At 52.7% G+C, this 138,717-nt stretch overlaps 7 protein-coding genes across 16 annotated transcripts; 4 read left to right on the forward strand and 3 right to left on the reverse strand.

The window, feature by feature from the left end:
• Positions 1-3,136: 3,136 nt before the first annotated feature.
• LOC309400382 (transmembrane and ubiquitin-like domain-containing protein 1) lies at positions 3,137-4,432 on the forward strand. The gene is made up of 2 exons (XM_081968830.1): positions 3,137-3,511; positions 3,830-4,432. Exons 1-2 carry the CDS (start codon positions 3,168-3,170, stop codon positions 4,188-4,190), a joined length of 705 nt encoding a protein of 234 aa, XP_081824956.1. The 5' UTR covers positions 3,137-3,167; the 3' UTR covers positions 4,191-4,432.
• An 8,954-nt stretch (positions 4,433-13,386) lies between these two features.
• LOC309400383 (transmembrane protein 176B-like) lies at positions 13,387-17,954 on the forward strand. Its single transcript, XM_081968831.1, is given in 8 exon segments — positions 13,387-14,828; positions 15,385-15,649; positions 16,049-16,201; positions 16,375-16,428; positions 16,508-16,744; positions 17,121-17,131; positions 17,133-17,229; positions 17,695-17,954. Coding segments are annotated over 7 exon segments (852 nt in total). The 5' UTR covers positions 13,387-14,828; positions 15,385-15,436; the 3' UTR covers positions 17,782-17,954.
• Positions 17,955-18,298: 344 nt separating this feature from the next.
• Positions 18,299-44,922, reverse strand: LOC309400367 (anion exchange protein 2-like). 4 transcript variants are annotated; one of them, XM_081968801.1, is made up of 23 exons: positions 44,792-44,922; positions 35,450-35,608; positions 31,989-32,163; positions 31,547-31,803; positions 31,330-31,463; positions 30,792-31,012; positions 30,064-30,200; positions 29,652-29,832; positions 28,845-28,980; positions 28,307-28,487; positions 27,007-27,130; positions 26,719-26,903; positions 23,778-24,003; positions 23,265-23,489; positions 22,892-23,040; positions 22,490-22,684; positions 22,120-22,323; positions 21,884-21,973; positions 21,500-21,666; positions 21,137-21,390; positions 20,787-20,956; positions 19,018-19,191; positions 18,299-18,924 (listed from the first exon to the last, which is right to left on the reverse strand). In XM_081968801.1, the coding sequence occupies exons 2-23, from the start codon at positions 35,507-35,509 to the stop codon at positions 18,844-18,846; spliced, it is 3,726 nt and encodes a 1,241-aa protein (XP_081824927.1). In that variant the 5' UTR covers positions 35,510-35,608; positions 44,792-44,922; the 3' UTR covers positions 18,299-18,843. The 4 variants fall into 4 exon arrangements, with proteins under 4 accessions (XP_081824927.1, XP_081824929.1, XP_081824928.1 ...); XM_081968803.1 differs by lacking the exon at positions 44,792-44,922 and adding an exon at positions 42,373-42,393; XM_081968802.1 differs by lacking the exon at positions 44,792-44,922 and adding an exon at positions 39,355-39,542.
• Positions 44,923-45,550: 628 nt separating this feature from the next.
• LOC309400368 (cyclin-dependent kinase 5) lies at positions 45,551-49,828 on the forward strand. Its single transcript, XM_081968805.1, has 12 exons — positions 45,551-45,680; positions 45,859-45,947; positions 46,135-46,202; positions 46,621-46,681; positions 47,455-47,511; positions 47,625-47,720; positions 48,396-48,470; positions 48,857-48,953; positions 49,057-49,126; positions 49,247-49,307; positions 49,432-49,512; positions 49,648-49,828. Exons 1-12 carry the CDS (start codon positions 45,644-45,646, stop codon positions 49,732-49,734), a joined length of 879 nt encoding a protein of 292 aa, XP_081824931.1. The 5' UTR covers positions 45,551-45,643; the 3' UTR covers positions 49,735-49,828.
• A 265-nt stretch (positions 49,829-50,093) lies between these two features.
• LOC309400782 (acid-sensing ion channel 1-like) lies at positions 50,094-68,988 on the reverse strand. Of its 2 annotated transcripts, XM_081969442.1 has the most exons (11): positions 68,388-68,988; positions 56,399-56,549; positions 54,753-54,880; positions 54,484-54,634; positions 53,632-53,688; positions 53,045-53,198; positions 52,513-52,604; positions 51,328-51,407; positions 50,979-51,050; positions 50,587-50,630; positions 50,094-50,405 (listed from the first exon to the last, which is right to left on the reverse strand). In XM_081969442.1, exons 1-11 carry the CDS (start codon positions 68,943-68,945, stop codon positions 50,324-50,326), a joined length of 1,569 nt encoding a protein of 522 aa, XP_081825568.1. In that variant the 5' UTR covers positions 68,946-68,988; the 3' UTR covers positions 50,094-50,323. The 2 variants fall into 2 exon arrangements, with proteins under 2 accessions (XP_081825568.1, XP_081825569.1); XM_081969443.1 differs by lacking the exon at positions 50,587-50,630.
• Positions 68,989-74,657: 5,669 nt separating this feature from the next.
• Positions 74,658-83,501, reverse strand: LOC309400697 (verrucotoxin subunit beta-like). Of its 4 annotated transcripts, none has more exons than XM_081969312.1 (6): positions 83,212-83,501; positions 81,501-81,646; positions 81,071-81,262; positions 78,767-80,484; positions 78,241-78,289; positions 74,658-76,572 (listed from the first exon to the last, which is right to left on the reverse strand). In XM_081969312.1, the coding sequence occupies exons 3-6, from the start codon at positions 81,156-81,158 to the stop codon at positions 75,947-75,949; spliced, it is 2,481 nt and encodes an 826-aa protein (XP_081825438.1). In that variant the 5' UTR covers positions 81,159-81,262; positions 81,501-81,646; positions 83,212-83,501; the 3' UTR covers positions 74,658-75,946. The 4 variants fall into 4 exon arrangements, with proteins under 4 accessions (XP_081825438.1, XP_081825439.1, XP_081825437.1 ...); XM_081969313.1 differs by lacking the exon at positions 83,212-83,501 and adding an exon at positions 82,938-83,125 and having other exon boundaries at positions 81,071-81,240; XM_081969311.1 differs by lacking the exon at positions 83,212-83,501 and adding an exon at positions 82,938-83,125.
• Positions 83,502-84,451: 950 nt separating this feature from the next.
• LOC309400384 (GTPase IMAP family member 9-like) lies at positions 84,452-117,732 on the forward strand. 3 transcript variants are annotated; one of them, XM_081968832.1, is made up of 3 exons: positions 84,452-84,652; positions 100,152-100,289; positions 115,818-117,732. In XM_081968832.1, the coding sequence occupies exons 2-3, from the start codon at positions 100,271-100,273 to the stop codon at positions 116,474-116,476; spliced, it is 678 nt and encodes a 225-aa protein (XP_081824958.1). In that variant the 5' UTR covers positions 84,452-84,652; positions 100,152-100,270; the 3' UTR covers positions 116,477-117,732. The 3 variants fall into 3 exon arrangements, with proteins under 3 accessions (XP_081824958.1, XP_081824960.1, XP_081824959.1); XM_081968834.1 differs by lacking the exon at positions 84,452-84,652 and adding an exon at positions 89,348-89,451; XM_081968833.1 differs by lacking the exon at positions 84,452-84,652 and adding an exon at positions 93,138-93,319.
• The last annotated feature ends 20,985 nt before the right edge of the window (positions 117,733-138,717 follow it).

Below are 138,717 nucleotides of genomic sequence, written 5' to 3' on the forward strand. Positions count from 1 at the left end.
TCTCTTTTTTAAAAATAATTTAGCATCCCCCACAGATGCGAGCAGCTGTTTACGCGAGTCGGTTTATGAAAACATCAGCTCTGCCCTCGATTCGTCCTCAGGGAGTTGACTCAGAGCCTCCGAGGGGTAATTTTCTAGGGTTTTTTTTGTGGGGGGAGGAATCCAAGGGGACAATGTTGACAGCGAGGTCTCTGGCCACCCTCTCAACAATCCTCGGGAGCTGATGAGGAAGATTTGCCCTTGCACAATTGATGTTGATTTTCCTTTATCGGGGCTCCACCCTCGACACGTTTACAACCCTTTTTACAAACAACTGCAAATCAAAACGGTTGCGTTTGTAGAGTGTAGAGGTGCACAGTTCTCCCAATGTTTTTGTTTTCTTATTCTACGTTTTAAATTGCCGTGAGCTGCCCACTCATGTGTTTGATCTATAAATACTGTCTAGTAAGAAATGCATCCGAAATGTCCTGTGCAAAATGTAGCTGCCTTCTCATCCCCTGGCACCAAAGACGGCACTTCTACACTCATATAGACTGGGTGAATAGCAGTAGCTGTGTGAGGGGGATCTCGGAGTCTGAGTGGACAACCAGCTAAATGTGAGCCAGCAATGTGTGGGGAGGCAGCCAAAGAAGCCAATGCAATCCTAAATTGCATTTACAGAGGGATACAATACTAATACCACTCTATAAAACCCTAGTAAGGCCACACCTAGAATCCTGCATCCAGTTTTGGTCACCACACTATAAAAAAAGACATTGAGACTCTCGAAAGAGAGCAGAGAAGAGCAACCAGGATGATGAAGGGATTGAAGACTAAAATATACAAAAATAGGGTTTCAGGAATTGGGCCTGGCTAGTCTAGTGAAGAGAAGGACCAGGGGAGACAAGGTATCAGTCTTTCAACATCTGAGGCTATTTTCCAAAACACACGGAGGCCAGAGAAGGAATAATGGATGGAAAGTGAACAAGGAGAGATTCAAACTGGAAATAAGGAGACGTGTTCTGACAGTGAAAACAGTCAAACCATGGGACAGAAGTTGCCTTCAGAAGTTGTGGGAGCTTCATCCCTGGGAGCTTTCAAGGAGAAACTCGACTGCCCCCTGTCAAAAACAGTGTGGGGTTTCCTGCTTGGGCGGGGAGGGGGGGGTTGGACTAGATGACCTACAAGGTCCCTTCCAACACGGTTAGCCTGGATCGGCCATGTCTCCCAGTTGCTCTGCTTGGGGTGTGCAGGGAGAATCGGATGTTCTGGAACTGGCATCGTCCTGGTTTCCCCCCTTTAGTTTTCGGGATTTCTTTCCAGAGAAATCTTCCTAAAGAGCAGCAAGGAATTCCTTCTCTCATGGGCTTCTTCTTTTAGCATCTCTGCCCCTCTCCTCCCTCCTTGAACAGATCCACCCTTCAAGGATCTTCGTAGATCGGTTTCCCTGCTCCTTTTCGGCTTCAAAGTCACTTCTTGTGGGGTGCTGCGGAGTTGCAATGTCCTCTTGTTGGGTATTGCCTTCCTTGCTAGTTACTAGGTAACATCATCAGAGCTCTGCAAGAAAAGCACCCTGCCCAGAGAGCACCAAGGGCCCCTCACTTCAAATTTGCCTTTATTGGTACAGCTTTCACCGTATCAAATGATCACAGAAAGACGGCAAGGTATCCGAGGCTCCTTGCCATTCGTCCATCTCTGTACGAGGAAAAGCGAAGAATACATTCCTTCGCGCTTCTCACTTCCCCAAGTTTTCAGAGCTCCTGGTGAACGAATCAGATAGTATTGTCTATACTAGTATCTAACTCGTAAAGAGTGATGTGGGGGGTGGGGGCTAGAGGTGGAGCTCTTGCCTCACAATGAGGAGGCTGTGAGTTCGATCCTAAGGAGAGGCAGCAATTTCTCTATCTCTGGGCACAATGAGAATATATCCGCTGAACAAAACTCCACATTGGCGACAGAAAGGGCATCCGGCCATGAAACACGCTGCTAGCTCCACTCAGTCGCCCAGACTCCACCCAGCAGGAGGATGATGATGATGACGACGACAGTCTCTAACTCATTAGTCTTCCTGCAGTGCCGATATTAGAGTGCAGGTGAAGCAGAAGAAGAGAGTTGGAAGGGGCCTGGGGGGTCTTCTAGTCCAAACACACACACACACACACACACCGTCATGGGAGTGGGATGGAGAATGTCCCAAAGGGTTGGGCCATGGCTCTCTTCCTGACCCCTGCCAGTTGATGCTCTCACACTGACCGGGTCCATAGGATGGATGCCACCCACGCTGTGGATGCCGTGGGATGAAGACGCTACCGCAGGTCACCTGGCCCAGCGCAAGGGTATTTCCGGGTGGATTGCACCGCTAGGGAGTCCATATTCAAAGCTCTGGTTTATTCAAGAGGGCAGAATAAAGGCAGTCCCCGACTTGCAATGCTTCACTTAGAGACGGTTCAGAGTTATGATAGCACAGTGGGCGCAGGGGGGGGGGGGGGAGAGACCGCTTTTCACACGTACAACCATTGTGGTCTCTCCCCCCCCCCCCCCCGATGGCACAGTTCAAAATTCCAGCGCTTGGGAACTGCCTCACACTTATGACCATTGCAGTATCCCAGGGTCACGTGATTCCTTCTTGTGACCTCTCCCTTTTCTGTCTACCCGCTCCTTCCTCTCTTCCCTCTTTTTGTTTCTCTTCTCATTCTTTTTTCCATTCCCTCTATTCCTGTCTTTTTTTACTCTCTCTTCTCATTGTCTCTCCTTCCTTCCTTTTTTCTCCTTTCTTTTTTCCATTCTCTTTTTGTCCTTTTTATTCTCTTCTCATTGTCTCTCCTTCCGTCCTTCCTCCCTCCCCCCCTTTTTCCTCTTATTCTTTTTTTCAGTTCTCTTTTTGTGGTTTCTATTCTCTTCCTATTGTCTCTCTTTCTTTCCTTCCTTCCTCCCTTCCTTCCTTCTCTCTCTCCTGCTGCCCCCACCATCCCCAGCGGGGGAAGGAGGAGGGAGCGGGGCGCGCCCACTTCCGCCTCGGGCCTCCGGAAGCGCGTCAGGCCTCCCGGAAGCGCGTCAGGCCTCCGACTACAGCGCCCGGCGGGCTCCGCGGCCATGGCGCGCGCGTGACGCGGGAGACGGGGCGACCCGGAAGCGCGTGCCGGGGGCTCCCCCTGGCGGCGGCGGCGGGGCGGGCAGGCGGCGGGGCGATGGCGCTGGTGGAGGGCGTCGGGGACGAGGTGACGGCGCTGGCGGCGCTGGTGGCGGCTCTGGGGCTGCTGGGGCTGGCCTGGTTCTCCACGCGGACGGGCGAGCGGGGGGACGGAGCCCTCTCCGCCGACCCCGCCCGCCGAGACCCCCGCCCCGCCGCCGCCGCCGCCCGCCCCGCCCCGCCCCGCCCCAGGGACGGCGGTGGGGGCCGACAGGAGGAGGAGGAGGACGGCGGCGGGGAGGAAGGCTCCGGGTCCCCCTTCGTCCTGCGGCTCAAGTTCCTGAACGAGACGGAGCGGCTGGCCAGGGTCCGCCCCAGGGACACGGTGGGCGCCCTCAAGAGGTCAGCCACGGGGGTGGGGGTGGGGGAGAGGACCCCGATTTCCCCGGGGCTGGGGAGGGAGCTCGTGGGGGGGGGGCTTCAGAAGGAGGCTCCCCCCACCCCTTCTTTGGGACCCGGGAAAAGGCAAAGGAGGGAGTTGGGGGGCTGGGGTGGGGTGGGGGCGAGGGGGATTCAGGGGAAACAGGGAGGAGGGGGCAAAGGGGGAGGAGGGGGCTGGATCAAAGTGGGGCAGGAGGAGCCTCCTCCTTTGGCATCCTGGGCCCACTCCAAAGGGACCTTCCTGCCTGCCCACTGCCTCTCCCCTTCCTCGCCCACTAGGCTCTACTTCCCCGGCCAGGAGCAGCTGGTCCGCCTCATCTACCAGGGCCAGCTCCTCCGGGACGACGCCCAGACTTTGGCTGCCCTGCACCTGACCAACAACAGCGTGCTCCACTGCCACGTCGCCCAGCACCGGCCGCCACCAGCCGGCCCCAATGCCGGCCCCCGGACCGATGCCGAAGCGGCCCACGCCGCCCTGAACGTGGGCAGCCTGATGATGCCCCTCCTGGTGCTGATGCTGGCTGCCCTGTGGTACTTCCAGCTGCAGCACCGCCACGTCTTCACCGCCACGGCCACCACCTGCCTGGCCGGCCTCACCCTGGTCTTCAGTTTCGTGGCCTTTGCCGTCTACCGCAGATGACACCAAAGGAGGCCGCTCTGCGCCCAGACTCGGGGACGCCTGTTGGGACGCCGGGTCCTGTTGGGGGGACAGGGCTGAGCTCTGAGTCCTGGTGGGGGCTAGCGGGGCCGAGTCTGGGCGTCTTTTTGCCAGCCTAAGCAGGGGGTTGGACTGGATGACCTCCAAGGTCCCTTCCGACTCTGTTATTCTATTCTATTCCAACCGCTGGTCATTGTTTTTCCATTAAAGCTGTGAAGGAAAAAGGGAATGCACCGTCTCCACGGTGGGTGCCGGGGTGGTGGTGGCAGAGGGGAGGGGGGCTTCTCTGCAAAGGGAGGGGGGCTGCTGGCTGGGCCCTACCCCAAACACAAGGGGGCGGAGGTTCACCGCAATGGCTGCTGCTTGGGGGACAGGAGGAGTGGGGACGCTCGCTTGGTGGCTGCCTGAGCATCTTTAGGGGGAGGGGGTCTGCAGTCTCTACCCCCCCCCTGGACCCTTCCCTCTTCCTCCCTCCCCCCCCTAGATGTTTGGAGACCCTGGCCTTATTTGGGGGGGCACTTTGGTAGGAGGGGAATGCCGGCAGTCCCCAACTTACAACAGTCCATTTAGCGACTGGCCCGAGTTCCAATGGTCCTGGGAAGAAATGGGACTTGGGTGTGTTTCTCAGCATGAGGACGGTTGCAGCCCCTCCCGATGCTTGGCGGCTGATTCGGATTGACGACCTTCAGAGGGTCCCTGGGATCCAGGATTTTGCGACCTCCCGACCAGCCAAGTCCGAGGGGGAAGCCGGGTTCGCTTAATGACTGGGTGACGAATTTATTCAGCCGCAGGGATTCGCTGAGCCACTGTGGCAAAGGATGGCTGAAAATGGGGCTAAGCTCCCTTAACAAATCTTTCATTTGGCAAGGTGAAGTTTGGGTTGAATAGTGGTGGCAACTCAAGGACAATCTGTATTGGCTTTCTCTCTCTCTCTCTCTTTTCCTTTCTTTCTCTCTTGCTTTCTTCCCTCAGCTCTTCCTTTCATTCCTTCTCTTTTTCATTCTCTCTCCCTCTTTGCTTTCTTTCTTTTTCTCTTATTTTCTTTCTCTTCCTTCCTTTTCTTTCTTCTTTCCTCCCTTTTCTTTCTATCTTTCTTCTTCCATCCCCCAGTTCTTTCTTTCGTTCTTTCTTTTTCTTTCTCTCTCCCTCTTTGTTTTCTTTTTCTCTTTCATTTCTTCTCTTTTGCTCTCTCCTTCACTTTTTCTTTCCTTCCCTTTCCTTACTTTTTTCCTCCTCCCCCTCCTCCTCTCTCTCCCCCACCTTCTCCATAGCTCTGTTACCCTTCATCTAGTAAATATTCTTACACCAGGGATTTCCAAGGCGCCTAACTCCCTTCTTCCAGCCCAGGAAATCTTTAAAGGGCCTGACAATCCCAATAGGGACCAAGGGGATTGTCATTAAGTGAGACATCGCACAAATGGGACTTGAGGAACCCCCCCCCCCTTGCTGCCTTCCCTGTTGCCTAGGCTGGTTGGAACCCAGCCGGGAAGGTTGTCAATGCTGTGGACTTAAGGACACTGCGGCCAGACTCACTGTGTGACAGTTGCCAAATCAGAATCCTGTAAGCTGTAAGTACAAGGATCAGTCGCAAGTGGCTTTTTGGCCCCATCACGGTCACTAAATGGATTCTTGGCTGTCAATTGAAGTGAAATTGTTCAGGGCGCATAAGGGCGGAAACCTGGCAGGGGTCACCTCACCCCCCCTTCTCTCCCAACCCCCCCCCCCCCAAATGCTAACTTGGGTTTTTTTGAGAAATAAAGGAAGCTGGTGGACATCCTGGCGTAGATTTTTCTTCTGTAAAATTGGAGCCTTTGGCGGTTTGCCTGGTAGAAACCACAAAGCTGCTGCGTTCTTTTTTTAAGTTATTATTGTTATTTTTCAATCCGTCCATAATCTTCCAATTCTTCAAGGAGAGAAGCAGCCTGAAATTAAGAAGAAACTTCCTAACAGTGAAGACAATTGACCGAGGGAACAGCTGGCCACCAGAAATTGTGGGTGCTTCATCACTGGAGGTTTTTAAGACGACAGTGTTTGGAATGGTATCGAGGAGCGTCTACCGGCTGAGATTTCTTTGTTAGACAAAAAGACAGAGAAAGTGTTTGAAAAGCATTTAAGCAGGAATAGGCAATCTTTGACTAAAGGCCTGGCCAAATATTTTGTGGGGGGGGGGGAGTGGGGGGGGGGCTAGGATTGAAAATTGCAAGATGGGGAAAGAGACACATCACATATGTTAGCATTAGGCTTGATGGGAAGTTCTGGGCTGCCTCTGCTTTTAAAACTCTCATCTTGATTTTAGGTCTTAAATGTTTAATCCCAAAATAACAATAAAATACGTTCCATTTTCATTCCATCAGAACCGTGTTGGAAGAAACGTCCATCTGGATTCAGTTCCAAGTGGGGGAAAAACACCCTGGAAACACGGAGGCTGTTTGGAAAGGTGGTTTCAATGGTGGACAGGAGGATCCCGTGCCTTGGAGCTTCTGGGTGAAGAAAAGGGAAGAGATGCTGAGAGTCCCCCCTGAGTTTTACGCCCTCTCTGGCCTTTGAACTTCCTGGGGCACAGGAAGAGTATTCTGGTCAGAGGTCATAGCGAGCTTTGTAGGTTGTCTGTGCGCTAAGTTTGGTTAGCACACAGACAATGAAGGGTAACGAAATGGCTGTGCCTGAAGGGGGTAGATGTTTGTTATGTAGGATAGACTGGCTCAGGCCTTAATGGCCCATTGGCAAGGGGGGGGGGGGCTGAGTTTCTACTTCTTTTTTTAGGGGAAATATTCTGCCTTTTTAATATTTCCTAAAATATTTCATTTTCTAGGAGAGGGGTGGGTTTGAACTTCCTACAACAGGCTTGAGAGGACCATAATGGGTGACTTTAAAAGCTGACACAGCCCACAGGCAGCAGCCCACCCTTACAGGACTGCAAAAGGAGAGGTGAGATTGTAAAGCCCTCATCAGATCTTGTTTTTGTGCCTACAATTGTGGAACGGTTGCAGGAGATCAGGAACTTTCCATCCTGTCTTCCCAAACTTGGGTAGCCTTCGTTCCTGCAGTTGCTGTATGTTTCACAAGAGAAATATGGCAACTCCACACTACCAAGTCTTTCCCAACCGTGATAAGATTCGTGATGCGCGGCTTTTAGTATCCAGAATCCCTCAGCCAGCACAGCAATTGCTGAGAATTTGGGAAAGTTGACATGGTGGCACTTTCTGAAGTTATACCCTTCACTGTGCCAGTTTGGTGCTGCCTCCTGCTTTTTAAAGAAATGGCTCATTTTAACGTCTGCCTTTTTCAATAGCTGACCTGACTTTTCCCAGGCCTGATATTGTAATCCGTCTCTTCTATAGAAGTCTGGATTATTGCATTTGCCATAAATCAGCCTTCCCTAATTTAGCACTGTAGAAGTGTAGGAAGTTAGCACCCACCTCTCTCCTAGAGAAATGGAATATTCTAAAAAATATTAAAAGGACAGAATATTTCCTCTAAAGGAGAGACAGAAACTCAGCTCCCCTCCACCCTGGTCAATAAGCCATTAAGGCCTGAGTCAGTCTATTCTACATAACAAAGATCTACTCCCTTCAGCTCCAGGGTGATGGGGTTAAAAGGTATGATAGTATTAACCCTTTACCCATCTCACCACAGGGCACCTGGGAAGATTACATCATCACCTAGCAAATCAAGTAAGCCTGGGAGACAGCCTACAGATTTGCCCTGCATGGCCCCATGGGAGTCTGACAACCAATCAGAATACACGCTGAAGTTCAAAGGGGGGGGGGCATAAAACCAGGGTTTTTCAACATTTCTGCCCTCTTGGAGCGTGTGGTCACCTTTTCCCACCAGGTGCTCAAACCACGTGGTCCAGTCCACAATTAAAAACTATCTTGTAAAGCAGCCTCCGTGTTTCCAGTGTCTTTTCCCCCCACTTGGAACTGAACCCAGAAGGACGTTTCTTCCAACAGAAGTCTGCTGGATTTCCAGAATTTCCAGCCGGAGAGGAAGAAAAATCAGGCATTTATACTTCCTTTATGCCCACAGACGCCAAGGCAAGGCCAAGCCAACTCCCCCTCCCCTCCCCTCCTTCCCTCAAAACAGGAATCTGGTAGCACTTTTTTCAACTAACTGCATTTTATGAAAACTCATAAACTTTCCTGACGGGCAGCTCTTCACGAGATATACTACACAATACATCACAATATTTATTTATCCATTTAACAAACATGTACAGCTGCCCATCTCCCAGAAGGAACTCTGCACGAGGAGGAGGAGCAGGTGTCTTTTTTTAAGGCACAGCATAGCACGTCATAGCATTGCATTGCATTGCATAGAAGCGCAGCGCATTGCATTGCATAGCACAGCAGTGCGTTGCGTTATTTATTTATTTATTTATTATTCACATTTATAGACCGCCCCCTCTCCCGGAAAGGACTCGGGGCGTTAGATTGCGTTGTGCTCCATTGCATTGCATAGCACAGCAATTCAAAAAAGCCACTTGAAGCACGAAAGCTTGTGCGTGTTTTTTTTTTAAAAACCGTGTTAGTGGGGAAAAGGCGGTTCGTGTCCGCCGCAGATTAACATCCCCCTCCCCCCATTTAAAGTAGGGGGTTGCAAAACAACCGTGGGACTTTTAAGGCGGGCAAAGCCGGGATTCCCCAACCCACGTGCCCTGCAGGGGAACAAGGCAAGCCCAACGAGAGGCAAGGACTCCTCGCTCACTGCCCAATGGGAGGCTGCGGGAGGGAAAGCATTTAAGCTCCGGAGGCTGCAGGAGCCCCGCGGCGGCTTGGAGGGTCTCCTCCCTCTCTAGCCCTGAGCTCGCTTGGCCTCGTTCGCTGTTTTACTCGCTGGCTTTCAGCGAACCGAAGCTCCGGGAAAAACGCCAGCGATTCAGGCTAGCCCGCCGCGCGTTTCCCCCCTTTCTCCGCCTCGGGCGTGCTGGCCTTCCCAGCCGGCACCAGCGCCCCCGAGGCCGCGCTCAGCCTGGTCCGGGCCGCTGCTGCCGCCAAGGGTTCGGCCCTGCCCGCCGAGGGGGCGGCGAGTCTCACCGAAGGGCGGAGGACCGGGGACGGGGGGGGGAAGGGCTGGCGAGGACCCGAGCGCGAAGAGCGAAAATGAGCGGTGCCTCCTGTCCCACTCGCCCCTGATGAGTGGGGTGAGTGGCCGGCGCCTCCCGGACACTCCAAGCCGAGGCTCCTGGGGAGAAAGGGAAGGGCTGCAGGTCGCCCAAGCGAAGGTCTGCTCTCCTCGGGCTGTGCGGGGCTGCTTTCCCGGCATGGCGACCATGGTTTAAGCCGCCTCCACTGTGGATTGGCCCAAAAACCTGGCAGTTGCTTCTGCATCTCACGGTCTTTCCCTGCGTTGATTAAGGGGTGAATGGTGGGGACCCTCGGAAGAGCAATGCGGGCAAAAGAAAGTCGAAAGAGTGGGCCTCGTCCCGGGGACACGCTTAGTCCTAGCTGCCAGCCCCGAAAGAACAGACTCCTGAATGAGAAATAATCACGTAGTACCAGGGGTTTGCACAACGTGTAACGTGTTCACACTGATGCAATGGGTCTGGGGGTTAATAGGATTTATTGGGTTAGGGATATTGTTCTCTTTTTTGGTCCTCACTGAGTTGTGTTGTGTTGGGGTTGCGTTGAGGGAGCTCAACCAATCTCATTGTAGGCATGTTGTGCCCTGACAGAATTGCTATTAGAAATGCTTTTTCAAAAAGGCAACTGTTTTTCCCCCCTTGAAGACTTCGTGCAAGAAGCTTCCTCAACTCACTGAAGAGCTGAAGAAGCTTCTTGAATGCCCTTTTTTCAAGGGGGGAAAACAACAGTCCAGTTGCCTTTTTGAAAAAGCACTTTGGGGACAAAGGTGACCTGGAGGATTGAGAATTTACACAGACCTTCTGGGTGGTGAGGTTGGTTGGTTTCTTCCTCCTACTTACACATCTCTTGAGACAACTGTGGCCTGCAGAAGCATTGGAAGACCCTTCAGCTTTTTTTTTTAATTAAAAATTTTCAATAAATTTTACAATTATCACCCCTTCCCTCTTCCCACCCTCCCTCCCCCCAAAGTACAGGGTATAAACATTTAACAGCCATACGCTAAGATAAGCTAACTAATTTTAACATGTTACTATTCTTGTGCTTTAACTCCCCCTTTATTAAACTAACTTTGAATAAATTGTAGCATTCCTTATGCCTTCATTCATAAGATAACTGAAATTTTTTAGTCCGGTATTTGTTTTGAATATAGTCAATCCATCTTCTCCAGTCCAGCTTGTACTTCTCATCCGAATGGTCCTTCAGATACACTGAAATTTTGGCCATCTCTGCTAAGTTTACTACTTTTAACGTCCATTCTTGGATAGTGGGCAACTCTTCCTTCTTCCAGTATTGCGCCCCCAACAATCTTGCTGCCGTCGTTAGGTTCAAGATCAGATTAGTCTCTATAGCAGTACAGTCTGAAACTATACCTAACAAAAACAACTGGGGTGTAAACTTTATCCTCTTTTTCAACATATTTTGAATAACCCACCATATTTTTATCCAAAATGCTTTAACTTTTTTACAAGTCCACCAGATATGGTAGTACGTGGCACTAACACAGTCACATCTCCAACATTTAGATTGTAGGTTTGGATACATACAGGCTAGCCTTTTTGGGTCTAAATTCCATCTGTATAACATCTTATAGAAATTTTCTCTCAAGTTCTGAGCTTGTGTAAATTTTACATTTCTTACCCAAATCTCTTCCCATGTTTCCATCATTATTGGTTCCTCGAAATTTTGTGCCCATTTTATCATACAATCTTTAACTAATTCTGTTTCTGAGTCTATTTCTATCAATACATTATACAACCTTTTTATGTGCATTTGACCCTGATTTGTTTTATCAAGTTATCCTCACTTTGGATAATACCGAGTTTCTGGTCCTTTTCCATCTAGCCTGAAACTGACCATACTGGAACCAAGTTTGAATTATCCTTTTGTCTCTTGATACATTCAGAGATTTCAACCGCGGCACACCTCTATCCATACTAAGGATTCTGCATATGTAGTTAGATCTTGTTTTTGTTCTATACTTATGTTCTCTATAGCATGTCTAGGTACCCCCCACATAGGTATTTTGTTGTTTAACCTATATTGATATTTTTTCCAAACACGCAGTAAGGCATTCCTTAAAATATGACTTTTAAAGATCTTATCAACCTTCTTGTCATATATTAAGTAAGCATGCCAGCCATATAGCAAATCATAACCCTCAATATTCAATATTCTATAATAATAATAATGGGATAAATGATTTAATTGCCCCCACGTTTTGAAAGGCAATCTTACCAAAGTTGTAAGGAAACTTAACTGAATTATGGTGTCTAATTTCTAATGCTGTACAAGCCCATTTAGATCAGATGATAGCACTGGAGATGTTTTTGAATGGTGTAATTGTAAATATTGCAAGAACAGCTTCGGGTAAAATAGATGGTTACTTGCACTGGCTTTGATTAATGCAACTCCATAAAAGGCTGTGCAGTGATCTGGATTCAAAGGGTGATTTGAATCCGCATTCCCTTAAATCAAATGCGTCTTTGCTGACAGGTGTAGTGTGAGGGTCCCACATGCTCTGAATCACTTCCCCCTTCATAGCCAGAGAACTGCAGAGCCCTAAGTCCTGAACTCAATAAAAAAATGCTTTGAGCCATCCAGCCTGGATATATTTTTTTCTTAAGATTTAAGGGATACTAAACAAAAGTGATTACCTAAAACTTGTTTTGCATCATTTACATTTGTATCTGGCTTTCTTCCGCAAACCTGGAACACCAAAACATCCATCAACTTCTAAATAAATATGTTCTACATTTGTTAGGTCCATACAATAGGGCTTCCTTCCTGAGCAGGAGGTTGGACTGGATGACCACCGAGATCCCTTCCCATTCTGAACAATCTAGAAATTTAGGCAAATTGTCCTGGTAGAACCATTAGCCGTGGGAACTTGTGGGGGCCCCATCCCTGGAGGCTTTGAAGAAGAGACCAATGGACAGCCATTGGTTGGGAATGCCACAGGGTCTCCTGCCTGAGCAGGGAGGTGGACTGGATGACCTCCACGGTCCCTTCCAGCTCAATTCTGGTTCTGAGTCAAATGCCGCCTCCCCTTCCTGGGGCCGTTGCATTACATATACAATCCCAATTTTTCCATCCAATATAGCCAAAAACCTCACTTTCATTGTACAGCATATGTTCAATTACGATTAATATTTCTTTCTTTTCAATAAGCTTAATTCTCTTACATTCTTGATTGTCTGCTTAGCAACAACATATCTTTATGCAATCACTGTCTCATTTTAAATATTTTTACAGCATAAAAGAATTTACCAAGTGTTTATGTTTGTATATCTTTCACTGCTTTCAACAGGATATGCACTTAGAGTTATATATTATATTACCAATCTTCTATCAAATGTACATTAGTTCATTTATTATCTTTATCCTTCATTTTATAACAAAAAATTCTAAATTATTCATATATATGTCAGTGTTTCATTGTATTATTGTTAGTCTAACAAGATTATTATATTTTTGCTTTTCTCCTTCAATTAAAACATAAATAAAACATTTTTATGTCTAGGGTTTTTTTTCCAGCCACTGATAAAACAAATCCCATATCTTATAAAATTGCTCGTCGTCTTGTTCTCTAATTTCAAATGTCAATTTGCTCATTTCAGCGCACCTCATTATCTTTCGAATGACTTCTTCCTGTTTTGGTATCATTTCGTTTTTCCAGTTTTTTGCAAATACGATTCTAGCTGCTGTTAAAATATTTAGAATCAAATATTTTAAGTCTTTGTTATAAATTTCTGGTATAATTCCTAGTAAAAAGATCTCTGGTTTGAGGTCTATGTGTTTGTGTATCATTTTCTCCAACCACATGTGGATTTTAGTCCAGTATCTTTTAGCTTCAATACAAGTCCACCACGTGTGGTAGTATGAACCCGGTATCTGATGACATTTCCAACACTTTTCCGATTTATTCTTGGACATTCTTGCAATTCTCGTTGGGGATAAATGCCACCTGTAAAACATCTTATACAAATTTTCTCTATATGCAGTTGACATTGTCATTTTATAATTTTGAGGCCATTTTTCTAAGTCTATCCCATACCCAAAGTTTTTCCCCTAGCTATCATAGTTTCTTTAACTTGTTCCTCTTGTAATTTAGTCTCTAATAAATATCCATATAGTTTTTAAATTACTTTTTCATCAGTACCAATTAAAATTTTATCTAACTCAGTCATTTCATTGTAAAGACCTATTGATTTTCTATCTTCATTCTATCTAGATTGTATCTGTAAGTATGAATACCAATTCATTTCTATTCCTTCTTGTTTCAACTCTTGAATAGATTTGAGTTCACCCTCTGTATTCAATATTTCAACATATCTTAGTTTGTTCCTTTTTATATATTATTGGATAGGAAAATGCTTCAATGGTTGATATCCAGGCTGGAGTTTTTAAGTAGTGTAATCTTTTAACCTTTTCCCAGTTTAATAACAAGGCCTCCCTTATATAATGTCTTCTAAAATAACCATGTGCTTTAGTTCCCTTATACCATAAAAAAGCATGCCGTCCCAACAGTAAATCATGACCCTCTACATTCAATAATCTGGAATTTTTTAGTGTTACCCACTCCTTAATCCACATCAGGTTTGCTGCTTGATAATATAACTCCCAGTCAGGTAGGCCCAGTCCTCCTCTTCTTCTAGCATCTTGTAGGAATTTAAGTTTTATTCTTGCTTTTTTCCCTTGCCAAATAAATTTCAAGACTATAGATATCTGTTCCAGACAATTCCAATTAGATTAGGCAAGAATTTTTTTGAAGACCACCATCTGAATTTTGATGACATGACCCTGGGGATTCTAGAAAGCTGAAGGAAAAGGGTCCTAAAGTCACTTTTTGGGGTGCCGTTGCAACTTGGAACAGTCGCTAAACGAAGTGTAAGTTGGGGACTGTCTGGATAAACCGCGCCCAGGAGGGGAGGCTCGTCTGCAGCGCCCTCTGGGGCAGAGGCAGGACCTCTCCAGGATACCAGAAGAGCCCGGGTGATCTAGTGTCCTGGAATTCCCTCGTCTCTTTCCCAGCCGGCAGCCGCGCGTGAGTTCGATTCCCGGACATTCCGCGGATCGCTCTGCGGGACCGACTCCTTCGCGTGGTGGATCGCGTGTCACTGAGCCTTTTTATCCCACGCTGCCGACCCGCTCCGGACCCTTCCGCCCCGGACGGCGTTTCGTGCCAAGGACCGTCTCCCGCGGCGAGACTTTCCTTGTTGCGTAAGGCTTTGCCCCGCGTGACCGCCCCCTTGCCAGGATCCCCCGTGGGGGGCAGCAGACTTCCTTAACTCCATCTCCTCCTCCCAACCCAAATCCGGAGAAGCCTCCCTCGCCAAGAAGGGGGTCGGACGCGGGGCAGAGCCTTTTCCCGAAAGTCGCCGCGTGGGGGCGGAGGAGAAAAAAGAGCCCAGGCGGCGCTCCGGTCCGCGCCCGGGAGACCAAAGACGGGCTTTCTTGTTTTTTTCCGGATCGCAGTTCGGGGCGAGGAACGAGACCGGCGGGACCGTCTCCACCCCACGCAAACGGCCCGCGGTGAGTAGGACCCACCGCCTCCCTGCTTTTGGGTGGGTGGGTGGTTTGCAGCTGCAGCGCTCCCGTGGAAGAAGCCCCCCTTTCCTTCGGGCAGCGTGGGGCCCCCCGAAGTCCGGGGGCTGCGCAGACGGAGCCCCCGGCCCCACTGGGAGAAAGGGGGGGGGGCGGTCGGTCACCTGCCGTGGGATCAAACTCGAAAGCGAAAGGCGGCCATCCGGGTTAGGGGGGCGTCTCCAGGGCAAAGCACGGATGCTGGGGTGGGCGCGCCCCTTTCAAACCCCTAGGAGCCATGGGGGGGAGGCTCTATAGCCCCACGTTCCTCTGCGTGTTAGCAAGAGCACTTAAAAAGACCCCCAGTCTCGGCACAAAAGAGACCCCCGTGGGCTTCCAGCGGGGGAAATGCGGGGGGACGGGAGCGCAAGGAAAACGGAGAGGCCCCTGTCTTGGCGGTGGGACACCCCCCTCCCCAGCGGAGAAAGTGCCCCGCCCACTCCCCGCCCCCCTTCTCCGCTCGGGGTTTTCCACCTAGCTCACTTCTTCCTCTGCCCAGCAGCTGCCAGTAGTGTTCCAGCCCCCACGTGCCAGGAGGAAGCAGCGGTGGCGTGGGGAGCCATGGCGGGCACTGTGTTGAAGATCGGGGGCTCCGACGTGGCGCTGGGGGCCCCCGGGGGCACCGTGGTCAACATCACCCTCCGTCAGGAGTCCGGCATGGCTTACCTGTGCAAGGGCGTGGCGTCCCTGGGTTGCCGCAAAGCAGCCGCCAAGGATGCCACTGGCGCTCCCCCTTCCCGCCACCCACACGGGGGTGAGCAGAAGGTCTTGGGGGTCAGGATTTGGGGACTGGGTGTTGCAGGCCTAGGGAAGCCGGATCGGAGGGGGGTCTGGCCTTGCCCAGCCTGGAGGGACCGAATTGGTTCTCTGAACTCTGCAGATGCTCTGGGGTGCCTCTCCACCTGCGTCCCTCCCCCCCATGCCTGGTTCTCATGAAGCCCCCCCCCCAGATCTGGTTGAATGAAACTCCGTGGCCCCCTAAGATCCCTTCTGCCCTCTTGGCACATCTGGCCGCTTTATGGATTTGCACGCTGAGCCAAAGGGCTGCTCCTCCCCCACTCCCTTTGCTCCTGCTGAGGAGGGAGCCCACGTGGCTTCTCGGTCCCCGTTGCCACCTGGCCCGTGTCTTGTGCTGATGCCACCTGCGGTCTCCCCTCCCCCCCCCCTCTTCAGGGAGCCCAGATCCTGCTTGGCGCTGTGTGCATCAGCCTCGGGGTGATCCTCAGCTTAGCTCCGGACACTGGAGTGTACGCTGACGACGACGGCGGCTACTACTTCTACCACCCTGCACTGGGTAACGGGCTCCCTTTCTGGATGGGCAGCCTGGTGAGCAGAGGGGAGGAGTCCGGTCCATTTGACTGCCGCCTTGCAGACACCCCGAGGAGTCAGTCCAATCCATGAAGTGGGTGGGGGGGGGCTTGCTTCCTGCTGGTGGGTGGGTGGGTGGCCCCGATAGACACCACGCCTCACCTACCTGCTTCCCTCCCTCCTTCCTCCAGTTCATCCTCTCTGGCACCTTCTCCGTGGTCGGCGCACGACACGGCGGCAACTGGGTAAGTGGGGAGGGTCCCATCCGTACCTGGCACAAAGACCCAGTGCCCATTCTCAGCTGTGCCCCGCCTTGCCTTTTAGGTCCACCTCGCCACCTTCCTCAACCTGGGCAGCATCGTGGCGGGCTCCGTGGCCTTCACAGTGGGCTTGACGGAATTCCCATTGCTGACTTACCAACCCTTTGCTGAGAGCCTCTGCAAGTACAGAGCAGAGGAGCAGGGCTACCGGTCGTGGGGACTGTCAACAAGCCTTTCGAACGAGAACCAGAGGGATCAAGAGAGGGCCAGGCAGTGCCAGGAGGCTCTCTGGGTGCTCTTGGTGAGTGTGTCTTCCCCAGAGAGGTAGGCGGGCAGCGGCACCCCGTAGATGATGGCAGTTCCAGGACGGGAGCTTCAAAGAAAAAATCCTCCTAGTTGGGGCTGTGTGCTGAATGCCAGGCTGAGGGGCCTCACCTGTCCTCAGGACGCTTCAAGTATTTGGCCCCTGGGAGGAGGTGCCCTTTGCTGCTCACACCCCAAGGGCATTCCCCCCTCCCACTCCCTCCTCCCCACTGAGGAGCCCGTCTGAGGAGCTCATCTGGTGTGGACGGCACCCAGGTGCACTTCGGTGGACTGGGCGGGGGGGGGGTGTGGCCAACCGTTTCTCCCCCCCTCCTATTGATTCAAGACCCCCCCCTCCCTCCCTCCCTCCCCAGCGCATGTGGAGCCACCCAGGTCCTTCTGTTGATCCTGCACTCTGCCGCTCTGGCCATCGCTCTCTTCTGCTTCGGATACGGTCTGCTCCGCCTATGCCGCTCCTGCTGGGTAGGTCAGGGGAAGGGGGCAGAGCCCCCAGGTTCTGCACCTGCTTAGCGTTCCGGCTGTTCACTGCAGGTGTCACACTCAGTGCCCGCGGGGTGCTTAGATTTGCCCCACCGTGGAAATAGGGAAGGACCGGCCTGTGGTGCTTCTGCCAGCAAAATCGGAGCTTGGCTCAGCGCAGCTGTCTGGGCTCCGGTTTCGCTGCCAGAGGGCTGCAGGAGGCCGTCGCGGCCAGAAACGGAGCCTCCGTGACGAGCTGGCCATGCCCCTCCCCCCCCAGGTCAAACACAAACCTGACGCAACCCTGAACAAAATCGAGTCTGACACCCTTGCTCCAGGGACTCCACCAAGAGCAGCCTGTGCTCCGTTCTCCCCTCTGGAGTAAATGGCTGGGGGAGCAGGGGGCTGTTTGCTGGCCACTGGCCAGTCCTGGGGAAGCCACACAAGCCGCTTTTCTTTTTCTCCCAGGGGGGCTGGAAGGACTACATGGCTGTGGAGGAAGCAGACACCCCTCCTGCGCCCGAAGAGCCGGGCAAAGACCAGAACCCCGCCTGAGGGGCACGGAGAGAAGCCCCTTCCCCACCCTGGCTTTTGGCTCTTCCTGGGGAACCGAAAGGAGGCCCAGCGCTTCCCTGCAGCCACTCCCGAACTCAGTCGCTCCCTTGGTCGCTTCTCATGCCAGCCAACTCTCCTTGCACCCCCGGTCAATAAAAGTGGAATTTCTGGAATTTTAGCTCCTGTCTGTCTGTCTGTCTGCTCAGCCCATCTCAGGGGCTCCGGGGGGCAGAGGGACTCGTCTGCCAGGGAAAAGCTGCCCGATGCCCAGTCCTGGCTCGGTGTCCATAGGCAGACGGGCCTGGCCAAGGCTGCCCTGCATCTCTGGGTCCTCCCCTGGGCGGCTGTTTTCCTGGGGCGGTAGAGAATTGGGGGGCTTTTAGTGGAGAAAATGGTGGCAGAGCAGAGCAACCTGTGGGTTTTATCTCCTTGGCTGACCTCTTGAACCCCATGCAAGGCCGCCTTTTCCAAGTGGGAGACACCCCTCCCCCCAACAACAAAACTAGTGAGACGCCCATACAGGAGCCCTCTGCTTTATTATCCGTCAACATTTCCCCCCCTGCTTCCTTCCTCCCTGGACCCCGATTTCAACACTGCCTGGCCCAGTGGATTAAGAGGGGAGAGGGAAGGAACCTGCTCCAAGAAAGGCCCCTCCCGTGGCTAGGGGCCAACTTCCTGCTCCTGGCTTTCCTTGACCTGAATGTGGGGGTGGGGGGGAGGCTCAATGGGGCCGGGGCCCAGTCCTGTCTCAACCGATTTCTCTCCCAGCCCCCCCCCCCCCAACCTCTGATAAAGCTGTGGATTGAGACCCTAAAGGCAGTCATGGTCCTCCCTGGAGGGGTCGAACCCCCCTCTGGCTGGTGCATAGAATTGAAGGGTGCGCGTAAGCTCTCCAGCGGCTGATGGGGCCCCGGGTGGGGGATGCTGCTCCGCAGACAGACCATGCAAGGGGTCAGGAGGGGCTCAAGGCCGCCCCCTCCTCCAATATTGACACGCAAAGGCACTGGGGTGAGAGGAGGGGGGGTGTCAGCTCTCGGCATCCGAGGTTTCAGCCTCCTCTCTTCACACCGGCATGGGCATCTCGTTGTACTCGTCCACCCCTTCCCTCTCGTCCAGGATGGGCTCCGCCTCGGCCGCGTCCAGCTGCAGGGGGGGGGGAGAGACCCACATGGGTGGTGGGCTTGGCCTCCTCCAGGACCAGGCCTCCCCCCCCCCACCTCTGCAGCCCAAACTTACACACTTCATCTCCCGCTCCGTGAAGATGCGGCTCAGCAGGCACAACCGGAGAGGCACGGTGAGGATGAGGATGAAGGGGAAGGCCAGCGAGGCCACGGTGGACATGACGGCCCAGAGCACGGCCAGGCAGGCCAGCTGCAGGAGCGTGAACAGGTGCATTCGCATCGTTCGTACCTGCGGAGGAGCGAAAGGAGGCCGTGTTGGGCGGGCAGCCTGGTCCCCCCGTTTGCATCCCTGCGAGGCTGGGTTGGGGGAGGGAGGTAGACAGTTGTAGGCAGCCACACCTGCGACACGATGCACACATATACACACGCGACGCAACATGGCAAGCCGAACAAGGTTCCCTCCTACTTAAGGCGAATGTGTGTCCCCTTCGTGCCCAGGAAAAGGAGTGAATCGTCCTGGGATTTACGGGGCCCTGTTGCGTGCGTAAATCCAAGCAGGGCTGGCCAGCTGGGCCCCCAGTTGGGCTGAGAGCCTTGGCAGGGCCCACTCGGGGTCCGTCTCTGCCAGTGCTCCAACCACGGGCATCTCTTCCGCCCGTGGCCTCCCAAGGCCCTCAGCCTGACAACACCGCAACCGCCCTCCACGCCGGTTGTGTTCCCTGGACGCAGCCAGAAAGGCGCCAGTCACAAAGGAAGCCTGCCGCAGGAGCTACGACAACTCGCAGTGGGACAAGAATTACACTCTACATATTTAAAAAACGAACGGAAGGGAATCCCGAAAGAAAGCGTGCCAAAGGAGAGGGACAAAGTGGGATGGGAATATCCACCATTCACTTTTTAAAAATTATCTGGGATGGTTGAAATTGACTAACGCAGGGGACCTAAACCTTTCTGGGTTGGTGGCCTGAAGCAGGGGGGAGGGTGGAAAGAAGGGATGGTTCTGTGGGAGGGGCAAGCGTAAACGCAACCTTCAGGGTGACCCTGGGGCGAGGGGGGCTGCGGGCGGCCAGGAGGCTCACAGGAGCCGGACGGTCACAAAGGTGCAAAATGGTCACTTTTTTTCAGTGCCATCGTAATGTTGAACTGTCTACTAAATGGACGGTTGTCAATGACGTGTAGTTGGGGTGCAGGAGGAGGAAAGAGTGGAGTAGTAAGCAGTGAGTACTAGCCTTGGAGTGCTTCTCTGTGTGTAGCCCAGAGATCTGTGTGGTTGTGTCGGCCTAGGGGTAGTGGTGTTGGAGCCCACCGACTTGCATGTACGTCAAAGAGCGTGACAAGAACTGCCGTAACCATGGGCTATGCCCCCAAATAGATGGCGCGGCCATCAAAAGAAGCCAGCAGAGCTATAAAAACAGGTGGAAACGAGATGTGGCGGAAGAAGCTTAAACTCACACTGTAAAAGGAAAACCAGTTTCGGCTGGAAAAAGGGGTGCGAAGGGAAGGGAGCGGAGCCCAGACGTGCCAGGAATGTGCCAGCTGCCTCCGGGCACCAGAGCAAGCAGATCTGGAAAAGGCCAAAGGGGCAGAGGCTCCCTCGGAAAGAGCTTAACAAAGGCAGATCGCACCGAGCCGGTAGCAGACCAGCCGGGCACAGTTGCCCGTGCCAATGTCATCACCAACTGGGCGGCATCCAGAGGAGGGGCTGGGCCTCGCGAGAAAGAGGGAGGAGAGAGGCTTTGCAGGGAGAAAGGAAGGAAGGAGAAAGGAGGGACAGAGAAGGATTGGGGGGGCGGAGAGACATCACAAAAGCAGAGCATCTCAGGACCCACAGGCCTCCCACCCCCTCCCACAGGGAGGGACAGCATTGTGTCCGGAGAGCCTGACCTTCTTGACATAGGGCACGTCCGGGTGGTGCTTGGGGGGCATGAGCAGCAGGTGGAGGCGCTCGTAGAACTGGATCCCGTTCAGTGAGGTGACGCCCATGTAGAGGAAGATGCCGAAGAGAACCGCCAGCGGGATCCTGCGCAGCAGGTCCCCGATCACGATGGATAAGCCTGGAGGGAGGGGCAGGAAGGAGGCGCTCAGTCCCTCCCCCTCACAGCCCCACAGCAGCCCTCCTTCCACATCCAGACGCCGGAGTGAGCAGCAAGGCCGTGCGGACAGAGCGGGGGAGAACAGTCGGCCGCGTCAGTCCACCATCACCCTGCGATCAACGGTGGAGTACAACGACTCACCCACAAGGACAGCCACTAGCAGCCCGGTGACCCGCTGCTCCTTCACCTCCTGGATTTTGGGCTTATCCCCTGGGGCCACGGCCTTGCTCATAACGGTGAGCGCATTGGCGTGCGTGACGGAGCGCACCGTGGCAGCCGCCAGCCACGGCAGGCCGAAGAGAGCGCAGAAGCCGCCCATGGCCACGATCAGCAGCAGGTCCAGGTGGAAGCCGGAGCCCTTCTGCAGCTTCCGCTCCTTCTTGCTGATGATCAGCCTGGGGGCAGAGGGGGAAGCGGGACATGTGTGGGGGGCTTCTCTCCATGTGAGCCCCAAAGGTCGGCAGGGGAGGACAGGAAGAGGACCCCCAGGCCAGGAACACTCACGTGGTGATCTGCGTCTCCATGAAGATGAGGATGAAGACCAGAACGGCGGGCAGCACACTGGCCACCATCATCCACACGGGGAAAACCTTGCTGCTGCCCAGAGGGTTGATCACCCAGCCTCGCTTGTCGGGGGACGTGACCGAGAAGCCACTGGGCACCGACAGTTTCTGTATTGGGGGGGGGGGGGGGGAGGAGCAGGAGAAAAAAATTGGAGCGGGGGGGTGGGGGGGTGGAATAAAAGCGAAAGAGGCAAGCAGGGGCTGCTCAGGAGCCGGCCAGAGCCTCTTGCGAGCCAGCCAGGGGGCATGCCTGGGGAGGGGATTGCATGGTCAGACCTCCCTTGCGGGGAAACTCCAAGGGGACCCCAGGAATCTCCCCTCCTACCTGAGTGTAAGTCTTCTGGATGCTGGAATCCACCAGCACCATGAGGAGGATGGCGATGGGCACCCCAAAGTCTCCGATCACCCGCCGGACCTGCCCGGAGAGACCTGCTCAGCCATAGGAGCCTCTGAGCACGCGTGGAGTGTCGTGCCTCCTCCCCTGCAGCACCGCTTCCGTTTGCTGACAACATCTCCCCCAGACCCTCCCCACCTCCGGGACCCCCGGAACAGGCCACGCACCCGGCCGGGGAAGAAGCGGCTGTTCTTGAACTTCCGCAGGAAGAACGCGATGAAGAAGGTGCCGGCCATCAGCACCAGCGAGAGGAGGGCCGTGTTGGGCTGGCAGGTCATTTCCGAAGCATCAGGGATGATTGTTCCGTTCTCTAGTCCCGGAATGTCGCTGGTTCCGTTCTTGCAGCCGTGTAGCGGGTGTGCCTGGAAGATCTAGGTGGAAGGAGGGAGCAGAAGGGGTTCAGGCGTCACCTGGGGGAGAAACCTCTCGGCCATCATTGCCACCAAGGACCCCTTCCCGGCCGTTCTGCTTGAGTTTCAGTCTGCGTCCGCCCCTTTCCGTGTCTTGGCGGTGGGACCCCCTCCCTGCTCCGGTCACCTTGATGAGCTTGAAGAAGGTCTCGTAGATGAAGATGAGGGAGATGAGGAAGGCGAAGATCTCCTGGGTGAAGCGGGAGACGAAGCGCACCAGGAAGCTGCCCTCGAAGGCCACAATGGCCAGCACGATCAGGACAAGCCAGAAGCCGATCCAGACGCGGCCCACCAGGTACTCCAGCCCGTGCGAGGTGCAGAACTGCCCACGGGCAAAAAGAGGACAAAGACCCGGCGGTCCGAGGGTTGTCTCCATGGGATCAGGAGGGACGAGCTGGGGGAGGGGAACAACGCCGAGGGGCCCTGCTTGCAAGAGGCGGAGAGCCTCCCCCTCCGATCTAGGGAATGTGGCAGAGGGACTGTAGCTGAGCGGACACCCCTCGGAAATCTGGGCAGCCCCCAAACTCACCGTGAAGAAGGCTTCCTCAAAGACCAGGAGGGGCCCCGAGAAGCCGATGACCAGGAGTGGCTGAGCCCCCAGGAGGCAGAAGAGAACGCCCTGAATGGCCGTGGAAATGATCAGCTCCGAGACCCCAATTAGACCCTCGGTCTTGTCGCCTGGAAGAGGGGGAGGGGGAAGCTGAGGTTTAGGGGGGTCCCAATCCCCCCTCTCTCTTGCCTCCCCCGTGGCCCCAGGGGTCCTCGAGCCAACCCCAGGCCTGAAGAAGCCAGGGGCTCTGCTTCACCCGGAACAGACAATGGGGGAGCCCAGGCTCAAAGGGCCCTGAGCCTTAGCTCCCTTCCCTCCCCTGTGGCCCCGAAGCCACGCCCCCCTCGCTCACCCAGAAGCCCCCCAAAGGTAATGGCAGGTGAGAGGGCCGCAAAGTAGATGAAGATGACAGCAGCCAGGCACTGGGGATCCAGGGCATCTCGGAAATCGCTGAGGTACTTGGGGTAACGCCGACGGACATCCCGGACAAGCCCTCCAAAAGGTCGTCCAGTGCGTTGAAGAGGATCGGCCTCCAACTCTTCCTCCTCCTCCTCCTCCACCTTCAGCTTCAGCAAGGCTGGGGAGGAAGGGCAAACGGAAAATCAGGGAGGGGGAGGCCTGCCAGAGCCCCCCCCCCCACTCTGATCATAAGAGCCTGCCCCCCGTGAGAGGGTCTTGAGAAAATCAGCACTCAGCATGTCCCAGAACAGATCTCAGTCTGCCTTATGTTATGTGTGGACAGAAGCAACAGAGGGACCAGGGCATAGAGACTAACACACACACACACACACACACACACACACACACACACACACGGCCAAAGCCGACGCAAGGGTCTGCAGCCCCCAGCCCCTCCCCAGCCTACCTTTCTCCTCCGGCGATTTGGGCTCCAGGGCTGCCCCGGCCATCAGCCGCCGTTCCTGCTGCTCTCTGCGGCGCAGCATCTCCCGCTGGAAGTGGGCCACGCTTCGCAGCAGCTCATCACCCTGCACCTCCGAGGGCGGCAGAACCACGCTGCAGTCCAGGAACTCATTGATGGCCTGCAGCAAGTCGTGCCGGTCGTCGGCCAAGTAAGCTGCTTCATGGAATTGCTGGGGACCAATCGCAGAAGGGGACGGTTGCAGAGTAAGGACAACTCGCCACGGCCAACTTGCTACAATCAACTCGCCGTGGCCAACTAACTGCAACTAACTTGTTGTGGCCAACTCCGCGCAGCCAATTCGCTGCGGGACAATTGAACAATTAAATTGAATTATTTAAACAATTAAAAAATGTTTTAAGGTTTGCCATTCACGTTTCATTCTGTCCCTGGTTTTGTTCTTTAATTATTCTATTCCAACATTTTTTTCATTGTAGTGTAACTCCTGTCCTGCAGCAAGTTGGTCATAGAGAGTTGGCCATGGGGAGTTGGCCATGGGGAGTTGGTTGCAGTGACTTGGCTGCAGTGAGTTGGCCATGGGGAGTTGGCCATGGAGAGTTGGGTAGGAGAATTGAACATGTGGAGTTGGCCATGGAGAGTTGGTCATACAGAATTGGCCATAGAGAGTTGGGCATGGAGAGTTGGGTAGGAGAATTGAACATGTGGAGTTGGCCATGGAGAGTTGGTCATACAGAATTGGCCATAGAGAGTTGGCCATGGAGAGTTGGGTAAGAGAATTGAACATGAGGAATTGGCCATAGAGAGTTGGCCATGGAGAGTTGGCCATTGTGAGTTGGGTAGGAGAATTGAACATGAGGAATTGGCCATAGAGAGTTGGCCATGGAGAGTTGGCCATTGTGAGTTGGGTAGGAGAATTGAACATGAGGAATTGGCCATAGAGAGTTGGCCATGGAGAGTTGGCCATTGTGAGTTGGGTAGGAGAATTGGCATGAGGAATTGGCCATAGAGAGTTGGCCATGGAGAGTTGGCCATTGTGAGTTGGGTAGGAGAATTGAACATGAGGAATTGGCCATAGAGAGTTGGCCATGGAGAGTTGGCCATTGTGAGTTGGGTAGGAGAATTGAACATGAGGAATTGGCCATAGAGAGTTGGCCATAGAGAGTTGGCCATGGAGAGTTGGGTAGGAGAATTGAACATGAGGAATTGGCCATAGAGAGTTGGCCATGGAGAGTTGGCCATTGTGAGTTGGGTAGGAGAATTGAACATGAGGAATTGGCCATAGAGAGTTGGCCATGGAGAGTTGGCCATTGTGAGTTGGGTAGGAGAATTGAACATGAGGAATTGGCCATGGAGAGTTGGTCATACAGAATTGGCCATAGAGAGTTGGCCATGGAGAGTTGAGTAGGAGAATTGAACATGAGGAATTGGCCATAGAGAGTTGGCCATGGAGAGTTGGCCATTGTGAGTTGGGTAGGAGAATTGAACATGTGGAGTTGGCCATGGAGAGTTGGTCATACAGAATTGGCCATAGAGAGTTGGCCATGGAGAGTTGGGTAGGAGAATTGAACATGAGGAATTGGCCATAGAGAGTTGGCCATGGAGAGTTGGCCATGGAGAGTTGGGTAGGAGAATTGAACATGTGGAGTTGGCCATGGAGAGTTGGTCATACAGAATTGGCCATAGAGAGTTGGCCATGGAGAGTTGGCCATTGTGAGTTGGGTAGGAGAATTGAACATGAGGAATTGGCCATAGAGAGTTGGCCATGGAGAGTTGGCCATTGTGAGTTGGGTAGGAGAATTGAACATGAGGAATTGGTCATAGAGAGTTGACCATAGAGAGTTGGCCATTGTGAGTTGGGTAGGAGAATTGGCATGAGGAATTGGCCATAGAGAGTTGGCCATGGAGAGTTGGCCATTGTGAGTTGGGTAGGAGAATTGGCATGAGGAATTGGCCATGGAGAGTTGGGTAGGAGAATTGAACATGAGGAATTGGCCATAGAGAGTTGGCCATGGAGAGTTGGGTAGGAGAATTGAACATGTGGAGTTGGCCATGGAGAGTTGGTCATACAGAATTGGCCATAGAGAGTTGGCCATGGAGAGTTGAGTAGGAGAATTGAACATGAGGAATTGGCCATAGAGAGTTGGCCATGGAGAGTTGGCCATTGTGAGTTGGGTAGGAGAATTGAACATGTGGAGTTGGCCATGGAGAGTTGGTCATACAGAATTGGCCATAGAGAGTTGGCCATGGAGAGTTGGGTAGGAGAATTGAACATGAGGAATTGGCCATAGAGAGTTGGCCATGGAGAGTTGGCCATGGAGAGTTGGGTAGGAGAATTGAACATGTGGAGTTGGCCATGGAGAGTTGGTCATACAGAATTGGCCATAGAGAGTTGGCCATGGAGAGTTGGCCATTGTGAGTTGGGTAGGAGAATTGAACATGAGGAATTGACCATAGAGAGTTGGCCATTGTGAGTTGGCCATTGTGAGTTGGGTAGGAGAATTGAACATGAGGAATTGGTCATAGAGAGTTGGCCATAGAGAGTTGGCCATTGTGAGTTGGGTAGGAGAATTGGCATGAGGAATTGGCCATAGAGAGTTGGCCATGGAGAGTTGGCCATTGTGAGTTGGGTAGGAGAATTGGCATGAGGAATTGGCCATGGAGAGTTGGGTAGGAGAATTGAACATGAGGAATTGGCCATAGAGAGTTGGCCATGGAGAGTTGGGTAGGAGAATTGAACATGTGGAGTTGGCCATGGAGAGTTGGTCATACAGAATTGGCCATAGAGAGTTGGGCATGGAGAGTTGGGTAGGAGAATTGAACATGAGGAATTGGCCATGAGGAGTTGGCCATGGAGAGTTGGCCATAGAGAACTGGCCTTGGGGAGTTGGCCGCGGCCCCAAATGCCGAGTCCTAGGATGGCACCTACCTTGTCGGACATCAGGGTGGAGATGGAGCGCCCGATCTCGTGGTAGTCCATGTTGGCACTGCCGGGACCCAAGAGCACAAACAGGAAGCGCACCGGCACCGGCACCTCCAGGACAGCGTCCAGCTGGGCAGCCTCCTGCAGCCGCACAAAGGCCATGGTGGGCTGGTCCAGGAACTGCACACAACCTGTGGGAAGATGACAGGTGTGGGGTGTCTGTTGAGGCCTGCGCCCCCCAAGTCCTCTTGGGGGCTAAAGTACCCCGTCATCCCCCCACCCCAATTTCCTTACCCACAAGCACCACAGTGGCTTCGGCATTGTCTGGAATCTTCTCTAGCAGCTTCAGCTCATGTTTCGACTTGGAGCGAGTGATGGTGCCGGACAGAACAGGGGAGGCCACTTCCTTCTGCAGGGTCTACAGGGGAGTGGGGGTGGGGATGAGCCCCGGAATCCATTGGCTGCTGGCCGCCCCATCAATGCCGCCCCAGGCGCCCCTCGACTCTTCCCCAGCCCCCGAACCTGATTCCAGTAAGAGGCCCATAAATAACAGAGTGACAAGTGTTGGAAGGGACCTTGGAGGTCATCTAGTCCAGGCCCCTATTCAAGCAAGAGACCTTTCCAGAATTACAGAATCACAGAGTCGGAAGCGACCGTGGAGGTCATCGAGTCCAGCCCGCTGCTCAGGCAGGAGATCCTTCCCCAATTACAGAATCACAGTTGGAAGGGACCTTGGAGATCATCTAGTTCAACCCCCTTCTCAGGCATACATTGCCAGAAACCGGGAAAAAGCATCACGAGACGCAGGTGGGATGCCGTGGCCCACCGCGTGGTCATATGACTTTGGGGTGGGGGTGTCCCACACCACTTAGGGTAGCCAGGGCTGCTTGACTGGCCACGAGCTCCTGTTCTAAGGGTCTCAAAACTTCGAGCGGTCCTAAAAACCGCCCGTCATTAAGCAAGGAGTAGCTGTAGTTTCACTGAAAGGCTTCTGCCAGGACTCAAAATATTTTCTGTTCCGCTTTCTCATCCCGTGCTGGTTTTTTTAGTCAACAATGCAGCTCAGCTGCAGCTCGGCTTCCCTGCTGGAGTGACCCACAGGGGTGGAGGGTGAGAGGGGGGCTTGAACCCACCTCTCTGGACCACAGCCCCCCCTGATCTCAACATCCGTCACAATTTATTTAGTGGCTGGTTTTCTTTCAGACCTTTCACTGCCAAACTAGGTAACAGCATCAGTGCTGGAAGAGATGATGGGGTTCGGTCTCTAACCTCCTTTCTTGCACTGATGATTTTACCAAGCTCAGCGACCCCCACCCCACCCCGCCCCCGTTCAGCTTTGAGCTACAAAGATCCTATCACCACAGCTCATTCGTCCGCACAGTTGCACTCTACGATTGGCAGTGGACTTGAACCCGGGTCTGCTCCATCCTAACATCAGATCTTCTCCAGTTGTTCCCACCTGGTAGGCCAGCTGCCACGTCTGCCTCCCCCCTCCCCGTGGTTCTTCTCTCACCCCCCCCCTCCCTGTCTGGCGGGCGGGCAGGACAAGTCGGCTGCCCCCCTCGGACAGGCGGGGGTCTCTGTGGGAGCTCACCTCCTTCTCCATGTCCACCCGCGTCTCATGCTCCCCCACAGGGCCAATGAGTGGGTCGGTGATGGTGGGCTCAGGGCCTTCTCCCACGTGGTTGGCACTGTGATGGTGACCCAGCAGAGAGCCGAGCGAGCCGGCTGAGATATTGCGAGGAAAGGAGAACTCCTTCTCATCGCAGGGATGGCTGCGGGAGAGACCGCCGTGTGTGTCAAGCTGCGCCTCGGTCAGCATCTCGGGCGCTCTCCCACCATCTGCCAGCACCCCAGGAAGAAAGAGGAGCTCCGGGGAAACTGGCGGTCCCAACGAGCGACCCTCGCCATCCGGATGAGCGACACTTCGCGCTCCAGACGAGCGACTCTCTCATGCTCCGGACCAGCCCCCCTCGCGGTCCCCACGAGCCCCCCTTGTGGTTCCGAGGAGTGAGCCTCATGCTGCGGATGAGCGAGCCTCGCGTTCCAGGTCCTTCAGCTGGGTCCAAAGTGGAGCTTTCCCTGCCTCTTCTCCACCTTCGGCCAGACCGGGGTAACCCCGACACACCCACCTATGCTTAAGTAGCAGCGCCCGCAGCACGTTGGCACGGTCCTCAGCCCGGATCTGGTCAGAGATGATCATCTGCTCCACCACTTGATGGGCCACCCCCGGCAGCGTCTTCTGATCCAGGTCGAGAAGGACGGCCCCTGCAGGGGAGAGGAGGGAGGATTGTGGGAGGGCACTCTTGAGCAGCTACAGCGGCTGCCAGGGGCCCTCCAGTTGGTTCCCTGGGTGAGAAGGGAGACCTCTGGCTGCCCGTGTCGGCCGCTCCTGGTCCCTTTGTCCTTCCGTCCTGAATGTAGAACCGATTCAAAGACCGTCTGATCAATCTCCGGCCTCAGTTTCCCTCCTGGATGAATCCTCGTTTGGTCTGGATGGAAAGGCTTGGTCTCTTACAGTATCCCCCGGAATCCCACTCCCCCCACCAAGAGGAGAAGCGAAGCGGGACCTACCTCAATTGTCCTCTTATCAACTGGCAGAAGGAACCGGTTTTCTCAGCAAAGCCTCCCCCTCCCCCTCCTGCCCTCCATCCTCCCCCTCCCTCTTCCCCCTTCCCTTTTTTCACCCAGGCGCTCGCAGCAAAATACCCAAAAGGCTCCTCCCTCCCAGCCCCTCCCACAATCCGGACCCGTAACAAACCGCCAGAAGCAGCATGGCGAGCAGGCACAAGAGTCTCTGGACTCAGAGGGCACGGCCACAGCTGGCACCTGCTAGCCCCCGCCCCACTGAACTGCAACAGCACTCCGGCTCTCTTCGATCCTGGAGAAAACCATGGCTCAGACCCATGGAATCCCCTTCCCTCTGCCTCGTTGCTTACCGTGGGCGAGGGTCCGGCGTAGCTCCAGCAGACTTCGGAAGGAGAGGGAGGCCACGTGGGGCTTGCCCCATCGGTCGGTCTCCTCTTCCACATCTTCCTCAAATTTGATCCAGCGGGCCGTCTCCTTCCACTGCAGCTCCTGGTTCTTGTCCAGGATCAGCTCGTTCAGCTCCACAAAGACCTAGGTCAGAGTGGTGGCGGGTGGGGGGGAAGAGCAATGCTCAGAGTGGAGGGAACGGGGTCTGGCAAGACCCCCCCCCTTCAGACGGGACCTCTCGGTTCTGGCGGGTGGACCTGAGTGCCTCAAGGCCTCGGTTTCCCCAACAGGCCCATCTGAGGTTATCCAGGGGCAGAAAGCAGAGGCCCCACCCTGCCAAACCCAGATTTTTCCTTCCCCCCTCTGCCCCCTCACCTCGTGGGGCTTCCGGTCCTGCTTCCGCAGCCAGGCGCTGGCCTCCTGCCGGTCCTTGCCCAGGTGTACCACCTGTCCCTTGGTGCTCTTCCGTACCAGATGCCGGCGGACGCCTGGCACGTCCTCAAACCTGTGGCCTGCAGCAGAGGATTGGTGGGAGGGGGGACATGGACAGCCAGACACCTCCCCCCCCCCACGAGGCCTTCCTAGGAAATCTTCCAGCGAGCCTCGCTCATACCTCCCAACAAGGAGGGAGGTCCAGGCACTGTTTCCTGGCAAGAGGTGACAGTCTCCACGCGGCCAGAGGGCGTAGAACTGGGGTATAAAACTCAAGGCCCGGGGCCCACATCCAGCCCCCAATGTGGTGAGATCTGGCCCACGAGGCTTCCCTGGGAACAGGACCGGCCCCCGACACCTCCGACCCAGCGGGGCACTGATTTAAAACTTGGCGGCCATCGGGGCTCAAACGCGGTCAGCCTGAGACCTGCAGGGCTGCCATGGGGTCAGCGAGGGGCCACCGCTGTCCCATGGAGACAATAGAGGGCCACGAGCCCCCCAGCCATGTCCACCCGGCCCGCCAAGGTCAATCCCAACCTTGATGGAGCCCTGAATGAAATCGAGTTTGACACCCCTGGCGTAGACACTGGAGGTTGCTCTAAAAGTTCTGGGCTCCCCTTTTCCCCTCCCAGCCCGGAAGCCTGCTCTCCCACCCTCCTGGCCCCACTCACTCTTCATGTAATCCAGGTCCGCCGAGGCCAAGGTCAGGGCCTCCGACTCGTCGGTGGGCACCTTCTGGTAGCGCGCCTGCTCCATGCCCGTCATGCTGCCGATCCGCCGGCGTTCGTTGAGGTTGTAGCTGCGGTGGCCCGGTTGCGATTTGGAGAGTGGGCGTTCGGGAGGGGAGCCACCCTCGGCCACCCCTGCGGCCCCGGAGTCCTCCAGGTCGGAGCTGCAAGATACAAGCCCATCTCAGCAACACGGGCCCAGTACTCCTGTCACGGATTGACCCCTGTTTTCCTTGCCTCTAGATGCCCAACAGACCCCCTGGCATTCTCCTGACTCTCCAGGTGGCACTGTGCCCATCGAACAGCATGAGGACCCACTACCCCTGCAGCTCTTCCAAAGTAGAGTTCCCTCCTGCCACTTCTCTCCCCCAACCAGGAAAGACCCCTCCCCTATCCTGCGCCTCCCGAACCTCACAGTCCGGAAGGACCCTCGCCCCATAGCAGCCCTGTCTTTCCCCAAAGCCACCCCGGGCCTCCTTACCTGCTTGATTTGGTTGCCCCTGCTGCCTGGGGGCTCCCGGCGTTGGCACGTGCCCCCAAGGGCAAAGGGGGGGTACAAGCTGGCTCCCCAGAGAGGGGGCTTTGCCGTTCTGCGTCATCCTCCGGCAGGAAGAACTGGAAGGGCCGAAGGGAGGGTCAGCTCAAGGGATGGAAGCCCCCCTTGCCCCCCCTGACACCCCCTCCCCATATGCCCCTACCTGCACCCCCTCGGGAGAGCTGTTAGGCAGCAGCTCCTCTGGAGTGGGCTCGGTCTCTGTGTCGCAGGTGTCATCCTCCCCTTCCTCTTCCTGGCCCCCTTCCGCCTCCTCTTCGATGGTGGGGGTCTCCCCGGCCACTGAGGCCCGGGCTCTGGGGGTCTTCTTCTTCTTGCTTTGGGAGCCCTTTTTCCGCCGGCCCTCGGAGGGCAGGTGGGCGGATAGCGGGTGATGGATATGACGGGAAGACTGGCGGTGGTCTGGGGAAAAGGCAAGGGCTGCGACTCCCACAGAATGCCGCTCCCTGGCCGCGAGACACGGGGTGACCCCTCCGCGCCCGCATCACACTGCAGACCCCTCCCCATCGCCATGACGCTGGGAAGAGCTTCCTTCCTCTTTTCTCCCCCCTCCCCAAAGGCCGCCAGCCCCCTCCCATTCTACCTACATTCAAAATCCTCCTCGCTATAGCTCCGGCCGGCTTCGTCCACGCCCCGCGGGTGTGTATCCTGCAAGAGCTCCTCAAAGCGCTCCACGCGCAATGCCCGGCTCAGGTCCTTCTCCTCCTCCTCCTCCTCTTCCTCCTGTGACCCCGCAAAGGGGGGAGATGCGGGGGGCTCCGGCTGCCGAGCAAGCACATAAGGCCTGAACTCACCACTGAGTTTTGAGGGGGGGGGCTTGGGCAAGGGACACGGGGAGCAGACAAAGGACCCGAGACTCTGCCTACCTGAGCCATGGAGCTGCGGCTGCAAAGGCGGCTCTTGGCCGCCCGCGGGATTTATTTGGCCGTGGGCAGACGGGAAGGTCAGGTCGTCCGCGGGTGGGCGGTGGCTCCATCGCCTCTGTGCCACTCCAAATATTGACTGATCAGGGCGCCCCTCGCACCGGCCGACACCAGCACAGATTGGCCCATCCTGACCGCCTCCTCCCCCCCCCCCGACTCAAGGTGACCCACGCAAGGTCTCTAGCCATGCAGGGAAAAGCCACCCCCCTTCTTCCAACCCTGCTCCCCCCTTCTACCATCCCCACCCCGCTTCCTTCCTCCCCACCTCCTCCCTCCCCGCCCCAAATATTTGTAGGACCCCAAACTCGGAAGTGACCCCCAGGCTCCACTGCTGGGCTACAGTCCACATCACCAGGGGGAAGGCGTGCCCCCACCCCCAAGAAGACCCCTCCCCTCTCTAGCTGCAAGAACAACGGATCACCTCTTGGGGGGGGGGGAAACGCCTCTCCTGCTCCAGCCAGCCATCCCCTCTGAGAGCTGCCTCTAAAAAGCCTCTGAGCACATGCAGAGTGCAACACCCCTCTGAAATTAGAGGAAAGCACTGAGCGGGCACTTTAGCTTTGATTTATGGGGTGAGGTGGGGGGCTGTGAACCCAGTTGAGTGATCCTGGCCTCCTGGCAATGTCAGAGACGGGGCACATGGGCTTGGGAGTGGCTGGCCCTGCTCTGCTGTCGGCTGCTTCACTTCTGCGCCCGCCTTGTGCCTTGCTTGGCCTCCCTCCCTCCTCCCGCTTTACTTCCTCCTCCCTCCCTTTCTTCCCTCTTTCCCTTTCCTCCTCTTTTCTCTCCCTCCCATTCCTTCCTTCCTCCCCCTTCCTCTTCTCTTCTTCCCTTTTCCTCCTCTCTCCCTCCCTCCCTCCCCCCTCATCCTTCCTTCCTTCATCCCTTCCTTTTTCCTCTCTCCTTCTTTCTTCCTTCCTTCCCCCTTTCTTCTCTCCTTCCCTTTTTCTCCTCCCTTCCTCCCCCTCATCCTTTCTTCCTTCCTTCTTTCTCTTTCCCCTCCTTCTCTTTTCCCTTTCCTTCTCTTCCTTCTCTCTTCCTCCCACCCTTCCTCCCCCTTTGTCTGTCCTTCCTTCCCTCCCTCTCAACCTCCTTCTCCTCTTCTCCTCTCCTTCCTTCCTCTTTTCTTCTTCTCCTCCCTCTCTCGCTTCCTTCTTTCTGCTTTTATTCAAAGGAGGGATCCACGGGGGGGGGGAGGGGAAAGGGGGGGCTGGCTCCTGGGCACTTGAGGAATCTGTCCCCCAGAGGGACGCATCCCAAGGCATGTAAGTCACCCTTACGTGTTCTTGCCTCCAAATCTTTTCTTCCAAGGTTGCTTGCTTTTAATGGGCTGCTGAGGGGGTTTGTTTATTTATTTACTCTGCCCTCCACGGGCCTTTTATCAGGACAGATCTGCGGGGCCTTAGAGACAAACAAAGCTGCTAGAAGGAGTTTGCCAAAAACCGATCACGCCAAACCAATCTCAATTTCATTCTTTGACAAAGTGACTAAATTAACGGACCGGCAAAATGCCGTTGACAGAGTAGAGTTAAGACTTTGGAAAGGCATTCGACAGGGTAGATCGCGATCTACATCTTGATACGGTAGAAAAAAAAGAGGGGTGGAACACATCACCACCGGATGGATTTGTATATGCGGACAAACTGTACTCAAGGAGTAGTCCTTACATCAACAGGGAGGGGAGTAAGCGGGGTGGGGGGTGGGGGCGGAAGGGAAGGTTACTACAAGGTTATCTCTTAGGTCCAGGACTCTTCAATATCTTCATCAATGACTACGATGAGGGACTAGAAGGGGAACTCATTCAAATTTGCAGAGGACACTAAGAGGGCAGGAACCACCAACACCCCCCACAAGACACGCTCAGCACCTGAACAGACTCCAATGTGGGGCTCTGCCCACCAAAATGCAACTGAGGGGGCCTGTGGGGAGCCCTTTCTTTGGGGTCACGAGTGCCAGCACATGCTTTATTGGGGGCAGGCTGATCCATAGCATACCCTCCCCCCAAAGTTTTGATCCATTCCCCCACGGTGCAGCCTGGCTTTGAGCAGGCACCGGGGGGGGGGAGGGGGGACATAGACACCTCACGAGCCCCCCCTGCATCCATTCGGCCAGTGATGGTGAACCTTTTTTTTTTGGCTCTTGGGCCAAAAGCACGGGGAGCACAGGGGGTTCTTTGAAGCCCCCGGAGGGTGAAAAACAGCCTCAAAAGGAGGCCGTAGTCAGCTGGCCAGCAACACCTCGCGTGCCCTGACATCACAGCATTCGGCCCACCCAAAGGATGCACCATGGCGCCTGCGAGGGTGGGTGGAGCTATTGGCATGCCGTATGCGGGTCCCTGTCCCTTTCTGGCTGCCACAGCTGTGGGTCAAGACTTCCACCCACAGCCAGTCCCCCCACCCCCACTGCGCTCATCCTGGGTTCCTGGTGGGGTAGATGGCAGTTCAGTCCAGGAAAACCTGCGTCCCACTACTCCCCCCTCCCTCTCCTAGCCTCCAAAGTGGGGAGGGGGTCGTGTTCAGCCTGCCCCGCCTGCCCCAGATGAACGGGCCAGTGGGTGGGTGTCCTTGACTTTCACCCGCCCCACAAACAGGCCGATGTGGGTAAGTGGACAACCTGAAGAGCGCCATCCATTGGGTGCTGTCTTGGTCTACATGACCTCTGGGATCCAGGCTGGGCAATGGGGAAGGGAGGGAGAAAGGGAGGGAGGGGTGCAGGGTCTGAAGGATGGTCTCCTAGGGTTGCTCCAGAGGAGTGAGAAGGGTGGCAGTCCAGACTCGGGATATTCCCCCCCCCCAGTTACTCCCCTCCTCACCCAATAAATCAGCGGCCGGACAGTGTTCTCTTCTGCCTCTTCCCCCTCCCCACATATTCAGGGAACTAAAACAGGGAGGGGGGAGGCAGCCAGCCCCCCCCTGTTCCTTGACCCATATGGGTTGGGGGGGGGGAGGAAAGCTGGCTTTGGAGCAGACTCTGACCTCCCTTCCCCCTTCCTTTGCTCCTCGGCATTTGGGCCCACTGCCCCGAGACCCCACAGGTGCCCACCATTAGGCTGGAGATGCCAGCCGCGGGCAACCCCTCACCCCCCCGAATCCAATCCCCTCCAAAGGGAAGGAGGGGGAACTCACCCCTTGGGAGGCGCCAGAGACGACATGACGGTGCTCGGCAGAGACCCGGCCGCGGTTCATGGCAACCCTCGGGTGGGTGGGTGGGTGGGTGGGCGAGCCGGACCCCTACCCTTTCTCGTTCTCCTTAGGGCTCAGAGGAAGGAGTGGCGGCACCATAACCTGCAGGGGAGAAGCGGGGTCAGTGAGGAGGGGGGCAACTAATCCCCTCCACCCACCCTGGGAACAGTCCTCATCCAAGCGACACAGCAGGGACTGAGCCGTCTTAAAACTCCCCGGCCAAAGATGCGTCTCTCGGGGCCCTGAGTGCCTCCCTCCCTGTGCCAGCCTTGCCACCTTGGGGGTCGGGGCTGTGACGGGGCTCCGTGGCCACCTGCGGGTTGGCATTCGCATGGAGGTGGCCCCGCCAGAGGGGCTGCAGGGGTCCGATCTGTGAAACGTGCCGAGCGATCAACCGAATCCCCCTCCCCAAAACGGTTGGCATCCCGGGAGAAGCTCCCATAAACCGGCTGCTGGCTCAAAGCTCTCCCCATGCCATCCGGTCTGAGCCACGGACAGAGGAAGGCGCTTGGCTGCATCCCTTCCCCCTCCCCCGCCCAACAGGGAAGCAGGAGGTTAAGGCTCGCGGGACCCATTCACGGGGGTCCCGAATAAACGAACCCCCCACAACCACCAGTTGGTGGCCGAGGCTGCCGGCAGTCGGTCGTAGGCACCGGCCGGCAGGAAGGGCGTTGCCAGTTGGTGTGGGGGAGGCCCTTTGCTGCCAATCATTAACCGGTGGACTTTGCCCCTCCAGTCTTCGGTGGGTCACGAGTGCGGGACAGGCTTCAGAAGGGATTAGGTGGCTTACCTCCGCTGGCCCCCCTCCCAAACGGCCTGCCCGGTTCCCTCGGGCACCACGCTGCCAGGCGCTGAGCCAGCCAGGCGGACGGAGGGCAAAACGCCTGTCCACCCCCCCCCCCAAGAGGTCTCCTTCCTTCGGTGCCAGCCTTTGGGAGTGGCACGCAGCCCTCCGGGACTGGCAGTGTGAGGAGGGCAGCTGGGGGTTTGGGGCTGGTGGCCAAAGCTGGCAGGGGGGCAACTGGGGTCACCAAAACCAGAAGCCTCATCCTCAGAGCCCACTGAAAAGCCCCGGCTAGTGGATTCCCCCATCCCGTCCCCCTGCCTCTCCCCCTCCACCCTGCTGCCGGGCAAGGGCTGCGCCCACGTTTGTCTTGGCCCTTCCGCTCCCTCTCGGCAGGCGGCAAAATCAATCCTAGCTCCAGCATGCGGCCGGTTTGATCCAGCCCAAACTGAGCGGCCCCTTCATTGTTGCCATCATCCCGGCCCCCTCCCTGCCCCAAGTGGAGGGGGCTTTATGGGGAGGGGGCTTTACGATGGCCCAGAGGTCGCTGCAGAGTGCCTCCCTCCCACTAATCACGCTGGCTGATTTCTCATTGGCGTTTGCGGGACCCATAAACCCTTGGCTGGCCTGACCCCCATCTCCCCCTCCCCAAAAAGCCATGGAGCTCAGCTGCGGCCAGGGCACTCACCTCTGCCCCTCAGCTTCCCCAGAGCCTCTATGCCCTGGGATGATGGAAGGGCATAGGGGGAAGCGGAAGTGGGCAGCGGGGGGGGGGGTGACTCGCCCTCACAAGACCTTGGCTCATCCGCTTGGGAACTGGGGGGGGGGGAGATGGCACAAACCCCCACCCCACCCGTGGCACACACTTTCCATGAACACAACACATGACAGAGAAGATCAGGCTGCTCCAATGCCCGTCCCCGATGCCAGGGGTGCCCCCCCCGGCCCCACATCTGCTTCCCCCTTCCCCATGCCAAAGGCTTCTCTAGCGTTCCCTTCCTCAGTAGAAACCCCACCCCCCAAATAAGGGGAGGGGGATTTGTCCCTTGGCCCCAGCTCAGATGCTACCGGGCAGGGACAGGTGGGGGAGGAGAGCTGGCAGCCCAGACTGGAATCCCCTGTTGAGGGCCAGGAGGGCCACAAGGCGGGCACCACAGGGCACCCCGGAAGCAGGGCATGGGTGGGGGCATCCCCTCCCTCCCAGGGTAACCTCCGGTGCCCACCCTCCTCGCAGCTGGGCTGGCCAAGGCTTCTGCCCCTCTACCAGCCTGGCATCAACATTCCAGGGGCCGGGTGGGGGAAATCAGGGATCCTTCCTTCCACAGGCCCCTCTTCTCCTGCCCCCTCTGGTGCCACCCTGGAGCCATGGAAGGAGGGAGGAAGGGGGGGGAGGAAGCAGGATTTGGCAACTCCGCGGCTGCATTCCAGGGACGAGTCCCGGCTGGCCCGGCTAAGGCGATTACGGGCACAGCGTTGCCACCCAGGAGGCTTGGCTCCAACCGCTCCAGATTCCTCAGGATGCCCTCCCCCCCAGTGGGGGAGGGGCAGAGGCAGCAGGCAGGGTGAGGGTCTCACCCTCTCCCTCCCCCCCCAAAGGAATATCCCTCCCTCCTTGGCAGAGAGAGAAGGCCCGGCCCCAGCCGCAACAGAGTGCCCTCCAAATTCCTCCGTTGGGTGGCATTGGAGAAGCATCGGTTTGGCTAACTCCAGACCCCAGCCCGAGCACAAGGAAGCCCCCTGCCCTGCCTAGAAGAAAGAGAGCAGGCAGGGGGCTGGCAAGGGCATCCAGTGGCCTCCTGCCCCTCAGCGGGCCTGTTAACTCGGCCTCTCCTGATGCCTGCTGCCCCAGATGAGCCCTGTCCCCCCGACTGAGAGACCTCCAAGGACCCCAGCTGAACCCAGCCCCGAGAGCTCCCTTTCCCAGCTGGCAAAGGCTTCCATGCCAGGCCAATCTGGGTGAGGAAAGGACCCTTTCCCTCTCGTGCCCAGGGGCTGCAGAAGCCAAGGTGGTGGTAGTGGGGGGGGGGGAAGTTGCTGCCAGGATGGTGCATGCTCCACCTCCAGATAGCGAGTCTCAATGCCCCCTCCCTGCCAACGTGGTTACCGGCTGCTGGAAAAGGGCATGATTTTTAGACAGGAGAGCAGACACCACGCCATGGGGAGGGTGGCCCACCCAGGCAGAGCTGGAGTCACCCACGCCTGCTGAAAATAGCCCTCCCCCACATCCCCCCCACTCCAACACAACTGAGGGTGAATCACCAGAAACCACAAGAGTCCAGAGGCGGGCAGTGCCCGGGTGGCAGGAAGGGGGCCGTCCTGCTCTCCATGGGAGCCATTCTGGCCTCTCCCCCACCTGTGGGACCAGCTCTGCCAAGGCCGAGGGGAAAGGAGGACCCTTCTGGCACGTGGAGACCACCCCCCACCCAAAATCCATCTGTCTGCGAGGTGGTACCCAAAGCTCCTGGATGCCCGCTGCTTGGCATTTCCTGTCCCAGCCAGGCTGGAGGAACCGGCGATGCTGAAATTTGGAGGGAGATGCAGCTTCCTCAGAGAGGAGGTTGGAGGGGGGGGGGAGCACAGACTCCACCCCTGGCTTGGAAAAGGAAGGGGGGTGGGCCAATCTGTGGGGACACTGGCATGAGAGTGACCCGACTTAAGGTGGCTAAGCGTGCCCGGGGACCCCCAGGGACCCCCAAACTGACCTGCCGGGCTCCCATGCTCCATTTTCACCCTGGCAGCCCCACGCCCATCTCCCAGGAGCCAAAGGGTGCCCCTTCTGCCAACCGGGCATCACAGCAGTGGGAAGAGCCAGGAGGGCCGGGACGCCTCCATCCCGACTCACCCATCGCTCCCGGGCCTCCTGCTGCTGCAAAAGGGGCCGGGTTCCACGTACGACTCACCCAGAGCACCGGCCGGCCTCGGAGACTGGCAGCAGCCCACCGGGCACCCTCCCCCGCAACCAGTGCAGCAGCTGTGCCAAGGCGGAAGGCCGGCTCAGGAGGGAGGAGGCTGACACACACACACAAACACACACACACGCCCCTCCCCGAAAGGAGACCCTCACCTGCCGCCTCCAGCTCTCCCTGGCACAGCAGCACCAGGCAGCTTGGATACCCGGAGGGGCAAAGGGGGGGTGGGGGTGGCAGGGCGTCTCTTTGTTCTTCCCTGGAGTCAGCAAAATGCCCCTTCACCGCCCCCCCCCCCCCAAGCCTCCTAAGCCCCCTCGGTTGCAGCCTCCGCCACTCTTCCCGGCCGTCCCCTCCTCGCTTCCTCACCGCCCGATGCCCCCCCCCAGGAAAGGGAAGGGGAGGGCTCGGCTTGTGGGCAGATGGGAGGGGGGACGCTTTGCTCCATCCCAGGACGCCCTCTGCCCACCCGGAGGAACTTCTGCCTGTCGGGGTGTGAGTGCCACTCTCCTCCCGGGGCACTCTCACTTTCCTTCCCGTGCCCCCCTCTGCACACACACACACACACACACCCCGCCCCAGGGAGGAGGGGATGCCCGGCCTCACGAGGCTACCAACGGATGGTGACAGCCTCGGGCTCCCCCCCCCTCGTAAAAATGCCCCCTGCCAGGCCTCAGAAGGGCAGCAGCCTGGCAAAATGGGGTGGGTCAGCTGCCCCCTCCATCATGGGCACCTGCCAAGCTGACTGGGGAGGAGGGGGGTGGCCCCCCAATGACACCTTCATAGCCCAGTGCCAGGGTGCCAGGGCCGTGCCCGCTTGTCCCTGTGTGGGGAGGGGCAAGATCAGAGGTGACGGCCTCTCTACCATCCCCCCCCATAGGCTGTTGCCCTTGGGTGGGCTAGGCCCTCCATACGGGGAGTCCTCGACCAAACGGCCACCATTCCCATCGCCAAGGGTCACGTTTTGTCCCGATTTGGCGACCGTGCCTGCTAAGGGAATCCCTTCAGTTAGTAACATGGTCGTTAAGAGAAGCAGACTTGACTTTGCTTGTCAGCCGGTCGGCAGAGGGGATCACGTGACCACATTCCCCCCCCCGAAGGCCTCTGTGACCGTCACATAGGTGAGTCGAGAAACCCAGCTTCTGAATTTCTAAACAAGCCATTGTCATAAGACGAGGACCACCTATATTTACACAGTCACTGCACCAAGCTCCCCTTTTGCATGTTCCTACGCACCACACACCTACACAAACATATACAGGGAGCCCCCTCCCCCGCATTCCCTCCAGGCAGGGGCTTCAGTGGAAATGGGAAGGGGGCTCCCTATGCCTTCTCCCCACAGAGCTTGGCTAGACCCCAGGGGGCGTTTGGGTCTTCCCTTCACCCTCTCCCTGCCCCACAGATCGAGTGGAGCCATCGAGACCCCCTCCCCTCCCCAAATGAGAACAACAGATTTGGAAGGGACCTTGGAGGTCTTCCAGTCTGACCTCAGGATCCAACCAGCTGTCCCCAAGGGCCCACCCACCACCCCTCTGCGTGCAGCCCCCAAATGAATGCTCCATCTCTAAAAAGGTGTGGTGCATGGAAGCCCCCACCCCAAATCCATTCGCGGCTCAAACTGACCCCCCCCATCTAGATAGGATGTCCGGCGCCAACCGGGTGCAAGGGGCTCGACTACATGACCTCCGAGGTCCCTTCCAACTCTGTGATTCTCTTACTCAACCCTCATCCCAAAGGACCCCCGGCGGGGCTGACCCTGATGTGGACAGAAGGAGGGAGGCAGGGAAAGGAACAGCCGCTTCCAAGCACCCCACTGAAACCCTGCAGCTGCTAACATCCAGTGGCGGGTAGTTCCAGAGGCCAACAAAGGTCCAAAGTCAGACACCTGGCTCCCCGGGGAAAGGCTCTGCGGCTATCTACCTTCCCCCTTCTTTCCCATTGCCCAGGGACCCAGTAAGGACCCCCAAAGAGGTGTCCCAGCCTCATCTGGGACCCACCCACCCAAATCCTGTCGAGGCCCCAGTTCAAAGGAGGAAAATGCATTGGGGGGGGAGGCCTGAAAGGGAAGGCCAGACAACGCAGGGTTAATCCTGGGAGGGAGTATTGGGGAGGGGGTCTTGGAAGGGAGGGAGGGATGTGGCAGGATGTGGATTGGGTGTCTCCCCCCCCCCATCCCAGCACATTAGCAGTCCTGGAGGATGCCACCACACCGGTGCGTTGGAAGTTTGGGGCGTCCCCATCTTACGACCGCAGCTGAGCCTAACATACCCACCATTAAGGGAGACACACGTTTAGGGAGTTTGGCCCCGTTTGACACTCTTTTTTATCCCGGTGTTTAAGCGAACCCCCTGCGGTCGTTAAGTGAGTCACCTGGTTCGTAAGTCAAATCTGGCTTCCCAGATCCGTAACCAGGTGAGCCCCCCACCCCACCCCGGGACGCTGTAACCCATCGTCAATACGAACCGCTTGCTAAACCTCTGGATTTTGACCTTTTTTCCGGGCCATCAGAAGGCAGAAGGGACACTTTAGGAGCTGTCGTAAGTCGAGGAGTTCCTGTATCAAGGGGAAGGGCTTAGTCCCACACCCCTGCCCTTACTCCCCCTCCCTCCTGGGGCACGAACTGACGCAAACACAACTTGAACTCGGCTTCTGGACGATCTGACTCACCAGTTAGCCAGAATTGGCCGTTGGCGGGCGCATTGGTGAGTCAGACCCCCCCCCCGCTCCCCCTGACACCCCCCCCTCCTCCCAGCGGCTGCTGGACGGATGTAGGAACTGACCTTGGTGGCTTTGCCGGGAAGCCAGCCGTTTTCTCCCTATCACCCCCAAAATAAATAAATAAATAAACCAATCAGAATAGAGCTAGACAGGACCTCTGAGGTCATCTAGTCCAACCCCCTGCTCAAGCTGCAGACCCTTACAAAATAATAGAGTTTTAAGAGACCTCAGAGGTCAACCCATTCCTCGAGCAAGAGACCCTTCCAGAATCACAGAGTTGGAAGGGACCACTTCCCTATTTATCACTACAGGTAATCCTCGATTTATGACAGTTCACTTAGTGACTGAAGTTATAACGGCAGGGAAAAGAATTGACTTAGGACCTTATTTCACACTTATGACACTTGCAGCACCCCCGCGATTTACACTCGGATGCCTCCCGATTGGCTCCTACTTACGACAGTCGCCGTGTCCCCATTAGCGACCGACTGTCCGACAAGTCAAGGGGGAAGCCCAATTCGCTTAACAACCATGGGACTCACTAAACTCACTAAGAAATAAATATTTATTATTATTATTATTAAACCGCCGCAGGGAGTCACTCAACAAGAGGGCAAGGCGGGGCAAAACTCCGCCACTGTCTCGCTTAGCAACATAAATCTTGGGCTCAATTGCGGTCGTAAATTTGAGGACTACCTGCAGACAACAATCAATTTTGAACTCAGAAACGCTCCACATGGTCAGAAGCAGAGGCAGCGAGAACAGTTGGGGCACCAAGCCGAATCCTGTAGAGGGCCCTGCCCTGACACTCCCCCCCCCCCGTGACCCAGAGCCCACCTCGCCCAATCGGAGACGCAGCCCTCAATTGCCAGAGGTGCCTCTGAACGGGCAGAGCAGCCCCACCCCAGAGACCCCAAATGTGGGCACCTCTTCTCAAAGGGGCCTCTGTCCTGCTTGAGCAGGAGGTTGGACTAGAAGACCTCCGAGGTCCCTTCCAGCTATTCTCTTCTATATTCTCTTCTATTCCATTCTGTTCCATTTTCTATTCCATATACCATTTATACCATCTCTTCTATGTTCCATATTCTCTTCTCTTCTGTATTTATTCCAATCTCTATTCTATTCTATTCTATTTATTTCATTTCATTCCTTATTCTATTCTATTCCATATTCCATATTCCACATTCCACTCCATTCCGCCAGGGTGCTTTCTCGTGGATTCCCTCTTTGAGCCGGGGCTGGACGAGAGGACCTCAAGAGTCCCCTTCCCCAATCCTTGCATGAGCCTGGCCTGCGAGGGGGAGGAGGGGGAGGGGGGAGGAGAACCCACCAACCAATGTTGGGACCACCAAGAGCCTCTGCTCCGGCCTTGATGGGGGAGATCAGGGACTTTCTCACCCAGAGAGAGCCAACCAACCAGCGATGGGGGTTCTGACTGGGGGAGGGGGGGAAGGAAGGAGGGTGCTGGGGTACAGGGGAGAGGTGAAGACAGGGCTCCCCCATGCCAGGGGGCTTCAGAAGAGGGGGAGGGGCAGAGGATGCCTAGAGGGCTTTGGAGGCAGGCCGTAGAGGAAGCGGGGGAAGGGGGGGAAATGTTGCAACCTCTCTGGGAAATCAAAGCATTTCTGGGGGGGAGACGAAGGGGGGGGCACTCACAGGGCGGTTGACTTGCAGCCTGAGCCGCGATGGCCCCAAACCAGCCCAGCCACACATCTGGAGGTGGCAAAGCGGACAAACTGAACCCTTGCCTCAGCCCTGGGGGCAAATGCCACCGGCAGGGTCTGCATTGAAAAGGATGGGAGGATAGGACCAAGCCCCCCGCCCAAAACAGCCCCCCCTTTCCCTCCAGACTGCATCCCCCTCCCAGTGCAGAGACTCAAACTAGAGTCGTCCCCCCCCCCCCGTCTGCCAAGAAACCCCAAAACCTTGGGAGAGGGAGGGGGAGACAGTACCAAATCCAGCGGAGGAAATCTGGCTCTGAAGGGGGGGGGGGGGTCTATCAAGCACCCCTGGCTCCCCCCCGTCAACCACTCCTGGAAGCCGGGGTGGGAGGGGGGCTGCGGAACTACAATTCCCAGCATCCTCCACTAGTAGCCATATCAGCTGGACACTCAGCTGGTTCGGTCCGGGTATCCCAGGGAAGACGGGGAGGGAGTGGTTCTCCAGCCAGAAAGGGGAGGGGGCTGCTTTCCAGGCAAATCCTCGGGGCAAAAGTTGAGGGGGGGCGGATGGAGGGGGGGGGCTAGACATAAAAGTGGGGGCCAGGAAGACGCCGCTGCTTCTCTGGGGAGGGGGCTGGGCCAGTTTGAGCTGCTTTCCAGGCAAAAGTGGGGTGGGGGCTGCATAGGAGGAGCGGGGGGGGGAGCCATCCCACCCCACGGAGCCCAGTTGGGGAGGGGGTGCTGCTTCCCCAGCCAGAAGGGGGAGGAAAGCAGCCCCTCGGGGCAAAAGTGGCGGGGGGGGGGTGTCTGGCCGGGCGAGTCTGCCTTGGGGAGGGGAGGGGAGGGGAGGGAGCCGCCTTACGCAACACCTTCCCGGACAGGTGCGCTGCCCGCGGCTTCCAAAGGCAGGACCCGCCCGGCTGCCTCCGCACCGTTCCCACGCCCTCCCTTCCCAAATTCGGGGAAGGAAGGAGGGGTCTGCAAGCCGTCACGCGCCCTATCGGCCGCCGGGGGTCGTAACTCCGGGCTCTGCGCCCGCCGTATCTCCGATAGCTAGCCCGACGCATTTGGGTCAGGGGTCTGCAATGCACGCACACACAAGAGGAGGGGGCTTGCCACCCCTCTCCGGGGACCCAGACTTCTGTTGTTGCGAGTCCCCACGCCCGATCTGGACAACCCCGTCCCCTGGGCCCTCGTTCCCGCGACCGCCACTCACCCGATCCGACAGCGCGTGGAAGCAGGGATCGAACCGGCTGCCGCCCGACCCTCCAATTCCGACCTTCTCTCTCCCTCTCTCTCTCTCTCTCTCACTCACTCTCTCTCTCCGCGCATGCGCCTATGGATCCCAGCCTTCGCCACGTGCACGGCGGGGCAAACCCCGCCCCCTCCCACGGCTGAGAAAGCCCCTCCCTCTCGAAGGGAGATGGTCCTCGACTAATGACCACAATCGATTCTCCACCACCACCAGCATCGCCGCGACCAATTTTTTTGTTGGTGACCTTGAGTGAGTTTGGCCCGTTGTTAAGTGAATCCTTGCGGTGGTTCAGGGAGTAACGTGGTCGTTAAGCGAACTGGACTTCGCCCCCTTTGACATTGCTGGTCAGAAGGTCGCAAGAGCAGATCACAGGACAACGGGAGACACAGTGACGGTCGTAAATACGAATCAATTGCCAAGCTTCTGAATTTGGATCGTATGAAATGGTAAACATCTCTTCCTTGAGCAGAGCGTTGGATTAGATGACCTCCGAGGTCCCTTCCAACTCTGTCATTCTATGGTTCTGTGAGGGTCTCCTGCTTCAGCAGGTGGTTGGACTAGAAGACCTTCGAGAGCCCTTCCAGCCCTGATTCTATGATTTTTGCGCGGGGACCCTAGTGCTGAGGCTCGAAGCCCAGTCTGGGCGCGGTGCCTGCCGGAAGTCGTAGTTTTTCCCCAAGGAGTCCGGCTGGGCAACTCCGCCCCCCCCAGTGAGGCATGCCGGGAGTTGCAGTCCCGATCTCGGGAACTGCGCCGGGGAAGGAGGGAGGGTCGGGCTGGGCTCGCGCGGCATCCCTGGCGTGGGAGCGAGCGATGCAGAAATACGAGAAGCTGGAGAAGATCGGAGAGGGTGGGCGTCCACCGGGAGGGTGGGTGGGGAGGATGGGAGTGGGAGTCCCAGCCCCAGGGGACGGAGACCTCTGCGCACCGGGCGAGGAGGACAGGACGGAGGGGAGGTGCGGCTCGGATGACCCCCAGTGAGGGTGGGGGGTCTTCGGGGGTCTCTGAGCGACGCTTCCCCCTCCTAGGCACCTACGGGACCGTCTTCAAAGCCAAGAACCGGGAGACCCACGAGATCGTGGCGCTGAAGCGGGTGCGGCTGGACGACGACGACGAGGCAAGGCGGGGGGCGGGGGGCGAAGTGGGGGTTCGCCTCAACTCTCCCCTCTCCCGCGGCTGGTGCATTGAGGGCTCCACGCCGCCTCCTTGCATCCCCGAGGGTCTTGGGTGGGTGGGGGTCTTGTCCTTTAAGGGGGAGGGGGTTTTGCACTCTGAAGCCTCCCCCACTCCCCGCTGTATTTTAGGGCGTCCCCAGCTCGGCGCTGCGGGAGATCTGCCTTCTGAAGGAGCTCAAACACAAGAACATCGTGCGGTGAGTTTCCGGGGAGGGGGCTTCAAGGCGGCCCTCCATTGGGGAGAGGGCTCAGCCTAGCAGGATCAGGCCCCAGGACGACCAAGGGAGTGGAGCGCCCCCACCCGCCCCACAGTGGGAGACAGAGCCTGGTGGGGGTGGGGGTCTTGCCACTTGGACCTTGTATCCCACCCACTGGGCAGGGGGCAAAGTCACCCTTTGAGAGGGGTGGGCTCCTCCAAAGGGCTGGTTGGAAGGTGGGCAGAGGCAGCATCCAAGCAGGATTCCACAACCCTGGGAGTGTCTGGGACCCACGGTTTTCTTGGGGTCCCGTGTTTTGAGCCCCACTGCTTTGTGGGAGTCTCGTGTTCAGTGGGGGAGGGGGAGGGGATGCTGGTGATGCCCCCCCCCCCAGACTTACCTCCCTCTCCCTTTCCAGCTTGCATGATGTCCTGCACAGCGACAAGAAGCTGACGTTGGTTTTCGAATTCTGCGACCAAGTAAGGCGATGGGCGTAAGAGGAGACAACCCCCCCCCCCCAAAAAAATCTTCCTTCTGCCTCAGATGCGAATCTCCTCCGATTGGGGGTCTGGGCCCTCACGGAGATGAAAGAGCCCCCCTCCCTACCCTCCGCAGCCAACGCCCCACCTTCCCCTGTGCCCCCTCCCTCTCCCCACTGACCTGCACCCCCACCCCAAAGGGGCTGGGAGGAAAGGGGGAGGCTGTCTTCTTGTGTTTGGGAGGGGGGAGCGGACGGTGTTGATTGCCGCTAAACAAATGGGCAGTCCTTGACTTACGACCGTGATATTTCTGTCAGTAAGTGAGACATTTGTGAAGTAAGTTTCACCCCTTTATGCCCTTTCTTGCCGCCGTTGTTAAGCAAATCCCCATGGTGGATCAAACTCAGGGACCGGGTTGTTAAGTGAATCGGGCTTCCTCTGACGGTTACTGAAGAAGTGGAATCGCTCCTCGGCGACCGTCGTTATATCAACCGGGTGGCCATGAGTTTTGCTCATGGTCCTAACGGTCCTCATTTTTTTCAACACCCTTGGCATGTTCAACGGTCACTAAGCAAACCATCGTAACTCAAGGACTTTTGTTTCCCTGCGAACGGACGCAACCCCAACCGGCCCAGCTCCCTTTTCCTGGTCCCCACTTGTGAGCACCCCTAAATTCCACCCCTCTACTTGGAATGGAAGGAGGGGGGAAGAGGCTGGATTCCCCCCCCCACCTCCGCTGATCCCCCCCCCCCACCTCTGCTGACCCCCTGCAGGACCTGAAGAAGTATTTCGACAGCTGCAATGGCGATTTGGACCCAGAGATCGTGAAGGTAAGACAGGGGACGGCCACTGTTTGGGACTGGAGGGGGGCTTTGGTGGGACCTCTGGCTGCCCTTTGCTGGGACTGACAGGAACACCGCCTCCCCTTCCCCCCCCCCCCCAGTCCTTCATGTACCAGCTTCTGAAGGGCCTCGGCTTCTGCCACAGCCGCAACGTCCTGCACAGGGACCTCAAGCCCCAGAACCTCCTCATCAACCGGGTGAGTTTAACGGGGAGGGGTCTTCTAGTCCTCCCCCCCCCCCATGATTTGGTTGAGTGATGGGCACTGCCATTCCAACCCCCTGAAATTGCGTTGAGGGGGTCCCTGTAGCCACCGGATGTTCCCACGGCTGGCATTTGGGCAAAGGTTGCCACTCGTGCCAGGAAGGCTCCCTCTGGTGGGTACCAGTGTGTATGGGGCAGAATTGGCACCAAAATCTGGAGGTCCCATCCTCCCCTCCCAACCTCTCCCTGGGTTGCTACCGGTTCGCAGTGGTCTGTTGGCCTGGGTGGAAGAACCGGCAGTGACACAGGCTGGCCACGCCCCTGAACTGCTTCCTTGGTTGCTGCTGGCATGACTGCCGTGGTTTTTAGTCCTTTAAAAATGAACCGGGCATGCGCAGAACAATTTACAGGCAACTGCACATGCGAAGCCAGTAACGCTGGCAGCAACCCATCCCTGGGGCTCCCCTCCCCCCCGTCCAATTTGGGAAGGGAGACCCTCTTCCTGTTGGGAGCCTCCCAAATCCATGGACCAAATCCATCTTTGTGTCAAGGCTTCTCCCACTCAGCCGAATTGCTGGGCATTTGGTGGGGGGGGTGTCACTCCCCCCCAATGGGGAGCTGGAAGGGGGTTCCTCCCCCTACTAACTGATTTTTTTTCCCTTGGGGGCAGAATGGGGAGCTGAAGCTGGCAGATTTCGGGCTGGCCCGGGCCTTTGGCATCCCGGTGCGCTGTTATTCAGCGGAGGTGAGCAAAGCCCTTGGCAGAGAAGGGGGGGGGCATCCCCCCAGTGGTACTCTTGCACCCCCAAGAAGGAAGCCTCCCCCTCAGGCATCCCCCCCCCCAGGAGGGTCATCCCTCCTGCCAGGAGTTCCAGGGGGGAATGGTTTGTTCCAGGATGTGGGGGGAAGGGGGCATTTGACAGAATATAACAGAATCACAGAGTTGGAAGGGATCTTGGAGGTCATCCACTCCAACCCCCTTCTCAAGTAGGAGACCACATACCTTCCGTTCTCGGCAGAATTGTTCGGGAGCCTCTGTTCTCTGTCCCTCATTTGGGGGGAAAGGGGGCAGGGTCTTCCGCTCCCTGACCTGGAGCTCCGATTGATTGGGGAAGGGGCCTCTCCCCATAGGTGGTGACCCTCTGGTATCGCCCCCCCGACGTCCTCTTTGGGGCCAAACTCTACTCCACTTCCATCGACATGTGGTCGGCCGGCTGCATTTTCGCTGGTGAGGCCGAGCTGGTGGAGGGGAAGGGGGCGGGATCCATTTGGGAAGCAAGGATGGGGAGGGGCCCATTTGGGGAGGTCTGACTCTCCCCCTCCCTCTCCAGAGCTGGCGAACGCGGGGCGGCCCCTCTTCCCGGGCAACGACGTGGACGACCAACTGAAGCGCATCTTCCGATATCCTTGCTGCTGGGTGGGGGGAGAAACATTAGAGGAGGGGGGAATGGCCGTGTTAGGAGGAAGGTCCCGGGGGGGGGAGGACAAGCAAACACTCCCCCCAATCCTTGACTCTTCCACGCTGCTGGGGACCCCCACCGAAGAGCAGTGGCCTGGCATGACCAAACTCCCCGATTACAAGGTGAGGACGTAGCCCTCCCCACCAAGGGGGCGGTTTGGGCTGTGTGTGTGGGGGGCGGCTTCCAGCTGACCCCTGAGCCCGAAACACCCCCCCCCCCCCGCTCACCTCGCCTACTCCTTCTCAGCCCTACCCCATGTATCCTGCCACAACTTCACTGGTCAACGTGGTGCCAAAACTGAGTACGACAGGACGGGACCTGCTACAGGTGAGTTCCCAGCAACTCCGCCCCTCCCTCCGTCCCGTCCCCCCCCATTCTGGCCACGGTGGCAGAGGGGATCTCCCCAATTTCTGCTGGACTCTTTCGAGGGTCCCTGCTCTCCTTTCCTCTTTGGCTTGGCAGAACCTGTTGAAATGCAACCCGGTGCACCGGATTTCGGCCGAAGACGCCCTACAGCATCCGTATTTCACCGACTTCTGCCCCCCTTGACGCTCCTCCGTGGTGGAGAAGGGCTGCGGAGGGGTGGGGGCCACGTGGCTCCCCAACCCTTCCCAGAGCAGCCGCGGGAGGCCAAATCCTTCCGGGGGGTGGGGTGGGGGAGGGGGGAAGCAGCTGGGACCAGAACTTGTCCTCCCCCTTTGATGTGAATAGCTGTGAATTCTATAAAATGCTGCTTTATTCCTTTTCCCTCCTGTGCTGTTTTCCTCGCCTGCCTGGAAACGGGTGGGTGGGTTTCTTTCGCTCCTTTGCCCCCCCCCTACTCAATTGCAGACACCAAACAAGGGGTGGGCGGGCAAAGATTCTCCACTGCTTCTCCCAAAGTCAGACAACCAACACATGTGCTGTTCCCAAGGAGGTCCTTTAATGACAGATCAACATAGATTTTGGGGAGGGGACCGTCGGAGGAGCCCCACAGTCCCGTCTTCCATCGCTCCCACTCGCCACGATGCTCCAGAAGCGCAAAGTTCCCTGGTTGGGCGTCCTGCCCCTCCACAGTTGTCCGTCCTGGAGCCGGCCAGGGATCCGTCCTTGTGGGAGGGGCGGGGGTCTCTTCAGCAGGCAAACTCCTCAAAGCTGCCTAGAGTGGTGTGACGAGGTAGCCCACCCGCGGGGTATCCCACGACGCTGTCCGAGTGGCTGCGCAGCGGATGGCGGGCGCTCTGTGGGCAGGGAGAAAGAGGGGCGGTGGGTGGGTGGGTGGGAGTCGTGCCACTCTCCCCGGCTTTGGCCCGCCCCTCCCCACCTCCCCCTCCCCCTCCAGGGCAGGCGGCCTGAGGCTAAGGAGGGGGAGAGGGAGCCCACCCGAGACGTGTGAGTGGGTGGGTGGGAGCACACCGCTACCTGGGCGGAGGGGGCAGCTGGCCGCAGGGGAGATCCACATACTCCTGCGCAGATGAGATGCCAAATGGAAGCAGGGTGGGGGGCAGCGATGGGGTGAAAGCAGGGAAGGAGGAGAGAGAAAGGGGGCAGGGATGGAGAAACGGCAATGAGGTGAGACCCCTGGCAGGTGGGCACCAGCGCTGAAAAGCGGGAGGGGATATCAAGGGTGTTCCAGGAAGAACCCCACCAACGCGACAGCCCCCCTCCAAACTGTCCGGTCGCTGCCAGGACCCCAAAGGACCCGCCCCAATTGTTTCTCAAGCTGGTCTTCAGAAGCACTCATTTGGAGGAAAGGGGGGGTTGTGCTTCCCGCTGGAAGTGGGGGTGGGGGGGGCAGAACAGGGGGTCCCTACCAGGTTGTCGCCATTGCTGTGGTGGGCTTCCTTCCTGCCCTGGTAGTAGCTGGAAAGTTTGTCCCGGAGCACCTGCGCGTAAGAGAAAAGGGCTGGCATAGCAGTCGAGGGAAGGTGGGGGGGGTGGGAGAAACGGTGCCAGGCTCAGGGTGGCAGGGTGCCGGAGGTTTTGCAGGCGAGTGGGGAGAACGAAGAAGGGGGCAGAACAAGAGGGCGCTTGGCACCTCCATCTGGCACCCCCAGCCTGACCTTGCCCTGCCCCCGTCCGCTTTGGTGGGGAGTGAGGAAGAGCTCCCTGCTCGAAGAAGTCACGCCAAGCGACTCCTTCCCCTCTGCCGGTGCTACTCACCTCATACAGGTAATCGAAAATCTCCAGGATGGTGAGCAGGCTGGCACCGATGAACAAACCCATCTGGCCCCCAATGTCCCCTGGAAAGGCAAAGGGGGCACCGTTAGGGCTTCCTGGGCACCTCCCAGAGTTGACCGCCTGCCGACCAGCCGCTATTTCACAGCACTCTAGCCCTCGTGCCTAATGCTCTGTGGCCCCCTCTAAGTGGCTTACACAGCCAGCGGCTGACCTCGGCAGGACGAAAGGCCGAGTCAACCTTGATGCAATGAGGATCGAACTCCTGGCAGTGGGCAGAGTTGGCCTGCAGTTCTGCTTTCTAACTGCTGTGCCCCCACAACTCCTGACTCAAATGCTGGTCTCAAGCCCAGGACGTAATTGACGCAGAGCCCAGGTGTCAATTTCCCCAGGCGGCCCTGGGGCAGGGCGTATCCCCCCATTGCTAAACTGGAGCTGATTTTGGCTGGGTGAAAGCAGCCCACTCCTCCTCCCCTTGGCAGCGGTTCCTGGGACGCTGACCACGGGTGTCCACATCCATTATTGACCAGGCTTGGAAAGCCTGGGGAGACTGGGTTGCGTTAGGTGGTCCTTGGAGGTCTCAGGACTGCCTCCCTTTCTATTATCCTCCTATGCATTTTCTACGGTGGGAAAATGGGAGGAGGGATTGTATGGAGTTGGATGACATGCAGCCATAACAAAATTCCTTTCTAGAAAGCCAAGGTCATCCTTTGTCTCTGCACCGCTGCCGTAGTACTGTATCTGCTTTGCTGCTTTGGTTTGAGGGAGCTGCGGAGCCACGGACAGCTTCCTTAGTCTGCCCTGAAGGTCCTCCCTTCATCCATCTGTCCATCTATCTGTATCTACCCATCTCCCGTCTCTCTCTCTCTCTCTCTCTCTCTCTCTCTCTCTCTCTCTCTCTCTCTCTCTCTCATCTATCTATCTATCTACCTATCATCTATCTATCTATCTATCTATCTATCTATCTATCTATCTATCTATCTATCTATCTATCTATCTATCTATCTATCTATCTATCTTCCATCCCTCCCTCCATTTATCTCTCCCATCCACCCCCTTCCCAACCAGCCTCAGGTGGAATTTCCACCCTGCCCCAAAAGCCAGAGGGTGGCGGCTCTCCTTCGGGGGCCCAGCTCCCCCTCCCCCAATTCACCCGTCCTGACCACTCACCCAGCAGGCCAGCCACCTCGTAGGCTTTCTTCTGCTCGATGGTCTCGTAATTCAGGGCCTCAAAGAAGATGTCCAGCACCAGCAGGTTCTCCCTGGCGACCGGAGGGCAGAAGGTCACCCGTAGCTTTGGCCCAGGGAGTGGGCAGCGGGCACCCCTGGGATCCCTTCGAGATCCCCCTTCTGCACTGGAGCCCTTTGCGGATTGGCATGGGAGGGGGAGAGGGGACAAGTTCCCGCAAGCCTCTGCGCTTGTGCGATCGGTGGCCATTCGTGAGAGTGGCGGGTACATGTGTGCAGCTGCAGCTGGGCGAGCATGCGTGAGCAACTGTATCTGTGCGAGCACGTGGACGGTGGGATGCCGAGGTGCACATCCTTGTCCGCCACTTCCGCCACCCACTTCCGCATGGCTCCCTGTCCAGTACTGGGCTGCAGCCTGGGGGTTGTGGGCTTCTCCTTGGTCAGTGGCCCCACCCGCCCACAGCAGGTGAGAGGGGTGGACGCCTGGAGCCCGTGCAGGGCAGGGGCCGCTCACATGATGTACTGCTCGCTCCGGTTGTACTTCTTGGCCAGGTATTTGGCGGAGGCCTTGCTGGGGATCTTGACCACCGAGAGCTCCTTGCTGTAGCGCACCGCCTCGCAGGGCGTGTGGCAGGAGCAGAAGCTGTTGTCCTTCTCCACCAGGAAGTCTGGAGAAAAAAACGGGGGGTGAGAGGGGATGGAGTTACTCACAAGTGCCCTCCCCACAAAACCTCCCAATCCCGGGAGGGTCCCAGCCAGAGGTGGGTCCCTAGCGGTTCAGACCGATTCGGCCGAACCAGTAGTGATTTGGTGGCCTGGGTCGGTGGAACCGGCAGCAACCAAGTCCTGCCACCTCCCCCCCCCCACCGGTTCCCCTACAGGGCCGCCATCTTGATTTTCAGTTCTGCGCACGCGCAGAACAATTGTCATTGCACACATTTAATTTCCCCCCCTTTTTTTTAATGTTTTGCGCAGATTTCTTTTTGTGCAAATGGGCACGTCTGGCTTGCGCACGAACGAAGCTATCACGCTGCATGAAATGTTGGTGCACCCCCAACTGACAGCAATGGCGGGAGCAACCGACCCCTGGTCCCAACTCACCCAGGGCAGGATCCGCGCATTCCTTGTACTGCTCCGGGGTGCAGACGTTGGCGTTGCCTGTCATGGGGAAGAGCAAAGTTCAGAGGACGCCCATTTGTCGATCCCCTGAAGACCCTGCCGTGTGCCGAACAAGCTAAGACGATCCTCGGTTGCATAAACAGAGGCATAGTATCCAAATTGGGGGGGGGGGAATGCCCACTTTGTAAAAGCCTTAGTAAGGCCACCCCTGGAACCCTGCGTCCAGTTTTGGTCACAAAAAGGAGGCCGAGACTTTGGGAAAAGTGCAGAGAAGAACAGCTAAGGCGCTTAAGGTCCCGAAGGCTTTCAACCTAGGAAGATGAGTTGCAGGATTTGGCTATGTCTAATTTAATAAGGATGGGGAGGGCTAAGGGTGACATGATAGCATCTTCCAATATTTGGGGGGCTGCCCCAAAGAAGAGGGAGTCAAACTATTTTCCAAAGCACCCAAAGGCAGGACGAGAAGCAATGGATGGAAACTAATTCAGGAGAGAAGCAACCTAGAATCAAGGAAACACTTCCTAACAGGGAGGACAATTAACCAGTGGAACAGCTGGCCACCAGAAGTTTTGGGTGCTCCATCAATGGGTTTTTAAGAAGCCTCTGAACAACTAAATTTGTCTGGAAGGGTCTAGGGTCTCCTGCTAGAGCAGGGGTTGGACTAAATGACCTCCAAGGTCCCTTCCATTATTCTATGATGCTGTAAGGGTTTCCTGCTCGAGCAGGGGGCTGGACTAGAAGACCTCTGAGGTCCATTCCAGTTCAATTCTGATTTGGCCCGGAGAAGGGGCTCGGCTCAGCCCCCCCACCCCCCTGCCCCTGCTCCACCCTGACCTGGCATATGCACCATACGACAGTTGCAATTCTCCGCCAGGTAGCGCGTCTCGCAGTCGATCCGGCAGGCGGCAGTGCTGTAGTTGGGGAAGAAGGCCGACTCTGCGGGGTTAGCCTGGCAGTGCCCCCAGGGGGCTGGCAGGTAGAAGAGCTGAGGCAAAAGGCAGGGCGACGGGTCAGCCCAGGATCCGGTCCCCAGATTCGGGGAATGGGGAGGAGAGGAAGGGGGCACCTCCACCTCCCCCACCCCGTGTCCCTCTGTGGGCTACCCTCTGCTCCTGGCAGGCCACGAACGTCTGGAAGCCAGGGGCTACTCCGAAGCCCAGCTGATCGATGGCAGGCGGCTCACTCTGGCTGTGGATTTGCACCTTCACGCCGGCTTCATAGGAGGTCTCGTCTGCAAGGCACACACACACACACAGAGAACAACATCTCTCTTTTAACCTTGACCAAATAAGCCGACTTTATATTCCTTCCTTTTCCTTTGAACAATCTTGGTTTTTCCTCTCTTCCAAGAATGTCCTAAAACCTGACTTCCTTCCCTTTTTCTTCCTCGTCCCTTCTCACAACGTGTTTCAATGCTTTTACAAGCCCATTTCCTACATCCCAAAGAGCAGGGTGGGGGAGGTGGGTGTCAAACTCAATTTCATTCAGGGCGGTATCAGGGCTGGGGTTGGCCTTGGTGGGCTGGGTGGGCGAGGCTGATTGGGTGGGTGTGGCCAACTCGGTGGGCCTGGCCAGGTTGACACCACTCCCCAAACTGGTGGCATGTGTCCTCTTCTCACTGGGTAGACTGGGTCAAAGTGACCTTACATTTTCTGGGCTGGCCACGCAGGCCGGATCCGACCACATAAGGGCCTTGAGTTTGACACCCCTGCAAGATAGGAAAATCACCCCCATCAGACTCTCGGTCTGTATTTGTATATATTCCTCTTATTTGTGAAAACATCTGACGGTTTCTCTGATGCGTCCAGCCAGTGGCGCATCTTTAAAACAATCTACTTTCATCTCGGTTGCAATCCTACCGAGTCAAACTGGTTGTCAGGCCTGCAGCTTTCTTTTGGATCTCAGGCCTGCCATCCTTTCTATTATTCTACTACGCATTTTACTATTGTGGGGAAATAGGAGGAGGGATTGTACGGAGTTAGTTGCAATATAGCCATAACAATATTCTTTCTAGAAAGCCAAGGTCATCCTTTGTCTCTGAACCTCTGCGCCTGACCGGAACTGGATGGGTGGAACTGCCAGCGTGGCAGTGGGAGATTGGGCCATGGGGTGGGCCTGTGGATGGGGGGGGGGGGGAAAGATCTTTTAACTTTCAACTGGGTTGGGAAAAACCCAGGAAGCTTTCAGATTCAGGTTTTCCCAGGTGGGCCAACATGGATCTCTTCATCAATTGGAACTTTGAGGAATCCTTTGCCTCGGACTCTGATTCATTTTCGGATACTATTTGGAACCCTGACATTGGTTCTGACTGGATTTTCAACTTCATGCTGCCTTCGTAGGAGATCTCATCTGCCACAAGGCAGAGAGAGGGGAGGGGTCTCTTCTTGGTCAAGAGGGAGACCCTTCCCCATTGCCACAGGGGGCTCCTGGGCCCTGCTTGTAGGAGGCTCCTGTCCTGGGCCCACTTTGCCCCGGCTAGTGATGCCCTTTCTCCCTCCCAGGCCAGGGAGGAGGCTGCTGGCCCACCATCCCCCTTGGAGACCCCCCCACTGCCTGACTGCTGTGTATTGAGCAACAAAGACCCCCCTCCATGGTCAGACCAGCCCTTGCCCCCCTCCCCTGGGATGAAACTCTCCCCCCCTCAACAGGCGAAACGGAGCCTCTGGGCTGCCCTTCTTGGGGGGGGGGGAGCTGGGGCCCACAGGGTCACAAGGTTCTGGGGGGGGAGGGAGGAGTCCAGAGCACTCACCTGTGTCCCCCCAGACGGGCAGGTACTCATCCTGTTGGATGTTCAGCATGAGTTCCAGGCCGTTTCCCGTCCCACCTTTCACTGTGGTGAGCAGCTGGTAGCTGTTGGCACGAGAGTTGAAGGTGTAGCATTTTCCCAGACGGGTGAAGGTCTGCGGGGGGGGGGGAAAGGGGGGGGAGTGAGAGACAGACCCATGGAGGGGGAAGCACGGCACTGCACCCGGAGGTCCTGGCACTGCGTGTGCATGTGTGTCTGTAGGAGAGAGAGAGAAAAAGATGGAGAGAGAGAGAAAGATGGAGAGAGAGAAAGAGGGACAGAGAGATGGAGAGAGCAAGAGAGCAACGAAGAGAGGGAGGGAAGGAGGGAGAGAGATGGAGAGAGACAAAGAGGAAGTGAGAGAAAGATGGAAAGTGAGGAAGAGAGAAAGAGAGAAATGGAAAGAGATGGAGAGAGAGATGGACACAGAGATAGATGGAGAGAAAGAGGTGGAAAGAGAGAGAGATTGGCCATCTCTGCAATCAAGGCTGCCCGCCTGGGGAACCTGATGGGCCTGGGGTTGCCCCTCCTGCCCCCTCCTCACAGGTCTTGTACCTGTCCATGATTTTCCAAGCTCTGAAGCCACCGGAGCCCCCGGCCAAGCACTGCTCCTCTGCTACGGGCCCTGGACAGAGCTTGTATCGACAGGCAATCTATCTCATTTATTTACATTATTTTCGCATCCTCCCCCAGTTCCCCCCGGCCCACTCCCCACTGACTGGACCCTTCCGCCAATTGAAGTCAGCCCATGAAAACCCACAAGGAGAAAGAGTCAACCGTTAATCCCCAGCCAACCAGCACGATTGCGCCCCACATTTCTGCCGCTAAGCGAGACGGTTCTTAAGTGACCTCTGCTCTGTTTTACGACCTTTCCACTGCTGTTAAGCGAATCCCAGCCATTGTCCTGTTGGTCACACAGTTGTTTTAGAGCACCTGGCTTCCCCCTTGACTTGGCTTGTTGGAAGGTTGCACAACACCTTCCAGTAGCCGTTGTAATGTTGAATCAGTTGCCGAGCAGCTGAATTTTGATCCCATGAGTCGTAAGTGTGAAAACTGATAAAAGACCCCTTTGTAAAGCCCAATTCCTGCCCTCCAGGCAGCAAATATAAGAAAGGGCCCTAATAAGTCACTGCCCAGGGCAGATTTGGGGCAGAAAGTTTGCACAAATGTATACCTTTTTTAAAATAAAACAAAACACCAATTTATTAAAATGTACAATTAAAAAGACAAATCCTAATAAAAATTTAAAAGAATACAAAAAAATAGGAAGAGCAGGAAAGGAAAACAGAAAAAATAAGAATATCATAAGAAAAGGAACAAAATATGTATAAAAACGACCTTCCCCTTCATCATAACTAGAAAAATATTTTAGAAACTAATCACCTCCTCTTCAAATACAAAAAATGACCCCCCCCCAAATCTCATCCTTTATCCATAAACAAACCCTTAAGCCTTCCTTTGTCAGCAAAAGTCCATTACGAGTGACCAGAGATAACGGCATCTCTCTTTTAACTTTGACCAAATAAGCCAACTTTCTATTCCTTCCTTTTACTTTTAACAGTCCTGATCTTTCCTCTCTTCAAATCATGCCCTAAAACTTGACTTCTTTCATTTTTTGAAAGAAAAACTTCTTTATTTTTTCCCCTTCATCCCCTCTGACCTCTTTTACTGCCTCTTTTACTGCTATAACCCTCTTTCCTAAATCCAATATAGGGAAATCATCTAAATCTTAGTCTGTATTTGTATATTCCTTTTATTCATTAAGACAGCCATTGATTTCTTTTGTGGGTCCAGCGTGACATCTTTGATTCTTGTATTCTTGTATGAGAATCATCTTTAAATCCATTTTCTAACCCATCGATTGAGGCTGACACAGTAAACTTTTTAATCCAGGGTTCAGAAAACACCCTTCAATATGTCCCCCATTTAAAGGCTTTACTTCATTCTCCTCTAATTGTAAGATGGAATTCCTTTAATCCCCAATTTCCTCCAATGTCCGACCTTCAAAGTCTCCCTTTATTATGTTTTTAAGAGAATTTTTTTTAATAACAAAAAAGCCTTTTTCCTACAGGGAAAGATTGTGGCGGTTAAGATATATTTTTCCTCTGAGCACAGAAGAAAGCTCCGCATTGGCAAAAGGAAGGGCATCCGGCCAATAAACACCCAGCTCCACTCAGCTGCCCAGACTCCGCCCCAAAGCAAGGGATCATGGGAGTGGTCAGAAGAAGATGATGACAAACGATTGTGACGGTTAAATTCGCAAAATCTTATTTCAGATACATTTGTGGACTCTTTGTCCAAATGTTGCAATTTTCCCCAATCAAAACTCTTATTGGCATTTATCATTTATAATTGTTTATAAGCAAACAGCAGCAATACTGAAATTTAAGTAGAGATTGCCACCTATTGATGAAAGGGAAAACTACACATATACAAAAAACTGTGAATATATATATATTGGAATTTTGTTAGCCATTTCATGATTATGGGAGACCCCAAAATATAAAAATGAGGAAACTGTTTAATTAAAAAGACACCTGAATGTCATGCAAGAAGACTGAGCATGTAAAAGGGATGGAAAGAGGCTTTTGACAACCCCTGGGACTACTGGAACTGATAATACACCCCCTGAAGGGGAATTTAAGGACTGAATAAATACTTTTTGAGTATTGAAAAGTTGCACAAAAGTTGAATCTCCTAAAACAAAATAAGATATTTTATAAGGAGAAATGAGTGGAACTTTGCAGGAGATGGATGTACTTTTTCAAAATACAAAGGACATCATGGAGAAAGGATTTAAGGAGATTATTGGGAAAAAAGGGGGGAAATATACAAAGGGTGATGAGTAAAGGCCAACCACTCAAGAAAGAGAGAAGTCAACAGTAGAAATGAAGGATGAAGAAGACAAAGAGGAGATAACAATGGAAATAACAGTGACTGGTGAAATCTGGGGGGAAAGGTATCAAGAGAGTTGGAAGATCTGTTTGAAAGGGAGATGGGTGGGTGGGGGGGCTGAGTAGAAAACCTAGGAACTGGGCAGTGGAAAAGGGCAAAGGGCAGCCTTTAACCTCCTTGTGAGGAGCCACTGTCTGGAGTGCTTGTGGGTGACCTCCAAGCTCTCCTTGTCCAGAGAGGAACTCTGTCCGCTTGCCGAGTCTTCATTCCACCACAGTCGTTCACTTCGCATCCACTCGCGCCATTCCTTCCCCAGATGTCCCTGCACTTGCACAATTGTTCTTTGAGGTACTCCTGTGGATTCGACACGGGGTCAAGGCACTCCGGCCTCCTCGTTTCTGCAGATGCAGACGGACGTCACCAGCAGAGTTGCTACAAAGCCTGAATTAGAGTTTCCCTTCTTAGCGTGGGGAAGGAGGGAGGGAGAAAGGGAAGGGGGGCACCTGGCGAGTAGACTCAGGCAAGGCACCAGGTGCTTCTGACCGGTGGGCATTCTGCAGTAACTGTGCTGAATATGAAGCTCAAAAAACCAAGGCTCGGTAGAATAAGGAGACACGGAAGGGCCGGGCTAGATGGCCTCAGGGTTCCTTCTCACCCAGCCCCCCCCCCCCAAATGGAGGCAGTGATGTGATATTGAACTGTGCCAACCCCCTCCTCCCTGTCAGCCTCTCTGCCGGCCGGCTCAGATTGTGCTGACTTGGCATAAGCCTCCTCCAGATACGACTGACGTAGCCAACATAGCGCCCAGGTGTAACCTGAGTGTCCTTTGGGAGGAAAGAGGAGGAAGAGGGCGGACGATGGCTGCCGCCACCAGCCAGCCCTGACGTCATTCCTTGGCATCCCTGGAGACCCTCTTGTGGCCCCCTTTGCCCAGCATTTGGAGAAAAAAAGAGGGCTGGGAAAGCGTTTGGGGCACTGAGCTTCACTGGGGCAGGAGCGAACCCAGAGGAGGAACAAAATCCTTGGGTTTGCTTAGAGACTCAGGAATCCCCCTGCCTGCTTGGCACTGCCCTCCCAATAAAGGAATTGGCACCAGGGAAGCACCCAGCATGTTCTCACTACCTGTGCCATTCCATCACGTCTCTGGGCACCTGGATCTACAATTCCCCCCCCCTCCGTTCCTCCCTTGAGGGTCAGGTTTGGAGCCCAGGGCCAGGGGGCTTAGCCCGCCCACCCCTCCCATCTCTGCTGCCAAGGGGAGGGCACTTTCCTAGTTAGGAATGCTAGCTTTTCTGCTGTGGGGAGAGGAAGGGGCCGCGGGCTCTCTCAGACTCTTGTGGTGGACTCCCCAGGGCTGAAGAGGGGCATAGCAGCTCCAGTCGCCTGGCACTCAGAACAAGAGGGGTGTGTGTGGCACTGCAGCCAAGGGGTGGCCCTGGAGCAGGAGCGTGGGGAACTCACGGGGCTGAAGTTCTTGGCGTCACAGGGCTGGTTCCCAAAGCGGCAGTCTAGCAGCATGTCCTCCAAGCTGTGGCTGGTCCGGTCCACGAATTCGTGGAGGTTGAAACTCCTGCTGGGGAAGGTCCGGGAGGCTTCTGGGTCAAGCCATCCCAAGGCTTGGCCGTACGCCGGGTAGTCGGACAGCTCCAAGCCCAGCAGCTCCCGACCCACCCAGTGCAGGTCGTTGGGGGTCAGCCGGGACCTCCGGATACGATTGACGTTGCAGAGCGAGATGGCCGGGAAGGTGAGCCGCCGGCCCTCTCCTTCATCCAGTGCAGTGACATGATCGTACCCCACGTAATACTGAACCCGTTCGGCCACCTGGTACAAAACGACCCCCAGGGCGGCCAGGATAGCTGCTGCCCAGGCAGCACGCCGTGGCGTGAGCGGTCCCCCCAAGAACACGTGGCCAATGCCATGCAAGGTACACCGGCTGGCAAAAGCCACGATGTTGGGGGCTGCTTCGCCCTCCCGAGCCTCCATCGCCTTCAGCTTGGTTTGCTTTGTGCTGCTGGGACGCTATCACTTCTCTCCACTGCATCAGGAGTATCGTGTGTCGAACCTGGAGTCAGGCGATGCCAGTCCTGGTGGAGGGAGGGGCTTGGATCATGACACCTCCCTTGTCAGGTGGGAGCAACTAAGGGAGGTAAGCAGCAAGCCGCACTAAAGGATGCCAGTAGAGTCCCTGGCTGGGAAGCCGCTCCTCCCTCAAAGCCTGTGTCTGTCTGGTGTAGTGGTGAGCACTCTACAGTACTGCTTGAACTCAAGGGAGTGGGGTGCGTTGAAATTTGTGGGAGACCTCTGCTCCCCTTTTCTGACTGAGTAGTCACCTCCTCTGCCCCACCAGTGCTGGCAAGAGGGGTTCTGCTAGGCCAAGAGCCCCTGCCGCTCCCTGGTTCTCCAAGCATCCATGTCATTTGGGCTGCTCATTGGAGCAAGAAGACGGGGCCATGTACGGAGCTTGAAAGGGAAGGTACTATAGGATGGTTGGCGGACCCTTGGTGTTGGCACTGCCCACTGCAGCTAGGCATCTAAGATTTCCTCATCCAGTGCGGTGATCTGGCTGCACCTCTGTGCAACACCAAAGCGGTTTAGCCACCTGGGGCAGAAAGGTCCCCGGTGTAGCCAGTACCGACGCATCCCTCGCCTTCACCCTGATGTCCCCCGAAGCACCGGAGGCCCAGGGCATTGAGTAGAACCCCTTCCCACCAGCTCCCAGAAGAGGCTAACCAGGGTCCACGCAACCTCTGCGCAAAGCCCGGAGGACGATATGCCAGCCGACGGCAGGAGGTCAGCACTCCGTGGTTGGAAAACCAGAAACGGCTAGGCCGGCCTGCTTCTCTCTGCCTCAAATGCAGATTGGAGGTTGGACCATCGCCGGCCTGTTGTGGGTCAGCCTTCCAACAAGGCCTGGGCAAGGGGACGGTGTGGACAACCTGGGTCACCCCGCAGCTGGGGAGGAAATATTCGACGGTTCCCAGCCCAGGCCCTGCGGGAGAGCACAGCATGTCCACACCAGACACTGCTGGGCACAGAGGAGACATATGGAAGAGAGCAGGTCTTATTTGCCAAGGGACGGGGCTGGCCCAGCTACAGCTCTGCCTGGGAGAACTTTTCCCGACTTCAGCTGAGCAAAATGTAGCTTATTCAAACTTCCTCAGCTACTCTAGAGAGACTTTTTCAACGGCTAGGCCAGGGGTCGGCAACCCTAAACACTCAAAGAGCCATTTGGACCCGTTTCCCACAGAAAACAAAAAAACCAGGAGACACAGAATCTGGGTGAGTGTGGCCAACTCAGCGTCACTCACTCCAGGTGTTTTCTTTTCTATGGGAAACAGGTAACACACACTCTCTCTCTCCTCTCTCTCCCTCCGTCCCTCCCTCCCATCTCTCTTTCTCTCTCCCTCTCTCCCTCCCACCTTTTTCTTTCTTTCTCTCTCTCTCATCTCTTTCTACTCTTTCTCCCTCCCTCCCTCCCTCCCTCCCATCTCTCTCTCTTTCTCCCTCCCTCCCTCCCATCTCTTTTTCTCTCTCTCTCTCTCTCTCATCTCTCACTCTCTTTTGCCCTCCCCTATCTCTTTCTCTCTCTCTCTCCCCCTACCCCCCCATCTCTCTTTCTTTCTCTCTCTCAACTCTCACTCTCTTTTGCCCTCCCTCTCATCTCTTTCTCTCTCTCTCTCTCTCTCTCTCTCTCTCTCTCTCTCTCTCTTTTTCCCTCCCTCCCATCTCTCTCTTTTTCTTTCTCCCCCTCTCCCCCCCTCTCTCTCCCCCTCTCTCCCATCTCTCTCTTTCACCCTAGGGCATGACACTAGACCTCAAGGAGTCCCCGCCCAGAGTTCTGCATGCTGCAGTGAGAAGGACCCACATGGGTACGCATCAGAGCACCCGGCTGCCTCCCGCCCTGCCTCGGCCAAGGACTCCTTGTGGCTGGGAACTGGATTTGCCAGACTGATGAGAAAGCAGCCAGACTGACACCCGAATCCCAGAGGTGTGTGTGCGAAGTGACAAAAGGGCATCTATCGGTGTTTGTGTGTGTGTTTTGGCAGCATCTCCTCCGTAAACGATCACATGATCAGAGTTGGACCAACTTTTTGCTTGGCGTGCTACGCTGCAGGAGCGGAATTATTTGATGCTTCGCGTTCTCATGTACAGGGTCCACTAGAGATACCGAAGGCCCCCTCCATCCTCCCTGTCAATCAGCAACCTTCTCCCATCACTGGCGGTATTCACATTTTTTAAAATACCGGTTCTGTGGGTGTGGCTTGGTGGGCGTGGCATGGCTTGGTCCACAACCCCCGGGCTGCGGCCCATGATCCACAGCTCATTTGGAACCGGGCCGCAGAAGGGGCAGGCGAGAGCAGCTGTATTTGGGTGAGAAACGGAGCTGCGTACGTGCGCGGGCTCACCCCGGACACATTCCCTCTCTCCCCACCGGCCCACGAAGCCAGAACGGTTGTGGCAGAGCAGGGGGGTAGTAAAATATGCTACCGGTTCACAGAAGGGGGGTAGCAAAAAATACTAAAAAAAGTTTTTTTAAAAAACCGTTCGGACAATCGCACATCACACATGCGCTTCGGAATTTTTTCTTTTTAAAAACTTTTTAAGCCACTTTTTTACTGCTTCTCCAGAAAATCGGGGGTGGGGTGATGGGTCCGTTTTTGCTCCCAGCAGCCTTCCCTGAAGTCTGCGAGGCCAAAAACAGGGGGCTGGGGTGGGGTGCTGAGAAAGAAAGGGAGAGAGAGAAAGAAAGAAAGAAAGAAAGAAAGAAAGAAAGAAAGAAAGAAAGAAAAAGAAAGGGAGGGAGTGAGAGAGAGAAAAAGGAGAGGAAGGAAGGACTACAAACCTGGCACTAGATACAGCTTCTGAGGATACCCAGGGCTGGAAGATACCTGGAGGTCATCTAGTCCAACCCTGCTCCAGCAGGACATTGTTAAAGTGAGTTTCTGTCTTTTGATTCCCCCAGTTACATGACTACATAGTCACATGACCCCACCAAGCCACACCCACCAAGCCACGCCCACAGAACCTGTAGTAAAAAAAAATAGATCTCACCACTGCCCTGGCACCTTTTAAGACCTCCCCCGCCTTAAAGGTTTCCAAGGCTTAGAAAAAACACCACTCTACAGGGTTGTCTCTCTCTGACAACGGAGCGCCCAGACGCAATTCAAGGACCTTCTCAGCACAGCCTGCACTGTCAAGAGGATGGGCATCAGGACCCTCAGATGCCACCGGCTACAGTTCACCCACAGGGACTCTTCTCCAGCCACAAGGAGGCCTCCACAGGTTTCCTGCGTAGAGTGTTGGCACCCTTTCGTTCTGTTCTACAGCAACGGGGCTGAGGCCCCGGAGAAGCCCTCGCTCGGGGTCCCTCTGAGTCCCCGGAGACCCCCCCCCAACCTTCAACGGGAGGAGTTTGGAGGGCTGACCAAGTGGCTCCACCTTTAGGGCAGGCAGGGAAGGAGGCCTTTGCGAAGAAGGGAGGGGAGGGCCAGGGCAGGGTAGCGTGGGTGGGACGTTACTGGGGGGAGGGGGATCGATGACTGTGAATGGCTGGCCAGAGCGAAAGGAGCGGTACCCTTAACACTCCGCAGCTCTGGCCAGGAAGGATGGAGGAAGAGGAGGAGGAGGAGGAGGAGGAGGAGGAGGAGGAGGAGGAGGAGGAGGAGGAGGAGGAGGAGGAGGAGTAAGACTGTGGGGACATTGGTGGTCCCTGAGCTTGGTGGTTTTCTTGCAGACGTTTCACGACCCATCTAGGTAACCTTATCGGTACTAGAAGAGATGAGGGTTATGGAGGAGGAGGAGAAGGGAGGGGCATCCCAGCGGAAGAGAGCAATCTAATCCTGCAGGCATTCAGGGAAAGGAAGCTGCAGCTGTGGAGTGATGCTCCCATCCCCAGTGGGCCAGAATCAAAATCAGAATGGAGCCTGGAAGGAACCTTGGAGGTCATCTAGTCCAGCCCCTTGCAATACCATTTCAGAGAGGTGCCTGTCCATCCAGCCTCTTCTTAGAACCCTCAGGATTAAAAGCCACTTTGCCCGTGGAAGGGGGGAGGGGGGAAGGAAGCAGGAAGGCCCTTCCCCACCCGAGAGGCTGCCATGGCAACCGGCTCCGCTGCCTCCAAAGATGGGAAGATCGCCATGGCAACAGACAACCCCAAGAAGAGCGACTGGAGCGGGTGCCAAAGGGGGGGGGGGATTCCAAGGAGGCCAGGAAGAGTCTTCCGGCAATGCCAGAATGGGAACTCAAGAGATGCTCCGAAAGATCCTGCCAGTTTCGCCCCTGCAGGAATGCCATCTGTCCAGGCTTCCCATGGGCAAGGGGTGATAGGTGAGGTGCCCAACCCACTCGGGCTGAAGCAGGTCGCTGGTGCCGCATGAAGCATCCTCTGCTAACGAGGGATAGACTGTTCCTGAGCCTGGAGGTTCGTCCCTACGATAGATATACCCCACCCCCTCCAGCCCAGTCCTCCGACCGATTGGAGCTGTGCGGAGAAGCAGCACGGTGGGGCTTGAAGGGAGGGGGCGACGCCCCACCTCTTCCAGAGGAGCCCCCACTTCCACCAAGTCCTGGCCCCCACTTTCCTCGCGGTCCTTCCCAGAATTGACAGTCTGGGCTCAGCCTCCAAAGGGGGGGGAATACCCCCATCCCCCTCGGCTCATCCCTGGGCTATCAGCCCCTTCCCCATTTGGGCAGAGACTCACGAAGGGGGGAAAGACGAAACCAAAAAAGGAGAAAAGCATCATTCGTGGCACCCCCAGGGGCCGGAGGGTACAGGGAGGGGCTGGCTATTTCCTACCAGCAGAAGGAGCCTCCAAAGCCCACCCTCAAAGCCCGTGATCCGACTCAGCGCCTATCCCAGAGGGACCCCTCCTCCTCCTCCTGCAGGGCAGCCCTAAGGACCCAGCGCAGTGCCCGGCAGTTAGGCCTGGCAAAGTGGCTGAGCCAATACATATACATCCCACATACATCCCTGCGGCCAATTCGCTCTCACAGGGAGGGGCTTCTCCTGGTGCCGTCCACTAGGCAATGCCAACGGGCGACACCAAGGAGTAGGGCCTTCTCTGTGATGGGCCCAACCCTCTGGAATGACCTCCCCCCCGACATTAGAACCACCACTGACTTCCGCTCCTTCCGGCAGAAACTGAAGACCCACCTGTTCCGACTGGCTGGCCTGGCATAATTCTTAACATCTACCTCCTGGCATATATATTTCCTACTGGTTTTTTAGGGGACTGAATTTTATAGGACACTGGGGTTTTAAATTTTGTATATTTTAAATTATTTATTTAGCAATTACAGTTCTGTCTATTTTATCCTCCTCTTATTTATGTATTTATCCATTTAATAATTTTTAATTGTTATTATTATGTATGATGTTTTTGATATGGACTGTACACCGCCCCGAGTCCCATTTGGGAGAGGGGGCGGTCTAGAAGTGCTAATTAAATTAAATTAAATTAAATTAAATGAGCTTTGGACAGGTGGGGGTGGGTGGCCCACCCCGGCACCCAGGAACCTTTGGGGTGGGGTTGGGGGTGGGGGGAAGAGTCCTGGGCCAGGGGCTGAAGGGGAGGCTGAAAAATCCTGCCTGGCAGGTCCGGTGCTCCTCAGCCACTCGAAGTCTGAGCAGTGGGGAGAAAAAGATTGGGGGGGGGCACAGGAAGTGAAGAACCCCCCTTTGGGGCTCGGTCGTGAAGGGACTTCTACTCACTGATGAGGCCCGAGGGTGGCGGGGGCTGCTGCCTCCCCTCCCCTCTTGGCTGGGAAAAGTGGGGGTCCAAGGCTTAAGCAGACCCCCACTTTCAAACCCTTCTCAGGGAGAATGGGTTCCTTCCTTTGGGGAGGGGGCTTCCGGCCCACCTCTCCTCCTTCCTGCTGACCTCACAGAGGCTCCTGGGCTCCTCCCCCCTCCCACCACCGAGATGCCCACACGTGGCCTGGCAGGAACGAAGGAGGGAGAGGCTGGCCCTTCCAGGAAGATGCCAGAATTGGGGGAGGGGGTCGCCCCCCCTTCCTTCAGGCTCCTCCCCCAATCCTCCCCATTTCTCGCTCTCGGTGGGCCCCATTTGGCCCACAATTCTGCACCTCCACTGAAGACCAAACCCTCCCCTGAGCAGCCCAGAGACAAACACAAATAGTTCTCGACTTACGACCGCTCGCTTATCGACCAAAGTTACGACGGCCCCCCAAAAAGGATCATGTCTCACCCTTATGACCGTTGCGGCATCCCCCTGGGAGTCCTGCCATCAAAACATTCAGTTGCTCCGACGCCATTTCTGATTCCACCGCCTGAGGGGGGGTCATTCCTCTTCTGAGGGGAGGGAGAAGCCCGCTTCACTTAATAACCTTGCGGATGATTGAATGGCCGCCCAGATTCCCCCTTCACTGACGGGGCAAGGCAAATCATTAACATTTCCCAGCGTCTCGCTTAGGGACCAAAATTTGGGGTCGTAGGTTGAGGACTACAAGGACTGTCCAGCACGTGGGATGGTGGTGGTGGGGGTTGCGCCGGGATTTATGGTTCCAGCCATGGAACCCCTCCCCATCATTCCCCACCCACAAGCCAAGTCAATGGGGAGAGGGGGCGCTTCATTTAACGACCCTGCGATTGGTTGAAAAGCTGCCCAGATTTCCTTCACCAACGGGGCAAGAAGAATTCATCAACACTTTCCAATGTCTCACTTAGTGACCTAAATTGGGGGTCTTAATTCGAGGACTACAAGGAATGCAGGTGGACGGAGGAGGTTGGAGCTCTCTGCAGGGTGGCTCTTCTCAATGGACCCCCCCTCCCCGTTCCAGCCGTGGGACCACTCCCCATCATTCCCCACCCACAAGCAAACGGGGGTGGGGGGAGGCAGGCACTTAACATTTTCCAACGTCTCGCTTAGCGACCTAAATTGGAGCTCGTGATTCGAGGGCTGCAAGGACTGTCCAAGCCGCGAGAAAGTGGGAGGGGGCGTCGGCAGATGGAAAGAGGAGACCTTCTCCACAGCCCCCCCAACCCCAAATTCCAGCCCCGGGACCCCCGCCCCTCCACCCCTCCCAGGCTGCCACTCACCAGGGTGAAGTTGCGGGCGCTGCAGGCGACCCCCCGAAAGCGGCAGTGCCAGATCATCTCGCGCAGGTCGTGGCCCGTCCGGTTGTAGAACTCGGCCATGTCGAAGGGTCGCGCCTTGAAGCCCCTGAAGTCGGCCTTGTCCCGCAGGGCGGCCAGGGTCTCCGGGTCGGCCCAGGGGGCTCCGCGGACCTCGGCGCGGCCGTCCAGCAGGGCCAGCAGCTGCCCCGCGTGGTAGAGGTCGTTGCGCGTGATTTGGGAGAAGCGGAAGGCGTTGAGGTTGCAGAGGGTGACGGCCGGGAAGGTGAGGTTGGCCGCCGCCACCTCGTCCACGGCGGTCACCCGCGGGAAGGTGAAGAAGTAGCCCACGCGCTCCGCGCACACCAGCCCCAGCAGGGCCAGCGAGCCCACGAAGAACAGCGCCCACACCGCCCGGCGCAGGGAAAGCGAGCCGGCGGCGCAGATGTGGCTCACCCCGTGCAGGGAGGACGTCCCGGCGAACATCTGGAGGCTGGAGGGGCGCCCCCCATCCATGGGGCTGCAGGGCCGCTCCCCGTACATCACGCGCCTCTGTCGGGGAGGGGGCGCACCCCTTCTCCTCTCAGCGGCCACCCCCTCCTCCTCCTCCTCCTGCCCCGGACGCCCCCCGACTCAACCTGCCAGCCTTCCCCCGCCCCCCGCCCATGCTTCCCGGCCCGTCGGCTCCTCTCTCCCCATCCCACGACACCCCCCCCCCGAGCCCGCCTTGGAGGGGGGGTGAGGAGGGGGGCTATCCCCCACCCCACACCCGGCTGGGCCAAGCGACCCCCGAGAAGCTTTGGAGGAGCACCCCACCCCGCCGGCTGCGCAAAAAAGCAGAGCTGCGGGCAAGCGTGGAGGCGAGCCCACGATCCTCCACGCCTGCCTGCTCCAGCCGCTCGCTCGCTGCCTTCCTTGTCTTTTCCAGGGGTGGGGAGGGGGCCGCCGCTGATTTCCCGGCCCCCTTCAGCCCCCCCCTCCCCGCAGCCATCCAGCACTCCCTCCTCCCAGCGAGCCCCGACCGCCTCCTGGGTCCTAAGCGCCGGCGTCGTCGGAGTGGAGGCGTGGGGGGAGGGCGTGGAGGGGGGGAAGCGGGAGGCAGAGTTTCGTTTCAATCAGTCAGTCAGTCAGTCAGAATAGAGCTGGAAGGGACCGTAGAGGTCTTCTAGTCCAGCTCCCTGCTCAAGCAGGAAACCTGATTCCACTTCAGACAAGGGTCTGTTCAGCCTCCTACCTACCTGCCTTCCTTCCTTCATTTCCCCCGTTTATTCTTTCTATGAAACCCTCAAGAGGGGGAACAAATCCTACGGGCGTTCCCCCTCCTCTCCCACAACAGCCCTGTGAGGCGGGCCGGGCTGAGAGAGAACGACTGCCCCTAAGTCACCCAGCTAGCTGATCTTTCCTAGTTGGGTCATGCAACATCTGCAAGGAAACCACCTAGGTCAGAGAGCACCAAGGACCCCCAGTCCTTCCTCCTCCTCCTGCAGGAGACCCTTACAGAATCATAGAACGTTGGAAGAGACCTTGAGATCATCCAGTCCAACCCAATCCTTAAGCAGGAGACATACCACTTCAGACAAGTGGCTGTCCAGTCCCCTCCTCCTCCTCTCTGCAAACCCCCCTCCCTTCTAGCACTGATGATGTTCCCTAGTTGGGTTGTGAAACGTCTGCAGGAAAACCACTCAGCTCAGAGAGAACAAAGGAGCCCCTTACCGCCTCCCTCCCTCCCTCCTTCCTTCCTTCCTTCCTTTCTTTCTAGCACTGATGATGTTCCCTAGTTGGGTTGTGAAATGTTTGCAGGACAATCGCCCAGCTCAAGAGATATCTAAGGTCCCCTCCATCCTCGCTGTCAATCAGTGACCTTCTCCCATCAGTGGTGGGATTCAAATTTTTTTTACTACCGGTTCTGTGGGCGTGGCTTGGTGGGCGTGGCATTGCTTGGTGGGCGTGGCAGGGGAAGGATATTGAAAAATCCCCATTTCCTCCCCATCAGCTGGGACTCGGGAGGCAGAGAATAGATGGGGGCGGGGCCAGTTCTCTGAACTACTCAAAATTTCCACTACTGGTTCTGCAGAACCGGTCAGAACCTGCTGAATCCCACCTCTGCCTCCCATGGGTTGTGCTTCTGGAATCCCCTCCCCCCCCAAAGAAATGTGTTGCCCTCTGGGAGGACTTCCAGGTTTGGCAAATCTCCATCTCTGTCCTGAATTCTCCATCTTTCGTCTGCCTTGCCAGGAAGTGCCCAGCGGCGGAGTGCCCAGAGTGCTCGATGGCGGCTCTAAACAGCTTGATGGGAAAGTGTCACAACTCTCTGCGCAATGGCAGGAAGATTCTCACAATGGTCAGTCCCTGTGCAAGCCAGGATGCCGTTTGCCTCCCTCACTGTGTTTGCGTTTTTTGCGTCAAGGTTTCTGTTCATATTTCAGATGGTAGAGCCATGTTGCTGTCTCTACGACGGGCAGGACTTAGTGGACTCTGCTTGGCTTGGGGTCTGTTTCTCCCAGCCCCTCCTTAATCCTTCCCTCTGGCAACCCCCCCCCCCACCTCTACAGTTCATCCTCTGAATTTGCTTTTTCCAAGAAACAGCTAAGGAAAAAGCTTAGGGCAATGGAGAAATTCCAATATGGAGTTTATTCTGCTGACACTTTAGGAGTTTACAAATGTGGCTCCTTTAAGACTTGTGGACTTCAATTCCCAGAATTCTCTCTGCTGGCTGGGGAATTCTGGGAGTTTAAGTCCACAAGTCTTAAAGTTGCCAGCTTTGGATCTGGAGAAAGAGAAGGTCAGTGCTATAGTTGTAATCCACCTCTGAAAAACAGAGGACTATCAATCTGAGATGCATGTAAAGTGTCCGAATTAAAAAGTGCAAGCAAGTAGAAAAAAATCGGCTTGTCTTGGAGCGCTTAGACTTTTGACTCCTGACTGCATTATTCGGCCACCGTAAGGCCTTTTATTTTTCAGAATAAGTTTTATTCAGCTCTCAAATGACGGAGATAAAATATTAATACAAACTACATAAAAAGAAGTATAAAAGGGGGAAAGGAGAAAACTATAAGGATGTATAAAGCTATATAAAATTATAGAAAGAAGATTACATAAAGATATATATAAAGATATATGAAGAAGATATATAGAATTATATAATGTAATATAAAGATATATAAAAAGATATACAGACTTAAAGAAGATGTACAGGTGAAACTCAAAAAATTAGAATATCGTGCATAAAGTTCATTTATTTCAGTAATGCAACCCTAACCCTAACCCTAACCCAAAGTGCTGTATCAAAGCACATTAATCGAAAGTTATGTGGAAGGGAAAAGTGTGGAAGAAAAAGGTGCACAAGCAGCAGGGATGACCGCAGCCTGGTGAGGATTGTCAGGGAAAGGCCATTCAAAAGCGTTGGGGACTTTCACAAGGAGTGGACTGAGGCTGGAGTCAGTGCATCAAGAGCCACCACACACAGACGGATCCTGGACATGGGCTTCAAATGTCGTATTCCTCTTTTCAAGCCGCTCCTGAACAACATACGTCAGAAGTGTCTTACCTGGGCTAAAGAAAAACAGACCTGGTCTGTTGCTCAGTGGTCCAAAGTCCTCTTTTCTGATATATAATATATATATTATTAACCTTTATATATAATCCAAAAGGATTTCTAATCTTCCTTTCATGGGTACCATTCAATATTCATATCCAATTATTACTTATCATAACATTACACATTGTATACATTATTATCATTATCAATTATTTAACTATATCTATTGTCACTAAATTTCACTAGGTTTAACTAGTTTTAAATTATACTCTTCCATCTATCAACCTGTATCTTTCCAGTAGCAAAACAGTCTCATATCTTCTGCCATTTGTGGTGTCAGTCCTCTAATCATCTCCTTAATCAACTTTGTATGGACTCCTCTTAGCAACTCTTTGCTTATAAAATCTCTCATGTGATTTCGATGCCCTTCTTCTGTTTCCTTAATCAGCTTATCTTTGATTGTCGGTAGTGTTATCAATGATATTGCTAATAAAATTTCTCTCTTTAAATCCATACATTCTTTTCTTTTTTCTTCTTCTGTATCTTGCCATCTGGGGTAAATTTCCCCTCCATTTAATTCCTTTTTCAGTATTCCACTCTTTCTCTTTTCAGAGACAAACCAATCACCATAAATATCAGCAATTTTAATTTCTTTATATTCATTTTCCTCTTTAATTTTTAGGATTTTTAGGATTTTAACTGCCATTTTTTCCATTTGAATATCTTTGACTTCTTCATCATATTTTGCTGTTAGATGCACTAAGTCTTCCAACTTCTTCTCTACCCTCTCACGTGTATCTGATAATTTCTGTATTTCTGAAAATATATTTTGCAGACTTAAAACTTCTTTCTGCTGTTGAAATTGTGCCATTATCTCCAGCTAACAAACACTGCTGCTCTAGCTTAGAAGGTTTTAACAGGATTAAGCATAAATTCACAATAACATTTCATTTTCACCTTTCTCTAGTTAGAAATATACTTCAAAGGAACATCTGTGTGCTTTTCTTCTTATCACTCTCTATAAACAAGCAGTGAGACCTCGAAGTGCCAAGCCAGGATAATCAGTGAAAAAAATAAATAAAAGCATTTTGTTTCCAATACACAAACCTCTAGCCTCCGAGTAGCAGTGTTATTGTTGCAATGTTGTAATTTTCTTTGTTTCTTTTTGTATCCTTTTTGTATTTCAAGTTTAAAAAAAAGTCCAATTCTTAAATGAGTTAAGAAAAACACCCACAGTAGTGAAAGAGGAGAATTTTAGTCCATAGGTTACAGAGAATAGAAAAAAAAATAGAAGAAAACTTAATCCATTCATTTTAAAAGGCTTGCATAAATTCCATCCATGAACATAACATTTAAAAAGTAAGATAACCCACTGTCCAAAACCAGTCCAAATTTAATTCCGCTGCTTATTTCTTCTGTTCTCCAATTTAAATTAATTTTAAGTTTTTTATAGGCAGTCACTTTTAAAACAATAAAAATTCCACACCAGCTGGAAACACTTTCTCTTTCCGTATCCTTCCGTTTTGGAGCCGCCATGACTTCATCAGCCTAATGGCTGGGTTTTTTGTCACCGGCTTGAAGAACTTCTCTTGGATTGATCAGGGACTTTGCGACGTCCCTGACATCAGCAAGACATATTCTTCCTGTTCACCGTCTCTGCAGGACAGTTTAGGTCCATTTGGACCACCCAGTGGCAAAAGTTTCGACTGCGATCTCAAAACATTGAGATCACACGTCGTCTTGTTGCGACTTCGGCTCAACACTCCCCGCCCAGTGTTTTTTATGCTGCTCTGGCATCAATTCAATTTCAATTTGGAATAGAGTCAGGAAGTGAGCTTGTACCCAAATGTTCAACCAAAATGTTGGAGATGCGGGTGTCTAGATGCTACCTTTTTTCATGTGTGATGGACTTGCAATAAGGTTAAAGCTTTTTGGATAAAAATATGGTGGGTTATGCAGAATGTATTTAAGAAAAGGATACAATTTACTCCGCAAATGTTTTTATTGGGTATAACTAAGGATTTTACTAAAGGGGAAACAAAATTGGTTTTGTATATGGTCACAGCAGCTAGGTTGTTGATTGCGCAACATTGGGAAAAAGATTTTTTACCGACAATTGATCAATGGATTCAGAAGGTGGCGGGGTTCGCTGAAATGGCAAAAATTTCAGCTTTCTTAAAAGGTCAGAAGCAGGAGAATTATACACAGGAATGGGTAAAATGGATTGATTACATACAGAATAAATATCACACTAGGACGTACTATGTAGCCTTAGGTAAGAATGTTTAGATTGACAGATGATCAGAGTAAATAATATATGGGATGCTTGGAATTGTTAGAGTGGTGTATAGCGGAAGTCAGGGGGGTGGGTTTGATTGGGAGGTGGGGGAGGGTTAGGGTGGAGGGTGGGGAAATATATATGCATAATAAATTTAGAAGATGGGATTAATGAGATGTTACTTTAAGAGAAACCTATATTATGATTTATATATGTTTAATTAATTTAGATGATGGGGTTATTGGGTTATTGTTACTTTAAGAGAAACTTATACTATGATTGTTGGGAGGTGAGGGGTACAATATTTGAATGAGAAATCTACTTTAAGACAGGGGAGGGGAGGGGGTACAGTATTTGTATGTGATTTACATTATATGGCGGGAGGGTAAAAAGGGGGAAAATTTGTTTGTATAAAACTTTTTCAATAAAAAAAAGGAAGTGAGCTTGGAGGTCATCTAGTCCAACCCCCTGCTGAAGCAGGAGACCATCTGCCATTTCAGACAAGTGACAATCCAGTCTCTTCTTAAAAACCTGCAGTGATGAAGCACCCACAACTTCTGGTGGCAAACTGTTCCACTGGTGAATTGTCCTCGCTGTTAGGAAGTTTTCCTTAATTCTAGGTTGCTTCTCTCCTTGATTAGTTTCCATCCATAATTTTAATCCTCAGGCCTTTAATCACCTTATCTGCTCTTTTCTGCACTTTTTCCAGTCTCAGAACCTCTTTTATTGTAATGTGGTGAGCAAAACTGGATGCAGGATAGCAGGTGTGGCCTTACTAAGGTTTTTATAACATTAATATTCATGTGATTTTGATTCTATGCTTCCGTTTATGCCTCAGTCCCCAGAAGGAACAAGACTCCTTCAGAGGCCACCAGGGAGTTCACACTTAACAACCTACTTAAGAGAGGGATGTGGCTGCAACGACCCTTAACACAGGGGTCTCCAACGGTGGCAACTTTAAGACTTGTGAACTTCAATTACCAGAATGCCTCAGTCAGCATTTTTCCCCACTCTGAAGATATATTATTATTCACTGCATATCCGCCATCTACTAATAAAGTTTCCCTATCAAAATGTGATATATTTTTGTGATATATGAGACATGGTGGTGCAATGGTTAGAGTGCAGTACTGCAGGCAACTTCTGCTGACTGCAATTTGGCAGTTCAAATCTCACCCGGCTCAACGTAGACTCAGCCTTCCATCCTTCCGAGGTGGGTAAAATGAGGACCCAGATTGTTGGGGGCACAAGAGGCTGACTCTCTAAAACTGCTTATAGAGGGCTGTACAGCACTGTAAAGTGGAGTCTAAATCTTAAGTGCTATTGCTATATTATGTTTACTACATACCCACCATCTGCTAATAAAGATTGCCTTTCAAAAATGTGATATATTATGCGCCGGCCTTCCCAATCAGAACTTCGAGGCAGGTGGATTCCTCAAAGCACATGTTTATTGGATACGTTGTATCGGCACAGCTAGTGAAAGTTTCCGTGCTTCCGAGTTGACATTATGTTCACTGCATACCCACCTTCTACCAATAAAGTTAAACTATGAAAAAATGTGATAAAGTAGTTTTATCTGCATTCGTTCTTTCTCTTGCCCTATCCATTCTGGTGAACCCTTGCTGGTTGGGGAATTCTGGGAATTGAAGTCCATAGGTTTTAGAGTTGCCAAGGTTGGAGACCCCTGGGTTAAGTGGGGGGGGGGGGGGATCTTCCCCATCTCTCTTAGAACAGGGGGAGCCTCCAAATGAAGCCCTTTTGAGTTTCTTCAGAATAATACGGAGCCTCTTGGTTCTTTTCCACCAGATCCTGGACCATCTGGATCAACTCCTCCACTTGAGCCTCTCGTTCTGCCCCTTCGGCCCGGTTGCTGAAAGCCAGGCACCGGTTCCCACAGTCCGCGATGTGTGCCTTCAGCTCTTTGTCCTGGACAGAGATGAAGCTTTCGAGCGATTCCCCTTCCAAGTCCTCTTTCCCGGTGAACAAAATGATGAAGTAGCGGAGGGCGTTAGCCTGGAAAACACTTTTCAGGACCCGAACAGTCTTCTTCTCCTCCGTGGTGAAAGTCCCGACCTTAAGGACATGGATAATGGCGTGGGGGCCCGGTGGACACAACTGCAGGCAGTTCTTAAGCTCGGCAGAGGTTTCAGCCTCGGAGAACTGAGTGCTGCAAACTCCGGGCGTGTCAACCACCACAATCTTTTGGTACTTCAGCTGCCTCTCCCCACTTTGGCAGCTTCGGGTTACGGTCTGGAGACTCATCTCGGAGACGAAATCTTTTCTCTTCAAGATGGCATTCCCCGTTGCACTTTTCCCAGCACCGGTTTTCCCAACAAGGACAATTCTGAGCTCTGGCACGAGAATAGAGAAGAGAAGGAGAAGGGGAGACAAGAGGGGAGAGGAGGAGAGGGAAAAGAACAAAAGAGAATGAAAGAGAAAAGAGGGGAGGGGAGAGGATGAGAGGGGAAAGAGAGGAGAGGTAAGATAGAAAAGAATGAAAGAGAACAAAAGAGAAATGAGGGGAGGGGAGAGACAGGAGAAGGGAAAGAGAAGAGAGGGGAGAGAGAAACAAATGACAAAGAACAAAAGAGAAAAAACAGGAGAAGAGAGGAAGGGGGGAGAAGGGAGAGATAGAAGAGAGAGAGAGGAGAGAAAAAAGAATGAAAAAGAACAAAGGAGAAGGGAAAGGAGGGGGAGGGAGGAGACAGAAAAGGGAGGAAGGAGAGGGGAGAGAAGAGAAGAGGGGAGAGGAGATGAGAGAGAAAAGAATGAAAGAAGAATGAAAGAGAAAAGACGAGGGGAGAGAAGAGGGGAGGAGAAGAGAGGAGGTGATAAGAAGGAAAGAGAAAAGAAGGAAAGAAGAAAAAAGATGAGAAGGAAAAGGAGAAAGCGAAAAAGAGAGGAAAAAAGAAAAGAAAGAAAAGAAAAAAGAAAGGGAAAGAGAAAGTTATTTCCAGTGGCATGAGGCTGTGGTTCATCTACCGGAAGTCCTCGACTTATGACCACAATTGAACCCCAAATTTATGTGGCTAAAGTGAGATATTTGTTAAGTGACTTTTGCCCCATTTTACGATTTTTCTTGCCACAGTCGGAAAGCGAATCATTGCATCTGTTGAGTTAGTCACACGGTTGTTAAATGAATCTGGCTTCCCTCCTTGACGTGGCTCGTCAGAAGGTCGCCAAAGGGGATCATGTGACCCCGGGACACTTCCGCCGTCATAAATACGAGCCGCTTGCCGAGGGCCTGAATTTTTCTCACGTGACCACAGGGAGGCTGCAACGGTCGTCGGAGTGAAAAGCGGCCCCAAGTCCCTTTTTTAAAAATGTGAAGTTGTGATATAGGCTGCTAAGAGAACCGTTGCAAGCCGAGATCAGGACCCCGTTGGTGGGTTAATTCACGAGTTTCATTTTGGCAACTGGAAAAAGGGCCCTTAAAAAGCCCAGGATCCCCCGGCAGCCGGGAAGGGCGCCCGGATATCCCGATGGATGTTTCCAATTCCCCCCTTTCCCCCTCCTGATCTCAACTGTCTATACCAGGGGCGGGGGTGTTAAACTCAAGGGATCTGTAGGCTGGATGCGGCCCGTGAGGTGCTTAGACCTGACCCACGTGGGGCCGCCCTGCTAACAATGATGGGCCGGCCTGCAGTGCCTTTGGCAGTGAAAACGGAGCTCCATTTTCCCTAGCAGAGGGCTGCAGGAGGTCGTCACAGCTGAAAATGGAGCTGGAGACAAGACACCTGCCACACCTGGCCCAGTACAGGCTTCACCACCATCACCCCAACACAAGTGACACTGAGCTAGCCAAGCCCCCCACAGCATCCCCCGAGGTCAAACACAACCCTGATGTGGCCCTCAATGAAATCAAGTTTGACACCCCTGGTCTACACGCTGCCTCCACCTCAGCCTCTGAATCTCCTGGCCCTCGAAACCTTCTTCACGAGCACGAGGTCACAGGACATCCAGGCCCCAAAGAATGGGCAGGGAGTGTTTCTTAGCCCTCGAAATAAGGAACTGGTTACCTTCTCCTGGTCCGAATTCTGCCCGTCTCCCTCCTGGAAAAGGAGCCTCCTTGGAGAAGAAAGAGAAGATCGTGAGGGGAAGGCCAGGAGGGCCTCCCACTTAAGCCCTGGCCCTGGCCCAGATCTCCCTCCGAAAGGGAAGGCCGATGGGGCCTCAGGCCGTTCACGGACCTAGGACGTCCTGGGCAGGAGATGTGTCCAGGGTGCCGCCTGAACTAGGGAAGCTGCAGGACGGCCATTTGGGGAGACCATCTTCCCCAAGAGGAAGAGGAAAACTCTGAAGTTCAGGGAAGGGGGCTTTCATCTCCTTCTCCCCTCCCCAAACTCTCCCCTCCTTGCTCCTCTCTCTCCTCCTCCTTCCCTCTTCCACATCCCCTCTTATTCCTTCTTCCCCTCCTGTTTATCTCCCTCTTCCTGCTCCTTCTCCTTCCCTCCCCTTCTCTTCTTTCTCCTCTCCTCCTGCTCCTTCCCCTTCCATCTCCTCCTCCTGTTTAGCCAGACTAGACTGAAGAAGGCCTCAGTTTACCTTTTTGGGTTTCTCCGTAGAACAGTAACAAACGATCTCACTCCATCGTCTGATCCCAACTTGAGTCACAGCGGCGCATCGGAACTGGTACTTGATGTTTGGGTGGATGTCTAGGCGGACTCCATGCTCCGGCCCTTTCGTAGGGAGGCAGCTCCACTTGTCCCCTGAAATCCGATATTCCACCTCGTACCTGGAGACGGAACCTGCCCCAAAGCTCACCGGATGGACTGTGATCTGGACACTCTCTGGCCGGTCCAGCTCAACCTCCGGAGGGGTAGGCCGGGAGGGCAGCTCCAGGTGTCTGTTGACCAATGTGCCGTTTTCGTAGAGGTAAACCGAGGCTCCGGGGTGGCGCTCATCCCAGACTGAGGAAACCAGGAAGCGAACGTCACCCCTTGCCCGGTGGATCTTGGCAAAGTCCGAAAGGGAAGAAACCGCACACCGGATCCATTGCTTCCTCTCTTCATCCTCAAACCACAGCTGGGATGGTTGCTTCTTCGAGGAGGGCCCCACCGTCATCGCTGGTTCTCCGCTTCCTTCGAAGGGAAGCCAACCTCGCAAGACGTCTAATGAGGGGTCCTCCCTGGGTAAGGAAGTCAACACAAACACGATCACAATCTTGTTTCGGCACTCAAATAATATTTCCTCTAGCTTGTCCGGAGCGGAGACGACCTCCAGCCCTTCAAGGTGGGACAGGCAAAGTTTCACAAAGTCCATTTCCCGTTTCTTTCTTGCAAGAAGCTTCTTCAGGGCCTGCTGATGGAAGGGGGACTGGAGCAAGCGCGTTAACAGGCCCCCCAAAACGGCAGCCTCTTCCCGTCCCGCACGAATGGCAACTAACGCCTTCCCGACCTCTTGCCGGAAAACCAGGCCGTGTTGCCGGCAGAGACACCTCAGTTGCTTGACTTGGTCCTTCATCTCGGGGAAGACAGCCGCAGTGGGGGATTTGATCAGATCGTGGCACCAGAGATCGACTTTGATCAGGGCCTGCAGGTGAGCTTCTGCCTCCCAGACCAAGCCCAAGGGCGGATCCCGCACGACCCGAGCTGCTTTGGGATCCAACTTGATGAGCGGATACAGCCAGACTTTCACCGGCACCGTCTTCCCACGTTCTCTGAACATGTGGGGGGAAAAGGCGCAGATTGCCAAGGCCTCTTGGAAAGTAGCTGGGCTGTTCAGGGGGACGTCGCTATATAATGTAGAGTGGATCTTTCTTTCCATTTCTCTCTCCGTGTCGCTCCATCGGGGGTCGTCTCTTCCTCCGGCAGCAACTTTTGGTATCTTTTCAATCATCTTCAGAAAATGTTGCTGGGCGTCTTCAGATTGGGAGACTCCACAATCGAAAACGAAGAAGGCCTGGGCCCCGTACAGCACCGCCGTGACCACGTGGGTGGCTGACCACTCCTCAAACGCTTCCTGGTAAGAAACACTCCCCCTGTGGAGCAGACCCATCGGCAGGTACTTCAGTTCGGTAGTAACAGAGAGGTGAAGGGTCTCCCGGGCGTGGCTCCTGGGGGGCGGATTCCCTTCCAAGTAGGTGGCTGCTCCCCCCACTTCAAAAAGCCCCCCGACGAAACTGGCCTTCAGAGAGCCCTTGAGGTGGAGGGCAGAGGCCTTGCTTTGGAGAGACTCTGAGGGGAGGACCAGAAAGTCCATCCGGGATCGGTCCTCGGTCTCTATGTGCATTTCCAAAAGGTTAGTGTTCCACAAAGTCACATCTGCAAAGAAGGTTCATTAAAGTTGGCGTTCAGAAAATGCATGAACACCGTTTCATATGAAGCTATTTCTTTATTCCATTGCACTCCATCCTACCTGTTCTGTAATGTTCTGTTCCATTCCTTTCTTTCCCATCCTATTCTATCCATTCCTTCTGTTCTGTTCCCTCCTATTCAGTCCATTCCTTCTATACTGTTCTGTTCCATCTTTCTCTCATCTTCTCTACTCCACCCCATCCCATATCATCCCATTCTATCCACTTCTGTTCTGTCCCGTCCCACTTCACTCCTCCACTCCATCCCATCCTATGCTATCCATTCCTTGTCTTCTGTTCCGTCCCATCCTATTTCCATTTCCATTCCAACAATGCTGTGGGCAGAGGGCGAGTGGCAGACGCATGCTTTCCTTTTCAGAGAGGATATTAAGTCACCCTCGACTTCTCTGACCCGCAGGGGCTCAGAAGAAACACCCGTCCTTTCTCTGAGGAGTCCGCAGGTGTCTGGGAGCACCAGTCCTTCAGGTGAGAGCCACTGCGAGGCTCCTGGAACCCCAGAGCGAAGGGGGGGGGCGGGGCGGGGAGAGACTTACCTGGGATCAGGGAATCCCTGCGGCAATCATAGAGCGCCCCCAGCTGGAAGGGGCGGCCCAGGGCCGGCATCTCCAGGGTCCCTTCCATTCTGCGCTTCTGGCCTCAAGCCAAGCAGGGAGAGATGAAGAGAGCAAAGCCTCAGAAGGGAGAACCAGCCGCCAGACTCGGCCTGGGTGTAGGAGATGAGAAGGCTGGGGTGGAGGGTGGGGATAAACATGTCATTAGCCTGGAGTCATTGTGCGGCCACAAGAGACCCACATCTACCCCCCTCCCTTGAATTCTCTGGACCCCAATCCAATCCTCTGTTCTATTCTGCTCTCAATTCCATTTCCATTCCTATTCCATTCCCTCTTCCCATGAGGGCGAAACTGTGGCACGCGTGGCCAAAGTGGTGCATGAAACCATGTCGCCCTGCATGCGTGGCCTTACCTGCTTGTTTTCTGGGTTTGCCAGAAGTTTGGCTTTTCTGGAAGGCCGCCCCGACGAGTGTGTGCGCGATGTTTCCGTGTGACCCTTTTGGTACTCAGTTTGCCAGAGTCTATTCTGCTGTATTCTATTCCTATTCCTTTTTTTTCCTGGAAAAAAAAACACGTTATTGAGAATTTAAAGCATTAGCCAGAAATACCTTTAAAAAGATTTTTGTATGTTACAATCCTTTTTGACAGTACTAACATAACCATTTACCATTCAAATACGTTTTATATATTCCTCCTTATTCCTCTATCTATGCATCTATGTTTCTAAGCTGTACATTTCATCTTCCTATTATTTATCCCTTGGTACCATTTCTCCCAAACTGTACAATATTCTGAGTCTTCCTTGTCCCTTAACTCCAAGGTGAGTTTATCCATCTCTGCGCAATCAAGAATCTTTTGGATTTTCAAACAGTCTGTTGGCCTGGTATCGCTTTTACAACATTGTGCAAGCGCTCGCTGCAGTAATTACGTGCCAAGTTAAATACTTGATCTCTTTCGTATGCGTTCCCTTAATAATCCCCAGAAGGAACAGTTCTGCTTTGAGTTCTCTTTGGATGTTTGTCATTTCCTCTAACCATTTTTGTATTTTAGTCCAATATTTTTTTTTGCTTTCGGGCATAACCACCGTGCATGAAAGAAGGTACCCAGCGCCTGTTTACATTTCCAACAATTTGGATTTAAGTTTGGATATATTTTTGCCAGACTCGTTCCTGTATTCCTATTCCATTCCATTCCATTCTATTCTCTCTGCTCCGCTCCTAACTCCAGTTCAGTTTGGCCCATTCATTGGCCGGGTCTTGAGTATAAACAGGCACTTCAATGCTTTGAACTCCCCAAATGTTCCTGGCTTCCTGGCTTGTCACTAGGGCAGCTTCCCCAGGAAGGGGGGAGGGGGCATCGTCTAGACTCTGACCCTTTAGAGGCCTTGAAGGGGATGATGGTCCAAGAAAACTGCAGACTTGCCACGCTCACCCCCTGAATAGCAGAGTTTTAAGGGACCATGGAGGTCTTCTAGTCCGGCTCAGGCAGGAAATCTTGTGACTGCCCTTGTTAGATATTAGCATATATCGTGATAAGTCTCCCCTCTGGTCCGCTACTACAGCGGGAAACAGGTATCATTCTGATTGGTCGAGGGGCGTACCCGATCCCTATAAAAGGGGAACCCTCCGACCACAGAGCAAGCTGGATCACTACTACTATTAATAAATGAGCTGTTAAGTCACTTCGTGTCCGCAGTCTGTCTCTCGTTGCCCAGATCTAACAGCCCTCCCTGTGGGCGGACACCAAACGCCTCCCTCTCCACAAGCAGAGCCAAAGACCCATCTGCCTGTGGACCCGTGGGGAACAAATTCCAGGTGAGGAGGGGGGGGACTCCTCTGCGGGGGCTTACCTTCCAGCGGCTTCCAGGGGCCCCGGAAGGACTGCAGCCTGCCCCACCACCACACACTGAATAGCAGAGTTGGAAGGGATCTTGGAGGTCATCTAGTCCAACCCCCCATCCCTATTTCAATACAGGCAGGCAGGCAGGCCACGACCCGAGGGCAGCCCTCTTCTCTCTAGCGTTTCGGCGCTGCTTTCGCTTCCTTTTGGGTGAGGGGGAGGGGTGCACTCCTGTCTTCCCTCCCTCCCTCCCCCCCCCGCCTCCTCCTCCTGCGCGGATTTACCTTCCAGCGGCTATTTTCAGGGAGGGGGGGCGGAGAACATTGCAGAGTGGCCCCACTCGCCCCCTGAATAGCAGAGTCGGAAGGGGCCGTAGAGGTGTTCTAGTCCAACCCCCTGCTGAAGCAGGAAACCTTATCACTGCTCTCCCCGCGGACGGACACCAAACGCCTCCATCGCCCGAAGCCTCTCCGCAAGCAGAGCCAAAGACCCGCCCGCCCACGCTCCCCCCTCCCCTTGGGCAAGGGAAGCGCTGGGAGGGAGGGAGGGCCAGAGGGAAGGAGAATGGAATGGGGCGGGGGGGGGGGGCTGGCGGGTGGGTCTTTTCGGGCTCTTTTCTTCACGTGATTTCCAAGCAGCGCCGCCGCCTGGAGACTTTCACTTTCGTTTTCCTGCCTTCCCTGCCTTTTGGAAGAATGCCTAGAGGGCGGGGTGGGGGGCGCTCCCAGCCTGCTCCTGTCTGTTAATGAATCTGGTGGTGGGGGGCTTGCACCCCCTAATGATTACGCAATTCCCCAGCGGAGGACGCCCCTCCACCTCTCCCCTCTGAGGCCTAACAAAGGGGGGGTCTTCGGGGGGAGCGAGGATCCCTTCACACACAGGGCAAGACAGCCGTTCTGAGTGGGGGTCACTCACTTCTTCCCAGCCCTTCCGTTTAGTTGGGGGGGGGGGAGCGAGCCTTTGAGCCTTTTCCTTACAGAGACAGACGAACGGCGTTGGAAGGGACCCTGGAAGTCATCTAGTCCACCCCCCCCAAAGAGGCCATATGGCCATTTCTAACAGATGGGCAGTCCACTCCCTTCTTGAAACTTGGGAGACCCAGCGAACAATTGGCGCAAACACGGTCACGACAGGAAAACCCACTCGCCAAAATGTGTAGATGAAGAAACTGAGCTAAATTGGAATTGGGGTACATATGGCCCTGTTTTTTAGCCGGTCGGAACCAAACTTCTCATCCAGTCGGGGATCAAAGAGATCGAACCAGGGGAACCGAATCTTGAGCGATTGTAGAGGGTCTTCTGCTCGAGCAGGGGGTCGGACTAGATGACCTCCCGATGTGCCTTCCGAATCTGTAATTCTGTAAGGGACTCCTGTTCGAGCACAGGTTGGACTAGAGGACCTCCAGGGTTCCCTCCAACTTTTATTCTATGATTCTATAAGACTCTCCTGTTCAAGCGGGGCGGGGGGGGGGTTAGGACTAGAAGTACTCCAAGGTCCCTTCCAGCTCTCTTCTGATTGGTCCTGGCCGGTGCCCAAATGAGACTGAGGGATGAGACCCGCCCTCTTTCCTTCCTCTTTGTGTTCTCTTAATTTTTCTGCCCGGCCCAAAGTCAAAGCGAAAGTGCAGAGAAGGAAGGTGGACGCGCCCGTCGTTTCTGCAGATTGCCCGATCGAATCCGGAAAGCAGGAGTGGACGGAGCGTCTGGCCGGCTCCCTCCCATTTAGGTGGGTTCCCGGTGGGCTGCTTCTCACCGCCAGGGTCGGGATGCGAGGTCGGGGGGGGGGTGTTGTCCGTCCTCCCCCTCCCACCTAGGGGGAAGGCGGATGGTCCTGCAAATTGCGGGAGGGGGGCGCACAGAGGAGGGGAACCGCTTCCAGCCACCTTGTCCTGCTTCCAGGCTGGGCAGCTTCGGGGGGCACCAGGCGACAGGGACTCCCTCCTTTTCTTTGGGGAGGTGGGTGGAGATGTTCCTGTGGGAGGGAGCCTCCTTTGGAGAGAAAAGAGTAAAGGGGAGGGGCCTCTGCTCTATGTCCTCAAGAGGTCCAGCTGCTTTGTCACGTTTTGTGTTCCTTTCGGGTCTGATCCGTTAACGGCTCTTAACAACAAAAAGACTACAGGTGAAACTCGAACAATTAGAATATCGTGCAAAAGTTCATTTATTCCAATAATGCAACTTAAAAGGTGAAACTAATATATGAGATAGACTCATTACATGCAAAGCAAGATAGTTCAAGCTGTGATGTGTCATAATTGTGATGATTATGGCTTACAGCTCATGGAAACCCCAAATCCACCATCTCAGAAAATTAGAATATTGTAAAAAGGTGCCATATTCTGGGCTCAAAGTGTCCCACTCTAAGCAGCTAATTAAGCCATAACACCCGCAAAGGGTTCCTGAGCCTTTAAATGGTCTCTCAGTCTGGTTCAGTAGGAATCACAATCCTGGGAAAGACTGCTGACCTGACAGTTGTGCAGAAAACCATCATTGACATCCTCCATAAGGTGGGAAAGCCTCAAAAGGTAATTGCAAAATAATAATAATAATAATAATAATATTGAATTTATTAGCCGCTCCCTTTCCAGGCAGGACTCGGGGCGGCGTACACTAGAACATATAAAACATAACACGTGTATACAGACACATAAACATACATATATACAAAGACAAACATGCACGGAGGAGGTAATAAATTACAACATTTAGACAATTAAAATCATTAACATACCCCAATAATAAAAACCCCATATACAATAAAAATAAAAATAATAAAAATTTAAAATTTACAAAGACAGTCAGGAGGAATACGAAAAAATTTTACGGTTGAGCCAGGCCAGATAATTGAAAGAGGTGGGTCTTCAACTGTACACGGAAGGAGCGGAGATCGGACGTAATCCTGATGTCACGGGGGAGGTCATTCCACAGGGCTGGGCCCATCACAGAGAAGGCTCTGCTCCTGGGTGTCGCCCCCCGACACTGTTTGGCGGACGGCACCCGGAGAAGTCCCTCTCTGTGTGAGCGAATTGGTCGTAGGGATGTGTGGGGCAGGATGCGATCCTGCATGTAACTAGGTCCTGTGCCATGAAGCGCTTTAAAGATCATAATCAAAACCTTGAAACGCACTCGGTAGACCACAGGAAGCCAGTGCAGCTCGCGCAGGAGAGGTGTTACAGGGGAGTATCTAGTCCTCCCCATAATCACCCGCGCGGCCGCGTTCTGGACCAACTGCAGTCTCCGAGTGCATCTCAAGGGAAGCCCCATGTAGAGAGCATTGCAGTAGTCCAGGCGAGACGTCACTAGCGCATGGGTGACTGTGCGTAGGGCATCCCGGTCCAATAAGGGGTGCAATTGGCGCATCAGGCGGACCTGATGGAACGCCCCCCTTGCCACGGCTGTTACATGGTCATCCATGGACAGCCGGGCATCTAGGAGGACGCCCAAATTGTGCACCTGTTCCATGGGGGCTAGTTGCACGCCCCCAATGGCCAGAGATGGAAACACCTGGTTGAACCGGGGGGCCGGAAGCCACAGCCACTCCGTCTTGGAAGGGTTGAGTTTTAGTCGGTTGCCATCCATCCAAAGAAGTTGGATGTTCCCAAAGTGCTGTATCAAAGCACATTAATAGAAAGTTATGTGGAAGGGAAAAGTGTGGAAGAAAAAGGTGCACAAGTAGCAGGGATGACCACAGCCTGGAAAGGGTTGTCAGGAAAAGGCCATTCAAAAGTGTTGGGGACTTTCACAAGGAATGGACTGAGGCTGGAGTCAGTGCATCGAGAGCCGCCACACACAGACGGATCCTGGACATGGGCTTCAAATGTCGCATTCCTCTTGTCAAGCCGCTCCTGAACAACAAACAACGTCAGAAGCGTCTTACCTGGGCTAAAGAAAAACAGACCGGGTCTGTTGCTCAGTGGTCCAAAGTCCACTTTTCTGATGAGAGCAACTTTTGCATCTCATTTGGAAACTAAAAACCCAGAGTATGGAGGAAGAATGGAGAGGCACACACTGCAAGATGCTTGAAGTCCGGTGTGAAGTTTCCACAGCCTGTGTTGATTTGGGGAGCCGTGTCATCTGCTGGTGTTGGTCCACTGTGCTTCATTAAGTCCAGGGTCAACGCAGCCGTCTATCAGGAGATTTTGGAGCACTTCATGCTTCCTTCCGCAGACGAGATTTATGGGGATGCTGACTTCATTTTCCAGCAGGACTTGGCACCTGCCCACACGGCCAAAAGCACCAAAACCTGGTTCAATGAGTGTGGGATTACTGTGCTTGATCGGCCAGCAAACTCGCCTGACCTGAACCCCATAGAGAATCCATGGGGCATTGCCAAGAGAAAGATGAGAGACATGAGACCGAAAATTGCAGAAGAGCTGAAGGCCGCTATTGAAGCATCCTGGTCTTCCATAACACCTCAGCAGTGCCACAGGCTGATAGCTTCCATGCCATGCAGCATTGAGGCAGTAATTGCTGCAAAAGGGGCCCAAACCAAGTACTGAGTACATATGCATGCTTATACTTTTCAGAGGTCCGATATTGTTCTATGTACAATCCTTGTTTTATTGATTGCATGTAATATTCTAATTTTCTGAGATTGTGGATTTGGGGTTTCCATGAGCTGTAAGCCATAATCATCACAATTATGACACATCACGGCTTGAACTATCTTGCTTTGCATGTAATGAGTCTTATCTCATATATTATTTTCACCTTTTAAGTTGCATTACTAGAATAAATGAACTTTTGCGGGATATTCTAATTTTTTGAGTTTCACCTGTATTTATACTAATATGCTTGCCCGCCCAATGCTTAAATATCCCAAAACAGGATGCTTATTTTTATTTTTGGCATTGGAGGAAAAGATCTGACTTATTTCCCAATGTGTTTGTGGCTGCCGTCTGTCAGAAATGATGTTGGGTCTGCTTGGGGGGAGGGTTGGACTAGATGACCTACAACAGCAATGGCGAACCTTTTTTGGCTCGCGTGCCATAAGCGGGGGGAGCACCGGGGGGGAGGGGTCGTACACGGGCATGTCGCACCCATAATGCAATGTGCGACACCCCCCCAGCACACATGTGCGCATGACAGGCACGAACCCCCCCCCATTTCTGCATGCTTTTTTCGCCCTCCTCTGGCTCCAGAGGCTTAATAGGAGCCTGGAGAGGGCGAAAACAGCCTCCCACGCTCCTCTGGAGGCCCTCTGGAGGCTTCGGGAGCTTCCCTGAAGCCTCCGGAGTACAAAAAACCAACCCTGCGGGCAAACCAGAAGTTCAGAAATGGACTTCTGGTTTGCTCATAGGGCCGTTTTTAGTCCTCTGGAGCCTTCAGGGAAGCCTCCAGAAAGGCCCCTGAAGGCTCTGGAGAGCTGAAATCAGCCCTACAAGCAAACAGGAAGTTCGTTCCTGAACTTCCGGTTTGCCCGTAGGGCCGGTTTATTTTCACTCCGGAGGCTTCAGGGAAGCTCCCGAAGCCTCCAGAGGGCCTCCAGGGGGGGGGCAGGGGGCTGTTTTCGCCCTCCCCAGGCTCCTATAAAGCCTCTGGAGCCAGAGGAGGGTGGAAAATGGCTTAAAAATGGTTGAGCTAATGCGCGCGCTGGCCAGCTGACAGGGCAACGCCTCACGTGCCCTGACAAATGGCTCCGCATGCCATAGGCTCTCCAACCCGGACCTACAAGATCCCATCCGACTCTGTTAATCTGTGTCTGATTTCCCAGCCCATAATATCCCAGTTTCATTGCCAGATTTCTTCTCCAGGGAGAGAAGTGACTGTGGGTTTCTGTTTGTGTGTGTGTGTGTGGGAGGGGAACCTGGATAGACGAAGGACCCTCCCTCCCCCTCGGTGTTCCGGACCCCATTTTCATATCGGCAGCTCCATTCCTTAGCCAATCCTTGCTCTTCCTTCCCTAAATTCTGGCAGTTCTCAAGTTAGGACCCGGCGTCACCCACATGGACGCGTGCAACTCGCACATGGGTTGTAGCTGCAAATGACACTTTTGCAAGCCTCCGCGAAGCTCCAGCTGCTTTGCGGAGCATTGGGCAGGCACTGTATGCGTCCTGTGCGGAAGCGCTGAAAGCTTTAAAACACAGTAAGGAGCTCAGGCGGGCCTCTGAAGCACCGTACCAGAACAGTATCCGGTACTCCGGGCAGGCCCCGGTACGCTCGTACCGGGATGTACCACCTGCAGCCCACCACTGGAACTGGGCCGGGGAAGTCCGCGGAGCCAGAAAGATTGGGGCCCCCAGTGCTCTGGGGCACCGATGGCTCCCCAGTGTGAAGTTTCCAAAATATGCCCTAATTAATTTACGAGCCTCGAGACAAAGTTCAAAAGAAATCCAGTCTTTTATTAGGATCAACATTTTGGCATGTCCAAATCTGATTTAGTTAATGGTGTTTGAACTTTACCCCTGTCTCTCCCCTCCGCTCAGTCTGTGTCATAAATCATATGCAGTGATGAGATGCTGCAGCAGGCTGTGAACTTTGCACCCCACACGTGGGCTGCAGAAATATGATGTCCGACTCTGTTCGAAGGTATGCATGGAATTCTCCTCCCTTTTCTATGTCAACTTGATAATAGTCATGGAAATGCTTTACAAGTTGACATTCGGCTCCCCTCACTTTCTGAAAGCAACCTGTGTGAAACAAAAACAAGTCAGTCCGGCTTCCGACCCGGACACAGCACGGAGACGGCCTTGGTCGCATTGGTGGATGATCTCTGGAGGGCAAAGGATAGGGGTTGTTCCTCTGTCCTTGTCCTATTAGACCTCTCGGCGGCTTTCGATACCATCGACCATAGTATCCTATTGCGCCGTCTGGAGGGGTTAGGGGTAGGAGGCACCGTGCTGCGGTGGTTCTGCTCCTACCTCTCTGGCCGGACGCAATGCGTGCTGGCAGGGGAGCAGAGGTCGACCCCGAGGCCCCTCACTTGTGGGGTCCCGCAGGGGTCGGTCCTCTCGCCTCTCCTGTTCAACACATATATGAAGCCGCTGGGCGAGATCATCCGTGGTTTTAAGGTGGGATACCATCTGTACGCTGACGACACACAGCTGTACATTTCCACCCCAAACCATGCCAACGAGGCCGTCGAAGTGATGTCCCGGTGTCTGGAAGCCGTGCGGGTCTGGATGGGGGACAACAGGCTCAAGCTCAACCCCTCCAAGACAGAGTGGCTGTGGCTTCCGGCTTCCCGGTTCAACCAGTATATTCCATCTCTGGCCATCGGGGACGAGCAATTAGCCCCGGTGGAACGGGCGCGCAATTTGGGCGTCCTCCTAGATGTCCGGCTGGCTATGGATGACCATGTGGCAGCCATGGCGAGGGGGGCGTTCCACCAGGTTCGCCTGGTGCGCCAATTGCGACCCCTTTTGGACCGGGATGCCCTGCGCACAGTCACGCATGTGCTGGTGACGTCCCGCCTGGACTACTGCAATGCTCTCTACATGGGGCTCCCCTTGAGGTGCGCCCAGAGATTGCAGTTGGTCCAGAATGCGGCCGCGCGGGTAATTATGGGGAGAACGAGGTTCTCCCATATAACACCTCTCCTGCGCGAGCTGCACTGGCTTCCTGTAGCCTACCGGGTGCGCTTCAAGGTGTTAGTTACCATCTTTAAAGCGCTCCATGGCACAGGGCCTAGTTACCTGCGGGATCGCGTTCTGCCCCACACATCCCTGCGACCTATTCGCTCGCACAGAGAGGGACTTCTCCGGGTTCCGTTCTCCAGAGAGTGTCAGAGGGCGGCGCCCAGGAGTAGGGCCTTCTCTGTGATGGGCCCTACCCTTTGGAATGACCTCCCCCCAGACATTAGGACAACAACTGACCTCCGCTCCTTCCGCATGAAACTTAAGACCCACCTGTTCCGACTACCCGGCCTGGCTTAATTTAGAGCTTCTCCACCTCTTGGGCATTTTTAATTGTTAATTTTAATTTTTAAATTTTAACTATCATTGGGGTTTTAATTGTTTTAAAGTATTATATTTATTTATTTATTGTTCCACCTCCTCCATATTGTATTGTATTGTTGTGACAGTGTACGTCGCCCCGAGTCCCTTGGGGGAGAGGGGGCGACTAAGAAGTCAAAATAATAAATAAATAAATAATAAATATAAATTTGAGTGCAGGTATATAATTTAGAGATGCGTCCCTCCTCTTGGCTTGCCTGGATTTTCTGCATGTAATTTTGCTATAAGGCGATCAACCTGGATATTCCTACTTTTTACCCAAGATGTCTCTGATAAGGGGTAGTCCTTCCACTTGATTAAGTATTGGAGTTGTCTCCTGTGCCACCTCGAATCAAGGACTCTAACCTCTTAATGGGTTTGGTCCCCTATGACCACAGGGCCCGGGGGCTCCCAGGGTAATTGTCTCAGAGTGGATCTGATCACGGGTCTTAAGCTGCTATGGAATGCTCGGTGTATCTTCCCCAACAATCGAGGCAGTTTCAATGTCAAGAGTTGAAATAATGTCAGCGTTCCAAATATCATGCAGAATTAAATCATTGTTCAAAGCAAAGTTATCCTTAAAACTCCAATTTAATAAGACAGACATGTTGGCATTATGCTGGGAAATTTCAACTTTAATGTACAACCTGTGGGTTCACCCACTTGAAAGTTCATCATCTATCCCCACACCCCATAATTCATCACATGGTCCAATCTTCATCTTCCACGCTGGCATGTACACCCCTCTTCTTCCGGCCAGGTGTCGACGTGCGGAGACAAAAGATGACCTTGAGCTTCTAAGAAGAACCATAACAATACATTCCACAATCCTACTCCTTTCTATCCCCCCCTCCCAACTACTACACTAATGAAACAAATAGGGAATTGTAAAAAAGTGTGGCAGGCCAAAGATCCTAAAAGGAACATAACTACAGGCCTGACATTCAATTGCACTGTGACTGGGTTGATGATCTTTATTATAGGGAATTGTCCCACAAACCTTGGCCCCAGTTTCTTGCTAGGGAGTTTTAATCTTAAATATTTTGTGGAGAGGTAAACCTTCTCTCCCACCCGGAAGGGCCGTTGTGGAGCCCGGTGTTTATCTGCCTGTTTCTTATAGGTTTGTGCCGCTTTAGCCAGTGCTTTTTTGACATTTTCCCAGGTCGCTTTCAGTCAAGCTGACTGAGGAGGGGGGGTCCCTTGGATACTCAGGCATTGGGACGAAGTCCATAACACTCACTATTTTGAATGGCGTGAGTCCTGTGCTACTATAGACAGCATTATTGTACACCAGTGACGTGCAGTCAGGTGAGGCAGGTGAGGCACAGCCTCACCACTCTCATCATGAAAAAAAAAAGTAAAAGGAAAAAGCTGAGCTAGTTGCTGCCTCACCGTGGATGACTCTGCTTAACCTCACTGGTGCTCTCCCTCCCCAAGTGTAGTGACTTCCTCCCCAGGCCCCCATTCATTTCTCTCTCTCACATACACAGCTGGATAAAACTATATAAAAATCTAGCCCAGCTTCACTGGTTACAAGTTTGAAAAGGCAACGTGGCTCCACCTGCAATCAAACTACACTTGGGGAGGGAGAGCACAAGGGAGCACTGAGGAGACCACAGGAGGAGGCAGGAAGCCAGGCAAAGAGCCATGCTGTAGTACACACACTTCCCCCCAGCCTCTTTCTTTTGGAAGGCTCGGCTGGGCTCCCCTCTGGCTTCTCTGCCTCTCCTCTCACCCCAGCCTGCCAGCAGGAGGTGGTGGATGGGCTTTATTGTGTTCCAGGCATTTCCCATCCAGACAGCAGGCTGCATTTGCAATGGTGGAGGTGTTTGGGAAAAGCAGCAGGGGAATGGGGGGGGGGGGATGGCAGAGGAGCTGCTTTCAAGCCACTGGAAAAGATATCCAATCCAACTTTTGTGTGTGGGGGGGTTTGTTTGAGAGTGAGTGAGAGAGGGAAGGGGTAGGAGAGATAGTCCAATCCAACTTCTCTCTCTGTGTGTGTGTGTGTGTGTTTGAGAGAGGGGGAGGAAGGGAGAGAGGGAGGAAGGAGGGGAAGGAGAAGAAAAAGAAAAAGAAAGAAGGAGCAAAGGAGAAAAACAAATGCTGTCGCTTTAAATTGGAACTGAGCATGCCTGGCTGTGGAATACTGGGAGTTGAAGTCCACAAGTCTAAAAATATTTGAAACCCAGCACTGTGTCAGTGCCTCACCAGTCATAAACTTCACCGCATGTCACTGTTGTACACAACCTCAGCAAAAGATAAAAGGTCTGCCCAATTGGACTGCTGCTAGTTCACGTAACACCTCAGGTACTGCTCCACCATGGCATTCAGTCTCTCTGCTGCCCCATTGGTGCTCGGATGAAAAGCTGAACTAAGACCCTGAGATTACTCAATGGACCGCAGGAACTCCCTCCAGAACTTAGCCGTGAACTGGACGTCTCTGTCTGAGATAATTCTTCGAGGTACTCCATATAGTCGGTAGATGTGCTTCACGAACAGTTTAGCCAGCATGTGACCTGAGGGTAGTCCGCTGCAGGGTATAAGGTGTGCCTGTTTGGAGAACAGGTCTACTACAGTCCAAATCACTGTATTTCCCCCACTGAGGGTCTGTAGGGATGAGAGGCTGCTCTGCGCTGAGGGGGTGAAGGAAAGTGGCTGTGCAGATCTTCTCTCTTCAAGCTCCTCTCCTCCCGTCAGGCAACTTGGCCGTCTCCACGGCAGTCTTGTTAAACTCAAGGCCTGTGGGAACGAGGTCGCCATGGTATATGTGCAGATCAGTTTTCCTGATTGGAACACATATATGGAATTTGGGACTGAAATAAATTGAGTATTGAACGCGGGTTGAGCTGGATGCCCACTGGGAGGGCCCATTTAGAAAGCTGTGTTAGCAAAGTAACCGCTTGCAAAGCTATGCATAGAACAGGGACTTTCCAAACTGAAGCAGTTACCAGCAGCATAGGAAACACGTGGTTAAAGCCGTTAAGATACTCATATTGAAAACACCGCTTAAGCAGGTAGAGCTAAATATAACCATATTAGGCCAAATGCTGTATTTAACCAATGATATATCAGAATGCTTTTATTTCCTTATACCCTCTTAATAAAAGGGGTGTTCAGATCACGCTCGGGGCTGACTCTCACCTGGAGGAAATGCATGTGTGTTTGTCTTCATTATGAGTAGCCCACTCTTTGCGGGAAGGCAAACCCGCAAAGGCCCGCAGGGTGCTTAAATCCAGCCTGCAGGGCCGGCCTGGAAATATCTGTTGGTGCCTCTGGTGGCTAAAATGGCCCCTGCGCTTTCTCCCCCCACCGATGGCCTCCTGCAGCACTCCGCCAGTCGAAAACGGGCCAAAAACCAGTGGAAAATGGGCAGAAAGTGGGACAAAAAAATGACTGACAACATGGTGAAAAATGCTCCCCAAATAAGCAGAAAACGGGGAGGAAAACAGCTGGAAAATGAGCCTAAAGATCGCCATGCAACCCATTTTAGGCTGACAGAGTGCTGCAGGAGGCCATAGAGGGGGGAAAATGAGGCCCAGGGGGCTGCACACAGACCCCCACGCCCAGTTGTGGCTGGCAGGGTACTGGAGGAGGGAATGTCCTGCCCATCCCACTCCCTCACCAGCCCACGAAGGAGAACTTCAATGCTTTTCCTCAAAGAAATCCAGTTTGACACCCCTGGTCTATGGAAAGCACCTCCAGCCATTTCAGGCTACGTTGGCCTGAAATGGGGAGGGGCGGTTTCCCTTGGCAACCTTGGGGAGGGGAGGGGGCAGAAGGAAGGGGCTCCTAGGGGCAAAGGGAATCTGACCACCAGAATACAGGATTTTCCCTGCCCCATAATCCCTTTTGGGGTGGAGTCTGGGCAATTGAACAGAGCTGTGTGTTTAGTGGCCGGGTGCCTTTCCTGGCACCAATGCAGAGTTATATTCAGCAGATATATTCTCAACCCGTTCAGAGAGAGAAAGATCTGCTTCTACCTAGCATTGAACTCACAGCCTCCTGATTGTGAGGCAAGAGGTGAAGGAGGAGGAGCTTCCGGGGAAATGGCGGCTGGCTTTTGAGCTCCGTATGTTTACGGGGGCTCTCTGACAGGGGCAGGGATGCTGCCGGCCCTCTTTTCCACCTTGAGGGTCGGGAATCAGATTAACGACCACCCTGGCTTTTCCTAGGACCTAAATTGGTCCTCCAGGGTGGTCGGACAGCCAGGGGGGGGAAGGAGAAGGTGCCGGCTGGAGCTGGAGCTGCAGTTGGAGGCTGGTGGCGGCGGCGGAGGAACGACAAAGGGGGGGGGCGGAGACATCCCAAGCGACCCGAGCGGTGATGGCACTCGATCCGGCGACCCGAGCGGCGACGACAGCGGCGATGGTGATTGGAGACGCCGAATCTCAAATTCTCAGCCGCTGTGAGTACGATCTAACGGGAGGCCTGGTGATGGCCGTTTGAGGGCCATGCGGGGGCTGAGCAAGGCTTGAGGTTCCGGAGGCCGATGGAAGGTCTGCGGGAGGGCCGTAGGCTGGCCGGAGCGGCGCTCGGGCCTGAAGCAGCGGCTGGGGGTCGCCGAGCATGGGGAGGCAGGCCACGACGAGGACTAGACGCTGGAGGTTCGCGCCGGAGCCTTGGCAGAAGGAGGGAGACCTGTGGCACCGGGGGCAGGGCGGGGCTCGCCCTGGAGACTGGCAGGAGGCTTAACGCCAGGTTTGGCAGAGGATCCATCGGCCTCCTGCCAGCTGCCTGCCATGGTTGTGCCCACTCGCCCCTCGCTGACCATCTGCGATTATCTGCCCTTGCTTGGTATCTGGCTATCTACATCTGCTTCCAGCTGACTGTTGGTGCGTACCTGCTAGATTACCCCCCTACCATCTTTCACCCCTACTGTCCTACTATTCATCTACCTCCTCCGCTTACCATCAATTATTTACCATGGACTATTTGCCTTTCACCGCCCACCATGGACTGCCTCCTGGTCTCCATCCACTTATCATCCGACCACCTGACCAGCTCACCATCCTTTCCACCTAGGATGTGACTATTGGCACTGCTGTCCCCTTCGTATGGAATCCTGGCTTGTTGATTCACTTAACATCGCCAGCACCCTGGCCCTGTTGTAGCTTTTATCCATCATATATTTGAGGTCAGATCTGCTCCTACTGCGGGAGTCCCCCCTCTCGCAGGTATGGCCCTCTGCCCTCTCAAGGGCCCACCTTGATGACGGGTTCATTAACCCAGAGAGGTGGAGGAAGCGGAGACTCAGGGGTTTTTTAATAAAATGTTTTTTATCTGTTTTTTGGGCTCCAGGGTGGGGGGGAGGGTTAATCAGGCCAGGAGGGGGATCAGTGCCAGGCGAACAGGTGTGGTCGGGAGGGGAGTGAGCGGAGTGGGGGAGGGGAGGGAGAATGATATTCCAGTAGTGGGTTGTTCTATTCCAACGGTCGTGGGGAGGGGTGGGTGCGAGGATGGAAGAAAATCTTGTAGTCGGTTGGGAGACCGTGGCTGTTGGACACGCCCGGTCACTTGCACCAACCCCCGCAGTCTAGGTGGCCAGGACCTACAGAGCCAGGGCCTGAGGCTGATGTTATGCAATGCAAGGTCCGTTGCCAATAAGGCCCCCCTCGTTAATGATCTGATCTCGGATGGGGAGCTGGACCTTGCAGGGATAACGGAGACCTGGCTGGGCCACGAGGGTGGTTTACCCCTCGTGGAAATGTGCCCAACGGGCTACCATGCATTTCATCAGCCACGGGCCCTGGGTAAGGGTGGTGGTGGGGCGGTAATTATACAGGAGAGTCTGGAACCGAGGGAGTTTACTGTGCCACAGATATCCGGGTGTGAGTCCCTTGGCGTGAAATGGGGCCCAGGGAGACAGTTGGGCTTACTGATTGTATACTTGGCTCCTCGCTATGCATCAGCGGCCCTGCCCGAGCTCCTCGAGCTGATCGCAGAGACGACGGTTGAGACCCCCAAACTTTTGGTTATGGGGGATTTCAACCTGCCATCGACGGGTGACGCATCCGAGGTGGCTCAGGAGTTCATGGCTTCCATGACAGTCATGGACCTGACCCAACTAATTCAGGGCCCCACCCACGAGGGTGGCCGCACGCTGGACCTTGTTTTCGTCTCTGGACAGTGGACGAGTGATCTGGGAATAGGGGATTTGGTTATTACACCCCTGTCATGGTCAGATCACTCATCTCTCGGGCTCGACTTCCCTGGCGCTACCCCTCACCGCGGGGAGGCGGAACCAGATTGTCCCAGATGGTTCCGCCCCAGGCGCCTGATGGAACCGGATAGGTTCCAGACGGAGCTTGGGCCACTTCCTGTAGCCCTGACCCGCTCCCGGATGGAGGACCTGGTGACCGCATAAAATAGTGCAGCTGCCGGGGCCTTGGACCGGGTTGCGCCTTTGCGGCCTCTCCTGCGGCAACGAACTACCCTGACCCCTTGGTTTACCGAGGAGCTAAGGGTGATGAAACGCCACAAGAGACGCCTAGAGAGCAGGTGGAGGTCCTCACGCTCCGAAGCTGACCGAACACAGGTAAGAGTCTATTTACGGACCTACCTTGTGGCATTAAGAGTGACCAAACGTCGACATTGTGCCGCTCTTATTGCGTCCGCAGACAACCGCCCTGCCACCCTGTTTCGGGTGACCCGCTCCCTCCTAGTACAGAGGCCGCGGGAAGCCCCCTTGCAGGGTAGAGCAGAGGAATTTGGGGAATTTCTGCAGGACAAAATCGCTCAAATCCGGAGTGAATGGGTCCCCTTCAGTGGGCTAGGGGGGACGTCGGAGGCGAGTCTTGAGGGACCACTCTGGGAGGAGTTTGACTCTGTTGCCCCCGAGGATATGGACAGATTGCGTGGGCGACTGCGAGCCACTACATGTTTATTGGACCCGTGTCCCTCCTGGCTTGTACTGGCATCCTGGGAGGTTACACGAGGCTGGCTCCTGGGTCTAGTGAACGCTTCATTGGGTGAGGGGTCCTTACCGGCTGCTTTGAAAGAGGCGGTGGTGAGGCCCTTACTCAAGAAGCCTTCTCTGGACCCGACGGAGCTAGCTAATTATCGTCCCGTCTCCAACCTTCCCTTTTTAGCGAAGGTTGTAGAGAATGTGGTGGCACAACAGTTCCCACGTCACCTGGAGGAAATCGATTATCTAGACCTGCGCCAGTCCGGCTTCCGGCCCGGTCACAGCACGGAGACGGCCTTGGTCGCGTTGGTGGATGTTCTCTGGAGGGCCAGAGATAGGGGTTGTTCCTCTATCCTGGTCCTATTAGATCTATCAGCGGCTTTTGATACCATCGACCATGGTATCCTATTGTGCCGGCTGGAGGGGGTGGGGGTGGGGGGCACCGTTCTGCGGTGGTTCTGCTCCTACCTCTCCGACCAGACGCAATGCGTGTTGGCAGGGGAGCAGAGGTCGACCCTGAGGCCTCTCACTTGGGGGTGCCGCAGGGGTCGGTCCTCTCGCCCCTCCTGTTCAACACATATATGAAGCCGCTGGGTGAAATCATCCGTGGTTTTGGGGTCGGATACCATCTGTACGCTGATGATACGCAGCTGTGCATCTCCACCCCAAACCACCCCAACGAGGCCGTCGAAATGATATCCCGGTGTCTGGAAGCCGTTCGGGTCTGGATGGGGGACAACAGACTCAGGCTCAACCCCTCCAAGACGGAGTGGCTGTGGCTACCGGCACCCCGGTTCAACCAGTGGACTCCATCGCTGGCCATTGGGGGCGAGCAACTGGCCCCCATGGAGCAGGCACGCAATTTGGGCGTCCTCCTGGATGCCCGGCTGTCGATGGATGACCATGTGGCAGCCGTGGCGAGGGGGTCGTTCCACCAGGTATGCTTGGTGCGCCAATTGCGCCCCCTATTGGACCGGGACGCCCTTTGCACAGTCACTCATGCGCTGGTGACGTCCCATCTGGACTATTGCAACGCCCTCTACATGGAGCTCCCCTTGAGATGCACCCGAAGACTACAGCTGGTCCAGAATGCGGCCGCGCGGGCTATCATGGGGAGTAGTAGATACTCCCACATAACACCTCTCCTGCGCGAGCTGCACTGGCTACCTGTGGTTTTTCAGGTGCGTTTCAAGGTGTTGATTACCATCTTTAAAGCACTCCATGGCACAGGACCTAGTTACCTGCGGGATCGCATCCTACCCCATACATCCCTGCGACCAATTCGCTCTCACAGGGAGGGACTCCTCCGGGTGCCGTCCACCAAGCAATGCCAACGGGCGGCGCCTAGGAGTAGAGCCTTCTCTGTGATGGGCCCAACCCTCTGGAATGACGTCCCCCCCGATATCAGAACCACTACTGACCTCCGCTCCTTCCGTAATAAACTCAAGACCCACCTGTTCCAATTAGCTGGCCTAGCCCATTTATAGTCCCATCCTTATCCTCCTGGCAGTTATTTTAATTCTGGGGCAGATTTTTAGGGGTAGATTTTAATGTTGCTTCTAATTTTAATTATTTTGTACAGTTTGTATGTCGCCTCCTCTATCTATATGTATCTATATGTATTTATATTGTGTTTTTATAATGACTGTACACCGCCCCGAGTCCCTTCGGGGAGAGGGTGCGGTTTATAAATTAAATAAAAGTAAAGTAAAGTAAGGTCCACACCTCTAAGCCACCACGCAATGGGCTGCGTTTCATCTTTAAAGCAAGTTAAGATCAGAGCTATATTTATTACAAGGAAATCCTGCTGGATGAATGATTTAGCTTAAAAAAATACATAGGGAACCTTTTCCACGTTAAAAATACATTCAAGCCAGGGAAAAACACATCAAATTATTAAAGCGCGTGCCATTCCCATCATTACAGGCAGTCCTCGAATTACGACCGTTCGTTCAGCGACCGTCCAGAATTACAAAGGCCCTGGAAAAATTGACTGAGGACTGTTTTTCACGTGTATGACTGTTGTAGCCTTCCCATCATCCTGGGATCAAAATTCAGATGCTTGACGATGGGTTCATACTTACATCCCTGGGTCACGCGATCCTCTCTTACGACCTTTGGACAAGCAAAGTCCACTTAACAACTGGGGGACTAACATATCCACTGTGGGGTTCACTTAACAGCTGTGGCCAGAAAGGCCCTAAAATGGGGTTAAAATGCAGTTAGCGAATGTCTCACTTAACGCCAGAAGCATTGTACTCAGTTGTGGTCATAACGAAGTACTGGCATTTCTGTTTGCAAAATTGAGGTCTTCAAAAACACAACAGGAAGAATCCAGAAAACAGCCCAGCCTCACATCTCCTCCCCTTTCTTTTCACGTGCACCTTCAGCTTCGCTCCTGTGACTTCCTTCCTGCCAGAAGAGGATTCTGAAAGCACTCACTCATTCCTGCTGGGTTTGCTCTTCCCGTTAGAAACCCTGAAGATCGACCGAGGAGCATCTGAGCAACATGGGTGCAGCTGAGTCAGGTAAATCTCGGTTAGTGTGGGAGGTGCCGTGTTCTTAAACCTCCCTTCCAGAGCATTGGGTATTCCTGCCATCTTAGTTTGATGACCCCGCCGTAATCCCTTGCAGGGTGGAGTCAGGGCATCTGAACGCAGTTGAGTGTTTACTGGCCAGATGCCCTTCCTGTCGCCAATGCAGAGTTTGCAGCAGGTATATTCTGATCGTGTGCCGAGAGAGAAATATCTGCCTCTACCTAGAATTGAACTCCTTTCATGAGTTCCCCTTCCATCACTGAGTCATTTATGAAGATACTGAAGAGTCCTGGGCCTAAGACGGAGCCTTGTGGTACCTCACTGCTTACTTCCCTCTACTGTATGTAGACGTAGTACCGTCTAAGGACTACTCATTGAGTAGGGTTTGCCAGCCACTTACAAATCCATCAAGGGGTCATACTATCTATCCCAATTTTTTTTCTAGCTTTGCAGTCTGCTCTGTCGAATGCCTTACTGAAGTCCCGGTAAATTATATCCACAGCATCTCTGGGCTCCACTAATTTTTTTCACTTTGTCAAAGAAGACAGTACGATTTGTTCAGCACGGTCTTCTTTTTGGCAACCGCGTGTTGGCTTTTTGGTTATGACCTTGTTTACCTCTAGGCTGATTCATTGCTCGATTATCTTTTCCAGAATCTTCCCAGGTGATGATGTAAGGCGGATGGGCGAGGCGTGGCCTCAGGGGGTTTTTAGTCAAATTTTTAATTCGTCTTTTAGGGGGTTCTAGGGTGGGGGGAGGGGTAAGCCAGGCCGAGGGAGGGACCAGCACCAAGCCGGCGGGTGGAGTTAGTAAGGAAGTGAACGGAGCCATTAAGGGGGGGGGGAGAGTAGCGACATTCCAGAAGAGGGTCTTTTCATTCCAACGGCCGTGGGGAGGGGCAGGTGCGAGGGTAGACAGAGATCGCATCACCGGTTGGGACACCGCGGTCATTGGGTATGGCCGGTCATATGTCCCAACCCCCGCAATCTAGGTGGTCAGGACCTACAGAGCCAGGGCCTGAGGCTGATGCTATGCAATGCCAGTGTTAGCGTTCTAAATACCATGTATGAAATAAATCATTGTCCAAGGCAGAATCTTCCTTAAAGTTCCCATTTATTCATAACAGGCATGTTAGCACGGCTATGGAATTCCAACTCTGATCTGCATCCTGGAATTCCACCCAGTTGAAAGTTCATGATTTATCCCCACACCCACAAATCCATCACATGTTCCAATCATCATTTTCCACGCTGGCATCTACACCCCTCTGGTTCCGGTCAGGTGTCGAGCTGCGGAGACAAAAGATTACCTTGGCTTCTATAAAAGAATGTCAACAATCCATTCTACAATCCTACTCCTTTCTATTCCCCCCTCCCAACTACTACACTACTAAAACACATAGGAAATTATAAGAAAGTGTGGCAGGCCAAAGATCCTAAAAAGAATATAACTACAGGCCTGACAGGCGGCCTCTCCTCAAAAGAAAAACGTTTCCTGCAAAGAGAATAACATAAAAGTTAACATAACAAAATTAACCACCTCTTCTCCACCCAGGGGAACCATTTGACTTCTCGGGAAACTTCCCATTGAATTGCTTTCCTAACTTCTCCACTTTTAGGTTCCCACTGTTCACCCAATTATCTTCAGACCAAGGGTAACCCTTCCAATGCACTAAGTATTGTAAGCGACCCCTATTCAGCCTGAAATCTACAATTTTTTCCACCTCAGTTTGTGTTTCCCCTTCTATCACCACAGGAGGAGATTGAGCTTGGGTGGATGCTCTTCTGTTAGACCCAATTACTGGTTTCAACAAGCTACAATGAAATTCTGGGTCAATTTTCCCTAGACTTCTGGGTAGACTGAGTTGAACTGTAACTGGGTTAACTATCTTCACTATTGGGAATGGACCTAGAAATTTTGGACCCAATTCCTTGCTAAGCATTTCTAATCTTATGTATTTGGTAGATACAAAAACATTGTCCCCCACACGGTAGGGGTTTTGGTGCGAGCGATGTTGATCATCTTGCTTCTGGTAGGCTTCTGCCGCAACTGCTAGAGCCTTCTTCGTATTCTCCCATCCTTTCTTTAGCATGTCCATCCATTCACTCAAAGACATGAAGGAAGGAGGTTCTCTAGGCAACTCAGGCATGGCAACAACTTCTATGCCACTGGTAATCTGGAAACCCGCTAATCCTGTGCTGCTGTGGACCGCATCGTTGTACGCCACTTCGGCAAAGGGTAGCAAGTCCGACCAGTTGTCTCGCTGATAGTCCACAAAACACCGGATGTATTGTTCCACCACCGCATTGACTCCCTCTGCTGCGCCGTTCATGCTGGGATGAACCTCTGAGCTCAGTTCTTGTGTGGACCCAATGGATCTCAGGACCTCTCTCCAGAACATGGCTGTGAACTGGACTCCCCGGTCTGAAATGATCCTCTTGGGTACTCCGTGCAGGCGATAAATGTGTTTCACAAACATTTTCGCTAATTCGTTTGCGGATGGCAATCCTGAGCAAGCAATGAAGTGTGCCTGCTTATAAACCAAATCAATAGCAGTCCAAATTACTTTATGCCCACTGCTGTCTGGGAGTTCCATGATGAAGTCCATTGCGACCTCTTCCCATGGCCGTTTAGGGCTCTCTGCTGCAGGTGCTGTAGGTTCTGGGCTCTTGGATTCAATCATCCACAGCTGGCCTTTTTCCTCCTCCGAGTCCTCCCCCTTGGTAGGACTCTTCGTCACCTGAAGTTGGGGATCCTCTTCCAGAGGTCGGTTGGGCATTTCCCCCTCCGAGGCCTCCCCCTTAGTTGGACTCTTTGTCACCTTCAGTTGGGGATCCTCCTCCGGAGATTGTTTGCCCTTTTCCTCTTCTGAGGCCTCCCCCTTGGTAGGACACTTCGTCACCTTAAGTTGGGGATCCTCTTCCAGAGGCTGTTGGCCCAGATGACTTTTCTGTGGTGGCATCTGGGGCCCTCTCTCTACCACCGTGGCAATTGGAACACATTTGTTCTTCGGCAATTCCCTCCTCCGAGGCCTCCCCCTTGGTAGGACTCTTTGTCACCTTAAGTTGGGGGTCCTCTTCCAGAGGTCGTTTAGGCTTTTCCACCTCCGAGGCCTCCCCCTTAGTTGGACTCTTTGTCACTTTAAGTTGGGGATCCTCCTCCGGAGATTGTCTGCCCTTTTCCTCTTCTGAGGCCTCCCCCTTGGTAGGACACTTCCTCACCTTAAGTTGGGGATCCTCTTCCAGTGGTTGTTGGCCCAGATGACTCTTCTGTGGTGGCATCTGGGACCCTCTCTTTACCGCCGTGGTGGTTGGTGCGCACGTTTGTGGCATTGGGGCTGGAGCCAAGCACTCTGACGCTCTGTGGCCAAGTTGACAACAATGGTGGCATTTAATTGGCCCCCATGAGGAATGGAACCTAGTTACATCTCTAAACTTAGGAACCGTTTCATCACACTGCCTTGCTCTCCAACTTGCAGCTGCCCCCTTGGTAAACCCTTCTTCCATGGTGGAGATTGCTTCTCTGTAGGAAGGTGGAGTAAGAACCTTTTGGGGCATTGCAGATGCACCTTGTCCCGCTTCCCATCCTGCAGGCCTCTCTTTGGTAATCCCTTCTTCCATGTTGGTGATTGCTACTCTGTAGGAAGGTGGGGTAAGAACCACTTGGGGCCTTGCAGGCGCACATTTTCCCGCCATCCACACTGCAGGCCTCTGTGTTAGGGTTCTAAATACCATGCAGAAATAAATCATTGTCCAAGGCAAAACGTCCTTTAAGGTGCAATTTATTCCGCAGGCATGTTAGTACGGCTATGGAAAATTCCAACTCTAAATTACATCCTCTAAGTTCAACCAGTTGAAAGTTCATGATCTCTCCCCACACCCACAAATCCATCACATGTTCCAATCATCATCTTCCACGCTGGCATGTACACCCATCTTCTTCCGGCCAGGTGTCGAGATGCGAAGACAAAAGATGACCTTGGCTTCTACAAAAGAATGTCAACAATCCATTCTACAATCCTACTCCTTTCTATTCCCCCCTCCCAACTACTACACTAATGAAACAGCATAGAGAATTATTAAAAAGTGTGGCAGGCCAAAGATCCTAAAAAGAATATAATTACAGGCCTGACAGGCGGCCTCTCCTCAAAAGAAAAACGTTTCCTGCAAAGAGAATAACATAAAAGTTAACATAACAAAATTAACCACCTCTTCTCCACCCAGGGGAACCCCTTGACTTCTCGGGAAACTTCCCATTGAATTGCTTTACTAACTTCTCCACTTTTAGGTTCCCACTGTTTACCCAATTAACTTCAGACCAAGGGTAACCCTTCCAATGCACTAAGTACTGTAAGCGACCCCTATTCAGCCTGAAATCTACAATTTTTTCCACCTCAGATTGTGTTTCCCCTTCTATCACCACAGGAGGAGATTGAGCTTGGGTGGATGCTCTTCTGTTAGACCCAATTACTGGTTTCAACAAGCTACAATGAAATTCTGGGTCAATTTCCCCTAGACTTCTGGGTAGACTGAGTTGAACTGTAACTGAGTTAACTATCTTCACTATTGGGAATGGACCTAGAAATTTTGGACCCAATTCCTTGCTAAGCATTTCTAATCTTATGTATTTGGTAGATAAAAAAACATTGTCCCCCACACGGTAGGGGTTTTGGAGCGAGCGATGTTGATCATCTTGCTTCTGGTAGGCTTCTGCCGCAACTGCTAGAGCCTTCTTCGTATTCTCCCATCCTTTCTTTAGCATGTCCATCCATTCACTCAAAGACATGAAAGAAGGAGGTTCTCTAGGCAACTCAGGCATGGCAACAACTTCCATGCCACTGGTAATCTGGAAACCCGCTAATCCTCTGCTGCTGTGGACCGCATCGTTGTACGCCACTTCGGCAAAGGGTAGCAAGTCCGACCAGTTGTCTCGCTGATAGTCCACAAAACACCGGATGTATTGTTCCACCACCGCATTGGCTCCCTCTGCTGCGCCGTTCATGCTGGGATGAACCTCTGAGCTCAATTCTTGTGTGGACCCAATGGATCTCAGGACCTCTCTCCAGAACATGGCTGTGAACTGGACTCCGCGGTCTGAAATGATCCTCTTGGGTACTCCATGCAGGCGATAAATGTGTTTCACAAACATTTTCGCTAATTCGTTTGCGGATGGCAATCCTGAGCAAGCAATGAAGTGTGCCTGCTTAGAAAACAAATCAATAACAGTCCAAATTACTTTATGCCCACTGCTGTCTGGGAGTTCCATGATGAAGTCCATTGCGATCTCTTCCCATGGCCGTTTAGGGCTCTCTGCTGCAGGTGCTGTAGGTTCTGGGCTCTTGGATCCAATCATCCACGGCTGGCCTTGTTCCTCCTCCGAGGCCTCCCCCTTGGTAGGACTCTTCGTCACCTGAAGTTGAGGGTCCTCTTCCAGAGGTTGGTTGGGCATTTCCCCCTCTGAGGCCTCCCCCTTAGTTGGACTCTTTGTCACCTTAAGTTGGGGATCCTCCTCCGGAGATTGTTTGCCCTTTTCCTCTTCCGAGGCCTCCCCCTTGGTAGGACACTTCGTCACTTTACGTTGGGGATCCTCTTCCAGAGGCTGTTGGCCCAGATGACTTTTCTGTGCGGGCATCTGGGGCCCTCTCTTTACCACCGTGGCAATTGGTACACATGTTTGTTCTTCGGCAATTCCCTCCTCCGAGGCCTCCCCCTTGGTAGGACTCTTTGTCACCTTAAGTTGGGGATCCTCTTCCAGAGGTCGTTTGCCCAGATGACTTTTCGGTTCTGGCATCTGGAGCCCTCTCTTTACCACCATGGCGACTGGTACACACATTTGTTCTTCGGCAATTCCCTCCTCCGAGGCCTCCCCCTTGGTAGGACTCTTAGCCACATGAAGTTGGGGATCCTCTTCCAGAGGTCGTTTAGGCTTTCCCCCCTCCGAGGCCTCCCCCTTAGTTGGACTCTTTGTCACCTTAAGTTGGGGATCCTCCTCCGGAGATTGTCTGCCCTTTTCCTCTTCCGAGGCCTCCCCCTTGGTAGGACACTTCCTCACCTTAAGTTGGGGATCCTCTTCCGGAGGTTGTTGGCCCAGATGACTCTTCTGTGGTGGCATCTGGGACCCTCTCTTTACCGCCGTGGTGGTTGGTGCGCACGTTTGTGGTATTGGGGCTGGAGCCAAGCACTCTGACGCTCTGTGGCCAAGTTGACAACAATGGTGGCATTTAATTGGCCCCCACGAGGAATGGAACCTAGTTACATCTCTAAACTCAGGAACCGTTTCATCGCACTGCCTTGCTCTCCAACTTGCAGCTGCCCCCTTGGTAAACCCTTCTTCCATGGTGGAGATTGCTTCTCTGTAGGAAGGTGGAGTAAGAACCTTTTGGGGCATTGCAGATGCACCTTGTCCCGCTTCCCATCTTGCAGGCCTGGCTTTGGTAAACCCTTCTTCCATGGTGGAGATTGATACTCTGTAGGAAGGTGGGGTAAGAACCACTTGGGGCCTTGCAGGCACACATTTTCCCGCCATCCACAATGCAGGCCTCTGGTAATCCCTTCTTCCATGGAGATTTCTTCTCTGTAGGAAGGTCTGGTAAGAACCTTTTTGGGCCTTGCAGGGGAGACTGGAACCGGTGGGGAGGTCAATCCCTCGGTTGGCCACTGCCCAGCTTTCTGCCATGGTGCCATCTGCTGAGGGAGGGCAGGTGCCCACTGGCATCCCTCCCATCCATGACCTGGGGTTAAGACCCATCCTGGGGTTGCCTGCTTCACAGGTTGCAGCTCAACCAATGATGGCTGGCTAAGGGGTTTTACGTGCCAAGGACCCTCCTGCTGGCTTGGAGGAGTTATGGGCCAAGTAGGTGCCCTTTGCTGGCTTGGATGAGTTATGGGCCAAGTAGGTGCCCTCTGCTGGCTTGGAGCATTTCCCCATGCTGATGGCAAAGGAGTTTGTAAGTAGCATCTCTTCCATCCAAGCCCTGGGAGGAAAGCCCAATTTACTGCCCAATTTGCTTCATTTACTGGTTGCAGCCCCATTTGTGGTGGCTTGCAAGTGACAGATGCTGGAAAAATTCCTTCTTCCTGCCTCCTTTGAAATTCCCATTTTGAAAGGGAATCTTTCTCCCAACTAGTTGCAGGGTGACAAGCCATTTCATTTATTGCTGTCTGGAAGGAGCCCAAACCTCTGTTCTAGGTTTTTTTTTTCCTCCAAGCCTTGCTTCCAAGCTGGGGGGAAAGAGGGGGAGCATGCACTCACGTTTTGTTGAAGAAGTATTGGTCTGAGACTTTCCTTCGTCTTGTCGTGTCTCCTCCTGCATTCCTCCAGATGCAATTAAACTGGAAGCAGCATTCCATTGCCTTTGAAGTTCCGCACTCAGCTTCTTATCACCAAAAGCTTCTCATTATTTCTTCGCTGATATTTACGCTGTCCCGGTCAGCGTTGGGAATGCAGCGACCCCCATCACCAGCTCTTTCATCACCAGCCCCTCCGCCCTTGAAAGGGGGAGGGTGCTAGTGAATTATTTTAAAGGGGAGAGTTGGAATAATGTTAGCGTTCTAAATACCATGTATGAAATAAATCATTGTCCAAGGCAGAATCTTCCTTAAAGTTCCCATTTATTCATAACAGGCATGTTAGCACGGCTATGGAATTCCAACTCTGATCTGCATCCTGGAATTCCACCCAGTTGAAAGTTCATGATCTATCCCCACACCCACAAATCCATCACATGTTCCAATCATCATTTTCCACGCTGGCATCTACACCCCTCTGGTTCCGGTCAGGTGTCGAGGTGCGGAGACAAAAGATGACCTTGGCTTTTATAGCATAATGCCAACATGTCTGTCTTATTAAATTGGAGCTTTAAGGATAACTTTGCCTTGGAAAATGATTTAATTCTGCATGATATTTGGAACGCTGACAGCCAAGTCCGTTGTCAACAAAGCCCTCCTCATTAACGACATGGTGTTGGAGGGGGAGCCGGACCTGGCAGGAATTACGGAGATTCCTGCCCCATAATCCCTTTTGGGCTGGGCCACAAGGGAGGTCTCCCTCTCGTGGAAATGTGCCCGCCAGGGATGCTGCCGGCCCTCTTTTCCATCTTGAGGGCCGGGAATCCAGTTAATGACCACCCTGGCTTTCTCTAGGACCCAAGTTGGTCCTCCAGGGTGGTCGGACAGCCAGGGGGAAGGAGGAGAACGTGCCGGCTGGAGATGGAGACTGGTGATTTGGGTCGGGAGCCGGAAGCGGCAAAGGCCCGAGTGGCGGAGGGACGGCGATGGCCTGAGCGGCGGAGGAATGGCGAAGGGAGCGGCGGCGGCGACCCAAGCGACCCGAGCGACCCGAGCGGTGACGGCACTCGACCCGGCGACCTGAGCGGTGACAGCGACGGCGATGGTGACTGGAGACGCCGAACGCCAAATTTTCGGCCGCTGTGAGTTTCAAACCAGTGGGAAGCCTGGCGATGGCCGTATGAGGGCTGTGGGAGGGCGGAGCGAGGCCCGAGGCGCCGGAGGCCGATGGAAGGCCGGCGGGAGGATCGTAGGCTGGCCGGAGTGGCGCTCGGGCCTGGAGCAACGGCTGTGGGTCGCCGAGCTGGCGGAGGGCCACTCGTGGCTGAGGTAGGCCATGGGGACGAGACGCTGGAGGTCTGCACCGGAGGTTTTGGCAACTTTACCCCTGCCATTTTACTGTCCATCTGCCTCCTCCGCTCACTCACCAATTACCAACTATGGGCTATCTGCCCCTTACCGCCCACTACTAGCTGCCTCCCAGCCCCCATCTATAGACCAGCTGACTGGCTTACCATCCCTTCCATCTAGGATGTGGACTATTGGCAACTGTTATCCTCTTTTGCATGGAACCCTGGCTTGCTAACTTATACTAACATCGACAGCACCCAGTAACAAGCTTTGGCCCTGTTGCAGTTATAAGATCATTACATATCTGAGGTCAGACCTGCTCCTGCTGCGAGAGTCCCCCCTCTCGCAGGTATGGCCCTCCGCCCTTCCAAGGGCCCACCTTGATGACGGATTTATTAATCCAGAGAGGTGGAGGAAGCGGAGACTTAGGGGTTTTTTAATTAGATGTTTTTTACCTGTTTTAGGGGGTTCCAGGGTGGGGGGGAGGGTTAACCAGGCCAGGAGTGTGATTAGTGCCAGGCGAACAGGTGTGGTCGGGAGGGGAGTGAGCGGAGTGGGGGAGGGGAGGGAGAATGATATTCCAGAAGAGGGCCTTTCTATTCCAACGGTTGTAGGGAGGGGTGGGTGCGAGGATAGACGAAAATCTTGTAGTCGGTTGGGAGACCGTGGCCGTTAGGACCTGAGACTGATGTTATGCAACGCGAGGTCCGTTGTCAATAAGGCCCCCCACATTAATGATCTGATTTCGGAGGGGGAGCCGGACCTCGCAGGGATAACGGAGACCTGGTTGGGCCACGAGGGGGGCTTACCCCTCGTGGAAATGTGCCCACCGGGCTACCGAGCATTCCATCAGGCGCGGGCCCTGGGCAGGGGTGGTAGGGTAGCGGTGATTATACGGGAGGGTCTGGAACCGAGAGAGTTCACTGTGCCACAGATATCCGGGTGTGAGTCTCTTGGCGTGAGGTGGGGCTCAGGGAGACAGTTGGGCTTGCTGATTGTATACTTGGCTCCTCCCTATGCATCAGTGGCCCTGCCTGAGCTCCTCGAGCTGATCGCAGAGATAGCGGTTGAGACCCCCAAACTTTTGGTTATGGGGGATTTCAACCTGCTGTCGATGGGTGAAGCATCCGAGGTGGCTCGGGAGTTCATGGCTTCCATGACAGCCATGGACCTGACTCAAATAATTCAGGGCCCCACACACGAGGGAGGCCGCACGCTGGACCTTATTTTTGTCTCTGGCCAGTGGACGAGTGATCTGGGAATAGGGGACTTAGTTATTACGCCCCTGTCATGGTCAGATCACTCATCTCTCCGGCTTGACTTCCCTGGCGCTACCCCCCACTGCGGGGAGGCGGAACCAGAATGTCCTAGATGGTTCCGCCCCAGGCGCCTGATGGAACCGGATAGGTTCCAGACGGAGCTTGGGCCACTTCCTGTAGCCCTGACCCGCTCCCGGATGGAGGACCTGGTGGCCGCATGGAATAGTGCGGCTGCCGGGGCCTTAGACCGGGTTGCGCCTTTGCGGCCTCTCCTGTGGCAACGAACCACCCTGGCCCCTTGGTTTACCGAAGAGCTAAGGGTGATGAAACGCCACAAGAGACGCCTAGAGAGCAGATGGAGATCTTCACGCTCTGAATCTGACCGAACACAGGTAAGAGCCTATTTACGGACCTACCTTGTGGCATTAAGAGTGGCCAAGCGTCGACACTGTGCCGCTCTTATTGCGTCCGCAGACAACCGCCCTGCCGCCCTGTTTCCGGTGACCCGCTCCCTCCTGTCACAGAGGCCGCGGGAAGGCCCCTTGCAGGGCAGGGCAGAGGAATTTGGGGAATATCTGCAGGACAAAATCGCTCAAATCCGGAGTGAATGGGTCCCCTTCAGTGGGCTAGGGGGGACGTCGGAGGCGAGTCTTGAGGGACCACTCTGGGAGGAGTTTGACTCTGTTGCCACCGATGATATGGACAGGTTGCGTGGGCGACTGCGAGCCACTACATGTTTATTGGACCCGTGTCCCTCCTGGCTTGTACTGGCATCCTGGGAGGTCACACGAGGCTGGCTCCTGGGGCTAGTGAACGCTTCGTTGAGTGAGGGGTCCTTACCGGCCACCTTGAAAGAGGCGGTGGTGAGGCCCTTACTCAAGAAGCCTTCTCTGGACCCAGCTGAGCTAGCTAATTACCGTCCCGTGTCCAACCTTCCCTTTTTAGCGAAGGTTGTAGAGAATGTGGTGGCACAACAGTTCCCACGTCACCTGGAGGAAATCGATTATCTAGACCCGCGGCAGTCCGGTTTCTGGCCCGGTCACAGCACGGAGACGGCCTTGGTCGCATTGGTGGATGATCTCTGGAGGGCCAGGGATAGTGGGAAGCCGCTGGGTGAGATCATTCGTGGTTTTGGGGTCGGTTACCATCTGTACGCTGATGATACGCAGCTGTACATCTCCAGCCCGAACCACCCCAACGAGGCCGTCGAAATGATGTCCCGGTGCTTGGAAGCCGTACGGGTCTGGATGGGAGGCAACAGACTCAAGCTCAACCCCTCCAAGACAGAGTGGCTGTGGCTACCGGCGCCCCGGTTCAACCAGCGGACTCCATCACTGGCCATTGGGGGCGAGCAACTGGCCCCCGTGGAGCGTGCGCGCAATTTGGGCGTCCTCCTAGATGCCCGGCTGTCGATGGATGACCATGTGGCAGCCGTGGCGAGGGGGGCGTTCCACCAGGTTCGCCTGGTGCGCCAATTGCGTCCCCTATTGGACCGGGACGCCCTTCGCACAGTCACTCATGCGCTGGTGATGTCGCGTCTGGACTACTGCAACGCTGTCTACATGGGACTCCCCTTGAGATGCACCCGAAGACTACAGCTGGTCCAGAATGCGGCCACGCGGGCAATCATGGGGAGTACTAGGTACTCCCATATAACACCTCTCCTGCGCGAGCTGCACTGGCTACCTGTGGTTTACCGGGTGCGTTTCAAGGTGTTGATTACCATCTTCAAAGCGCTCCATGGCACAGGACCTAGTTACCTGCGGGATCGCATCCTACCTCATACATCCCTGCGACCAATTCGCTCTCACAGAGAGGGACTCCGCCGGGTGCCGTCCACTAAGCAATGCCAGCGGGCAGCGCCCAGGAGTAGGGCCTTCTCTGTGATGGGCACAGCCCTCTGGAATGACCTCTCCGCCGATATTAGAACCACCACTGATCTCCGCTCCTTCCACAAGAAACTCAAGACCCACCTGTTCCAATTAGCCGGCCTGGCCCAATTATAGTTTTATCCTTTAATCCTCCTGGAAGTTATTTTAAATCCTAGGGTAGTTTTTAATGTTTTTAATTTCATCATTATTGTATAGATTTTATGTAATTGGTTTTATAGGTTTTGATGCCTCCTCTATGTAAATGTCTATGTATATGTTTATGTCTATGGTGTTTTAACTTTTGATTGTACACCGCCACGAGTCCCTTCGGGGAGAGGGAGCGGTTTATAAATTTAATGAAATCAAAATCAAAATCAAATCACCGCGCATTTCATCAGTCACGGGCACTAGGCAGGGGTGGTGGGGTAGCGGTCATTGTGAGGGAAGGTCTTGAGCCGAGACAGACCATTGTGCCACAGATAGCCGGTTGTGAGTCCCTGTGCGTGAAGTGGGGCCCAGGGAAGCAGTTGGGCTTGCTGATTGTTAACCTGGCTCCTCGCTATGCATCAGCAGCCCTGCCCGAGCTCCTTGGGGTGATCGCCGAGATGGCAGTTGAAACCCCCAGACTGTTGGTCATGGGGGACTTTAACTTGCCGTCGGTAGGGGAGACATCCGAAGTAGCTCGGGAGTTCATGGCTTCCATGACAGCCATGGACCTGACCCAAATAATTCAGGGTCCCACACATGAGGGTGGACACACACTGGATCTTATTTTTGTCTCTGGCCAATGGAGGAGTGATCTGGGAGTAGGGGATTTAGCTATCACCCTCCTGTCATGGTCTGATCACTCACTGCTCCGGCTTGACTTTCCAGCCACTACTCCCCACTGCGGGGAGGCAGAACCGGATTGCCCAAGATGGTTCCGCCCCAGGCGCCTGATGGAAGCTGACAGGTTCCAGATGGAGCTCGGGCCATTTCCTGTAGCCCTGACCCACACCCGGTTGGAGGACCTAGTGGCTGCATGGAATAGTGCGGCCACTGGGGCCTTGGACCGGATGTTGCCTTTGCGGCCTCTCTTGCGGCAGTGAACCACCCAGGCCCCTTGGTTTACCGAGGGGCTGAGGGTGATGAAGCACCACAAGAGACGCCTAGAGAGCAGATGGAGATCGTCACGCTCTGAATCTGACCGAACTCAGGTGAGAGCCCATTTACGGACTTACCTTGTGGCATTAAGAGTGGCCAAGCGTCAGTATTGTGCCACTCTTATTGCGTCCGCAGACAACCGCCTTGCCGCCCTGTTTAGGGTGACCCGCTCCCTCCTCCAACAGAGGTCGCGGGAAGCCCCTTTGCAGGGCACAGCAGAGGAATTTGGGGAGTATCTGCAGGAGAAAATTGCTCAGATTCGAAGCGAGCTGGTCCTTGCTAGTGGTCTGGAGGAGACGTCGGAGGCGGGTCATGAGGTACCATTCTGGGAGGAGTTTGACTCCGTTACTTCCGATGATATGGACAGGCTGCGTAGGCGACTGCGAGCCAACACATGTTTATTGGACCTGTGTCCCTCCTGGCTTGTACTGGCATCCTGGGAGGTCACACGAGGCTGGCTCCAGGAGTTAGTCAATGCTTCTTTGAGTGAAGGGTTCTTGCTGGCCGCCCTGAAAGAGGCGGTGGTGAGGCCCCTCCTCAAGAAGCCTTCCCTGGACCCAGCTTTATTAGCCAACTACCGTCCCGTCTCCAACCTTTGCTTTCTGGTGAAGGTTGTAGAGAGTGTGGTGGCACAACAGTTTCCACGCCACCTGGAGGAAACTGATTATCTGGACCCGCGCCAGTCCGGTTTCCGGCCCGGCCACAGCACGGAGACGGCATTGGTCGCGTTGGTGGATGATCTCTGGAGGGCCAGAGATGGGGGCTGCTCCTCCATCCTGGTCCTATTAGATCTCTCGGCGGCTTTCGATACCATCGACCATGGTATCTTATTGCATCAATTGGAGGGGTTGGGGGTCGATGGGCACCGTTTTGTGGTGGTTCTCCTCCTACCTCTCCGGCCGAGTGCAATTTGTATTGGCAGGGGAGCAGAGGTCGACCTCGAGGCCACTCACTTGTGGGGTGCCACAAGGGTCAGTCCTCTTGCCTCTCCTGTTCAATGCATACATGAAGCCGCTGGGCGAGATCATTCGTAGGTTTGGGGTAGATTACCATCTGTACGCGGATGACACCCAGCTGTACATCTCTACCCCAAACCACCCCAACGATGCTATCGAAGTGATGTCCCGGTGTCTGGAAGCCGTACGGATCTGGATGGGAAGTAACGGACTCAAGCTCAACCCGTCCAAGACTGAGTGGCTGTGGCTACCGGCGCCCCGGTTCAACCAGCTTATTTCATCACTGGCCATTGGGGGCGAACATCTGGCCCCCATGGATCGGGTGCACAATTTGGGCGTCCTTCTGGATGCCCGGCTGTCCATGGACGACCATGTGACAGCCTTGGCCAGGGGGGCGTTCCACCAGGTTCGCCTGGTGCGCCAATTGCATCCCCTATTAGACCGGGGCGCCCTTCGCACAGTCACTCATGCGCTTGTGACGTCCCAGCTAGACTACTGCAACGCTCTCTACATGGGGCTCCCCTTGAGATGCACCCGAAGGCTACAGCTGGTTCAGAATGCGGCCGCGCGGGCAATTTCGGGAGTTTTTAGCTACTCCCACGTAACACCTCTCCTGCGCGGGCTACACTGGCTGCCTATGGCTTTTCGGGTGCGTTTCAAGGTGTTGACCATCATTTTCAAGGCGCTTCATGGCACAGGACCTAGTTATTTGTGGGATCGTATCCTGCCCCATACATCCCTTCGGCCTATCCGCTCACACAGAGGGGGACTCCTCCGGGTGCCATCCACTAGGCTGTGCCAGCGGGCGACGCCTAGGGGAAGAGCCTTCTCTGTGATGGGCCCGACCCTCTGGAATGACCTTCCCCCTGACATTAGATTGACTACGGATCTCTGCTCCTTCTGTCAGAAACTTAAAACCCACCTGTTCCAGCTAGCCGACCTGGCCTAATTCCAGCCTTCCCACCTCAGCTTTGGTTTTTAAATTTTATGATTGGTTTTATGGGTTAGTTTTAATTTTTATCAATTGTACAGGGGTTATTTAATCTATTTTTAACGATGTATATTATTGTTTGGATGGGTTTTTTAAAATTTATACCTGTACACCGCCCCGAGTCCCTCCGGGGAGAAGGGGCGGTCTAGAAATTAATTAAATTAAATTAAATTAAATTAATTTCCTGGATCTACTTTTTCCTCCCTTTTTTGGAGATGGGGACCACACCAGCTCAGTTCCAACCTCCAGTTCCAACCTGGAGTTCCCTGGTGCCCCAGGATCTTTGAAAAATATGGTTCAATGGTTCTGAGATCACATCAGCCAATTCCTTCAGAATTCTGGGGTGTAATCCATCAGATCCCGGTGATTTCTGTTGATTAAGATCCTTTTGATAACTATTTGTTAAGATCCTGGTGATTTCTATTCGTGCAGATTTATATTAGTTAAGGTGTTCTCTTACCATTTTCTCACTTATTTTAATTTTTATTTCTACTCTGTTTTTTACAGTCCCGTTTTTGACCGGTGGGGCTGTTTTTTTCCTTTGTGGAGAGACGGGTGGAAAGAACGGGTTAAGGCCTTCTGCTTTCCCACTGCTGCTTGCCACCTTCTTGTCGTTCTCTCCCCTTCAGCCTCTGACCCCTTTGTCCCTTCTCTTTCTTTCAGTTCAAGACGTGAGGATCGTCATGGTTGGCAAAACCGGCAACGGGAAAAGTGCAACCGGGAATCTCATTTTAGGGAGGGAAGCGTTTATATCCAAGATGCAGCCCACATCCGTCACCGCCAGATGTCAAAAGGAAATAGGCATCCTACCGGATGGGAGGACACTGGCTGTGATCGACACACCGGGCTTTTTTGATACAAAATACACGCAGACAAAGACTGTTCAGGAAGTAAAGAAATGTGTCAGCTTCTGCGCCCCGGGTCCCCACGTCATTATACAGGTGCTCCGTATGGGCCATTTCAGTGAGGAGGAGATTAAGGTCGCCAAGCTGATCAAAGACATCTTCAGCCTGAAGGCCAAGGCGTACTTGGTCATCCTGTTCACCCGCAAAGAAGACCTGGAGGGGCGCCCTCTTCAGGAGCTGCTGTCTGAGGCAGACAGCTTGGAGCCTCTGAGGAAGCAAATCAAGAGTTGTGGGAATCGGTGCCTGGCTTTCAACAACAAGGCCAAAGGGAAGGAACGGAAGGACCAGGTGGATGAGCTGATTCGGATGGTGGACGACCTTATACAAAAGAACAAAAACAGCAGCACCTACTACACTGAAGACATGCTCGAGGAGGACAAGAAGAACGCTCCTGGATGGCTATGTACCCTCCTGTGATCCAGGAGCTCCTTCAGGACCGATGGGGACCCCTGGGAGATGCCGTTCAAACACACCTGGGTTCTTTGATGTTTCTTGATGCACAGAAGGCTTTTGATAACGTGATTTGGCAATTTATGTTTTTACAATTAGAACAGATGAATTTTGGCAAGAAATTTATTCAAACTATACAAATGGTATATCATTAAAAAACAGCAAAGATAATGGTAAATGGAGAATTGACAGATTCCATTGGAATAAAGAGAGGTACGAGACAAGGTTGCCTACTATCACCGTTACAATTTGTCTTAGCATTAGAAGTCTTAAACAGAAAAATCAGAAAAGAAGAAGAAATAAAAGGAATGAAAATTAAAAAAGAAGAATATAAGCTACAAACGTTTGCAGATGACTTGGTTTTTATTCTTGAAGACCCACTAGAGACAGCACCCAAATTGTTAGAAAGAATAGAGGAGCATGGAAAAGTAGCAGGTATGAAAATAAACAAAGACAAAACAAAGATTTTGACAAAGAACATATCATCAAGACAAAAGGAAGAATTGGCGGAAGTTCTGCAGATCCAAGTCACAAACAAGGTCAAATACTTGGGGATATATTTTTCAGCTAGATGTAGTGCTCTTAAGGAGGACAATTATATTAGATTAAAGCAACAAATTGCGACTGATTTGATGAAATGGCAAAATTTACAACTATCAATGATAGGAAGAATTTCTACAATTAAAATGAACATTCTACCCAGAATCCTATATCTGTTCCAGACAATTGCAATCAGATTGGGCAAAGACTTTTTTGAAGATTTAAATAAAATAGTTTTGAAGTTTATTTGGCAAGGGAAAAAAAGCAAGAATAAAACTTAAGTTGCTACAAGATGCTAGAACAAGAGGATTGGGCTTACCTGACTGGGAGTTATATTATCAAGCAACAAACCTGATGTGGATTAAAGAATGGATAACACTAAAAAACTCTAGATTATTAAATGTAGAGGGTCATGATTTACTGTTGGGATGGCATGCTTCTTTTCTTTTTTTGAAAAAAGTTTTTTATTGGTTTTACAGGATTTTAGGGGTTAGGGTTAGGTATGGATAAAAATTTTGACAGCTACATCGTGCAGAAAATGGTATTCCCCCCAAGTCTCGTAACCTTTACAAAATAGTAAACAAGATATTATTGCTTGACTAACTCTTGACAGCTTATTTTTACATTGTATCTTTCAATAGTTTCAATCATTTACTTTGTGTCTAATAAACAGTTCATTGTATCAACAATTGCAATATTTTTCCAACTTACTTTTGTGATCTGAGTTTTCTCATTGTTGCCTCCCCCCCCGCCTGCCAGCAAAGCCTCGGCCCCTCCCTCCTTCATATCTTGTGTACTATCCTCCGCTTTGTCTAGGAGTGCTTTGTTTTTTTCCATGAAGGCCTCCGCCTCCATAACTGTATTAATTCTAACTCTACTGCCCTCCCAAAAAACCAACATACCTTCTGGCAATAGCCACCTAAACCAGAAACCCTTATCAAATATTTTTTTTTGCTAAAGAAGAATATTTTTTCCTCTTATCTCTTACTTTCTTTGGGATCTGTTTCAGGATGGCTATCTCTTTGTCCTTATATTTTAATGTTTGCCCCCTTTGTGTCCCCAGAATCTCATCTCTTGTAGCCTTTCTAAGAAATTTAATATGAACCTCTCTTGGAACATTGTGTGTTCTAGCATGAGCTGAATTAACTCTATAAACCAAATCAATATCCCATTCTAACTGCTGTTTGTCTTTTTTAATATATTCAGCTAACATTGTTGTCATAATCTCCTTCAAATCTTCATTATCAGTCTCAATTACATTTTGAAATCTAAGGAAAAAAGACATCCTTTCGAATTCCATTTTTATCATGTGGTTCTCAAGTTCTAGATTCCCTCTCTGAACTACCTTCACCTCCCCCCTCATCTCAGTTGCCCCCTCCTCCAGAACGTCTATTCTTTGTTTGTTTTGTGCAGTTTGATTTTGATTTTCTCTGAGTTGTTCATTCATTTCTATCAATTGTTTTTTCCATTCATCCTGCCCTTTTAAAATCTTTTGAAGCAGCTGGTAAGTTACTGAGTCCTCTTCAGGGGCTTTTGGTTGTAGAAACGTTGTTAGTGACTGTTGTCCAATTGGGCTGGATGTTGAAGATGCTGGAGCAGATCCTGGCTTCCCAGGTGGTGGTTTCTTCGGAGCCATCATTTAAAAAAAAGCTCAGAGACATCTATGTCCATACAAAGAAATGGCGACTGTGGAAAAGCACAACCAAGAGAGACCACGAGGCAGACAGTCCAGACAGGAATAGAAGCCTTTTATATGGTTCAAATCCAATCAATTAAATCAGTTAGTCCAAGTCCAAGATACTGTGTGGCAAGAGATGCTTCTGGGAGTCACGGAGGCATAAGTACAAAGCCAGCAAGATTTTTCAAAGGAGGGGTCTGATTTCAAAGCGCATGAAGAAGGAGGAAGTATGCCGGGATGGCATGCTTTTTTATGGTATAAGGGAACTAAAGCACAGGGTTATTTTAGAAGACATTATATAAGGGAGGCTTTGTTATTAAATTGGGAAAAAGTTAAAAGATTACATTACTTAAAAACGCAAGTCTGGATATCAACTATTGAAGCTTTTTCATATCCAATAATATATAAAAAGGAACAAACAGATATTTCAACAGATATGTTGAAATATTTAATGCAGAGGGTGAACTCAAATCTATCCAAGAGTTGAAACAAGAAGGAATAGAAATGAATTGGTATTCATATGTGCAGATACATTCTAGATATAATGAAGATAGAAAATCAAAAGGTCTTTATAACAAAATGACTGAACTAGACAAAATCCTAACAGGTACTGATGAAAATGTAATTAAAAATTATATGGATATTTATTAGAGGTTAAACTACAAGAGGAACAAGTTAAAGAAACTATGATAGCGTGGGGGGGAAATTTTGGACATGGGATTGATTTAGAGAAATGGCAGAAATTGTGGTCACAAAATTATAAAATGACGATGTCAACTGCATACAGAGAAAATTTGTATAAGATGTTTTACAGGTGGCATCTATCCCCAATTGCGGTTTTACCGGGTCTTCTACCGGGGTTGACCGCATCAAGGCGGGCCACTCAGGGGGAAATGAAGACAAACACACGGTTTTCCTCGAGGCGAATGAGCCCAGAGCGTGTTCTGAACTCCTCTTTTATTAACAGCGTATACGGAAACAAAAGCATTCTAATTTATCATTGGTTACATACAGCATATTGCCTAATATGGTTATCTTAGCTTCTACTTGCTTAATCGGTGCTTTCGGTATGAGTATCTTAACAGCTTGAACCATGTGTTCTCTAGGCTGCTGATAACTGCCTCAGCCTGGAAAGTCCCTGTTATTAAGATGGTTTCAATATCTATGCATTGCTTTGCAAGCTGTTACTTTGCAGACACAGCTTTCTAAATGGGGCCCTCCCAGTGGGCATCCAGCTCAACCCGTGTTCCCTACTCAATCTATTCCAGTCCCAAATTCCGTATATGTGTTCCAATCAGGAAAACTGATCTGCACATATACCATGGCGACCTCATTCCCACATCTCCTCTGTTTTTGTTTTTTAAGGATTATTCTTCCCAGTCTGGCTCAGTGTCATTGCCTATCCTGTAAGGGCACTTGATACCCTCGTGCAGTGGTATATTTTCTGCTTCAGTCTCCCGGGGATCCGCCATTTTCTGGCTATCCCAGCTTACATACAGAGGTTGCTCTTCATCAGAGTCACTTTCTTGGTGGTTAGCCAGTAGGGGTTCCTTTTCAGTAGATTGAGTAAGGATCATTGTTTCGATGGTAGATAAACGGGTTTTCAAAAATGTCAACAAGCGAGTAAATACACATGGACCAATAATACATATAAGCAGCAAAATAACTACAGGCCCAGCAAGGGCACTAATGAGGGTTGTGAGCCATGGGGAGAACTTAAACATGTTTTGGTACCATGATTGTCTTTCTTCTCGTTCCCTACGACGTTTTTCTAAACCTTCCCTCAATTTAGTCATGGAATCTGCCACTACACCCGAATGGTCGGCATAGAAACAGCATTCCTCCTTTAATGCTACACATAATCCCCCTTCCTTTAAAAACAGAAGGTCAAGGGCTCTGCGATTCTGAAGTGCAACTTCAGAAAGAGATGTTAGTGACTTCTGTAAGTGAGAGATGGAATTCTCTAGCAGCTCAAGGTCTCTATCTATGTCAGCCCGTATGGAATGGTATTGTTTATGGCCTACTGCCAAAGCGGCGACCCCAGTGGCAGCTCCTGTAGCCCCTAACCCTAGCAACACTGATAGGGTCAGTGTTGTGACCAATTCCCTTTTTCTTTGCGGCGACCAGGAGTCCAGAGAGTTGACAAACTGGGTGGATGGGTGGTAGGTAATTTTCGGGAATATTCTGACCTGAACACAAAACCCTCTTGTAGCTGCCAAAGTGGGACCGTGAACGCAGGCCGTGAGGCCAGTGGAGCATGCCCACCAAGAGTAGTTACCTGGGACGAAATAATATCCCTTGAATTGGGTGGAAAAATTGCCCCCTACATTCCACATGGTGTGATATGCATTATTCAGCCACATAGAGGTATAATTACAATACAAAGAAGAATAATTTGTGGGAACATTCCCTATGCAATATCTGATACCAACGATGGAGCCGATGGTCTGTGTACCATCCCTCCATTGGCATTGAGAGTCATTGTGGTGAGCAGTAAAGTTCTGAAGGCTGCCAACAGCATCATAATAGGGGGGAGAGGCCCACAAACAAAGCCAACAATCTGCTGTGTAATTTGGGCGGGAGAGATTAAGTAAGGCAAAGCTAGAGTTAATAAGTTGCAAAATGGGGTTTGGCCCTGTTGTTGTAGGCCGAAAGTAGTCTGTTTGGGAAATGTTCTGGTTGGGTCCCACCACCAGAGCTCGTCGCTCCACAAGGAGAGTGATGGTGAAAATATTTCCATAATCAAAACCATCAGCATAGGTTCAGACACCCCATGTCAAGCCGGACTCCCATTCTGTCAAAGTTTTTCCTTTTGTTGTAAATTTTAACCCAACCGGGTTGCAGGGATTCCACTGGGAGGCGCCTGATGGGCAAGATGCACGACACCAAGAGGAACCCTGGAAGGCTGAAATATAATCATCAGAAATAGGGGGTGTCCATGAAATGGAACCTGTGGACACACAGTCCCATGAGGCGCAGAAGTAGTCGGCCCTACTGCCACATTTACGAATATGATCGGGTTCTTTTTTATGTCCTGGGCATATATAAAAACTGTAGCGATGTAAAAATCCTGGACTCGGTGTTGCTGTGGTAGGCAGAACGTCCTACCATCATTTCCCCAAGGTTGAAGTAAAGGGTGGGAAACCATGTGTACAGCTGTGTCCAGTTAGATGTCGAATTAAGTACTGACCCATAGGCATCTTTGATCTGCCAAGTTTGCAGGAATGGCTGGTGGGTCCATAGGGCGCTTTGAGAGTTCTGGGGATGCATGACTGATGAACGGCGGACCCGTGGTGGGTGATGGCGCCAAAGGGCTACAAAGTGATCAGAGATGGGGGGTTTGGTGATGGAGGCAATACTAGCTACCTCAAAGTTATTTGAGTAATGTCCATTGGAAGAAAAACCGGTGCAAGAGTAATGCCCAGTGGTAAGGTTGGTCACGGTAACAGTTAATGACATCCGACATGGGTGGTGCTGATAGTCAATGATGTAATGTTCATAGTGTCGTACGGGCTTCCCTTTGTGTGTGAAATAAAATGGGCAAAAGGTTTTACCTTTGTCATAACAAGTGATAGTAACTTGTTGTCCAAGCTTTGCGAAGGAGAAGGGAGGTGCACAATAAAGGCCTGGTCCCGTAAGCTGAGTCCGTTGCAAAATGGACGAACAGTTAAGAAGTGTCGGGAAGAGGAGAAGTAGGAGCAGGCTTTTCATGGTCCTTACAGGAGGGTTGCTTTGCCAGGTAAGGACGAACGTGTCGACCAGGAACCCACAGGGTGGAATCGGGGAGTGCTAGAGCAGCGTAGCCACGCCCCCAGGTGATGAGATGAGCGGGTCCTCTCCAGGTGGGATCTGGCAGACAGTGATAGTAGACAAGAGGGCGTTGGTCCACAGGAACAGGTGAGGTGGCAAAATGGCGAGCAGCAGCACAGCTGGGTGGTTGACCTGTCAGGTTCAAGAAGTTAAGAGTATAGAGACAAAGATTGAGAGTGTCTTGCACAGCTGGGAGGCTAGGGGGTCCTTTCCCCTTTTGTTCAATGTGTCTGTCGAGAGCATTTTTCAGGGTCTGATTTGCTCTTTCCACTACTGCTTGGCCTTGACTGTTGTACAGAATGCCAAACTTATGTTCAATTCCCCATTTTACACAAAAATCGGCAAAGGCGCTGCTAGTGTAAGCAGGCCCATTGTCAGTTTTTAACTGTTTTGGGTGTCCCAGCGATGCAAAGGTGCGAATACAATGATTGATAACGTGTTTAGTGGCTTCTCCCCTTTGAGGGGTAGCCATGATGAACCCAGAATAAGTATCAATGGATACGTGAATGAACTTCTATGGGGAAAAGGAAGCATATTGGGTAACATCCATTTGCCAGATTTGGTTGCACTCTGTCCCTCTGGGGTTGACTCCCATAGGCACAGAGTGCGCTTGTTTGCTACAGGTGGGGCATTGCTGCAAAATTGCGGCGGCCTCTGTAGCAGAAATTTTGAACTGCTTGATGAGCGCCTTTTTATTCTGATGAAAATATGAATGACTTTCCCATGGGGTGGGAGAGGAAAGGGCAAGAGACAGTAGGGAGGAGGATGCAGCCGCAGCCGCAGCATCGGCCACATCATTCACTTCTTGGAGGAAGCCAGTGAATGGCTGATGACTACGAATGTGTGCAACATGGAAAGGATGAATCCTTTGAGAAATGAGGTGTTGTAAGGACAGAAACAAAGATAAAAGGGTTGGTTCAATGGAGGGAGATAGATATGCCTGATAAATGGAAGAAATGATTTGAGAAACATAAAGGCTGTCAAGAATGAGATTGAGAGGTTGATGAGGGAAAGCCTCGAAAGCAAGAATAGAAGTATAAAGTTCTGCCCGCTGGGCAGAGGATCGCGGAGGAGTAATTTTGGTGTGCCATTGGCCATTGATTTGCCAGGCACAAGCGCCAAATTTTTTGCTTCCGTCAGCAAAGACAATGACTGCATTGTGAATGGGGAAAGGGGACATAGGAGTTTGCCAAGTGAAAGGAGTGGTTTTGAGAAGTTGTATTCGAGGGTCTGGTGGTGGATGACAGGAGACAGTGCCAGGCCAGTCAGCGAGGGCAAACTGAAGGTGGTCGCTGACAGCCAGCAATGTTTCCCACATGGAAAGAGAACAAGGAAGGTAAATAACAGAAGGTTCAATACCAGCAAGGGCTTTGGACCGCAGCCTACCTTTGGTGATGAGAGAAGCAAATAAGGCAGGTTTGGTAGTGAGTGTCGTACGAGGCATGTGGGATAGGTGGATCCATTCAAGAATTAATAAAGAAGGGGTGACTTGAGCTACTGCTGCAGTGGGCAGCGTGGTGGTGTTAAAGATTAGCAATACAAAAGGTATATTGTCTACCATTCGGTAATTAAAGCAATCGGTCCTAACCATGTTTTGTCTGGTAATGCTGTAAATATACCAGAGGAAGAGGCAAACTTGTTTTTTGTTGAAAATGCCTCTGATAAGCGGTCGAATTAGAAATTGAAAAATTCCATTGATTCAAAGTAAATAAACAAGAATTGAGTTTGTTTTGCATGGCTGGGAGGCCGAGGCATTTTTCCTCTTTTGATTTATTCAGGGCATGTTTGTGAGTCTAATTAGCTCGCTCCACAATTCCCTGGCCATGAGGAGCCTCCTGGAGGAATGGCGGTCGGCCTCTGAGCTCCGTATTTTTACGGGGCTCCTTTTGACGGGGCTGGGATGCTGCCGGTCCTCTTCTCGATCTTGAGGACCAGGAACCTACCGGACGACCACCCTAGCACATTCTAGGACCCAAGAGGTCCCCCAGGGTGGTCGGACAGCCAGGGAAAGCGAGCAGAAGGTGCCGGTCGCTCAGCCGATGGAGGAGGCCTCCATACGAAAATCTTCGGAGAGCCGGGAAGTGGCCGGGAAATGGCGGCGGGCGCGCTGGCGCATTGGCGTGTTCCGGGAAATCGCAGGCGTCAGCGGAGCTGGAGTTGATGATCTCTGAGCAGCGACGACCCGAGGTTTGTGGGTAGCGACGTCCCGAACGAGGGAAGCGATGGTGACCCGAGCGAGGGACAGCAGAGGGAGGCGGCGGCGGCAGCCTGGGTGGCAATGGCGGCTGGGGACGCCAAACATCGGTTCCCTGCCTTACCGTGAGCCCCGAACTTACTGGAGGCCTAGCGAAGGCCATGCGAAAGCCGGGCTAGGCTTGAACAGCCGAAGGAGAGATCTTAAACCGGCTGGAGCGGTGCTGAGGTTGGAACGACGGCTGGGAGTTGCCGATCCCCCCCACCCCCTCCATGGACCACCTGCCAGCCCCATTTAACGACTATTTCATCAGCTGAATATCTCCCATCTAGGACTGTGAACTATGGGCACTTATCCATTTCTGCTCGTTCTGCAGCCCTGGCTGTTAACCTATTTGGTTCCAAAGACATATAAACCTAACATCAGCAGCATCCAGAACGACCTCAGGCCCTGTTGAGACTATAAGCTTCCACGTATCTGAGGTCAGACCTGATCCTGCTGCGGGAGTCCCCCCTCTCGCAGGCATGGCCCTCCGCCCTTTCGAGGGCCCACCTTGATGACGGATTTATTAATCCAGAGAGGTGGAGGAAACTGAGGTTCAGGGGTTTTTTATTTAAATGTTTTTTAACGCTTTTAGGGAGTTCTAGGGGGGGGGAGGGTTAACCAGGCCAGGAATAGGGATAGGGCCAGGCAAACAGGTGGGATCGAGAGGGAAGTGAGCGGAATGGGGGAGGGGAAGGAGAACGACGTTCCTTTAGAGGGTCCTTTTAAAATTCCAACGGTCGTAGGGAGGGGTGGGTGCGAGGACAGACGAAGATTCTGGAGTCGGTTGGGAGACCGTGGCTGTTGGACACGCCCGGTCATTTGTACCAACCACCACATTCTAGGTGGTCAGGACTCACAGAGCCAGGGCCTGGGGCTGATGCTGTACAACGCAAGGTCCGTTGTCAATAAGGCCCCCCTCATCTACGATCTGATTTTGGAGGGGGAGCCGGAACTTGCAGGGATGACAGAGACCTGGTTGGGCCACGAGGGGGGCTTACCCCTCGTGGAAATGTGCCCACCAGGATACCGTGCATTCCATCAGCCTCGGGCCCGGGGTATGGGTGGCGGGGTAGCGGTAATTTTACGGGAGAGTCTAGAACCGAGAGAGTTCACTGTACCACAGATATCCGGGTGTGAGTTTCTTGGTGTGAGATGGGGCCCAGGGAGTCAGTTGGGCTTGCTGATTGTATACTTGGCTCCTCGCTATGCATCAGCGGCCCTGCCAGAGCTCCTCAAGATGATCGCAGAGATGGCGGTTGAACCCCCCAAGCTGTTAGTTATGGGGGATTTCAACCTGCCGTCGACGGGCGAGTCATCCGAGGCAGCTCGGGAGTTCATGGCTTCCATGACAGCCATGGACCTGACCCAAATAATTCAGGGCCCCACACACGAGGGAGGACACATGCTGGACCTTATTTTTGTCTCTGGCCAGTGGATGAGTGATCTGGGAATAGGGAATTTAGTTATTACACCCCTATCATGGTCAGATCACTCGCTTCTCCGGCTCAACTTCCCAGGCGCTACCCCCCATCACGGGGAGGTGGAACCAGAAGGTCCTAGATGGTTCCTCCCCAGGTGACTGATGGAACCAGATAGGTTCCAGATGGAGCTTGGGCCATTACCTGTAGCCCTGACCCACTCCCGGATGGAGGACCTGGTGGCCGCATGGGATAGTGCGGCTGCCGGGGCCTTGGACCGGGTAGCGCCTTTGCGGCCTCTCTGGTGGCAGCGAACCACCCTGGCTCCTTGGTTTACCGAGGAACTGAGGGTGATGAAGCGCCACAAGAGACGCCTAGAGTGCAGATGGAGATCCTCACGCTCTGAATCTGACCGAACACAGGTAAGAGTCTACTTACGGACTTACCTTGTGGCATTAAGGGTGGCCAAACGTCAATATTGTGCCACTCTTATTGCGTCCGCAGAAAACTGCCCTGCCGCCCTGTTTCGGGTGACCCGCTCCCTCCTTTCGCAGAGGCTGCAGGAAGCCCCTCTACAGGGTAGAGCAGGGGAATTTGGGGAATATCTGCAGGATAAAATTGCTCAAATCCGGAGCGAATGGGTCTCCCTCAGCGATCCAGGGGTGACGTCGGAGGCGAGTCTTGAGGGACCATTCTGGGAGGAGTTGGTGAGGCCCCTACTTAAGAAGCTTTCCCTGGACCCATCGGAGCTTGCCAATTATTGTCCTGTCTCCAACCTTCCCTTCCTAGCGAAGGTTGTAGAGAGAGTGGTGGCGCAACAGTTCCCTCGTCACCTGGAGGAAATTGACTATCTAGACCCGCGCCAGTCCGGTTTCCGGCCCGGTCACAGCACGGAGACGGCTTTGGTCATGTTGGTGGATGATCTCTGGAGGGCTAAGGATGGGGGTTGTTCCTCCATCCTAGTCCTATTATATCTCTCAGCGGCTTTCGATACCATCGACCATGGTATCCTGTTGCACCGGCTGGAGGGATTGGGGGTGAGGGGCACCGTGCTGCGGTGGTTCTCCTCCTATCTCTCTGGACGGACGCAATGTGTGTTGGCAGGGGAGCAGAGGTCGACCCTGAGGCCACTCACTTGTGGGGTGCCACAGGGCTCAGTCCTCTCACCTCACCTGTTCAACACATACATGAAGCTGCTGGGTGAGCTCATTCGAGGTTTCGGGGTTGAGTATCATCTGTATGCCAATGATACTCAGTTATACATCTCCACCCCGAACCACCCCAACGAAGCCATCGAGGTGATGTCCCGGTGCCTGGAGGCTGTATGGGTCTGGATGGGCGACAACAGACTCAAGCTCAACCCTTCCAAGATGGAGTGGCTGTGGTTACCGGCACCCCGGTTCAGCCAGTGGGTTCCATCTCTGGCCATTGGGGGTGAGCAACTCCCCCCCGTGGACCGGGCGCACAATTTGGGCGTCCTCGTAGACGCGCGGCTGTCGCTGGACGACCATGTGACGGCCGTGGCTAGGGGGGTGTTCCACCAGGTTCAACTGGTGCGCCAATTGCGCCCCCTACTTGACCGGGATGCCCTTCGCACAGTCACTCATGCCCTGGTGACGTCCCGTCTGGATTACTGCAATGCTCTCTACATGGGGCTCCCCTTGAGATGCACCCGAAGGCTGCAGCTGGTCCAGAATGCGGCCGCGCGGGCAATTATGGGGAGTAGTAGGTACTCCCATGTAACACCTCTCCTGCGCGAGCTGCACTGGCTACCTGTGGCTTTTCGGGTGCGTTTCAAGGTGTTGATTCTCACCTTTAAAGCGCTCCATGGCTCAGGACCTAGTTATTTGCGGGATCGCATCCTACCCCATACATCCCTGCGACCAATTCGCTCTCACAGAGAGGGACTCCTCCGGGTGCCGTCCGCCAAGGAATGCCGGCGGGCGACGCCCAGGAGTAGGGCCTACTCTGTGATGGGCCCGACCCTCTGGAACGACCTCCCCCCTGACATTAGAACCATTACTGATCTCCGCTCCTTCCGTAAGAAACTCAAGACCCACCTGTTCCAATTAGCTGGCCTGGCCCAATCACAATTATGATCTAATCCCTCGACTCTCCTGGCCGGTTATTTTAAATTTTGGGGTATTTTAATTTGGTTTTAATCACTGATTAATTTTTGCACTATTGTACAGACTTGTGTTTAATTTGTTTTTATGGGGTTTTGTAATTGTTGTATATAATGTATTTTATTCTGTCTGTACACCGCCCTGAGTCCCCTTGGGGAGAGGGAGCGGTTGACAAATCCAATAAAATGAAATGAAATGAAATGAGAACCGCAGGGCAAGCCAATTTTGTGTGTGTTGGACCACTTGTCACAAAAGTCTGCAAAGGCAATACTAATGTAAGCAGGGCCATTGTCTGTTTTCAGTTCAATTGGGCGTCCCAACGTTGCAAAGGTATGAATGCAGTGGTTGATCACATGTTTGGTGGCCTCACCCCTTCGCGGGGTGCCATAATAAATCCTGAATAAATATCCATGGAAATGTGCAAATATTTCCATGGGGCAAAGGAAAGGTATAGAATCATCCATTTGCCAGATTTCACAAGTCCTCACATATTTATCCTCATGCTCCGTCCTCAAAAACATATCTCTGACTTCCTCTCACTATCTGAAATCCTCTCTTCCAATGACCAGTTACTGTACAAAATGCACATTGATTTGGTCCCAAAACGACCTCATTAACTGCCAAAGCTAACATCTCTGTCTTCTACTGTCCTTAGCAACCTGCTTTTTTCTTCCTCTGTCTCTGCAACATCCATTACCTTCCGATAAACAAAGCACATATCATTCCTTTTCCCACTTCCATCCTGACTTCCAAATCAGGCCAAATACCTGCCACCACATTTTCTTCCCATCGATAAACAAAGTAACCCTTTTCAGCACCAATATCTGATCGTCCTTCTACATGTCCTTGTAAACTGAGCTGGATTCGAACAAAAATGTTACTCACTCTCTCTGACTGCATATTGTAATTTCTAAGTCATCTCTGTAAGAATTCCTAAGAGGGCAGCAACCAGCGCTGCCGACAGACAGACAAACAAACAAACAAACAACAGACAAACAAATAAACAAACAAACGTGCCATCTGTTAAGTATGCAAAGTGCACCCAAACATAAAACCATAAAAGAGAAAAAAAACAGCTTCAAAAATAAAACAAACAATCTAAATAAGGTAATTTGAGTCAATACTCTGAAATATAATTGGGTATGAGAATATCAAAAATTTCTAGAAGGCAAAGTTGCAGTAAAACTGCAAATGCAGGCATCTAATATCACCCTTTACTCCGCCTTTCGCAGGCTGATACGTCAGGGAGAGAAAAGGAAAAAAGATGGTGAAAAGAACACAGCCCCCCTCCTCCTGCCTTCTCACCAGGGAAAAAGAGGGGGGGGGGTGAGAGGAAAGGAAAAAAATTGTTGCTAAAACGACAGGCTCCCTTTTCTGGGAAGACAGGGAGAAAAAATAGCTTCTCATCATTCATCCAAAACACCTCTTTTAGCAAAACAACACACTCTGCTTTTTCAGCCAACAGAACCTTACACAACACTATATTTCAAGCATCCAATACTGACTACATACGCACCTATTCACACCTGTAGTTACATTTCTTTTGCAATAAATCAGTCATTAAATTTATTTCAATGAACTAGCTTACCCCCAAAGCAGCGAAAACCCAGGCAGTAGTTCTAATCACAAAAGTGATATAGTGCCCTTAACAACTGCCTGTGTTGCACAGCTTCAAGGCGAAAGCACATTCATTTTGCTGGCCAGCAATTAATTAATTAAATCACATTAATTTTACACACTATCATTATAGATGCAAAGAAGGTGTAACAAAAACAGTACACAGCACATACGGTAAGTCAAAGGAAATTGGATGCACAGCAGGGGAGGATGCAGAAGCAGAAGTCAGGAAAGGGGAAGCGAGAGTTGTATTTTTTCCGAGGCAATTTACAATCCATAGACACATAAATCATTTTGTACTAGGGTTTTGATCCCTGATGAAAGAGAGGGCGAGATGTTACCCCCCTTGGATTTTTACACTCTCTTTTACAATAACGCTTTTCTTGAGGTTTCCTGTAAAGCAGTTACTAGGAGTGCAAGCCATTGCAGAATCGTATGGGGGGAGGTATTGGTTCTGCAGGCACCTGATTATCAAATTTATAATGAATCATTAGACATTCCATGACTACGCACCACGCAGTCAAGATTTGAACTGGGGCTCTAGGAGCCGCATGGAAATATTCCCCCAATTTTGTCCATGTAGAGATTTTTGATGGACATTGTTGCCAAACATAGGTTAAAAGTCCAATTAGTTCTTTATTTTTCAAACGAAGGAGAGTTTTCCATCCTTTTGAACAGATTTTCGAAGAAGAATCGGTTAGTTCTCTCAATTCCTTCAGGTGCGCGACCTGTTGTTGAGATAGCTTTCTGCCCATTACTCACGTTATCCAGCCGTGTTTCAGACGGGACGATGCATGGCTCCCCTCGAGCGGGTGGGTAAGGACAGTCCGAAAACGTATACCAGAGGGTCACGTACGCGACGATCACGCTGCTGGTATCACGTCGGGGTCACCAGAATGCGGTTTTACCGGGTCTTCTACCGGGGTTGACCGCATCAAGGCGGGCCACTCAGGGGGAAATGAAGACAAACACACTGTTTTCCGCGAGGCGAGTGAGCCCAGAGCGTGTTCTGGACTCCACTTTTATTAACAGCGTATACGGAAACAAAAGCATTCTAATTTATCATTGGTTACATACAGCATATTGCCTAATATGGTTATCTTAGCTTCTACTTGCTTAATCGGTGCTTTCGGTATGAGTATCTTAACAGCTTGAACCATGTGTTCCCTAGGCTGCTGATAACTGCCTCAGCCTGGAAAGTCCCTGTTATTAAGATGGTTTCAATATCTATGCATTGCTTTGCAAGCTGTTACTTTGCAGACACAGCTTTCTAAATGGGGCCCTCCCAGTGGGCATCCAGCTCAACCCGTGTTCCCTACTCAATCTATTCCAGTCCCAAATTCCGTATATGTCTTCCAATCAGGAAAACTGATCTGCACATATACCATGGCGACCTCATTCCCACACCCAATGAGAATTTCAAGAATGTTTAAGGATAAATCTGAAAACTGTTGGAAATGTCATCAGACACTGGGTTCTTACTACCACATGTGGTGGACTTGCATTGAAGCTAAAAGATACTGGACTAAAATCCACATGTGGTTGGAGAAAATGATACACAAACACATAGACCTTAAACCAGAGATTTTTTGGGGGGGAATCATACCAGAAACTTACAATAAAGACTTGAAATATTTGATTATAAATGTTTTAACAGCAGCTAGAATCGTATTTGCAAAAAACTGGAAAAATGAAACAATACCAAAATAAGAGGAAGTTATTCGAAAGATAAAGGGGTGTGCTGAAATGAGCAAATTGACATTTGAAATCAGAGAACAAGAAGATGAGCAATTTTATTAGATATGGAACTTGAGTGATTGGACAAAAAAACCTGGAAATGAAAAATGTTTTATGTATGTTTTAATTGAAGAAGATAAGTAATAATACAATTATGTTGTTAAATAGATTAATAATGATACAATGAAAAATTGACTTACATTTGAATTGAATAATTTATAGAATATTTTAAAATGAAGGATAAGGATAATAATGAATCTGTGTACTTTTGATAGACGATTGGTAATATTATGCATAACCCTAGGCAGTGATGTATAATACAAAGATATTTTGTTGTTGATGAATAGTTTAGTAAGGAAGTAATGAAAGATTGGTATATTTATGAAGCGAGCATTTAGAATGCTTTATTTGAAAATGAAGGAACAATATTTTTGTTAGAATGTATGATGTAAAAAGGACAACAATGAACCTAAACATACTTGATGGATGATTAATGGGACTATGCATAATTGAAAGTAGTGATGTATAAACATAAATAGTTGGGGGGAAAATTTTTCACACTGTAAAAATAATTAGAATGAGATAAGTGATTACATAAAGGTGTATTGTTATTAAATAGATAATTAAGAATGCAAGGGAACTAGGTTTAGTGAAAGGAAAGAAATTTTAAATTGTAATTGAACATATGATGCAAAATGAAAGTAAGGTACCTATTCATATTACATGAAAAAATTGTGATTGTATAGGTAACTGAAAATATGGATGCACAAAGCTTGTAACCAAACAACATGCTGTACGTAATGGATGAGAATTTTTTTTAATGTTAAAAAAAAAAACTGGGTTGGAGTAGTCAGCCACTGCTTTCCTTGGCTGCTTCATCCCCAAAGTTATTTTTTCTTCTCCAATAAGCCAGTGGACTTAATTTTTTTATTGAGGAGGTTTTGGTTCTCATCCCAGAAGCTTCCTGAGATTCTGAAGAAGCTTTGGGGATGAGAAGTCAAACCTCTTCAGGGAAAAACCCAAGAAAGGGCCAGTAGCCTTTTTTGAAAAGGCATCTTTGAGACAGCAATGACCCTGTCGAGCATGCCTCCTTCAATATCCAAGAAAGGAAAACCTCAGCTCCATTTTAATAAAGTACTTTTACTAGTTATGAAGTGAAAACTAGTTATGAAGCAAAAGGAAAGCAAGATCTGAGCCAGAAAGGCGGGAACATATACATATCAAATGTTTACCCAGCACCCTCCCCCCAATTCCCCAGCCCATTGGCCAATCTGCAACTCCCTAAGGTGTCATGTGGGGAGCATCTTCAAACAGCCTCTTCAAGTTGGTATGCGAGACGGTTGGCCTTGACCAAGTCCAAACATCAGCCTCCAGCATGCACAGAAGACAGTGAGAACAAAACTCCTCCAGCACAATATTATTCCCTTCCCCAATACTATGCAACACACACACACCCCCCACGTTCCTATGGCAGCCGATAGCAAGCAAGCGTAGCAAGAAAAACAGAGGCTGACAGACCAGGAGGATTGGGAATCACCCTAGATTGAATCAGAATAGAGGTGGAAGGGATCCTGGAGGTCTTCTAGTCTAACCCCCTCTTTTATGGATGAGTTTCCATCCGTTACTTCTTGTCTTGCCTCCTGGTGCTTTGGAGAATACCGTATTTTTTCGATTATGAGACGGACCTAAATTTAGACAGAGGAAAACAACAAAAAAAGGTTTTTGGCCTCCGTGCGCAGCATTTTTGGCTCTTTTGGGGGGCATTTTTGAGGTTTTTTCCAGGCCATCTTTGAGGGTTTTTCACCCGTTTTCAAGGCTTTTTTCAACTGTTTTCAAGGCTTTCTTCAACCATTTTCAAGGCTTTTCTTTGGCTGTTTTCAAGGCTCTTAATGGCCCATTTTTGAGGCTTTTTCCAGGCCATTTCAGAGGCTTTTTCAGCCTGTGTTCGAGGTTTTTTGGCCCAATGTGAGGCTTTTTCCAGGCCATTTTTTCTTCAAAAACGAGCTCAAAAAAGCCAAAAAAGAGGCAAACCCCCTCAAAATTGGGTTGATAGAAACTTCAAAAACAGGGCCAAAAAAGCCTCAATAATAGGGCCAAAAAAGCCTAAAAATGGGCCGGAAAAACCCCCACAAATGGGCAAAAAAAAAGACTTGAAACGGAGTGTGGAGAGGCCAAAAAATGGCTGGCGGGAGGGTGGGGCTTCGGCATTATTCAGTCTATAAGACACACAGACATTTTCACCCCCTTTTGGGAGACAAAAAGGTGCATCTTGTAGTCTGAAAAATACTGTAAGTTGGTCCCCACTTCTTTGGTCCCCTGAAGTCCTGGAAGGCTGCTATCATGTCCCTCCTGGTCTCCCCATTACCCTTCTCTCTCTCTCCCCCAACAAAGGATCCCTCTCTTAAAGTACTTAAGTTTGTTAACGAATACAACGGCGATCGGTCTTATTCATTCGCAACAACAACAAATGCATACGGATGGGAAGTTGAAGAACCGACCCTGGGGTGCAGCTGGAAAAATCTTGATTCCTGCATCCAGTTTTGGTCACCACTCTAAAAAAAGAGGTTGAGACTCTCGATGGAAAGAGTGCAGAGAAGAGCAACCAAGATGATTAGGAGCCTGGAGGTTGAAACCTACGAAGAACGGTTGCAGGAACTCGGCAGGGGAGACAGGATAGCAGCCTTCCAATATTTGAGCGGCTGCCACAGTGAGGAGGGGTCAAGCTATTTTTCCAAAGCCAGGCAAGGAATAATGGATGGAAACTGATCAAGAAGAAATTCAACCTGGACTTCTGGGTTGTGCTACGGATGTCGTGGGCAGGCTTTTTTTGAGCTTGTCGACTCAGTAGCCTGTAGAGGCATTTTTTCAAAGATCGTAAACGCCTTGGACACTCCGAACTCCTCAGGAATTTTGGGGAGAGCTAGTGGTGTCAGGTAGAGCCACTTGTGTAGCCCTCCAGAAGGATTTATAGCCTCTGGGGTGTGGGCAAGGAGAGCCCCCCCTTTGCAGCTGCTTTAAGCTCTGGTCTTCTGGGATCCTCCGCTAAGGATTTAGCGGAGCAAGACACCGTGAACAACATTTAACTCCAAGCAACCCAAGAAGGAAATATTTGCAAGTATCTTAAGTTCAAAGTTTGAAAATTTTTGTTAAAGAACGGTATTGCAGAACTTGAAAGGCGTGGGCTTAGAACAAAGGATTCAGAACAAGGCTTCAAAATGGTGTTAATTTATAGCTGAAAACTTAAAGAAAACGAAAGTTAACTGATTGGTGACAGCTGGAGGAGGAAAGGGAGTAAAGGTGGAACGGCTGAAATAACTATTAACAACTCTAAAGTTAATTTATATAACCTGATCCACTTGGAAGAGCATTTTGTGAGAAAGTTGGGAAGAAGTGTTTTCCTTTTTTTTGTTAGGCATGGCAACGGAACAAGGGGTGGCTCCCCCAGGTGCTACGATAAACCTCCAGGATTTGAAGGACTTTATACGTAAAGAAATTAATGAGGTTAAAGAATTGGTCCAGGACACCATAAAAAAGTATGATCAACTTGATAAAAACATGCAAGCAATAGCTACGGGTCTGTCAGAAGTTGTTCTTAAGGTGGATAGTAAGGTGGAGCAACTGGTTTTGGATTTGGAAACTAAAACGAAAGAAACGGAACTGAAATTTGTGGAAGTGGAGGGGAAAATGCAAAGGATGAATAATGAGATTATTATGATACAATTTAGATCTATGGAGTACGCTATCAGACTGAGAGGTTTAAGAGAAAACCCTAGGGAGGACTTAAGAAAAGTTTGTGCCGATGCTTTGGCCACGTTATTAAAAGTGGATGATCCTCTTGAGATTTCTGCTAAGATTGACAAAATTTACAGAGTAAATTCACGTATAGCACTACAAAGGCAATTGCCAAGAGATGTTGTGATATATTTTACTGAGAGAAATTTTAGAAATGATATCTTGCAGAAGTCCTTTTACTCTTCTCTACAAATAGACAGGAACATGATTGGTGTTTTCAAGGAGCTACCACCAGCGATGTTAAAGTTTAGAAGGGATTTTGGATTTTTGGTAGCGGAGCTGAAGAAAAGAGAGATACAGTATAGGTGGGATGCTCCAATGTGTGTTATATTCAGATATGAAGGGGTGAGGTATCATTTGAATACTATAGACAAAGCAAGAGACTTTTATTATGAAATACTGAAGGCAAGTGCAACGCCCCCACGTACATCTACACCAGTGCTTCTCAATTATTTTCTGTCATGCCCCCCCTAGGAAGAAGAAAACATTTCGCGCCCCCCCCCCCCGCGCGACTGTAAATAGTCTAATTTGTCTATAAAATTGTTATAAGTACACCTCTGCATAACATAGCACACCGGTCTTTCCTCGACTCCCACCGTAGTCACATGCTTTCTTTCCTCTTTCCCTCTTACTTGTCTATCCTTCCTTCCACCCTCCCTTCCTCCTTCCCTTCCTTCCTGCCTCCCTTCCAGTTCCCTCCTTCCTCTTTCCCCCTGCCTGCCTGCCTTCTTTCCTCTTTCCCTATCCTCCTATCCTTCCTTTCTCCCTCCCTCCTTCCCTGCCTCCCTTCCAGTTCCATTCTTCCCTCCTTCCTTCTGCCTCCTTCCTGCCTGCTTGCCTTCTTTCCTCTTTCCCTCTTGCTTGTCTATCCTTCCTTCCACCCTCCCTTCCTCCTTCCCTTCCTTCCTGCCTCCCTTCCAGTTCCCTCCTTCCTCTTTCCCCCTGCCTGCCTGCCTTCTTTCCTCTTTCCCTATCCTCCTATCCTTCCTTTCTCCCTCCCTCCTTCCCTGCCTCCCTTCCAGTTCCATTCTTCCCTCCTTCCTTCTGCCTCCTTCCTGCCTGCTTGCCTTCTTTCCTCTTTCCCTCTTGCTTGTCTATCCTTCCTTCCACCCTCCCTTCCTCCTTCCCTTCCTTCCTGCCTCCCTTCCAGTTCCCTCCTTCCTCTTTCCCCCTGCCTGCCTGCCTTCTTTCCTCTTTCCCTATCCTCCTATCCTTCCTTTCTCCCTCCCTCCTTCCCTGCCTCCCTTCCAGTTCCATTCTTCCCTCCTTCCTTCTGCCTCCTTCCTGCCTGCTTGCCTTCTTTCCTCTTTCCCTCTTGCTTGTCTATCCTTACTCCCTCCTCCCTTTCTTCCCTCCCTCCCTGCCAGCAGCTCCTCCAGCATCCCAGCTGGAAGCAGCAGCACAACAGTCGCCGTTACCAGGGGCGAAGGGGTGGGGGTGGCAAGATCGGGCGACCGCCGCCCCTTTGTCCCTTCCCCAACAGCGGCTGTTGCGCTTCCGCTTCCAGACGGAATGTTGGCGGTGGAGCTGCTGGCGGGGAGGCAAGCTACCTGCATAAAGACGCCGCCGAGGGCATGGCAGAATATATCCCGGCTTGAAGTGGCAGCGCTGGGGACTGCTCAGAGACTCATCAGAGCCGCGGGCTGGAGCTGTGCAAAAAGTCTGCTTGGGCTGGGGGGGGGAGGGAGGGAAGCCTGGGACAGCCATGCTTCCCTCCCTCCCACCCCCGCCCGAGCAGGCTTCTTGCACAGATCCAGCCCGCGGCTCTGATGAGTCTCTGAGCAGTCCCCAGCGCTGCCACTTCAAGCCGGGATATATTATGCCTCGCCCACGCCGCCGCCGTTGCACCCAGATGGAAAGGGAGCCTTCGCGCCCCCCTTTACGGAGCCTCGCGCCCCCCCAGGGGGGCGCGCCCCACTATTTGAGAACCGCTGATCTACACCAACACCAGCAGATTTGGACATCTTAGAGCAGAGGCTGTTTGAGAAAGAGACAGAAGAACAAATAAAGCAGACACAAAAAGAGAAGGAAGCTCAGGGTACTGTAGGTGGATCACAAGTGGATCCTTCTGGATTTCTTTTAAGTTCTTTCTTGGAGGAACCGTCCAAGACGTCCAAGTAATGCCATTACTTAAGCCAGTGGAACAACGTGTTACTAGATCTACGACTAGACAAATGCAAGAATCTCAGAAGCAGGGGAAGCCCCAAGCACAATGTGCCAAGAGGGACAAAGGTAAGAAGCAAATTGGAGCCATGGGAGGAGCTGGGCCGAAGATTAGTCTTGTGGAGAGAGATCTTCAGCAAATGCTCTCAACGCTTCAGATCAGGTCAAAAGATGTTTAAATTATTATCTTGGAATGTGAATGGATTGAATTCTCCACAAAAAAGGAGAAAAATATTTTAATAATGATGTTCTTTGCCTTCAAGAGACTCATATCAGGCTGCAAGACCAGAAGTATTTAGTGAATTCAAAATTGGGAACATCTTATGCTGCCTCTAATTTGGTAAAGAAAAATGGAGTGGTGATATATATAAATAAAAGATTTTCAACTAAAGTTATAGAGGCGGATGATAGTGGTAGATATATAGCAATTGAACTTGATACAGATTTTGGTCCTATTTTGGTGGTAGGAATATATGCACCTAATCAACAACAAGAAAGCTTTTATAAGATGCTTCATTTAAAAATTTTGGATTGGAATTTTAAGAGTATTTTAATTATGGGAGATTGGAATGGAGTGATTTCTCCAAGGATAGATAAGAGAACAACGACTAAATTTACTACCAAATTACCACAGGTTTTTTTAAAATTACAAGATGACTTGGAACTAAAAGATGTTTGGAGGATACAACATCCAAACGAGATGGATTTTTCTTTCTACTCAGTTAGACATAAATCCTTCTCAAGGATTGATTTTTTTTTTGTTAATACCGGATTTACTTCCTAAAGCTAAGAAAACCAAGATACTCTCCAGGACACTAACAGACCATAGCCCGGTGTGGTTAGAGATTGAGTTAGGGAAGAGGCCAAGAAGGTCTTGGAGAGTAAATGAAAATTTATTTAGATATGAAAAAAATGTTGATGAACTTAAAAAACACATGAAGGAATTTTTTAGTTTTAATATGAATAAGGGTACTCCTATTGAAACAGTATGGGATGCAAGTAAAGCTTATATGCGTGGGGTCCTGATACATATGAATTTTAAACATAAACAAAGCAGACAGAAAAAGAGAATGGAACTGGAAGATGAA

The sequence above is a fragment of the Natrix helvetica genome (genome assembly GCF_964273705.1).
Source record: "Natrix helvetica genome assembly, chromosome: W".
Taxonomy (NCBI): Eukaryota; Metazoa; Chordata; class Lepidosauria; order Squamata; family Natricidae; genus Natrix; species Natrix helvetica.

Bases quoted from the DNA above. Each gene is read 5' to 3' on its own strand.
- LOC309400382 (XM_081968830.1), top strand. From the start codon at position 3,168: ATGGCGCTGGTGGAGGGCGTCGGGGACGAGGTGACGGCGCTGGCGGCG. The intron at 3,512-3,829 runs GTCAGCCACGGG...CTCGCCCACTAG, and splicing joins ACGGTGGGCGCCCTCAAGAG to GCTCTACTTCCCCGGCCAGG.
- LOC309400367 (XM_081968801.1), bottom strand. From the start codon at position 35,509: ATGAACCGCGGCCGGGTCTCTGCCGAGCACCGTCATGTCGTCTCTGGC. The intron at 31,804-31,988 runs GTAGGTAGAATG...CCTTTTCCCCAG, and splicing joins TAGCGAGGAGGATTTTGAAT to ACCACCGCCAGTCTTCCCGT. The intron at 31,013-31,329 runs GTAAGGAGGCCC...TGTATCTTGCAG, and splicing joins GGGGCAACCAAATCAAGCAG to CTCCGACCTGGAGGACTCCG.
- LOC309400368 (XM_081968805.1), top strand. From the start codon at position 45,644: ATGCAGAAATACGAGAAGCTGGAGAAGATCGGAGAGG. The intron at 48,954-49,056 runs GTGAGGCCGAGC...CTCCCTCTCCAG, and splicing joins GGCCGGCTGCATTTTCGCTG to AGCTGGCGAACGCGGGGCGG. The intron at 49,513-49,647 runs GTGAGTTCCCAG...TTGGCTTGGCAG, and splicing joins CAGGACGGGACCTGCTACAG to AACCTGTTGAAATGCAACCC.
- LOC309400782 (XM_081969442.1), bottom strand. From the start codon at position 68,945: ATGTACGGGGAGCGGCCCTGCAGCCCCATGGATGGGGGGCGCCCCTCC. The intron at 54,881-56,398 runs GTGAGTGCTCTG...TGTGCCTTGCAG, and splicing joins GCCCGTCTGGGGGGACACAG to ACGAGACCTCCTATGAAGCC. The intron at 51,051-51,327 runs GTGAGTAGCACC...TCTTACGCGCAG, and splicing joins TTTTCGATTACCTGTATGAG to GTGCTCCGGGACAAACTTTC.
- LOC309400697 (XM_081969314.1), bottom strand. From the start codon at position 81,158: ATGGAAGGGACCCTGGAGATGCCGGCCCTGGGCCGCCCCTTCCAGCTG. The intron at 80,485-81,070 runs GTAAGTCTCTCC...CCTTCTTTGCAG, and splicing joins CAGGGATTCCCTGATCCCAG to ATGTGACTTTGTGGAACACT. The intron at 78,290-78,766 runs GTAAACTGAGGC...TTCTTCTCCAAG, and splicing joins CTACGGAGAAACCCAAAAAG to GAGGCTCCTTTTCCAGGAGG.